Below are 143,574 nucleotides of genomic sequence, written 5' to 3'. Positions count from 1 at the left end.
AATCTATGCGTGTAAAGTACTTGCTGCAATAGTTTAAATGAAAGAGTACTTAAAAAAAATAAAGGTTTAGGCTCAAATCAATAGCCTTATCAGATTTGTGGCATCCAACCTTTGTGTATATAACCTTCTCATTCTAATAATAAACATTTTCAGAATCTGAAATTAAAGATGAGTAGTAAAGGCAGTATTGTTTTTTCTTTTAAATGACAGAAGGTCCTGTACAGATTTCTCTCTGTTTTAATTAAACAGTGTTATCCAGGTGAAATGAATTCAGGGCCTACTTTCAAAGGGTGTTTGATTTTCCAGGTATACAGAACCTATCTAAAATAATCTAAAATAAGTGCAAGGTACTGTAAAATCGTTACCTTTACTAGTGCTCTAGTTTGCCACAGAGTTCTGTTTAATAGAAGCATCTGTTGGAAACGTTTGGTACTTCCACTCAAATTTCAATATTTTAAGAATTTCTCAAGGAACAAACACAGCAGTTTCAAGAGTCAATTTTAGGGTTTTTTTCCCCCCCACAAAAAAGGTACAGGTATAATGTCAAATGTCCTCTCTCAGCTTCTCAGAGACTAAAATAGGGAGATACTCAAAACAGCCGTGGCAAGGCTCCAACAGTGGTAGGAGGAAAGCTTTGTCGCGCCTGCCAAGAATCTCAGCGATGGAGAGCAGAGAGCTGAACTTTGCCTTACATAGTGGCTGACGAGCCCAGAGGTCTGTAAGGCTTTGCTATTTTCATTTGGCTTTACTTGCTTACAAAAATGTAAACTCTGTGGGAATCCAGAAAATTTAAAAAAAAAAAGCTCTCATTGTAAGTTACTAATTCATACTGTGTTAAGCCAGTTGTTATAGGTCAGCTTTCGCTATGGCATCCAACTATTACGGATTTCTTTTAACATACTTTCCATAAACACCTCCCGCCCCCACCCCATATTGACTGATAGGGTGGCTTAATTCATCTCTTCACCTAAAGGGCCCTGATTTGCCAGAAATAGCCAAGAGAGAGAACCTCACGGGACGTGCCACATATTTGCATTTCGCTGCCAAAGTGTTTAATCTTGCCCGTGAACAGCTGAGTGAACACAGGAGCCCCAAAACCTTCGACAGCCATTTTCTTCAGTTACCTTTGCCAAAGGACAACTGATTTATTCTTGGAGGGGCTTTATTTTCTTAATTCTTTCGTTTGTTGCTATTCTGGTGCCTTGATGTGATGTAACGTTCCCTCTTACCATTTCATCTTCATAGATCTTATACCCCCCAAAACACAAATCAGCAGGCTGGGACTACAGCATTAAGGAAGTTTTGTTGTAAACTTGGTTTAAATCACAGAACAGCTTCAACCAAAATAAACAGATTTCCCTCTTCACTTGAGTAAAAAGACAAATAAGTTGTTTGAGGTTTGACATTTGAAAATATTGTAATGTTCTACTTTGCAGAGTTACTTTTGTTTTGTTTAGTTACTTTTGTTGCTTTTTAAGTCATACTTTGGATAAAGCTCACTATTTTGTCTTTCCCAAAATATATTTTTAGAGCGCGTGTTCTTTCGTTGTTAATTTTTTGTTGTTTTTGCCAAGAACATTCAAGTGTTTGAGGTTGAGCGAGACCCATGTCGTTTGGTTTTTTTCCCTCCTCAAGAAATCTCTTTTTCCCCCAGTTCAGTCACTGAAGAAACTGTGGAGCTTTTTCCATCTATTGCCTAGGTGGAAACTTTACTTTAGTTCTAGGTCACGGACTGAATTTGCAAAGGCATTTAGGTGCCTAACTCCCACAGGAACAACAGGAATCACTGAATTCCACCGAGAACCGTGCTGATTATTCTTCACTTTCTCAGTGGGCATTGTGCTATCAGCTCAGATACTTCCCACCTCTTGTTCCCTGCCCCTCCCTGCAAAGGAAATACCAGGAAATTTTTCTCCAGAGGAACGCATTTGATTTCATGAATACCGAAAGTTGCCCTTTACATTCCCACTGCTCTTCATGCCCCACAGAAGACAGACTGGGTGGGCAGTTCCCTGGCAAGGCCGCTTCCACAGGGCGCTGGAAGGCCACTTGTTGGGCTGGGGCCACCTCGCAACTCTGTAGATTGTAGCGGCTCCCAGGGGCAGCATCTCACACACAGGCTTTTCCTCTCCGTGCAAGGAATGAGGCGGACGTGTCAAGGGGCATCAGATGGGCTGCATCCTACTTTCTGCCTGAAAATTAACAGGGAGCCACGAAAGCTGAGTTTATGAGAGAAGTGGGCTACTCTAGGAAGGAGGCCAAAGTACATTCCCACAGTAAAGCACCACATCAGGATTCTTGCCAGGGAAGCTGAAGGAGGAGGTACTCCTCCTGCACATGCCATGAGCCAGCTACCCAGGGAGATGGCGGGGCAGTGGGGATCTGTGCAAAGCCTTCCTGTGTGAATAAAGAAAGGGGATTTATAAACTGCTGAAGTGTCCATCACATGAGTTTTGTTTCCTTTTTAGTTCTAATCAAGATTTTTATGGCAAAGGCAGCAAGAACATTGCTTGCCGCTCATGATGCTGTATTTCTGCTATACAGAACAAACCCTCAACACGTGACGGCTACAGTAACACGCACCTGACTGTGGATTACACAAGAACATCTTACACACACCCATGTTTTAAGATGGTTGAATCCTACCTTTTTCATTATGCTTATGTTCACACTTACACTACCAGTTCAAATTTCCAGCCTTACAGCTGACCTCTGATTATTGTTTTTTTTTTTTTCTTGTCAATATCAAATAAATAACTGCAACCAGAACCCCAATCCAGGAAAAACAGACCAGTTGCTTCCTCTGTATTAGTAGCCTTGAGAAGATTACTAATCCTCCCACCTGTGTGCAAAGTGACATAAAAATAATATGGTACAATATGAAAGAGTTGACCCTGCCGTGGTTGTATTTCATTGGTTTCAGGTCTCCCTGCTTCAAACTTAGTTTCCTCACAGGAAAAGAGCGTTAATTTTAAAGACTGCCATAAATAATTATATTCAATGGGAATACCTTCATAGAGATCCATTTAACCGAGTCCTCTCACTATAGCGTATAACTTAACGTGCTCCCATACTTATTAATGAGTGATACATTAATAGATTTACCACATAATCACAGATAAAGTAAGACAGGAAAACTGTTACTAAGAAACATGTGATAGCGAGTCCTAAAATACTCTGGGATAGGTTTGAACTACTTGCTGGCTGGGAAACTGCTGAATCATGCCCTTAGGCTCATACTGAAAATAGTGTTTCGTTTGGCAAAGCACATACAAGCTATTGATGTTCCCTATTGTTGAACGCCAGCTGAATAGCTGCTGATCAGGAAGGATGAAGAAGCATTCTCCTAACTTTTCTGCCTCCTTGAAAGAAAGGCAATAGCAAGTATGTTTTATCCTACAGTAGTTCCCCCTTTCGCAGCAGCTTTTAACAGAAAAAAGAAAGTCTCTAACACATTTTCAAAGTGTTCTGTGAGCTTTCTGAGTGTGAGACACCTTAGAAGAACCTTTACTTGCCTTTTTACACATGCAGCGTTGATGGGTAGCAGGCGTCACTCATCTCTCAGTTGTAGTCCTCTCTGGTGAGACTGTGATATTCTCACTGTAGAGTCTATAAATTATTTTTTAGACTTAAGGGGAGAAAAGAGCCATTCTCGATCATTTAAAGAAGATTGAATTAATATGAGTAAAGTAGCTCTCTCTGAGGTCTTGGAAAAGGTGACTGCTTAATGCCCTTAACAAGGAGGGAGAGGTTTTAAAAAGTTGAGTTCAAAAGCTCCAGCTGGAGTTAATTATGTTCTCTAATAGGCTTTGTAATGACTGTGTTTCCTGGCCTTTGGCATCCCATAGGCAGAAGGAGAGACAAGAGTTGCCCTCTGAGTTTCTCTGGGTGCCTTGTTACCTCCTCCCTTATTCCTTCTGCCCCGGTATGATGGAGACCTAGACTGAAGTCCTGGGTTTATCAGCAGAAAGGGTGCAGCGCAAGCTGCTGGTATGAACTTGGCAAAGTCCATCCAAGGTGGCCAGGCACCCCTCTTCCAGCAGCACAAGTTTCATCCTCTTTCTGGTCCCTATGCCGGTGTGGAGGGACCTCCTGCTTTGGCCCCGATGCCACGCAGCCTCGCCCGGGGAGCCTTAGCCCAGCTGGAGGGATAGGTCATGCAGAGCAGCCTCTTCGGCAGAGCTGCCAGGGGACAGGCACTGAGAAATCGCAGGGAGAAGCCTAAGAAGGGAAGAAATATTATTGCAGTTTTCTCTGCTCGGTCTGGGAGTGTTACCTCCCAGCCCTCTGGCTGACTTGACCTCTCCGCAGTGGCTGACTGCCATCCATGTAACATCTGACCATTTAAAACACGGTGGTGGTTTTTAAAAGGACAGAAAGTATATTACCTTTTAACCATCTGCCCTGAAATCTTTATACAAGAGTTTGGGTATCACATAATGAAACGTTCTCATACATTTTTTATTACAGGAGGGGTAAGAAAAATGTCCGTGGTGACACAGCCACTCGAAGTTGCAGCCCTTGCATTTTGTCTGTAACTTACATATAATCATGTAATTTTTCCCGCAAATAAAATCCATCTTTGAAAAGAAAAATAATCTCTAGGCAGGAAGCGTGGGCAGCCCAGCTCTCCAGTCTCCAGGGAGGGTAGTTTATTCAGAAAGCAGAGGATGGTATTTCCAGAGTTTCCTTTACGGAACTTTAAATCGCGGTAGGTGGGACACATGCGGTCTGCTGAAGAGATGTGCTGAGTTAATTTGCTGCTTTAGCAAAGCTCCCTGGCACAGGCCACCTGCCGAATCCATACCACATAGGGGGTTATAAGTACTTTGTGCTATATATTTCTGCTATAGAGAATAAACCCTCAACACACGGTAACTGCAGTTACCTTTGTGCTACATATTTCTCACAAGTTCATGAGTAATTCACCGAAATCTTCAGCACAGTTGTAATTAGGTAATTCCTCTTGGTGTCTGCTTGGTAAGTTACTCTTTTTCCTGAAATCCACAAACACATTTTGCTTCTTGGTCCTACTTCTTTAGATTTCAACAGCAAATGACTGAGACTATCAGAGCCCAGAAATGGCAGTCCCCTGCATTTATCAAGCCCAAGACACAAACGACCTGTATTAATTAACTTTCAGTCAGTATCATTAGGATGGCACAGAACCGTCTCACTCCAGATGACTTCGGAGGCAGGAGTAAGACCTAGAGGTGGTTTACTGTAGCGTGACAAGTGATGCTTCAGAGGAGGGAGCAGGGAAAGATAGGGATGTCCACTGAATAAATTAAAGGTTTGAAGGATGCAGGGATTTAAATAATGGCTAGCAGCGAGGTAATAACGTGAAAGCAATTAATCTCAGTCTGCAGTATCTGTGTGTCCTCTGTCACATGCTCCTGATGGGCCGTCTTACTTCCCCCTTCCTTAACATTTTATACACTTTTATCACCCCAGTCTGAGCTCTCCAAGACTCTTCCACGGGCACTGGACAAATCTTGGTTTACAGAATGTGCTTTCTCCCATGCCTCTCTTGCTCTCAGCCATACTTTGCTGCTCTGTGAAACCCAGTCAGAACTGTCTTTGCCATTTCTAACCAAGGGTTGTACTTAAGGCTACCAGAATTGGTTTACTTTTTCCATCCTATTGTTTCGTGATTGCAGCCAAACTTCTGGTATATTGTGTTAAGCATGATGTAAGGTAAGAATTGCTGACACATCCCCAAGCACATCTAATAATGCCTTGTATCACTTCCTCAGGATGATCTTGCGAAACTGCGTTTTCCCTTTTTTTTGAAGTGTGTTATTCGTAGATGGAAGCAGAGTTAGATAAATAAAAATGCATTGTAGGAATTGCAGTTAATAGTACCGAGGTGAGCTATTCCTACCTATTTTGTTGCTTAAACTTTTACTCAGTAACAGTTTTCACAGACAGCAATATATAATGACTAAATTGTTTTTAATGTATCTGATAAGAAGCAGGATAACATGCTGATATCCTTTTATTTTGAAGTGTTAACAAGGAGGATTAGGACTGTATTTTTTTTTTAACGATTCTGTCTTTTAATGAAAAGAATTAGAAGACCAAAATGGTCACAGAGAAATCAGTCTCTGAATATCTATCTTTATTGATTTGGTACAACATTTGCGTGTTGTCCTTTCCAAAGGTGAAGGTTCTTGGAATTTATAATAGCAGTGCATGGAGGTCTGCACAGAATGGCCTCAAGTAATGCTAAAGTATGATCCCAAGTAATGCTGCACACTTTCAGTAAACTACAGAAAAGAAAGTTGCTGCTGCCTTGGTCATCTTGTTTGGCACTGGGCTACATACAAGTAAGGCCTGCACGCTGAAGCTTAGTCCATGAAGAACACCGATAACCCTGCTGAAGGGCTGCTGACTGGGTAGCTCCTCCAGATCCCTCTTTTCTGGTGTCAAATTTGTCAATGAATACAAAATTATCTTCAGCACGTAGATGATGCATGGGAAATGTACAGACCCAGAAATCAGCACCTATGCTGGACACAAAGGTGCAACTTCCATGGCTTGTAGCTCTGCGGATGTGAAGGTACGTGGCTAGGGTTGAGGAGAATACTGCTCTGTACTTCAATTCCTTTACCACATTTAAGAGGACTTATAATTGCCAGAAAGAGCTGAGGTTATTAATATGATCTTCTAGCACTTCGTTTCCATGCTCTGATACTCATCTCGCCTATGTGCTCTGTGGCTGCGTGGGGAATGCCAACTAGACAACAGATGCAACACGGGAAAGAAGTACAAAATCAGTCTGAAATAACAGCTTTCTGATGAGCATCCAGCTATCAGCCTTGGGCTCTTCTGTTTGCTCTCCTCCATTTACATAAGACAACATTTAGATTTTACCACAGCTAAGTGATAAAACGAAACCATACATTCCTCTATAGCCCTGAACTTGAACTGGTTACCTATGCTAATAACCCAAGTAAATAAGTCAAGTTACCATTTTGTTACTGAAAATCTAGTCTCAGTTGGGAAAGCAGAACTGGATAAAAATTCTTTATTTGTGGAGGGAGGACATACCTAAGCATTCATCTTAAGAAAAAAAAAAATCTCTGTTTTTTGTCTAATCGGGCCGTTTTTGCCGTGAGTCCAAAGATTAGACATCCTCAGGTCTGATTCCTCTATTCACTGAATTCTTCTTTTCAGAAAATCTATTCCTACTTGTGTCCACATAGTCACAAAAAAAAAAAATAGAGGAAATAAACAGTGGGAGAACAGTTTCTTTTCCCTTTTTTGTCTAAGCATGAGCCTAATGACAAGATTCAGGGGAAGGAGTTAAAGGTGATGAGACATATTTTTTGCAGATATTGTGATTGAGGCTAGTGGTATCTGCCAGCTTCAGGCACTAATTAGAGCAGGCAAGATGACAGAATCATAGAATTCTCTAGGTTGGAAGGTTCGGATCATCGAGTCCAACCATTAACATAAAACTGCCAAAACCACCACTAAACCACGTCCCTAAGCACTATGTCTACCCGCCTTTTAAATACCTCCAGGGATGGTGATTCAACCACTTCCCTGGGCAGCCTCTTCCAGTGGTTAATAACCCTTTCTGTGAAGAAATTTTTCCTAATACCCAGTCTAAACCTCCCCTGGTGCAACTTGAGGCCGTTTCCTCTTGTCCTATTGCCTGTTACTTGGGAGAAGAGATTGACCCCCACCTCTCTACAGCCTCCTTTCAGGCAGTTGTAGAGAGCGATAAGGTCTCCCCTCAGTCTCCTTTTCTCCAGGGTGAACAACCCCAGCTCCCTCAGCCGCCCCTCATGAGACCTGTTCTCCAGACCCCTCACCAGGCCCGTTGCCCTTCTCTGGACTCGCTCCAAAACCTTGATGTCTTTCTCGTGGTGAGAGGCCCAAAACTGAACATGGTATTGGAGGTGCAGCCTCACCAGTGCTGAGTACAGGGGGACAGATAGTTGAAAACAAAAGAGCCAAAGCATGACTCTACTTCTTTGACAACTGCACATCCCTGGAAAGGCTATCCTGGGACAGTAAAAGCAGTAAAAAGGCTGTAAAGTTAAAGGTCCTGGAAGTGTGCATGACAAAAATGGCTGCTGCTTTATAGTAAGACATATAATAAGAGAAATGTTTTGTCTTAAAAATAAGTAAATAAAGGGTTCCTGACACATATAATATTTCTTGGTATTTCAGATAGGGAAGAAAATTTCAAAAGACATTCAGGAGATTTTATTGAACAAAACTTTTCTCCCAGGAGAAACATTTAATTTTTTTTTTACATTCCTTCCATAGGCACATACTACTTGCGCTACTGTTTTGTGTGTTTCTCTCCAGGAACTGGTTGTATTCCAACCACCCCACCACGTGCCATCCACTCAGTCCACTGACACCTTGAGACTACGCTACTGAAATTTGCAGGGGGGCTCTGCAAAGCGGCAGTGTCTGTGCTCAGACATCCACCCAGGCAGCGCTGCAGCTCAGATGGGCTGGTTAGTGTTTCTCTGGCCCCAGCTGTGTCACAGTTTGCTCCTTTTGGGCATGGCTGAACAACGCCAAGGTCAGTACAGCATGACAGGGAGCAGTATATTGCAGCCAAACTCCTAAAGTTTCGAGCAAGTCATTTTTATTATTCTGAAACTTTTGTCAAAACTGTCCCAAAGAATGAATTCTTTATCATGTTTTGTTATCTTTAGAAGATAAATAGATGGCAGCACACTTCATACCGTAAACAGTAACTTTGACTGGCCTTACTCCAGTAGCAGCTGAACAAATATTTCTGACATGGACAACTGCTCCTCCCTCCTTCTCAGCTGGACAGACCACATATTTTTATAACTCCCTGTCAGTTCTTAGGTCTAATGTGGTCAGCCAGGGGAAGGAAGCTCCCACAAATAAAGGAATTCAAACATCGCATGTACCTTTTCAGCAGTCTTATAACCAAAATGTGCATTTCTAGGAGCAGCCCCAGAAAACACATGGTCCAAATTCTCCCAGTTAAGCTCTGCCGCTCTTAGTTAAATCAGCAGGCTACAGCCAGCTAAGAGCTCAACGCAGCAGACTGTATAGGAGGTGTATGCATATAATTCAGGCACGCTCTGTACAGGAATATTGCATGTGAGCATTTTGGAAAACAATTTTGGCAAGTCTGCTTAATGTAAACAGGAATATTTGTACTGTTGTACCAAAATAACCTGAGGGAAAATCTAGTATTCCTAACTGTCACGCTAAATAATCCAGAAGACCTTGTTTAGTTAAACAAGATTCTCTGCTGGAATTATATGAATATTAATCAAGAGGCATCAGTTTGAGTCATTTAGTTCAAGATAAAACAATGTGAAATGCTTCGAGCAGTACTAAAAATGTTAATGTGAGGAATGTGTGTTCTCTTCACTTCAGCTGTCCTACTTAAAAAGGATCCTTAGATGAAAAGGCGCTGAAGCTGCTTTACTTTTACTTTCTAAGCATAAAGAGGATTTTTACACTAACCATTTTGTTCTTCCAACTATGTATTTCAGCTATCTGTCCTCAGCACCGCCCCTTTGAAGATCTGCTGTATCATTGCTCTATGAAATCTGGCTGTAGAAATTGTGGAGTTTTGACAGTCCATAGGAAAAAAGCTTTCATTCTTATAAAAGATGCCTGAACACTTTAATAATCCTGCAGAGCAGCTTGTAATAGTGAATTATAGATTGCTTATAAACTGAAGGCAAACATTAAGACACTAAATGAAAGGAAAAGATGTATTTATTGATGGACAAGCTATCCATTGGACAATCTCTGGAGGGCAATTAACTGGTGGTTAGCTGGTGTGAAAAGTCCACATGAACTAGTCTATTCTCTCAGCAGTGGTTCTAGAGGAAATACTGAAGAACTGCAGAAATACATTACATTACATGCAATTGGAGAAAAACAGAGCTGGAAAAATGGTACCTGCCCTTGAAGATATTCAGGATTAGAAACTCCACAACCTCCGGAGTTTCAAGCATGCTGTAATCTAACTTTGTTAATGCTTGTCTTCTCAATCAAGATTACACCTTTTTCCCATCCCCTTTCACATAGTCAGGTATTGTGAGTGCATCACCTCTTAGTCTCCAAATGACTTCCTTCGCTCGTGTCTCGTTTCCTAGAGCTCTGATTACAGACACGAAGGAAAAGCGCAGTACCCCATTTTTCCCAATTCAAAGAGAACAGCAGCTTGTATGATTCAATTGAGGAATCATACGTGCTCTAGACTTGTTTCCATTTATTTTTTTGTGTTATGTAGCTGACTTATGTTTGGCCTTTGCTGTGCTATAACCTTGCAATTCTTTTCTACAAAAACAGATAGGTGTTCCCTATCCATTATTTCAGCAGTTCTGCTGAACATTTAGGTCCTGCCTAAATGTAGTGCCTTGCACTTGTCTACATTGGATTTCATCTTATCTTTTTCTAGACCTCTTTATCGATTTGTTAAGACGTGCTGGTGGCAATAGACATAAAGCCATATCACACATCACATCACAGGCATATCACATTTTCACCTGTGTTTTCTGAGGACACGGGACTTGCGCAATCACACTGTTCTCTGTCACCTCCATCACTTCCTGAAAAACAGCTTTTGAACCACTTGGTTAATTTTGTCTAAATGTGACGAAAGAGGTCTCAAAGAATAACAGTTTTGTGAGAATCAGCAGCTGGGTAGAGAAGTTTGGAACTGTTTTCCTTCTCCAAGGGAAAAGCCTTTGGCGTGAGTACAAGCCTCGTGTGTGCTGTCTGTCCTGTTAGCTGGCTAATCAGTCCCTGAGCACTCCTGGGCCCGCCGCACACGCGTGGCTCCCAAGGATCAGGCAGAGCACATGCTCTACTTTGCTGTGCTGGTAAAACAGGGGAGAGGGGAGCACTGCGAGGAGACCTCGGGGAAGAGCAAGGATTACACAAGACAGGGGTAGGAGCTACGGTTATTGCACCTGTGGGTCTGTAGGGACCGAGGACACGTAGATACAGAAAACCATGCTTTGTTAGTTCTGCTGCGCGAGGAAGAACTCATTTTCAGACGCTGGTATGGTGTCACTGGGATGCAGATAGCCTGTTTTTCCCCTGACTGAAGCAGACAATGGCTTACCATGAATAAAGTGGGTGCGATCTCCGAGCCAATCTGTACAGCTTTAACAAGTGTTCTGCGGTTTTGGGGGACAGGGTGGGGGGCAGAGTTATGCTTAGATACCTACTGAAGTTTTAACAGCAGCATCTACTGTACATTCTCCTTCCCTTATCTCCCAAAGGAGGAGAATCAGATTTTCTAAATGTAAGTAACTTCCCATGCATTTAAAAGGATTAGGAACTCTTAACTCTGCTTGTGTGAAAACAGATTGCTCCATCACTCTATACTGAGAATGAGCAGAATGCACGTTTGCATGCTTCTCTTGTGACCAAATGCAATAAAGTTTAACTAGAAAGAAATATTGACCCACACAAGAACAAGCTGAAGTATTTGAAAAAGCATTATTGAACAGCCTGCACTTTGTCCACGCGCTTTGCAAGCCTTTAAGCAAACATCCTTGTTCAGTTTTTTCTGCCCTTCAGAGTTGCAAAACACAGTCTGCCTTATTTAAAGCAGAAGCTAGAGGCATAGCCTTACTCCAGGAATAAAATACTTTGAATCCTACAGTGATTGTTACACCACGCAGTTAACAGCACCTACCAGCAGGAAAAAGAATGTATGAGTACAGAGGGCACGGACTATTACTCTTCATACTTACTGCCAGCTTCTCTAGTACTAACTACTTGAGAAAGATACGAATGCAGAGTACAGCACAATATATTCCTGGAGGACCTGAAAATAGGTCAATCTTGAGACAGATAGAAAAGCATTATCATCTCAACAGGGCTAGATTTCAAAAAGCTGGATCTATTGGTTGCACTTTTCTCTAGCAGAAACAATCTTTACTCTGAATTACTTCAGGTTTGCTTGTAATTTTGTATTGTTTCAAAGTCATGAAGAGCCTATGACTTGTCATTGACTCTAATATCTGCTAGTTTTTAATACTAAAAAGCAATAGAAATTATTTTAAATGTGTCTGGAATTGCCTGTTCATTTCTGGTTTCTTTATGAAGCTTTACCTTAAAGATGTGATCGTTTGTAGATTATGAGTTTAAAATACATGCTTTGCAAAACCAATTGTGTAGGACGCTGTGAAAGAAGCCTCTGTCCAGCTGGAAAGGAGTGTAACACTATGACATGAAAAAATGTCATCTTTGACAGCGATCACTGAGGGAACACTCAGCCAAATTAGGAAGGAAGTGAGCTTGCTCTGCTGACCTGGGACATATACACCATGTACTTTGTAGAAGCAAAGACAGCAGTAACTGTAGTAATTTCGAACTACTAGATATGAACCTGCTTACTCTTTTAAAATTTCTAAGAGACAGTCTTCTCATTAAAGAAACAGAAAATAGTTTAAACTGAAGGGACCGAGTTCACTGTATCCGTTTTCCTTTAACAAGATTCAATTTTCAATCCCTGTCTCATCAGGGCTCAGTTTAAGAAAACACTTTTGAAAATAAAAGCAGTTACATATTCCAGAGCAAAATACGTTGCCTTCCACAGGCAGGATTATCTCAACTACCTAGTAAACAAAGTAATGCAATAAGCAAGTAAACAGGTGGTAGGTATCTTCAATCATACCTTTGGTTGCTGAGCACTGAATTCCACAGGGTCTTAGAACTTTCCAAAACAGGAACACCCAAGCAAAGGAAAACAGTGAAACCATCAAATGGTAAATTGTGAAGGGCCTTCTTCAGTCAAGAAAGTGTTCTTCACCCATTAAGTATACTGCACAATACCATTCACAAATCTTTTTTTGTGCCTGTAGGGGTGGATCAGTGTAACTACATTTTCAAGCCAGTATTTTAACAATTTTTTTAGTTTCTAAGGGGCAGTGGAAGTAAACATTCCTAAAAATGAAGCCACGTTTTGGTGGTTTGTATTAAAGAGACACATCGCTTACCCTAATGCTACCAAATCTGACACACGCAACAAAGCCTGTAGTTTCAACCCACCACATTCTAATTCCCAGACAGGAATAGCTAATTATTACTAATAATTCTTCTAACTCCCATAGGGGAATAACATGGTAATAACATAACTGGGGACAATCCATAAAGGTATTGTTCTAGGAAAATCTCTAGTTCAAAGAGGAATCTGCTCAGGGAAATCCTAGTGCATGAGCATAGCATCCTTCCAAAGATCAATTCATCACGCAAGCATATCCTAAGTACACCTATCAAGAAACAGTCCTGTATAAAATACTTAATTGAAGTACTTTTCAAGGCTAAACCAGAATATTGGAAGTATAGCATTTATTTGTGACCACTTTTATACCTAGTGTTCTCCCCTACAGGTTGCTGCTACAGAAGGCCATAATCTCAAATTCAATACAGTAAAAAAAAAAAAAATGACTTGCTCAGCAAGCCAATATACAACGCTGCTGTGTCACCAATGCTGGTCCTGGGTTGAGGGAAGACCACAACTTCTCCTTCAGCTGTTGTGTCTTAAGTTACCACTGTGGATGGTAAATAAAAATGAGGTGACTAAATACAGGGCTGTTGAAAGGCTTTTACTATACTTGTCACTTGCATCCTCCTCGATGCTATTTGTTTGTCCTCCATGGCTGTTTCCAGCCCATCACTATGGAAAACTTTCAGCTACAGGATCCATGCAAAATACAGCATACCAAGATGAATAAGACAGGACAAAAATTTTTATGCAAATTTATTCATCAGCTTTAACAACAGTAATACATAAATCAATACTATGTCCAGCATAAGGTTGTATAATAAAATATGCTCTTCTGGTAAGATTGGTTTCTAGTGCGTACATTTTAAGGGCAGTTTTCATCCAGATTGGACACATTTTAAAAAAAATAAATAAATACAAGGCCAAAAATGCTTACTTAATGAAAGTCCTGCTAAGTAAGACTTCAGGTTCCACATTGCTTCAAAGCACTAATCAGTACAGGTGTCTGCGTACATCTTAGACTTATACACAAATAGGTTGTGCTCAAGCAGCATACATTTTTTTGACATCTGACTCAGACCAATACACACAAGATTTCCAATTTAGACCTCTCTACTCTTCTTAAAGCTAGCATACACCTTTTTCTTTCTCTTTTAGGATTGTCTTGCTTTCCGGCTTTGTATCTGCACATGTGAATCCTAGCAACATTATGTGTGCAAAATACAAAGGTCTAGTTCCCTCCCAACACTACTTTGTCTTGAGATCCAGACTGCACTATCTAGTGGAACTATTCATGAAACAAATTGCTACTCAACTCAAATAAGACTACATTGCTCTTGGAAAAAAAGTAAATTTGGGAACAGATGGGAACATGGTACGCTCCCCACCTCTATTTGTTATGTTTTTGGAGCTCTCTAGGATTTCAGGAATACATCCTCTCTGGGATGTCTGGTGCTTAGTGCTACAGCATTCGGCTTTAGGCACACTGGGTTCTCTAGACTACAGACAGCCCACAAGAAGCTGCATTTTCAGCTTTGTTTCCCTGATGGCCAGCGAGTCCAATATCTACAGTGGCATTCAGATGTTCAAAGTGCAGTATAGAGGCATCCACTGACGTTTGGGCTACCTTTATTTATAATCAGCGATATTAAAATCTGGTCCCAATTTTGATTAGATACGCATGAGAAAGCATATTTGGCAAATCAGACGTATTTTATTTACTAGCTTACTTATCACATATTGTTTGGGTATATTTGTTCTATGAATCTAGATAAGCTTGGGTTTTTTTGTCTTTTAAATTCCGCTGACAGCAAAATTCCCTTTTGCTTAAAAAGTTACACTTAGGATTGAGTCACAAATTTTAAAACTACTCTAATTAACATATTTTACTTCATTATATCAAAACCTGAAAGCTTGGTCAAAGTATAAACACTTATAAACCTAGTGAAAACATCCCTGAGAAACTTTCAGTAACATAGCTGTAATGATTAGGTTTTGGTCCATTAGAGGAGAAAAATTGTTACATCCAGTTATTGAATACTGAAGGCTACAAGTACATTGGATTCCCATTCATTGACTTTCACTCCTCTTACAAAATATTCCGAGACAAAAGCCGCTAGAGGTTTTTTTTACATTCTATTTAGCTTGATATATAATGTAATCATTACAAATTTTAAGATGAATGGCCTAAATTCAGCCCTGGTGTAACATGTTTAATGTCAATGGAGTTCATACACTTACATTCCAGGGCTGAAGTCTGGCAACACAAATGACTGTGGGAGGATAGTACCTAAAATTAAAAAAAAAAAAAACAAAACAACTTAAAAGTTACAGAGGATACTTTTCACAAGTTGCTGATGTATGTTTTTGCATACTACTTATTTTGCAAACAAACGTTTTACAAAGATTTAAGTTTAGAAGTTATACCATCATGCCATAGGAAAACTCAGAACACCACCGGGTTCAACTCTACTGAGAAAGCAAAGTGCATAGCATAGTTTCCACAAAAGTGCACATACAGTTAATGACTATGGAAGTACTGTTAGTACACATGCAGGGTAAAAAAAAAAAAAAAAAACAAAAAACAAAAAACCAAAAACAAAAAACAAAACCACACCCAAAACAAACAGCAAGAACTTCTTGCAAATCAGAGCAATATCATTCTTCATTGTTTTGAAGTTGCTTAACAGGGCCACACAGTCAAACATCTCATTGTTTTAGCACTATTTTAGAACAAACCAAGTCAAAATCCACATACACGTGAAACAGGTAAATGCAAGCAATCCACTTTTTTTACTTCTTTTGCCTGGGATACTAATAATTTTCCAATACATCAGGCTTTATTAGGGACAACAGCATTCAAAAATAAACTAAAGCTGCTTGTACTCTGAGGCAAAAACTAAGTTAGCCTTAGACATTATCTTTCTGTACCAGTACTCCTGACCTTAGCACTTTCTGCTACATAAAACCTGAGCAGACCTGTCATTTGCAATTAAAAAAGCCATGCTTTATAATGTTATATCAATAGCTTCTGCTAAGTGACGCTATGTTTTACTTGATATCAAGTGCAACAAAAGTGTAATACAATATACTGTACCTAACACTCGCCTAATTTGTATTTGTAAGGAAACATGCAAAAAAAACCTCTACAAAGGTGTTTCTGTAAAGTTAAACCAAAACAGATAGACTACTAAAAAGGTATTTTGGTAAAACATTGGAACTTAAAGAGTCCACTTTGGGAATCCAATAAGTATGTTTATATGAATTTGAGAAAATAGGAGAGCAGAACTGTTCATGCCAAGCGAAAAACAGAGGAAAACCCCACAAAACCAAATACTGTATATCAAGTTTTTCTGAAGCAACTAAAAAATAAACCCTCTTGTTTTGCTCAATGAGCACAAGAATTGTTCCGAATTCATGAACAAATTGAGTATAACCACTGAACAGTATCATGCCGTGGGGGTCGGCAACAGAATTCAACATTATCAATGCTGATGTTCATCATGATTGTTGATCAAATACTAGATGTGCAACTTGTGGGGATCCTTTGAAACACCTGCTGTCAAGATTCAACTAGGCTGCTCTCTGCCAAACAAAACATTTTTACAGGGTCACTGTAACACAAATTTAAACTCTCTTGGGACAGGTTCCTCAAACAGCTAAATTATGCAGTCAACTCTAGAGAAACACCTTAGACAGGGTCACAAAAGGCGGTAATGTATTTAACCATGATATTTTTGTAGCAAGTTAGTAAGAGAAGTGAATCCTTTCAGACAGTAGATGTATTACCAGGTGGTGAACTGTCAGAGACTGTTTTGGGATCAGGAGTGCAACAAACAAAAAGTTGTTTTCCCAAGCTTTTTTGGGCAAATCTGAAGTACATTATGTGGCCCATTGCAACAAAAGACACAGAAATAAGCACCAATAAGCCAAAAGCTTCAGGGTTTGGGGCCAAGATGACCATGATGAAGTGCAGTAAATCAAGAAGATAATTCATGGAGTTTTGGACACCATTTATGATGCCTCTTTCAGATTCTACCACGTTTTCTTGGAGCAACTGTGTGACAGTCAAATCAAAGGACCAAAGGCCTACAGAGAGAAAAAAAAACAAAACACAGTTATGCATACCACTGGGCTTCTCATGGTAAGCTTTCATTACTGCCACAATTCAGTTCATACTTCCAATTACTCACTCCTGACAAAAAATGTGTGCAACAAGCTAGCCTCTTGTCAGACTCAAACTGATTTCACACTGACAGTCAAGAACAATTTACCTTCCCTTTACTAGTATTTCCTGAAATACATACATACATCTTGACGCATTAACTTGCCTGTCCCATCTTACTTCAACATGCATATCAAGCTAACAATGTTTTGCTCATTAGTTCCTTATTTCAATAGCCGTTTTACAGCTATTCAGTGTATTCATGCTAGCTACAATTGCGAAGTTGTAAGATGGTTGCAAAAAAAAAATATCAAACACATTTTAAAATATGCAAAATACTTAATAATTCACAAGAATCTTGGTCGACACTAGCTTCTATACTGTTCTAGTCTATTAACGATTCAGTTTTAAAAGTTTATCTTGCGAACAAACCGAATACATGTAATTCAAGTATTTTATTCCCCCAAAATTAAGCAGAAGATGCAGAAATTAAGAGTACAAGAATTCTACAGGTGAGAATTACTGTTTGTTACATTTATGTATTTGACAGCCTCGCCTGTTGACGGATACTAACACCACACTAACCAGCAATTCCTCAAAAAATTAAGCTGTCATCCAAATCAAAGTTTCTGTTCTGAACTCCTTTGCTGGTCACAAGTTTAAAGGTTAGACAGTTTATTTAAAGAAAGAATTAATGTACTAAACTGCTAAGTTTTAATGTTTTCATAGCAGATGTATTTAGTTCTGTCTCCTATTAACAAATGGTTTTATTTGGTTGTGAAAGAAGATCATTTAGAGATGAGCATTCCAAACAACAAGTTACATTCACTCCCAATGCAGTAACTTTTCTCCTATTAGTGATATATGATATGCAAGAAATCAGTACTGCAGTCTCTGCACTGGTGATACTATTGCAAGATCATTTCATTTTTATGTGAAGTGTGATGAATTAGCCTTAGAAATGCAATATAACACTTCAACGGTAGCCTACAATTCTAAACTCAAATTTGTACTTAGTTGACAGGCACTGTAATTTTTAGAATTAAAAAGCAGTCCATAGATCAGATTTTAATAGAGACACAATACTTACCAACTCTAGCAGCAATGACTCCTGCAAACAGGAGACTAACAGAGATTAAAGGCACAGGCTCAGGACTCATCTCTGGGTCGCCGTTAGCAGGAGTAGTAGACCCGTTTAACAAGTTGGGCATTCCAGTTGCAAAAACCATTTCAGGCTTATCTTCTGGAGATGCTATAGTAGGTAATGGTTCACTTTCAAACAGCCTGGCACTGATGTCAGCAAATGGGGAAACAGACAAATCCATAGGACTTCCAGGCATGAATACAGAGATGGCACATAAGACCAGACAAGCAAACTGAGCAACTCCAGAAATAAGGCCCGTGCGAATCAGGCCACATTTGCGACGAAGCCAAGTGAAAGCTACTGTTCCCATGATTCCAGTGACTGCCGAGGCACCCATGAGGAGGCTTAGCACAGAGCCACTCAAGCCCTGAGTATATGCATAGCCTGTAGTAATACAATCAAAGCCCAGAACAGTCATATACAGAAATGCAAGACCCATGCCTGCAAGAAACACTGGCTGGTTGTAGTATGCAACCCATCCATCACGAAATGTGATGAAAGGTTCAGCAATCCGGGCACCGCAGCTGACTTCCTTCTCCTGTTGGGGCTCAAAGCCAGTTACATCTTTCTCAACAATTAACTGCACTCCTTCAGCAGGTTTCACGTCACTCTCTGTAAACAGAAAGGTAACTGTTAGATATGGTCCTGCCTGCAAAGTGCAGTGTAAACTGCAAGACAATTGTTTGCAGTTAGTAAGGTCACTGCTGCAGAATGCATCAGTTAAATTCTGCAATCAGCCTTCCTCCAACTACTTAAATGTTTTAAAGTGTCCTTAAATCCCACCTATATAGTAAGATCAAGTAAAGTTTAAATAAAACTCCTGCTTATTTAAACAGTGGTACGAGAAAGCATAGCCTGCTTCTTTTCAATAGACTTGTGACCAAATGCTCCATTTCCATAAATAAATTATTTGTTTAATGAATGCCAGTGTTAGTTGTCATTTTTACATAGCCTTGTATGTCCAAACGCACTAATCACAGAAAGCAGGGAATACTTAAACATCTGGGAACATCTCATGTCATGGTTGAAGAACCAAAGCAGAGATGCTTGCTGAAGCCTATGAAAGCCAAGAAGCTTTCAAAACTTGACTTCAAAGAAATCTCATACCATGCTTTTCTACAATTCCATTTTCACCCCCATTTAGGTGGCAGGCACTTCCACTGGTCACGAACAAAAATCCAGAAACCTACAGCAGTATTTAGATTAGTAATATGGATAGAAACGATACATATGTTTGGATAGCTGAGCAGTGTTTTTACACTGTCAAGTTTGAAACAAACTCCATATATAGCAAGTGACACAAATAAAGTATTTTTAGAACTTTTAAAAACGCAAGTCTTCTACTGAAATCAGTAGCTACTGCTACTGTACTGCTACTACAATAGCAAAAATTAAGAGATCCTTCCTACATATTGCCATTTCCTAAACGCTTCGCTCTTCAGGAGCATTCAAGAGCCAGTTCCAAAGCTATAGAGCCTTCTATGCTCTTTATCTTGCTCCCCTGTCTGAGGCTGCCATCAGCCTACTACAATAGCTTACTGGACCAGCTATTACCACAATGGATCTGCTGGCCGGCAGGAAGGTATGTCTCTTCAGCACTTTTAGTAACTCCTACCTCACTATATAGTGAGCAAAGAACAGATTGCCAGCTAGCTTTTAAAGGAAAAAAAAAAAAACAACCAAAGAATTCTTTATAACATTCCTTTAAAAAGAAAACAAACACACAACATGTGAGCCCATAGCTTGAGCTTTCAGTAGTGCTCACATACTGCTATCTTAAAATGTGAAAATGCTTGAGTTTTGTATTCCAGCATCTGACTGGCACAATAAGTCTGCTTCTCAAGCAATTTTAATTTCTGCTATTAAGACTATGTAAAGTAATCTTAATATCAATTTCAAGGTTGCTTATAGTCATAGTCATCTGCACTGCAAATCCCAGCTGTTCAGCTTGGCCAAGGAAGCAGAGTAGAAGATGAAAGTAGATTTTTTTTTTTCCTCCATCATTTCCTGCAGCATGTGGAACTCATTGTAGAATAGGTGATAATGCTTCAATCTCCTGAAAGCCTGTTAGTACTATGCATAACTAGAGATGAGTTGGCAAGAAAGAGTCCTACACAGGCTGTTTTGCTTTTAGATGCTACAGAGTGAAGGACTTTATTAGTTTATTAGCTATGCTGTAGATGGACAGGAGCATTCCTTGTGATCAGCCCTATATAACAGGGCAGACTTACTCTAAAGGACTAATTGAGAGCATTCATTCTTTGGCTGCCTTTTATGGGATTCCTCAAATTGCTGCACAAAGTATTGCTATTTAAGAGTCTCTGGTATCTATGTGCAAAACCTGAAACCTCAAAGCTATGAGTAGAAAGCCTCAAAGCAGTGTCTGTAGAAGGCAAAAGTCAGCATTTCAGTTTGACTGCCACAGTGAATATACTGTGAATTTCAACAGTTACTTTTGTGTTTTCAATACCTTTCTTTACATTCAACTGTTTCAGTTCCGATTCTTCAACTTTTGCAGATTTGAGAGCCAGAGTAGGGGTTTTCTGGTAAACCTTCCAGAGCAGCAGGTATTCCACACACATAGACATCAGGTTCCATCCCGAAATGAATCCACAGCCAATCATCGGAGAGCCATATGTCATTATCTGGCCAACTGCCATTGGTGCCAAGATATTGGTCAACTGATCAATTCTTCTTATTGTGGCATTCATATCTGTCAGAAATGATTTTATGAAATTGGAGTAATTGCTGAACACTTACAGTGAAATACTCAGTATCATAACCGAGGATTGCGTATGTATACACATCAAGCTAAAAAGTCTTGTTCCAAGTGTAAGCAGTTCCAGCAGCGTGAGACTGCTAACCAGAGGCACCTTTAGAGTGTTCCAGTGTTAAAAGTTTACTGCAACCAACCAAGGTGTTTGTAAGCCAATTCCCTACTCCCTGTCAGTTTTGCCTGCGTGAGGTCTTCCAAATTGAGCATACTGTGTTTACAGTGGAAGTTTAATCCTGCAGGTAAAACTTAACCATGAGATCAGATTGCCTTTCCATCATAGTGACATTATGGACTCCTAAACCTATCTCTGTAACATTCAAACCTAGCATGCACAACTCCGGACATTCATAGGAATCTCACATGGTAGAATTCTTCCCTGCATAATACAAGAAATTTCCTATGTAATAACTTTAGCAATTACCATCTCCCAGTACTGGACCATCTATTTCTTAATCTCCTCCATGGAATTCTAGTAACTGGTGGCCACAGTACCCACTGTGATACCAGTGGACCTTTGAAATGGCTTTAAATTTCCTTATTGAGTCACACTGGTTGATGGCAGTTGTAGGCATTCTCAGACCTTACTGAGCAAAGTCCTTACTACTTTCTGTTCCACACTTTGATGTTCAGAGTCAAAACAAGCAGCCTGTTCTTAGCATGAACACATCTTCCACTTGCTGGATGCGTCACCCTGTCCAATCTTATCCGCTTTAGTGTCATCACACCCTCTGGGTTCCTGTAAAGTTTCCAATTAATCATGCCATCGTTCCACTCCAAAAAGTTGCTAGATGCTCAATGGTTTTGCGCATCAGGGCTTCAGGCTGCTTAGAAGTACATCTCAAACCCATTTTAGAGTCCTATTATGAAATTAGAGCTTTTGAAAAGCAAGTGAAACCGTATACCACTGTGAAGCTGCTTTTCTGAATCTGTGGAGAATTACTCCTTGCTATTCAAAGAAATGTTTAGGTTATTCTATTTAAAATTCAAAGTCAATTCAACTTTAACTATTTGACTGATGGTTAACTAAGATGAGTTAAGTTAAATACTTGCATAATATTTGGCTTTAGAAATTCCAAGAACTGAGCTTTGGTTTTTTGAGTTGAGGAAGGCTAATATTTCCAATCAGGAAAAGTACAAAGTAAGAGTGAATGGAAAAAGGAATCAAGGACAATAAAAAAGGGGAAGCCAAGGCAATTTTTTATTTCCCTGTTCCACTAACTTACTTAACCAAGGCTCCTCTTCGAGGAAAGGTAACAGTGCAGAGATACACAACAGTGTTTAATGCAAAGTCAATGCTGGCATTTAATTTTTTAAGTTAAGGAATTTCAACAGCCTCCAAGTTACACTCTGATTAAACACATAACCCCCCTATTCAGCCTGGAAGATCCTTTAGATAGACCTGTTGAACTAAGGTGCTTAGTTTGGTGGGTTTTTTGTTTTTAAATTAAGTTGCATGAGAATTTAGAGTAATCTCTTGTCTGATTTTTCAGTACAGAATATAAGTGGTCATACAATTCTGTCTGAGCTCATGAAGCAGCAGAGAAGCAGAACTGCCTTCCATGCAGCAGCACTCTGCAGGTGTGATCTGTACCTCATTTCATGTGTATTAAGTAGTACAGGGATTGGGGAGATTTGCTAATTAAGATCTGTCACAAGAAGACAGTTTAATGAGAACCATTAGAACTTTAAGGCTTTTATGGATAGATTAGATTTTTCTACTTGTAATTCAGATGCATAAAGAAAATTAACCTGTACTGCTGCTCTAAAAAAGGCATGACCTACAAAGGCACTGCAAGGACAAAATAAAAGACTATGGTAGAAAATTTATATGCTGGGAAATGAAAGCAAGATGCTTTTTATACATCTAAGAACTAACTTCTCCTGGATGAGATGGGGAAATAAGATTCCTTCATTGGAGATAAACATCAAGAATAAATCTGCAATATAGGACTCAAATCTCTAAAAGGACTCTGGCACGTAAACTGAACTTCATAGGCAATTTAGGCAATTAATAAAAAATTAGAGTCCAGAAGCTGAAATGCTGTCTAGGCCTGAAGGTATCTAAACTCCTCAAGTGCGAGCTATAAATGTCTTGGCAACGTTAAACTGCTCTGTGTCTTCTTTGCACTTCAGTATCAGCTCCTCTATCTGGGAAGGCTTAAATCCCCTTACAGGGTTGATTCAGAGCCCATATAGCCTGTTCATCACAAAGAATGCTGCTTCCCATGCCATCTGTTACAATCAGAGCAGCAGCATAGCCAAAGATCAATCACACATCCCTTACTGTGAGTGGCCTTGCAGCTAGCAGTAGCCCCAGCAAAGGAGAGTCAGGTTCAATGCATCCTTGGGGAGGACCCCAAGCAATCTCTCACATCCAAGTAGTGTCAAGGCCACCAAGCTGCAGTAGAATTTGAATGGGAACTCATTTGCTTTCCTAATAATGCCATGCTACTGTGCAAGAAAGGGGGAAAAAGAAAAACATTCGCTGGGTGAAAAAGAAGATTAAGTCTGTAGTCTAATACCAAAGGTATCGGATGTCAAGGAATACAATACAGAGCTTTCAGTTCCAACTGAAGAAGCATTCACAGCTCTGAGTTAGACATCTAATGCTAGAGAAGTGCAAGATTTCAAGTATATCTGCACGTACAGCATTTCCTACTGGCAACTTCCTGATCCACCTACTTTACTGTTCTGGACTTCATTCTCATGTATCTCTTTCTTTGATCCCTATGTGAGGAGCCCAGTTACGCAACAGTTTTCTGCTTCATTCCAGGGACCTAAAAATAAAGCATTGCAACACTTGGCTTTAAGTGCCTGGAAGTTAAATAGCTTTTCTATTAAACACTGGTTATTTGATTTAAGAGCGTGGTGTATGTTTATTTGTTCAGCAAGAATAAAGTTTTCCTGACAAAGCTGCAGTAGGACTAAAAGGGGAACAAAACAAGTTTAGGGATGAATTTTAAAAACTGAACTGTAATCACAACAGTAATTTCTAGTTTTAGTTAAGTTCAGTCCACAACAGGGAAGAGGAAAATAAAGGCTGCCCTTTTTATCTGCTGTTTTCTTATAATCTGGAACTCAAAGATGCACTGACCTCTGTAAAACTCTAGCTTGGAAAATAAAACATTTAAGGCATTAAAAAGGCAACATGTTTCACCTGCCAGCTTGCTTCTGTCTTCCCCCGCAACCACAACAATCCAGTCCCTCTGAATTGTGATCGCTGTGGCAGTGCTGGCCAAATTGGCAATATTTGCTATTGTGATAACCAGGATATAGCACACCGTCTAGAGAAGTGGGGGAAAAAGTTACAAGGTAAGAAAATTGATGAAGGCAGAGCTCCACTCCTACCCTGTACACCAGAAAAGACACTTTCACATTTGAATCCATACATTTTACCATTATTCTTCAGATAAAACAAGACCAAGTCTACTTTACAATTCTTGGCAGAAAACAATCACCTCTGTTTACCCAACTAGCTCAAAGTTTCATTTGCTAGTTTTAGCTCACAAGAATGTCTTAACAGACTAGAGAGAAAATAAAAAATAATCTGCCTCCCATGCTCCCCAAAGTTTCTTTGTAAGTTAATTCCTTATTAACAAGTTCAAGCACTCACAAGAAGCCATCCATGGTATAAGGTCAAAAGCTGTGTCTTAAACAAGAAGACAATCATCAGGATAATACCACACAGGATGACAGACGCGTTCTGTACAACCAAAGATGTCTGAGCCACTGTTTTAAATCAAAACAGAAAACAACAGTTATGAACATAAGAATGACGTAACTGTAAGCTTAAGGAGGTTATAATTAAGGAACATGCACAGATTCTTTAAATGTTTTTGTTTTCCTATTCTCCCCCCAAAATATAAGTGGTAAAACTATACTTCATATTACATTTTGAATCTTCTATTGTCTTACAGAAACAAGTTAACGTCTGATGTGACTTTGTAGCTCTTCGCAATTCATAGCTCTTAACAATTTACAGCACAAGTAAGTCTCAATCAAAAATCAAGCTACCTATTTAAATGCTGACACCATTTTTAAGGGGGTAAAAACAAGACTTAGCTTGAGTCTCTAAAATTCATCTTTGGCATACCATGGAAGTGACGCTATTTTGTAAACTCTTGGAAAGTAAAAACGTGTATGAAGAACTTGATGCCATGTTACTGATAAACAGACTAGAGCACACATATTTAAAATATGTAAAATGCAAATGCAGTGCATGTTTACATTTAAGTGGAAGATGTTTGTATCCAGGCAGAAAACAACAAATAATATGAATGTATGTTAGTATTAGACTGTTAATGACTACAGACTGAGTTCTTTAAGTTACATGCTTTTGACCTTTTGCATTTCTACACATCACACAGGTTTAGCCTAAGTAGTGAACATAGAGTGATGTAAAACTGTTTTCCTTTGTATCTTTGTATAATCATTACCACTGAAACACTACCCTTCTTGAAAAAAACTGAGCAAGCCCCATTCTCATATTTGACTGGAGCAGCTAATTCTAGCTTTATCTTTTTACATTAATTTGATCCATCCTTAAGTAAATAACCTGCTCTAGGCATCTAACCTTTGAGCCTGGAGTTCTTGTCCACCCAGTCTCCAATAATGGCTCCAAGGAGAAGAACTGATCCCGCCACAACCAGTCCATACACTGCAGTCAGGAGTAAGCTGTTTCCATAAAGTTCAACCAGGAATACAGACACGGCAAAATGCCACATACGATCTCCCTTTAAGAGTAACAGAGAGTACATACACAACATTACTATTTGCACTTTGCAAGCACACAAGCCAACTATTTTACTAATGCCCTGACAAAAGTCTGCATTAAAATAAACATTTGTTATATATGCAGCAGTGGCATGTGGGTTTTTTTTTGTTTGTTTGTTTTTTTTATTTAGTTATTGGGGGTTTATTTATTTATTTATTTAGGGCTTTTTTTAATGACTACATCCTGTCACCATTGTTTTTATCCCCGTATCACTCAGATCATTTGTCCTAATCAAGTGCAACATTACAGCTTGCAATACCATGTCAAAAATCCCAAGTATTTTCCCTTATAGCATTACAGGACAAAGTCTGTTACCTGCCACATCCAACAAGCCTCAGAAAGATAGATTCCCCAGCACAGTTCAATTATCAGCAGAGTTATTGATTACCAGTACTATTTAAATAACTTTTCAAGACAGCAGTTTGCTCTTAGGTGATCAAAGCTTAAATGCTGCTTTAAAACACAAGAGCCAGTCAAGTCAAAGCAAGTCATAATATAATTCAAGATAGACATGGGTAAATCAAGGAAGCTGTTATCCTAAATGTTAACTGAAGTTTCTGAAGTCAGTGGACTTACGCTTTTAATAATGTTTAGCATCAGCATATTACTAAGAGGCAGGGTATCAGAGCTCATTTAGCCTAACACAAACTCATTGCTAGCTGAACCTGTTTAGCCCATTGCTAGCTTAACCTAGGGCTCAGAATACAGAATTTTCATGTTCTGATACTACTTACTACAGGTTAAAAAAAAAAGCCCAAAATGCTGAACATATTTAAGTGCGGTAATTTTCATACTACTCAAAACATTTTTAGGTTTGCTACCAAACAGACCTGTGGCTTGCTAACAAATAAATCGAGGCATTTTTTTGTCACATGATGGGAGTCACATCTCACTTGTATTTTTAAACATATCACAAGATACGTGCTAAAATACAGAATTTCTGCATACAGAAAATGCTTTATGTAATCAATAACAAAGCAGATGAATACAAATCATTCATACTATGCTAGGGCACACAGCTTGTTTAATAAAGGTTCCTAATGTTAGTCTTGCATAAACCAAACACGAAACTGCTGCCTTTTCTTCTGCTGCCTTATCTAAAATAAGCAATTGCTATGCGATACATCAAATAGTACAAATTTCTAAGGACCTCAAATATCCTGAAGGGCTGAGGGAGGTGTAATATAAAGCACTTTTAAAAAGCAAAGTCTGCCAAATCTAACATACCATATAGCACAGCAATCAAGAGATACATAAAAAGCATGCTTTTTGGAGGATCAAAATAATTGCAAAGTTTGATTAAAGTCTTCAACGCAGCATAGATGCACAAAAAGAATTCACCTTTTAATGTTTTTGAAGCTCTCTGAAGGAGGTTTCTTCAAACACTGTAATGTGTAAACATTCATATTTGTTTCCTTAACCATAGGCAGAAAAATAACTACATCCCAATCATGTGGGAAGAAAAGTTTCACCTGTTCAAGGAAAAACTCTGGGTATTTTTTTTGTTTTCTAACTAAAACCAATGAAAAAATGCAAATATAAGCATGATCAGCTTAAATGTGCCCTCTCGTATATAATAAACCATTTTTCACTCTCCAGAGACACCTCAAGTCTTCTGTAAAATATGTTCCATTTATTCCATGGATAGAAGTATATATAAAGTATTCCAGCAACTAAAACACAGGGATATAATTTTCCAAGTCTAGCATTCATTTAAACTTAGTATGACTTGAGGTACCTCCTTACTGAATTTCACTTAAAATACATGTAGGTGGATTAACTAAGTTTTTATTAGCCTGGGTAACTGTTTATTAAGGTAGAAAAATAAGCCAAAAGAGTACTTTCACATTACAATTTTGTGACAGAAGTTTAGTTTTTTTCTTTAGGCAGAGATGTTTCAGTTACTGAATTCTGACAAGATAAAGAAGGCTTTATTAAAAAAAAATGTAAATATGCAAAGGTCAGTGGCAGCCACTACTGTCAGAGTGAAAAATCTGGTCGCACTTGAAACTCACAGAAAGATTCCTTTGACTCCAGTGAGATCGTGATTTTGCTACACAATTCATTAGGAGCCTGTGAACGCTGTTCAACCTTATCCAACGCATTTACCCAGAGTATTTAGATCAGGCCAATCCACACAGATCATTTTTGGGGTAACTAAAGCTATTGCAACCTGGAAGAATTAATTTCTTTCAAGAATTGAAAACCATAAAGAGCAACCAAAGATAAATCAGTGTCTCAGAAGGGCAGTATTAGTGAATTACAGAGGTTTGAAGCAGGTATGTAATTTCAAGCTAAGATCTACTGAAATTTAAACAGTAAATACTGCCTTCAGAAATGGGCAAAGCCTTGATTATACACACTTCATTCCACTTTAAAATGTCTCAAAATGTGTATATTTCAACTCTTTTAAATAAATAACTACAGCTGTTTAGCCTCACCATCCTTTAAGATGGTTCTTCCTCTTCTGTCACTATAATTATCATTATAATTATCTCAGACTGAACATACACAATCCCATCTCAGAACTGAAGCCAAGTTAAGCCGCAGCCACACTACTGCCATGCCTCCAGAGGTCCGAGTGGCACAGATAAGGCTGTGAAGTTGCAACTGATCCCCTGGCAAGCATTAGGCATGGCACCAACAAGGTGAACCCAGTTTCATTCTGTTCTTTCTTTAGTGCAACAGCGTAAGGTCTGAGACTCCAGTTCAGAACCGCAGTCCAGCCTATTAAGATCACTGAGGCCAAGCACACATTCAAATCCTTTGCTGAACCTAAGACATAGCCTAGACTTTGTTCAAACCCGAATATTTGTGGAGATGTGACACGTTTAATCATTTACAGCTTCCCTCTGTATTTGGGAATGGCTTAGTAAAACAGAAACCAAATTAGCTCTCTCAACTACAGCAAAAATCACATTTCCATCAGGTTTCCTATTGTGGACATAGCCATTCTGTAACAAAGATGATTACTTTGAGTTCTGAAGATTAAGGCGGTTGTTTACTGTTCCTGTTAGCAAAACCATTCAGTCTACAGGAACACTAAAGCTTAGGAGATGCAAAAGGTGCAGTCCTGCACCTAGTTCTGTCGAAATATGGTGTATTTCTGTTGTTTCAGCAGGTTTGGTTGGGGTTTTTTTGAGACAAGATTTTCAGCACAAAACACACTGGAATAAGAAGTATACTATTGTTAAATCAAGCTGAGTAGACATCTTGCAGTCTAATGTTTGTTACAGTGGGCGATATTATTTTCGAACTCTGCTTTGTCATCTTTACTCATGTACTCTGAGCGCAGTCCCACTGCCGAGCTTTGAAGCGCTCGTCAGAGAGGAGTAAGCAGTGTTGCCTGAATCGCCGGTTAGGCTCTTTGTGGGTATTACTGACAAAAAAAACTGCGGCAGGTAACAACCCTGGTCTCTGAAAAGCAGTGAGCCAAAGAGAAACACTGCCACTGAGCTCCTTCAATAATATTAATAATTGCTAAAATATTGCACTTGTTTAAACAAGCATTTGATACCACTCCAAGCCTTCTTCCATTAACAGAAACATCAATATGACCTTTCAGGTTGGTGAAAGTAAGGAGCTGCCAAAGTTAGGCACGCAATGTTGTAACTGTATATCAGCCATTTTTCAGTGCTATACAAAGCACAGTCCAAATCCATGACTAAAAACAAAACAGAGAATATCAGGAAGGAAACTTTCCACTTGGTTTTTTTGATCAAGCCATCGGATGGAGGCTTAATATTGTATTAACACACACATATATTCTTAATTTTATTGTATGGAATAGGACCATACTGTCCATTTTCAGCATGTTTTAAGATTTTTTTAAGTACCTTTCAAGTGAGTAAAAATGGTGTAGTAAGTTTCTACACAGGAAAGCACTTCAGAAGGCAAACATTCTGACAGAAAGACAGACATCCCCCTGACACTCCCAACAGGTTTGCTCAAGAGTGGCAGTAATGCGTGCATTGTAAACATGGAGTGTTGCCCATTAGTTAGTGTAGTAAGCATACAAGCCCTTCAAATACATGTTGCAATGGACTGTGCTTCATTTCTTTCACTCAGAACTTACCCTCTAAGGAGTCTCACTGGTTCTGTAGTTACTTAAAACCATAAAAAGGTACAGAACCAGATTCTCAGGAAAGAGAGTACTGCACTACTCGGCACTAATGAAAACTTGAAACCACTGCAACTACGAAGACTTTTAGCAGCAAGATGTTGTAAAGAGACCTCTGTCTTTGTGGCTATTTTGTGAAGATTTTTTTGGAAAGTACCAATAATCAGGAAAGTCATAGCTAAATTAATGAAGTCCTACTTCTCCCAGGCCAATATTTTACTTACCCAAGTGGACAGCGCATGTCCAAGATAAAGAAGAAACTTTGCAGACGTAAAATAGGCAACCACAGATCCTAAATGAGAAATAAAAAACAAATGCTAAAGGAGGTTCGGGCACACCCACCACGTTTCGCTACACACCGGGTACTATTCGCTGCCGTGGAGGAGCCCAACATCGCTTTCCAAGCGAAGCTGCCACCGGGACACGCCGCGTTTCGGGGCGGCGGCCGCCTCTCCGGAGCCCCCCACCCGCGGGCAGCACCGCGCAGCGGCCTCGGCGGGGCCTCTCGCCCCCCCGTCCCGCTCATCCGCGCCCGGCAACAGAGCGAGAGGCGCCCCGGCCGCCCCCGCCGCCGCGCACTGACCGCAGGGCCGCCGCTCGCCCGCCGGCTCCGCTCCCCGCGCCATGCTGGCCCGCTCAGCCGCTGCCAGAGCCCGATGCCGAGAGGAGGCGGGGGGACGCGCGGCTTTGCTCCGTGTTGCCTTCCCCGACTTAGCTAGCACTGTAGCTGAAGTCGGAAAGCCTTAGCCTTATGCCCCGCGGGCGGCCGGGGACGCTCCGCCGCGGAGGGGCCGAGCGAGCGCCGCACGACGCCCGGCTCGGTCTGCGCGGCCTCGGCTGCCGGAGGCGCCGATGCTGCGGGCTGGGCGCTGTTCCGCGCACCGCCCTTTGTAGGCGGTGGCGGTTACCGCCCCCCACCGGCCCGGCCCGCCCCGGGGGCGGCCCCCGGCCCGGCCCCGCCCACGCCCCGCTCCGACCCGGCCCAGCCCGGCCCAGCGGGAGCAGCGCCCGAGGGGCCGCGGGGCGGCCGGCGGGGTGCTCGGCAGGCTGGGGTTGCCGCGGTCGGGTACGGGACCCCGAGCAACAGGAGACCCGCCTGAAAACCGTCATAACGCGCTTTCGGTACTGCGGGCCACAAGTCTCCTTCGTTTCGTTTGGGTCCTTGTTGATTCTTGTTGTTGCCTTTTTATTTTATGACCTTTTAAAAAACGTGACATTCTTGAACGTTCGATTTGAAGAAGCTGGGGTTGTAAGATAAGCACCAAGTATCACAAGACACCTGCACATGACAGTGCTCCCAATTCATTGCCTTCCAAAAAAACCCAACACAACATTTAATGTCTTTAACTGAAATAACCTGCCGTTCTAATGAGATGGTGCAGAGTTCACTCACTCGATGCTGGCTCAGCCTGTCTGCTGCAGATCAAGTATCCCCGTTCCTACCATAAATACTTTTTTTGCACCCTATGTGACCTATTTTTGGTATTGACCACCAGCAAAACCTGCATTTTTACATAACTTAAAAAACAGTCAAAATGTACATCAGGTTAGTTTTCTCAGGATGCTATGAAAATAATTAAGAAGTATCTGTCTCTGTACTTCAGAAAACAATGATTTCTCTTGGTTGCCAGGGCTGAAATAATTTTTTCATTGTGTAATACTGCAGAGTTCCCTCCTATATGTGTAGAATTGCTTCTGGTTTGGGCTTCTTTTTTTTTTTTTCTCAAGTATATAGGCCATCCCAGAAGTAAATGCCTGACGTAACAGACCAATAATCTGTTCTGGTTTTGCTACTCCTGTGATCTTGTTCAAAGTATTTCTTGTATTAATTAGATGACTTTCTATGCATGAATCATGGTTTATCCTTTGCATAAAGGGAACTATACCTTGGGAAAAAGTAATACGGAAATAAAAATTCATATAAACATAGGAAGCCTAAAATGACTATTTTAATGGGATTGGTTACCCTAGGTGAGTTAAGTGTTTCTTCTTATAGTATGTTCCATAGAAAATGCAAAAAATCTTTTCTCAGATTGGTAGCAAAAGCAGAGGAAATTTTCTTGATGGCTTGTCATATAAGTCTTACTGCTTGAACTGTATGCTTCTTTACTAACAAATAAAAAGATTTTTTTCCTAAAACTTAACATTTTTAATATTATTAGTCCTTATTAAATAAATAACGTACAGTATATCAAAATCAACTGATACTTTCTTAGTTTTAAGTCTATTAACTGTCAGTGCTTGCATCTTTACTGACAATTTTGGTGCACTGAATTAACTCGGGTTTCTTCTGAAGCAAGGCTCTGATTAGTGTCCAAGTTACTTGCACCTTAGGCAGTAAGGTGACGCACAATTTCTAGCAGCACTGTGAGAAGCCTGTAGTGGTCCACACAGGCCAACGCATTTCACTTGCATCTTTTCTAGCCCTCTCCCTGGTGGCACTTCTGGCCACTGTCACAGTTTGTTTACTGGACCAGATAGATCTGGGGATCTAGTCTGCCAGGTACCATACATAATACAGCAGCAGAGCTGGATCCTAAAGAGATTTATTCTCCATGCAATGACACTAGGAACACTTACCAGAAAAGCCCTGCTGGTTAGACCCTATTTTTGTTACTAGAGAACAACTTGGATGAATTACATTTTAAACAACCATTTCTGATGGAATGCTTGCAGTACTTTACCTGTGCCTTGGATTATATACCGGAAATCATCACCCTCATTATTTTTTCCTACAGGACAACTAGTCTTTTTTATGATATTTAAGCCATGAGAAAAGGGCAAGAAAATGTACCTACCATCCTTTGGAATATAAAAAGCAATAGTTCCCATATGTCTGAGATTTCTCAGACAGAAGTATGTATAGTCTGTCCAGTGTATACAGAGTGACTCTAATGTGTCCATGAAATATTTAATTTGGTGGATATCAGTGAAAGGCTGTACTGTATGCAACGTAGAGTTGAACTGCACACAATGAAGTCAGCCTGTCCAGAGTGCACAATGTATGATGCAAATGATTTGCATAGTGCAAATAAACCATGCAGTTCACATACTGTAGGTCATGTATGTCCCAGATGTACAGACTCACTGCAAATCTGATGTAGAGTTAACCTGCCCCGGTAAGTACAGTAAGTACCATCCGGAATTTGTTATATCTGAAGGGAGTAACAGCACCTTTTCCAACAATTTGCCTGCCGAATATCCAGAGGTCCTAGACATACAGCTAAAAGGCCATAGCTGATTTATGAAGCATTTGTCTACTTCCAAAAGCAGCGGAGTTGGCAGGCAGGGGAAATCCATAGTTTTTCTCCTGAATTTGGGACCACTTTTCTGCATGATCTTTCCCCAGGGGCTTATTAAAATAAGTCTGTTGTAAGGTTTCTTTCCCTGTCAAACAGGGAATAACAGAATACTCCTTACAAGACCAACACTAAACCTAATACACTAGCTTGAGCACTTTGATATTTACATCTAAGATGCTGCTAAAAGAGTCCCAAATATTCTTATTAATACTTCACTAAATCCAAATTTTATTATGTTGCTTTGTGAAGCCCTTGTGAATATTTTTAAAGAGGCAGCTCTTGTTTCAGGTTGGCTGGCTCACTGGAGTCTTTTCACCACAATATTTACAGATTTCAGATGCATTTAGGGAGGTGTTTAATAGCTGGAAGCTGTATGAGAGGAGTTACCAGTTTTACTTGGTAAAGACCCGACTCAGCAGTCTTACAGCAATAATTTACATAATGGGACAGCATACCAGCTGTGGATTTGAGCCCAGGTCTGACTAATTGTCACTAGCAGAGTGGAAGTGGAGACAAAAAAGTGGGATTTTGGAGACAAGTGTTGACCAAAACAGTAAGACAACCTTACTATGCACATAACCCTGGCTTTCCACCACTTTTTGGAATATACATGTTTGTGGGCAGCCCGAGAGCATCTTCTATTGCAAGGCCAGCCCTAGCCTCCTACTTAATAACTTGATGTTCTTACCTACACTTCTGCTTTTCCTATGGGAAGGCTTAACCATTTCTTTTATTACTACTTTTCCAGATTATTAGATAGTACAATTTATCTTTGTTTTGTTTATTTTCAGGTGAGGAAAACCCGTTCAGAATTTACATGTACTGCTATTGTAGATGTCACAAAGGCATTTTATTCTTAACAGAAATCTCTTAATTCTTCACAGCCTATCACTGGAGATGCACAGGAATTAACAAGACCTGTATTTATGTTCTAGTCTTCCTAGCCAAAGTTTTTCAGTGGATAAATTTCTTATGCTTTATTAAAAATATATGACTAATGTAATCTCTCCAGTTATTATTTGAGTGAAGAAATGCAACTACTGGACTAGGTTTTAGAATTTTTACATTTCAGATTAAAATACGAAAATAATTTCATTCAAAAGACAGGAACATTCTTCAAAACGTTTCTAATGAGACAGCTGTCTCAAAAAAAATTATAGTATATTTAACTTGTCTGGCAACATGGGCAACAATTCAACTAGAAGATGTAAACAACTGAAAATGTTTTAGTTATTGGTAAGTGCATAACTATGATGCCAAGAATATTCAAAGATATACTTCCAGGAAGGCCATGTCTTGAAAAATAAGACAGGATATATTTTGGCTTTAAACAACCACCCACATCAGTGGCAGCTTCTTTAAGCACTATGCTTGTAAATAGAGCTGCTGAATCTAGAGCAATAGCAATTTTACAAAATAATACCCACAAACGTCATCATGGTTTAACCAAAGAGGCATGAATAATAGTGAGAGACCTCATGTAAGCTCAGATCTTACACTCAGCCGAGAGGTTTCATGAAGTTTAATTATCATGATGGTACTATATATTTCATTAAGACGCCCCTCTCGGTGAGCAAAGTGGTTTTTTACTCAACTAGCTTACACAAGGCCTAGGAAAACTGGGAAGAATTTGCCATCTATTGAAGGGTGAAGCATAGAAGCCTTTACTGAACTGTCCCCTGCTATGACTTAGGCATGGAAAGCTGTGTCTCTGTTGCTCATAACCCCACACATTCAACCACCAGAACCACCGTCTCCATATCAGCTGACACTCAGAGTTTGCAATGCACTTGCACAGGGAAACAGGCTGAGACGGGGTGGAGAAAAGTCTTCCAGGTTTCTTAGGATTCCTGCTTCCCTTCAAAAGAGATTTATTTCACTTACATGCAAGTAACCTGAGTATCTATACATACTGATCCTCATAAGTAAATGTCCACTCCCTCACACTTTCTCTAAGATTCATAGTGTGATGCTCCTATTGGATTTGTTTCTCTCAGACTTCAAAGTGACAGCTCCTGTCTCTCAGGGCTAGATGACAGACTGCCATCATTTTAACCTGAAACAGTCATCACTTTCATGACCAGAGCTAGACTCCTGTGACAAACTCTTGAAGAAAAACCATCCAGGAGCTCTAGCATATTCAGTATTCAGAGGTTTATTTGGAGGCTAGAATTATCGAGCTTGTACAAAACTCCGGCCAGGGGGCTGAACCAGCTCAGTGCCCACATGCCCAAATTAAGATGTTTGTAACTGAAAAGTGATGGCCTAAATAGTGAGCAAAACAACTTGCTTAAAATCCTATGTTATGTGTAACAACTTATTTCAATAATTTCCTTTTGTCTGATCTTTCTCGGTCATAAGAGAACACTGTACCCAAAACACAAATAAGGAAAGCATCCTGTACCAAATGAGAAAAAAGTAATTAAAAGAAAGAAAACACCACATCTAGGAACAAGTGGATGTCTCACACACAAATGTCAATAGTAGCATTTCTGCACATTCCCTATATCATACTGAACATTAATTCTCAAGAGTGGGAATACTGACTTGAATTGGAACACTGTGTGTTGAGGAAGAGACTGAAATGAGTCTGGAGGGTAAGATTAACAGCTTATCTGCAATTTAAGCTCATTTTTTTTAGTTTTCTTCGTTAGAACTTAACTACAGTTTGTCTCCTACAGGGTGTCATTGTTCTGTCACTAAAAAATAAAACAATGCTTAATAAACAGTATTATGTTTCCTGTCTGTATTTCAGTGTCCAGTATGGAAACACTGCGATATGTTATTTTCCCTAAAGCCTTCTAATACGTATAAATCTTGCCTTTTTATTTCTTAATTCAATGTTGAGGAATTTTGACACATACAATAAGATCAAATGTGAAAGCCAGTCAGACAGTATTTGCACCCCTTAAGAAAGAAACCCTGTTATAAGCAAAAGGCATTCTTCTCTTGAAGAACTCCTGTTGAAGATTATGGTTGACCTCTTTAAGACAGTCAGATTTTGACATCCCTGTTCACCTTTCTGCAATAGTCTATTCTGATTCTATGCCAAGAAAATACTTAAAAGCACATTTTTAACTCCAGGCATATGTTTAGTTTCCACTGATTTCAATGAAATAAAAAAAAAAATTCCTAGATTTAAGACAATGTTGAAAGACTTTTTGGAATAGAAGTGAACCAGGGAATAAAAGCTTCTTTTAACCTGCCATTAGTTTGAACTAAACAATCTGTAGCATCAGTGATCCCATAGCAGGAAAGGGGAAATCCCTTATAAGAGCTTCAGTTGCACTATCAATTTCTGTTTCTGGGTGTCTCCAGAAGTCTTTATAAAAACATGTTTGTCTTTGGAGACCAATATTCACTTACGTTCAAACTAGCCACAACTTTTAAAGTAATTTTTTGGCAGGCAAAGCATGAAGTACAAGAAGTACTTAGAATTACATGATGAAATAAGTATACGTCAGTAAATAAAATCATTGGGTCACAACAATCCCATGCAGCGTTACAAGCTTGGGGAAGAGTGCCTGGAGAGCTGCCTGGCAGAAAAGGACCTGGGGGTGTTGGTCGACTGCCAGCTGAAAATGAGGGAATACTAGGGAATACTAGGGAAGTGATTGTCCCCCTGTACTCAGCACTGGTGAGGCTGCACCTCCAATACTGTGTCCAAGTTTGGGCCTCTCACCACAAAAAAGACATTGTGGTGCTGGAGCGGGTCCAGAGAAGGGCAAGGAAACTGGTGAGGGGTCTGGAGAACAGGTCTCATGAGGGGCGGCTGAGGGAGCTGGGGTTGTTCAGCCTGGAGAAAAGGAGGCTGAGGGGAGACCTTATCACTCTCTACAACTGCCTGAAAGGAGGTTGTAGAGAGGTGGGGGTCAATCTCTTTTCCCAAGTAACAGGCAATAGGACAAGAGGAAACGGCCTCAAGTTGCACCAGGGGAGGTTTAGACTGCATATTAGGAAAGATTTTTACACTGAAAGGGTTATTAAGCATTGGAACAGGCTGCCCAGGGAAGTGGTTGAGGCACCATCCCTGGAGGTATTTAAAAGATGGGTAGACACAGTGCTTAGAGATATGGTTTAGTGATGGTTTTTGACAGTGTTAGATTGATGGTTGAACTAGATGATCTGAAAGGTCTCCTCTAACCTAGGCATTTCTATGATTCTATGATTAATTTGAACTGTTCTGCAATTATACAAATAACATTCACCTCAACAGCCATCAGTTTTGTAGGCATCAATTTTGCAGGTGAATGAATACAGGTGGAGCCCTTTGCCCATATACAGCACCCTATGTGAACAGGGCTCTGCACTGGGACAGGAGACTTCACCAAAAAAATCTTTAGCAAAGCCTGCATAGATGATTCTAGCATGCATTTGTAGACATGAGAAAAACCTCATACTACCATCTGACTGTTCTTGGTGTTAGACATTGATTAACTAAGTTTCCATATCTTATTAAGAATTAATAAGCCTGTCTTTTCCCCTTTTGCAATATCATTAATAAAATCCTTTGGTGTTAGAGCTGTATTATTTACTCATAATAGCCCACCTAGTAATTAGCCATCATTCTACAATTACTTAGCTTTCAATTGTCATAAATTCTAGCCTTGGCTTTCAAAGAGTAGCTTACCCATCAGACTTGAGCTGATACCTTCTTGCCACTGATGGTATATGACTTCACTAACACTAGTAAATGTCAACTAACTATTGTTTCAATAGGAAAGGCTGTTCCCATAGAAAGCATCCATCTTCAGGCTTTTTTCTTAAAATGTGTTTAGCATTAATAAGTAATTAAAAAACTAAAAAGAAAACCTGAAAAATATAAGTTTGCTCTAAAATTTCTTTTATAGTGGCTCTAACAAGAACATTCATATTAATATTGTTATATTGATTTTCTAATTTATCTGAAGTGAAAGTTAAAGTAATACCAAGGGAAGCACTCCCTCTCTGTTCCATTAATGACAACCATGGCCTAAATTATATTACAGAGATATTGCCAGGGAGACTCCCCCAATATCCAAAATGGTATGTGGAATCTGTTGGCACTGGCATATTTATGTTGCTGTGCTCAGTGACAAGATGCAAACTCCCTGCCTCAGGATGCTTTTCAAAGAGACAGTCTTTGGCCACAATGGTGGTCTTAGCCCTCGGTTTCAGCTTTGTGCTAGCACTGCTGTACCAAAGCTGAAAATGGGGTACGGTATTTGCAGAGCTCTTTTTTTTCCAATATCCTAAGCACAAATCTACTCATTAGCTTAAATCAAGCTAGCAAGAAAAGACAAATATGACTGATCGCTTGCTCTTATCTTGCCATAATACTTCTCCACCCTATTATTATGGCTAGCACTCCCAAATGGATGGAATGACCTGTTATCCTAACCCAGATAGCTGGCTAAAGTACAATTTTTCATGGCACAATTATGCTCAATGGCCCAAATTGTGATACATTTAAATAATTACGGAAATCAAGACTCAATATAAGTACCCAATGAAAAACTGAAAAACAAGTGTGGTCAACAATTCAATAAAAAGTTCATCAGAAGCAAATGCAAAGTCTTATATCTGGGATGGAATAATTCCATCCAACAGTACAGGTTGGGGGACAACTGTGTAAGAAGCAGCTTTGAAGAAATGGATGGGGGAGGCCTGGTGCACAAGAAGTTGAACATGAATCAGTTGAACTTGAAGCAGTGTGTCCTTACAGCAAAGGCGGACAACTGCATCCTGAGTTGTTTTAGCAAGAGGATAGTCAGCAGGCCCAGAGAATTAATCCTTTCCCCTGTGTGACAGCTGTGAGACTGCAGCTGAAGTGCTGTGACCAGTGTTTCAGTCCTCTGGACAACAAAAACATTGACATATTGGAGTGAGTTCAGCAAAGGTGGTCAGGGGGCTGGAGCACACCACGTAAGACAAGAGGCTGAGCAAGCAGGGCCTGTTCACACTAGAGAAGAGAAGGTTCAGGGAACATCTTAACACTGTCAGACGATACAGAGAAGATGGAGCCAGACTCTTCTCGGAGGTGCACAGTAACAGGACAAGAGGCAACAGACACAAGTTGAAACATGAGAAATTTCAATAACTACAAGCTTTTTCTTTTTTTTAAACACAAAGGTGGACAAATACTGGAATAGATTACTCAGAAAGGCTGGGGAATTCCCATCCTGAGGGTGCCCAATACACAACTGGACAAGTCCCTGAGTAACATGCTCTGGGACCTACTTTGAACATGGCATTGGACTAGATGACTTCCAGAGGTCCCTTCCAACCCAAATTATTCTATGATCATGGAAACTTTATCACCTTCATCACTCAATTTCTCAAACTGCAGGCTGTGGCCCTCTCTTTTGGGGGAACTATAAATACATCCCATTACAGATCTACCAAGTAGAGTCAGTGTATGTGAAGAAGAAATGGTCAAAACCTGATCCTGTCTGTTTGAAAAGGCAATGTTGATTTGAATTTGGGGAAGGGTTGTAAATAACTAGATATTACAGAAGAACTACTCATGAAAAATAAGTCCATACTCAGTGCTCATGAGTCAATTCAATTCAAATCAAGCTAAATTAATATAACAAACACAATCAGATCTTTAAGATTTTGCATATAAGGAGATCAAACATTAATAACTTAAGGGAACTGATATGGAAAGGTAGCAACATCATGGGGGTCCTGGTCATATGACGCCTGGCATGTGAGTCAACTGTGAGTTAGCAAGAATTCTTTCCTGCCATACCAGTGTTAGGAAAAAGAGCAAATATTTTCAAACAACTATGAGCAGTAAAATGATCTAACAAAGTCTGTATATTACTGGTACTGCAAAGAACAGCTGTATATTAGCTATATTCTTAAACTACACCGCACAGGTTTGCACGTGGAAAAAGTAAAACAATGGCAAGATCAATAGATTTCAAATTGTCTCTTAATACCATATATAGATGCTTTTTTCTGACCTCAGATGAGGCTGAGGCAGGGCTCTTGCTTCACTGCAAAAGAGATTGACTTAAGTTGCTTTTCAAGTAAGTAGTATTTTAAATCTATGGGCTGCTCACTAATTATGTCTTCAGTCCTATAAAAACACGTAATTGCCCATTACTGTAGAAATGTACAGTAGAAATAGTTAAGTATTTATTATACACGTGCTTCCAAGTGTTTTCAGGATGAGAGTCCATGCCAAAGTCAATTAAGTATAGGGCTCCAAAGTGGTTGGGAAATTATACAGGATAAACAGGCAGAGGATGTTTCTTAAGTGAAGGTGCAATTCTGGATGTTAGACATGGTCAGAAGCATTGTTGTGATGTATTTAACCTTGCGAACAAATAGAAGAGTTGTTGTAACATATAATTATTAAAGAAAACATTGACACAATTAAACCTCTAACTAATGTCTATTTACACAATATTCACATCCATCCCGAGGAGCACAGGTTTTTCATTTGTGAATTCCTTTCTTCTGTAGTCTTTCTGTTTTGACCACATTTTTATTGTCACCAATCGATTTCGTACCTCCTGTTGCAAAACAAGTATTTCGTTTATGCTGTTGTGCATAACAAATTTCAAAATGGTGATTAATCTAGCTAAAAAACTGCACAGTGACAACATGCTACATAGGGCCAAAATAAGCTGCCTAAGCACAGGCATGTAGTTTGAGAGACCCTTGTGTTATCTGAAACGCCCAAACAGCAAATACAGCATAAGCCCTGTGAGAGGCCTGTGCTCTTCTGGTGTATTAACTGGGTGGCAGACAGGATACCCTCTTATCGCCTCAGATGATAATAGATGTCTAAATTTAGAAAAACAGAACAAATTCTTTCTCTCTAAAAACCTCATTGAGGCTGTTGGAGACATGCTAAATCTTTAGGACAGCATGTGTTTATTAACATGGTAAGTTTTTGGTTTGTATGTTATCTTCAGAGTACTTTGCCAATATTTCTACATTGAGACTTGGCAGCACTTCTGCACTAGGTATTACAGCTACACTGTGGAAGAACTGAGGTTTGGGGAGACTGAGAGCCACATTCAGTTTTCCTAAATTCTTCTTCAGTCTTTCTGCCCCGCATTTTCCACTTAAAAAGCCTATAGTCAACCAATCGAAACACTATCACTTAGTTGCAATTTGGATGGTGTGAGTTTGGCGTTGCAGAACTTCCTCCAGGATGATCACTTGGAGCCATCAGAACCCTTGGATGGAGTCTTAATGGGGAACTTGTCCTGAATGATTTTTAGAAGGCAGCCTGGAAGGAGAAAACGAGGGCTCTACAATACATGGGCTTGTGCTGTTGTAGTGAATAGCAGGTTGTAGTAGTAACCGAAGGAGCCTGCTCACTGGGAAGGTGAGAATCATTCCAAATTGTCTGGGGGAACATGCTTGTCTTCACAATTATTGTTCCTTAGATAATTAAAAACATGGAAATTGGCTGTCGGAATCACTGTTTGGAATAAAATAGTTCAGTTCCTTAACATTTTGTATAGGTGCCTAGACTTAGAAATTAAAAGGAAGCCATCAAAAGAAATATTTCATTAACTAATTCAAGGCATGAGATTCACTCCTGTGATTCAGCTTTGTTAGGTACAGCCACTTAATTAGTAGAATTATATAATTATGCTCTGATATATCAAATTAACAAATGCAAGATACATTCAATTCAAGGTTTATTACTTTTTCTAAAATGCATAGGCCAAAGATGGGACCTAAGAGAACATGAAGGCTGGACATTTAATTAAGCAGCAAAGGATAAGAGAAGAAAAATTCAAGACTGTACCTGCCAGTGTGGACATGATCTGATATCCAATGGGGCCTGTGGGAAGTAGAAGGCAAATGGGAAAAAAGCAAGGAGGAGAAAATAAACAAACGAGAAAAAAAAACAAAACAAAAAAAGAAGCTTTGGCACATAGGAAGACAGGACTGAGAAAGAGACCAAATCCAGCGACTGACCGACAGCCTGGGTGCCAGGCACTTCTGGATTCTGATCTTAGATTCATTGCTGACTCACCGTGTGGCCACTAACAAATGACTCCACCTTTGTGTTTCAGTTTCTCATTAGCAGGGTGATATTTATCTACTAGTCTCACGGAACGTTGTATAGATAATTAATAAATGTTTGAAAAGTACTTTGAAGGTGAAAGGCCAAATCCACAGTAATGGCTAGGAGGGCATTGAAATAACTTGCTTATTCCTTTTCAGCAAAACCAGTCTATACTTACAGAAAGCACGCAAAAAACCCGACAACATAGATTTGTTACTGCTGCTGACTCTCCTCTACCTCTTTTCACCTATGATTGCACGCGGTATTTAGCTAATGTTTGATTCAAGCAAATCACATGTGTACAACTATTTATCAGCTAAAGTTAATTATGTGCCCAACCGATTGTCAGATTAGATTCCAAGACTAAATGGTGTGTAGAGGGCTGTCTTTTATCATATATCTACATAAACATCTGATAAACACTTTTTCAAATACAAATAATAATAGCTGGTAAGTTATAAAAAGTGACAAATACATTTAGCATTGGTCATCAGCTCTCTGAAGCTGGGACCATTTCTAAGGCCTATCTTTGTGCCTTAGCATCAAAGTATACTGTTGATGGTGGGCGTTCATTACAATTTTATATTATTAAAATAAAATTAAAAAAAAATCACAACAAACTATAGGATACGTTTATTATAGGATACATTTGTCCCTGCTCATTGCAGGGGAGTTGGACTAGATGACCTTTAAGGGTCCCTTCCAACCCAAACAGGTCTATGATTCTTTCATCTAATGTCAAAAGCCTACTACATCTTAGGCAGCTCGTGTTTATTTGGTCACAATCGGACCAGAAGCAGACTGGTATTCTGGGCTGATAAAATTCTGGTTATTTACTTTCCCTAATGATTCCTCTACTCAAGGCTGAGGTCTTTCAGGAAGGCAAAACAGTCTTAGCTGTTAGGCCATTAGTGTCTCACAGGTGCCGTAAGTCAACAGTAATTTCTATCCAACTTAATATGCTTGTCCTTTCTATGAGTCTATTTAAAGTTTTATGTGTCAGGCTTTATATATGCAACTATTTATGAAATCACAACAACTCGACCTAATTTAGTAATATTGAATAACAGAAGAAAGCTCATTTGAGAAAGTTCACTAGCCATCCCTAAATAAAGTTTGTTCATAACATATTCAAACAAATTATTTAATTAATATTTTTGAACTATATATTTAGTTCGTAATCAATTAAGATTTGCTGTGTTTGGGTCAAGTACTGCCACTGACTTAAGTAAATTATGATCTAATACAGCAATAGAAAAGAAGAATGCTATTCAGTGTGAATTAGTACATGAAATACCAGACATGCCATACTAATCAAACGATTAGTCCACTTTTACTTCTCCTGTACCTAATCAGTGAGTAAACCATTTTTTTCAGTCTAAGGAGAACAAGAAAAATATTATTGAATGCTGAAACAAAATTTGCGTTTATGGCCTAGCACATTTTTAATTTTGGACAACCAGTGAAAAATAATTTATCATCTCTGCAAGGCAGAAAGCAGGGGCGTGTGCTTTATTACCCAATCAAAAAGAAAACTGGGTTGTTCAGCCTATTTTCAAATGGGAACACACACACATAGGTTTTGTAAAAAAACACAGGAAGTTGTAACAATTTAGCAAACAAAATAACAGCTAGTTTAAAAACGAACACAGGCTGTATCTCCAAGCCATCCCACACAATCAGTAGTTTTCAAGAACCCTTTGTATAACATCACTTGAGAAGTTACAAAAAGTAGCATTACATCTAAATATTCATATCTGAATATGACAGAAAAACAACAGTAATTTTGTGGCTTGAGTGGCTTAACTGAAAATTGGGTGGAACCGCTGATAATTCACTGCCTAACCAAAATGCAATTATATAGCAGGTTGCTAATCAGTAATCCTGGATTCATCCTGCCTCTGGCTTTGTCACTGATACAGGGTTGCACCTATACTGCCATCTCTAATAGCAATCTAGTTATGGCAGCACCGAGTTGAGCAGAAGCTGCACAGTCTGTCTAGGACACGGGGTACATGCGCAGTTGGCCTATGTCAAGCTTTGTGCTGCATACCTCCTGGTACTGATACTGAACTAATACATCACGTGCTACCAACTCCAGGAAAAACATACCAGTAGTGTGTCACGTTTTCCTTTGAGCTTTACGAGCAGCTTGATAGCTGTAGAGCAACAATCCACTGGTCAGAGTCTTTTGGTTCTATTACAGGTCTTTTGTGTATTCCCAAACAAGTGCATATTTTGTCTTAGTTTCCTGTGCTGTAAAAAGAGATTTTCTGAAGTCTTAAAATTTGTGGATGAATAGCGTCCTGCACAGTAAATTCTGAGTGCTGCCACATGCAGTCATGTCTAGTTTTATATCCTCCAATTTCCTCATCTATAGAATGAGGATTATTTTATGTGTTATAATTAACAAGTCGCTAAGAGGTTAAATTCATGAAGATCGGTCAAGTATTCTGGAGGCAGCATTCAAAGAATATTACTATTAGTTTCACCACATACATATTACATAAAGCTTAAGTCTACAGAAAGGCCTGGGAGCAGGAAACAGAGAACAGTGATGCTATTGTACCCAGAGTGGTATTAGAACAATGACCATTATAAGCCAATGATACTTTATCAACTGAACAGAACAATGTCCAAGGCTTAGCATCCAGGACTCTATTAGTTGTGACATTATAAATCAGAGAGATCATAAAAATGAGGTCAGTTCTCTGGGCTAATTGTATTTGACTATTTGTTGAGAATTGTTTGTATAGGGAAAAAATACGTAATTCAGTTTACAGATCTACTTTACTAAAAAATGAGAAACTCAAAAAGGCTAAAACTCAATTCCTCCCGCAGTGGTACCAGTAAGGGTCCTTTGTAGTAGGATGCTGAGCACTTTTAAAAATCCCAGCGGAAAGTGTGCAGTTTGCAGGATTCACATGTCATGATTTGTTCTTTGGGAGGAAAAGTCACACTGTTAACACCTAAAACATATGTTTACACACTGTCCACAGTACTGGGCGCTCCTCAGGGAACAAAGCAGTTGGACAAAGCTAAGTATGGGGGCTACCACTATATTCTTCCTCACCTACTTGGTTACTAGAAAGATATAGAGATATCTTATACTAAATGCTTGGGTAATTCAACCACCATTTTTATATATATATATATATATGAATACATAACTAACAGCACTGGACTTGTGACACTGAAAACTATTGACCAGCGAATATCCAGTGTGTCTGACCTTACTATAGTTCTCCCAAGGAACGAAGATCCTCATATAGTCAGTGAAGAGGTGCTGAAGTTCAGACAGACGTCACCTTCCTTGAAGGTCTTCAGAGCCCTCTCACCACTGCATGTGTTCCCAGTGTGTTTGCCGTGTGCTTTCTGATGCAAAACAGCTCTTTGGTGAGCAATCTGCACAAGAATTGTGCGATAAAGTACAGCTGTTGCAGCAGTGACTGTGCAGCCCTACAGCAGAGTGTAGCTGCAGGAACAAAAAATGCTTATCTATTGAATGGAGGGGACAAGAAGGGAAGCAGAATTAGTAAAAGCAAGATCTGAAATGCAATTCATTCATTTTAGGTGTTAGAAAAAACATGGGAACTAAAGAACAGATGGAGTAAAAGGATGAAAATGGCTTGACTGGCCAGGTCAAAAAGTTTATCCTGTAGCAAACAGTATGATAAAACCATGAAAGGTGGGAGAAGTGGTTAATTGATCACATACAGTACTATTATCAGCGTGAAAGAGGTAAGGAAATTAACTTCAGTAGTTGCGCACACAAAAGAAAATAACGGAAGACTTCCTGCAAATATAATGAATATGGTACACACTGACCTCTCTCCAGTATAACTTCATGAAAGTTAAACAGAAATTCTGTTGCAGCCGTGGGGACAACTCATGAGTACAATCTTTATACTGGAGTCTGGGGCAGATCAGTGGATATGGGAATAAGGTTTTAGGTAGCATTCCACGTAGATGCAGGTCATCTAACAGAAGCAGGAGACACAAGCAGCCTCATTGGAAAGAAGGGCAATCAGTTAAAGGACAATGTTGCAGGTAAACATCATGTCAGATTGTGGCAAGTTTTACGGGCCTTGTGAGGTGCTAGACACCTTCAAGCTTTTTTTGATCTCAAAAATTTGAACAATAGGACAATTCAGGTTTGAAAGGACCTCAGAAGGTCTCTTGTCTAATCTCCTGCTCCGAGCAAGGTCAGCTATGAGATCAGGTTACTCAAAGCTTTATCTAGTCCGGTCTTGAAAACCTCCAAGGTTGGAGACTACAAATCATTCCTGGACAACCAGTTCCACTGCTTCTCTGTCCTCATCTGCATCATCTTTATCTCATCTGAGAAATTAATTAATGCTTCCAGTTGCCAGTATCTCCTGTATCTGTTCCTGATTCATTCTCATTGTTATTGGCACCCTGGAATTGCTTTTATTCTGCTAAGGAGTCATAACTGGCTGAATTCTTTTTATTTTTTTTTTCTTTTTACAGATTTCATACAATATGAACTGTGGCAATGTGACGAGAATAAAATACAAGGGAGATGATGCTGTGCTACAAACTTAAAAAAACCCAACTTTGTTCAGGGGGATGTAACGCATTAGCAGATGGCACTGCCGTGTTATGAACAGTCTCACAGTTGGTATATTTAAATTCTGTAGGCTAAAAGGCTCTAGTGTAGTGATTTTAGAAGCTCCCACCTGACTTCAGTACAAGCTGGAAACATTCTCACTGTCATCAGAACAAGGATTTCAGTCCCCAGGGATGTTTTATGAAAAAAGAGAAGCAGCTGTGCAAGCATTCCTGCCAAAATAATTAACAAAACAGTAAATAACAGTAACTGGAGTAAGTGACTATATGTTTTGCACCCCGAGAACCGCAGGGCGTCAAAGTGAGAGCAACAGCTGTGGAAGTAATAGGGAAATAGAAAAGGACAGCAAGATGCTGCATGATACAGATTTTTATTCATTCTGAGGTATGCATATGTGCCTTCTAAAATGGGGCCAGGACGTTCATCACCTCAGAGAACTAAAAATCAGCAACATCATTTGTGTCCCAGACAAAGCAACCATAAATGTTCTTCCCACACCTATGCACAGAGGTGTGGCATTCAGGTCTTTCATCAAATCTCTGTTTGCAGGAAAACAGCTTGCTTGATAAAGCTCCTGCATAGCGACAGCCTTTCATAATGCACACTCTAACCTTGGCTGGGTTACCTGGGAAATTTCCTCCAATTAATAATCCTTCCGGTTTGAAGATGGCTTTTTTTGATAAATCTATAGACTGCAATGTGCTCAAGGGCAGAATATTGGCCCAATTACACCACCCTCACTCCTCAGAAAAATGCAAAGTTTCAGTCAGGATGTTGCAGCTGTTCCACCGCTGTGCAATGTGGTACTAAGCAATAATTTAGGCCAGGAAATGGAGATTACTTCATCCTAATGCAGAGCTGGTGATGATTTTTAAAAATTCTCAGAGGTAAAGTTTTATTTCACAATAAAACAGTAAATAAATAAATAAATGCATGAAGCAATGGCACCAAAATCAAGCAGGAAGCCTGCTTAATAACTTCCAAATATGAAGGACTAAAATTACAGTCTAACATAAAATGACAGTAACACATGGAACAAAAAAATACCCTCAGCCTATTCACCTCAACTGCTGAGTTTACTAAAAATATTTAGCTTGCTATTGGATCATACAGAAGCTGCTCATAGGCAGCAAGAAGTACTTGATCCAAGCGCACACTACACTGTTTGATAAGAAACAAACTATTAAGAATTAAATAATGAAGTGCTGCTAAATCATTTTTCGATGCATGAGGTCAGTACTATTTTAGAACAACTGCCATCTATTCTGCTAATCAGAAACTGACAGACATATAAACCCTTGCAAAAAGACCTATTTACTATGTATAGCTATATTATAAAGTCTTACTTTTAAAGATGAACTAGTTAGAAAATCATTAAAAATGAATTATATTAATGCCTAAGCAGAATTCTCTTTTGTTGTATCTCTCAGTAAAAACCATAGCAAATGCTTCAGTGGAAAAACAAATAAGACATTCTAATGCTAAAACGGAAATTCAAAGAAATTCAGTGAATCCAGTTATTTTTAACTGATCATGCTAATTAGCACAGAAAATCCTCAAAATTGAAGATGATAACCAAAGGCTAGCACTGCCAACTGCCTATCTTCCCACACAAGATGACAACTCAGACTACACTGGCATTTGTGACACTGTTTTATTACTTAACAGCTAGCAGTTGTTAGGTATAGCACAAGATAGCATGCCATTTTGTTGTTGTTGCTGACTTCTTAAAAGGAACATTTGATACTGGAGCATAAGATCTAGCACATTCATCTAAGTGACAGACGTTCTGGGCTTGCTCTGACCAACAGCCAGTACAACAGAGCAGATTTCAGTGGATGCACAATTCATTGTTGCATTTGCACACACTGAGTGCAGAAGGAGACTTAAGGGCGTAAACCAATTCCTTTCTGACACCTGCTTATACACTGAAGCATGAGATTTGGTTCTCCTTTTCCTACTATACCCTATGACAAAAAAAATATCATTAGTCCTCATAAAATTAGTCTATTAAAAAAACAAATCATCATTTTAAACTAGTAATTTCTGCAGCATTGCACTTCACCCACCAACTGTATGCAACATGAATATTTTCAGTTCTAAATATATTACAACTCCACCGCCTATCAGTGCTTTTTCTGTTAAAAAATTAAAGAGGCAACAATCCCTACTATTTGGACTTCCCATTCAACCATTTTTTCAGTTCTCACCAATACAATTGTAAATAAGTTCTCCCACACATCAACTATATAGTATCAATGAAGTGTTAGATCAGAAAGATAATTAATGTCAACACTGTTAGCAATCATCTTGCCAATCATCTAGCAAGTATTTCCTCATTGTTGTTCTGTGTATGGCGAGATATGTAGGCAGAATAGATGGTGCAACCTGTCATTAGAAGCTCCGCTGGGAAGCGACTGAATACTACAAACCTCCTCCTCCCCCACTCCGCAAAAATCACTTCCCTATCTACATGTTAGAACAGAAAATCTTTACCATCAATGACCTCAGCTTTGTCCTCAGCATCAGAATGAGACACACAACTTTGCAATGGCTAGAAACTGAATTGTCCAGTAACTAGAGTTAAATCTGCAGCTTTCTTCACCAGCCATGTGCATGCTGCAGCCATCTGTCCTACCTTGCCAAACAAAAATACCTTCAGTTTTGAAAATCTAAAAGTAGTTTGAATAAGACTGAATATATTATCAAGATAATATATTGAGGTATATAGTGAATACTGAATATCAAGATAAATACTAAGACATTCTGCATGGGTTTGGAATGGAGTAGTGCCTGCAATACATAGTAAACTGCAACAATCTTAGATGCATATTTAGGTCTGATTCATTACATGTGATGTGGAAACTGACCCCTTTGCTGTTCCATTTGTACCAGTGTTTTAATTCACCCGACTTTAGGTTTTAATGACTTCCATAAACTTGAAAAAATATTAGTTGAGCCATCTATGATGATTTTAAAATCCTTTTCAAAACCGGATCTGGCATCCTCAGAGATCATCAAGCCAAAGAGAAAGTTTTTTTATCGGTAGGCAAGGCAGATCAAAAGTGGAGTAAGAACAGCACCTATTAAGGTATAAAACTATTTAAAATTCTTCCTGTTCTCCTTAAATGTTTTTGGTTTTGGGTTGGGTTTTTTTTGTTTGTTTGGGCTGTTTGTTTATTTTTAATGTATTTAGTATCACCTAACTTCCTTCTGTAACTTCTAATTAATAGTGAATAGTGAATTTCAAACAATGTTGGTCCACTAAAAATCCAGACTCTTCTCATAAGTAACTTCTAGATTCTTCACGCTGGGAACAGCTACTCAATACAACACTTTTTGTCACTTAGGGCTTCATCCTCAAATGAGTTCATGCTCTAGGATAAGCCTGACCTTGTCAGCTACGCAGAACACCAATTATTCCCATATATTCCACCACCCATACAATATTTTCCAAATAGTTTATAGTAGTTTGGGGTTTTATACATAATGTATCACCAGAATCCGATCAAGTCCAAACTTAATTCTGAAACTAGTGTGGGTTTCAACACAAGAGCTTGCTGAAACTTGTGGGTTCTTTTCTACAGATTCCTAGAGATTTACACCTGGACCTAACCAAAATTCAGGAAAATCTAGAACTATTTAAGTAGAGAAGCTGTTCTGCAAACCAAATCCAGATCTGTATTGTATCATCATCTCTGCTTTGATTTCTAAAAAGTCTCCTAATCTCTTCTTAGTGTACAATTTTAATACACAGTTCTCAGCTTCCAAACTGTTTTCTCTATGATTCAGCCCTTACCAATTTTTCCACATTATTTGTGTTTGATTTTCATTAACAATTTCTTAAGCTTTTCTGTCTACACTTCCAATATTTTATCTCTGCTTCACTTTTTCCTAGGCATGACACTAACTTGGAAATATTTTTTTTCAGTTTAACTACAAACTCCTTATTTGACACCATATATACACGTGAAACAGAATTCTATAATATAAAGAAATGCTACTAACAATAATCAGAATATCTAGGATGATGATTATCTAGTAGAGTATGCTTATGTGCATTTATATAAACTTGTATTTCTGTACTCACACACAGACTTGCACATACCTAAATTTATACAAAGGAGACATGAAATTCCATTAAAGCTAATGGAAATCCTCCAGCAGAAAAACTTTCAAGACTGTTTCTTATATATTCCCTACAGAAAGAATGCAGTCACCAAAGTAGTTCTTTACCAGTTAAATCTTGCTCATCTTGCTTTGTAATCAACAGTCATTCAATTCAAATTACCTAGAAGAGGAAAGCAGCAGAATTTGGCTGAGGGCCACTACTCATTTAAACAAGGAAGATGCAGATCATATGTCCAAGTTATTATATAATAAGACGATAATGACGTTTATTTACAGTTAAAAATAACAATATGATTGCAAAGTAAAAATAAATCCATTTTCCAATTATTCCTCAGAACAAGAAATGCTTTTTATTTCCCAATATAAACAAAATTTTCCAATTTTTCAGTCATACAGATATGTATTTTATTCTCCAAGGTGTTAGCTCTTTTATTAAAAAAATAAAGGTAGAGCACTAAAGGGGGAAGCGTACAGTCTGCAGGAGTCTATCCTAGTGCATGATTGAAAATAAGCATGACAAAGTCTCCTGGCAACACTTTGTGTAAAGATGAAGTAAACAAGTAACTGCAAGTTACATTCACAGTAACTGAATGGGAGAGTCTTCATTTCTTATCCAAAAATATTTTGAATGGTTCTACCTATTACTGTTAAGGAGCTGTTGCGCTCATTTCAGTAGCAGATAATCCATGTAAGACTGTATTTAGTGGATTTATTTAACAGAGGATTAAAAGTCAATTAGATACTTCAGATAAAAAGTAAAATGCAAAAACACAAGGGTTATAATCATCTTCCTCTGATTTTCAAAAATATCGTGACCTCCTTCTAGTTAATATAATTTTTAATCAGATATCTTAATGTAATTTCTGCAGTCACTGTTTAACTAATAGAGTAAATCTGATAGTTGCAAGGACTGGCTACGAGGCCTTTTCAGCAGGTATTTGCCAAACCTGTCTGTTCTGCTTTAATTGTGCTGAATACAGTATAAATTCTTTAACAGTTGTGACAAACCTATCACTTAAACTCTGCTCACCAATAAGCCAGGCACAGCCTGTGACACTGCTCTTCAGGGGCTTGGGTGTGGTGGTTTTTTCCCCACAGGGACAGATAACTCAAGAATCCTTGCAATCCAACTGTCAACATCTCAACCATATTCTTCAGCCTAAGCATTGCTTTAAATTTTGAATTGCCTTTTGAGTTTTGAACACTGTTCATAAGAAGATTTTGATGATCATTATAAATTACAAAATGTAAATCTGAACACTTCCTCAAGAGGAAGTAGCACAGTCTTGTGCATTCTACATAGCAAGAAACCAGGGACTAAATTATAATCCTGACATTGACATGAACAGCGAGAATGGGGCAGATCAATTTACTGTAGTCCCCTACTTAATTTGTTATGTGCATATTAAAATAGTCTCCAACAGCTATTTTGGGGATTAATTACTTACCACTTATTACTTTCTGTATGCCCCAAACACACATTATTACTGCAATATAACTTCTTTCACAGATTGTTACCAAAAGAAAGTGTGGCTTGCTTCTCCTTTTTCCCCATGCACTTGTGCTAGAAAACTGTAGTTCTCCTAGTTTAATAAGTTAAAAGAAACAAGAACCATTTATTCCTTAAAAATTCCTCCCAGATGCTTAGCTATCCACCTGTAACAACTGAGAACCAAGTTCCCAAGAGATTTTGTTACATGCTTAGCTTGCTTTCTCTGCTCTCAGAAAATACACACCCAACTCCTCTGTGATCAGCAAACAGTAGGAGACGAATCCATCCCATCTTGTTAAAGGAGGTAGTATGATTTCAAAAAACAAAAGAACTTCTGCCACATAGATCACCTTTTTTAGTGTAATCAGCATTTGAAATAAATTGCTTTTTCTTGTTTAAACGACTTTGCGTGTTCCTTCCTGGGCTTCATTTATGAAATACAGATGGAGTCAGCCTATAGAGCTAGATGGACCTTTGATCTGACTCCGTGCAGCCACTTGTGTGGCATCTTATGTTCTAACTTATTTACACACACACCCCCCCAGAGTGCCTTGCATCAGAAGTAGCAGAATTTTCATTGTACCAATTTGGTCCTGTAATTCCAACATAACTATACTGACATAGATTTATGATTGAGATAACATTATTGACTATTTTTGGTGCATTACAAAGAAGAGCCACATCCATATAACATACACATAGTCCACACTAGAAAAATCTACCACATACCCCAAGTACCTATTTTCAGCTTCTATATCAAGGACTGAAATCTATTATGTCCCTGATAATAATTTTTCAACGTTTCATTGAAGATGGAAACCAACTGAGAAGGCTAAGAAGATACAAAGAGAGTGAAAAATAGTTGTCAGTTTTCCTTTCTTTTGAGACAACTTTCATCCTTTTGGATTGGAATAATTTTAGAAACTTATGTTCCTTCATTACAATTCATTGTCATGCCTCTGTTTTTGTTCTGGTCTGAAGAGAATCACATGTAGTTACATCTTGCTCAAGTTGCTTGCAATCCTACCAAGAAGGGGTAGTTCCATAGCTTCGTTTCATATGCTACTACTGCTAGACCACTCTAAATCTTCCTCCTTATGCCCATGTAAACTGATATTGGCATTATTGTCACCTTCAACCTATGAGATTGTAAGCAAAATTTGGCAAAGGTTGTTTATTCTAAATTCAGTATTCTTATTTCGGACTTCCACTGCTAACCGAGGTCACTACTTCCAAGTATGTCTGTCAAGTTACACTGATACTCTCATATTCTTTTTAAAAGGTTTTAAAAGTTCACTCTAACAGCATTAACTGACTTTAATATGTCTGTAGGTTGATATTTTAATTTACAGGTATCTAATGTTAGGTTAGGGTTGCTTTTTTTTTTCCCAGACAGCTACTTTACTGTCTTGATTTCAGAAGTGCTAAATACCAGTATCTTTCATTAAAGAAATATTGGAATATTTATAAAAATTATATGTTACTCAAATGTTCAAAGTTGCAAAATTGTATGATTTGTCTATGCTACCTTTCTCACATATGCTAACGTATGTCACTGGCAGAAAGACCTTTTTTTAAGCTTTTTATTACCTAAACTACTGTTAAATTTCTGAGCCATGGGCAATGTTTTGCTAAATATCCACCAGTTAAAATACCTGCCAGGAATTATCTAACGATGCCTCTCCCTTGTGGTCATTCTTGCTCCAAATGAAGAAGTATCATACTCAAAAATTAGCGCTGCAAATACTAGGAACTCAGTCAATATTACTGCATTTCAAGTAATCGTACTGGCTAAAGATAATGCTATTAACATTCAAAACCTACCAACGTTTACACTCGTGGTTTCTTAGCTTCTAATGGTTCTGCCTGGAAGAAAAGGAAGTCTTTTGAGGGCTATTATACTATCTAAAAGATGAGGTTCTTACACCAAGTCACAGTAGTTACAGCCCTTTTGTACTACTGTATGTCCTTTGTCCTTAATTGTAGCAGCTGTAATTAGTCCAAAAATTGTGGTAAAAGTGGGAAAGAGTATAGGATCAGTGATGGTGTTTCACAGGACAGTTGGGGAGAACAGTTAAATCTCAGCGATGTTTAGACTCTAAATAAGATGACAATCATAGTAATGCATAGAACACAGCAACTTGTGACTAAATAGTTCTCTGATAGTGCTTCTATAAAGCAAAACCAGACTCATTTTAAATATGAAAATGGTAATTTAAACATAGAATAGAATCATTTAGATTGGAAAAGGCCTTTAAAATCACCGAATGCAACCATTAGCCTAGCGCTGACAAGTCCACCACTAAACCATGTCCCTAAGCACCACATCTACACATCTTTTAAATACCTCCAGGGATGGGTGACTCCACTGCTTCCCTGGGCAGCCTCTTCCAATGTTTGGCAACTCTTTCTGTGAAGAAATTATTCTGAATATCCCATCTAACCCATGGCGTAACTTGAGACTGTTTCCTCTTGTCCTATCACCTGTTACTTGGGAGAAGAGACGAACACACACCTCACTACAGCCTCCCTTCATGTAGATCTGGAGAGCAATAAGCTCCCGCCTCAGCCTCCTTTTCTTCAGGCTAAACAACCCCAATTCCCGCGAGACTTGTGCTCTAGACCCCTCACCAGCTGCACTGCCCTTCTCTGGACCTGCTGCAGCACCTCAGTGTCTTTCTTGTAGTGAGGGGCCCAAAACTGTACACAGTACTCAAGACGGGGCCGCACCAGTTCCGAGTACAGGGAGACAATCCCTTCCCTAGTCCTGCTGGCCACACTGTTCCTGAAACAGGCCAGAATGCTGTTGGCCGCCTTGGCCACCTGGGCACACTGCTGGCTCATATTCAGCCAGCTGTTGACCAACACCCCCAGGTCCTTCTCCGCTAGGCAGCTTTCCAGCCACTCTTCCCCAAGCTTGTAATGTTGCATGGGGTTGTTGTGACCCAAGTGCAGGACCCAGCACTTGGCCTTGTTGAACCTCATACCATTGGCCTTGGCCCATCGATCCAGACTGTCCAGATCCATCCGTAGAGCCTTCCTACCCTCAAGCAGATCAACACTCCCACACAACTTGGCGTCATCTGCAAACTGACTGAGGGTGCACTCAATCCCCTTGCCCAGATCATTGATAAAGATATTAAATAGAACTGGCCCCAACACTGAGCCCTGGGGAACACCACTTGTGACTGGCCGCTAACTGGATTCACAACATTCACTCCATTCACAACAATTCTTTGGGCATAGCCATCTAGCTAGTATTTTACCCAGCAAAGAGTATGCCCGTCCAAGACATGAGCAGCCAGTTTGTCCAGCAGAACGCTGTGGGAAACACTGTCAAAAGGTTTACTAAAGTCTAGGTAGACAACATGGAAATAATAATGCTCATAGGTGGAACATGTGAAGAAAAGCCAGGACCTCGAAGTTCCATTCCTCACTCTGCCAACTCACACAACTTTGGCTTAGATTTGCTCTCTGTATTTATCTATCTCCGTCGGGCATTTTGAATTCTATGGACCCTTAAAGCATTCAGAGAACTAAGTATCATATTTGTCATAAAATGATGGTGAACAAGTATAACCCTCAAGACTGAAAGATCTACTAAGATTTCAGTTATTTGGGTCCCAAATTGGTTTGCCACATGTGCAGGCTGATTTCTACCAAAACTTCAAGTAGAGATTGGGAAAAAAAGGCTACAGACGAATAAGGACAATGGGTAAACGGGAAGCCATCAGCATAGCCTGACACAAAGAATGAAGTACAAAAATAAACAAAGCCCAACAAACTGTCTAATAACATGGCCTCTGGCACATTAGAATTTGAAAAGCCAAGTTTCCTTTCAAATAACTCCCCTCTCCAAACCTGGAAAAACTCTCCAAGTGGCTATATTTGCTCACCAGCAAGCACCAAGTCAAAATGTTTGTAACAATGAGAACAAAGGGACAAAAAGCATTTCAGAGCAACGCATATAATAAATCCATCTAGGTAAGATCCTAATCCAACTGGGCGTCTTAGGTCTTAGAACAAACATCCTTACCTTCACCCTTGCCTCAGAGAGCCTTGCAAAGGTATTAGGCATTTCCCCCTTTCTCCAGCCAACTCGGACGTGTTCTAGTCTGCCTAAGCTCACACTTAGGCAGTACATTTCGTGTCTGCAGGAATATGCTTTATGGGACCATAACCTATCTCAGCCGAAATGACCAAGTCCCTGATTCTACGAGAGCCATATTAGCGTAACACAAGCAGGCTGCTACTTCTGTACCTTCAGACCATCCTGCCCAGGCCTGCCTACTCCTTCAAAGCAATCTCACCTCTGTGTTTTATCTCCAAGAAAATATCAGTCATACATAGTATTAAACACAGTACTTACTGTCAGGGAGGCACTCCCAACAAGAAATAGAAGCAAGCACATAATTATCCCTCTCGTCTTCTCCAGGCTTCCTAGCTCAGCTTGCAAAAAAGCAGACTTACTGGGCAGGCTGACTCTTCACTCAGAACGTACTCAATACAGTTCTCTTCTCCTTTTCTCATTAGGCAGAAATATTAGCACTGATTTGATTTTGCATCAAGATGTCCCAATCCAAGGTAACACAAATAAGGCATAGGTCCATCCGGTGTTCACAAGCAGTTCTAAGTCACTCATACCCCTGCTCCTTCGTGGCATCAACAGGAGGGCTTTCAGCCACCAGACTTCCAGCTTCATGCTGCAAACAAAACATTAGTTGTTATAAGACAGAGCACTTGGTTTTTTTAAGATCCCTGAACATTCACTGCTCAAAATGTATATCTGGAAATCTGATCCCATATTCAAACTAGACAGCAACCATAGTAAACCTGTGTGTTGGTTATTCAAAGCACGTGAGGAACTGCCGTGCTAGATTATGAACTCTCTATAACAAAAAAGAGTTCATAAACAAGAGACAAACCCCAATCTTTTGTTTCTACCTTTCTAAGTCAAACTACCACCCACAGAAACTTCTCAACTCTCTTCTAAACTCTAACAAAGTGCACAACAAGGTGTTCTGCACTAAGTAAGGAAAGATTATGAGAATTAAAGGTCAAACCATGTTCTCAGCTGCAGGAACCTGGAGAAAGGTCCTTGTATTCATGAGAGTTATTTCAGCTTTACACTGAAGAACACAGAGTAGACTTGAAAAAGTCTATTTTTAAACCCTCTTTTATTTAAGTCATCAGATTAAAGACTATGCTGGCATATTTTACAAGCAAAGTGCTTGGTCCAATACTTCTAGCAGCTCTAAGGAATGAAATCAGATTGTAAAAATTAATGACTGGTGCTATACAAATTCTCAGCTATTTTCACAACTGCCTTAAAATTTTCTATGTGAAGGAGATGAAATTCTGCTTTTAATTAGAAAATTAGTAATTTTATGCATCTGACCTATGCAGATGCAGACCTATACAGAAGTTTTGTGCAAAGGATTTTCCAGATTGTTTTAACCGTGTATCAGAAGTAAATACTGAAAAAACTGACTGTAATTCAAGCTCATAAAAGTGCTCAGACTTCATGTTTTGTTTGCAGTAATAGGACTTTTAAAGCAGAATGATTAGAGAGTTTGTAAGTTTTCTTATGCAACTGATAATCTAGATATTTAACCTAAGGAAACAAACCAGAACTTTACATAGATTCCAGTATATAGATTCAGATCCCTGGTTGTGTAAACTAAGCTAACTCCCTTCAAATCATAATGTCTCAATCAAATCAGAATAAAACAAACCCAATTAATTTCACTGATTTCAATTTTCTTAGACTGGTATGAGTTAGTAAGTTATTAAAATGTAGGTTCAGCTGAGAAGTTAATGTAAAAATCAGTGTTACATCTCAGAACTTACTCATGCGGATTCTGAATTTACAATGTCTGAATACAAAATAACCCACTATCAGAACTGAAAATATTCCAAAAAAGACAAAAAAACATAATTGCAAATACTCTCTGACCATGCTCTCCCCCTTCTAGAGAACTCATCTACCTGTCTTACATCCCAGGTGCCATTCTTTCTTTGACTATCTGTGGATTCACCGAACAGCCAGCACAGTTTCAGCTTGCTCTCTTGTGGCCAACATTAGAGCTACAACTGTCCTGCTACTGTTTAGTTCCCAGGGCCTTCAAAGTGGTTCTTCTAAAGCATGACAAGTTTCCTCAGATTGCAGTCACTTACAGCTGAACCTAGTAAATGACTCAAGTTTGAACCCACTATCAAGTTATCATGGCTTAACATGTTACCAAGCATCAGCTTAGATACAGAATTGAGTACATGCAGATTTTTAGCTCTCAGCAAAGCATGGAAACTAGGCACTGCTAAGCCCCAAAGGCATTATCAATGCCACTCTGTACCACCCACATCCATAAAATCATCTGATACAAATATACTGCGAACATCTTGAAAAGAGGTCTTCAAGACTGACAGCAGTTTTCTGAAGGACGGCTTAACATTTTCAGCATTTTTTTAACAACAGCCTGTCAGAGCTTGAGCTTGTTTATTTGAGGATACTCATTTTTGGTCATGTGTTTGCTGACACACAATGACAACTTAAAATATTTTCTGGCATCGGTAGGGACTGTCTGCTTTTTAACTGTTTACATTGCTTTTTGTGTAATTTGCATTATTTTATATATTTTTAAAGATCCCAGATGCTGAAAAGGTGAGGACTTCAAAAGACTCTGAAATATCCTCGATACTTTATTAACATGTGTCAGGTGTTATTAACCTCCCCAAAACAGTTTCGTGCCAAAAACAGTTCAGAGCACCTGAGCTAGCACAAGAGAAGTGCACAGACCCAAGCAGATTGACTGAAGATATATCATTGAACTACACTGCCCACTTAGCTGTTAGCCAGCTCAGCTCCTGAGCCACCTCACCACCTCTCACGAAGAACAGTGCAAGCGCATAGCAAACAACAGAACTACAGCAGCCCTGAAATAAGGTTGAATTAAGACGTCACAGCTCTGCACAGGGAGATAAAAGGTGCTGACCTTTTTTCCTTTGTTGACTTTTAAACACAGCTGCTCTTATCATGGGTATGAATGTGGGTAATTTCAGGAGTAATCATGTCGCAGGAATCCATTCATTTTGAAAAGGAGTTACCAAAAGAACATTCCATATCGATAGAAGAATCAGCAACTTGCGGTAAGACCAGAAGTGGAAAACATTCCACATTTGTTGTCCTGCCTCAAGACCATTATTATCACTCTTATGAGCCAACTGATGAAACATTCTCAAGAATAGAGTGATGAATTTTTGATTAATAAACATTAACTGTATTTATTACTGAACATGAAAAGGATTACCAGTAATTATACTTTGACTTCTGGGTTACTTGATCATCAACCTTTGTAACATATCAATAGCAAATAAAACACTCAGGCAGCAGAGAGTTGGGAGGTACTCACATTAAACAAATTACTCCACAGAACAAGAGTGACAAACTACAAAGGACACAGAGCAATAGCATCAACACTGTTGTACGTGACCCAGGTATGCGTATTTCATGTAGGATTTGAAGGACAAGCCCTAGAACCTCTCCAACCCCTAGGCAACAGTTTCCCAGCAGCTTCAGTTATTCTCCTTTGGGACTGCCAGAACCACATAAGAGAACACTGCAGAGAAAGCCGGATCAACCACATAACCTGTCTCACTACACAATCCCACCAGCAGCCATGTTGATGCAAGGGTGGAGGCAGAAATGTGTGGCTGAAGGTAGAAGGAAAAGCGAGAATGACCTTTTATGAAACATATGAAACTTTATGTAACCTCAGTTTCTCTTTCTGTTGAAGTAAATAAGCATAACATTTGCAAGTTACTATACTGTTAAATATTCTTACAGCCAAATTTTCTTTTTTTCATGTTTCTACTAGGAGCCAAAATCCACGGTCTCCCTCTACCACTGCTAAAAATGTCAGTCAACACCACAGACATTCCAACCAAGCTCACAGATACCACCAAAACCAGGTGTTATCTTGCTTACAAGCTCTAAGTATTATCAAAATACATAACACATCATTATGCGAGCTACAAATCACAAAGCAGCAAAAGTCAACAATCCTACTTCACTTATTAAAGTAGCAAATATTTCAAATAATTCCTGAAGATCTGCATAATATTTGCAGTGCAGTCAGTAGCATAAGGACTTACAGGATTTGAAGACATTTCTATCCTAACTGAGCTTTTGGTAGCAGTCTGTAAGTTTGCAATGGCTCTTGAGTCTTTACAATAATTACATGGTAATATTTAGAGAGGGAAAGGGACAACGTGAGACCAAGAAATAACTGTAGTGTTCCTATGTCAACCATCTTGACAAAGTCTTACCCAAACTCCCTGACAATATCCACTAAGTCATTAATATATGATCTATTTTCCATGAAAATCAGACTTACGATTTCCTGCAATATGCAGTTAATTCACCAATTAACTCTGTGATCTGAGCATATATAATTCCTTTCATAAGTAAATCAAACTCTAATTTTTTGTTCCTCGTTGGTGCTGCTGGAAGACATTTTCAAAACCTTCTTGTCACAGTAATTGTCTCCTTTTATCGCTTCTCAGCCTAGATTTATTTATGATAGCAAATCATGACAGTATCATTTGTCCTTACGCCATCACCATCCTGACACTTAAACAACTTCTTCCCTGGCGTATTTATAAAGACAGGAAGACAGATGTGTCACTGCGATATATCTATAGTAGAATGGAAGAGACATATTAAGAGGAAATAAGAGGAAGGCATATAAACTTAATACCCATAAACATAATTCATATCTCATCTGGAATACCATTTAGTTAACTATCTGACGCCAGTCCAGGGTCACCACCACATCAAACAGTTCCAAGGCAAAGCACTTCCTTTTTCTACTTTTTCCCTTTTTTCCCCTCCTTCACGCTCCGCAAGGCCCAGTTTACAGCCCTTGTTCCGAACTGCTTTTTCGCCTTGACCCTGCCAATACTTCACGGACGAGGTGAGCGCACGGTTCCCGGTGCCGGCAGGAGCGGGCCCGCTGGTCCGTTACCGCCAACGGCTGCAGGTGCGAGGGCGACAGCCACGGCCTCGCTCGCTCGCTCGCGCTTAACGGCTCGCGCGTGCTCAGCTACGCCTGCCGATCTGCGCGGCGCGTGGCGTGTCCCTGCCGCGCGCATGCGCATCCCCCCCCCCCACGCCGGCCTGTTGTGCGCGTGCCTTGCCGCGGCTGGCGGCCGGCCGTTGCGGGGGCGGGGTGGGTGACGCGCGCGGAGCTGCCGCAGTTGCCGTTGGGTTTGTGCGCGTGGTGATGTCGGGCCGCGCGCTGCGGCAGGAGGAAGAGGAGGAGGAGAAGGAGAAGGAGAAGAGGGGGGAGAGCGCGAAGCTGCGCCAGAAGGAGGAGCTGAGCCGGAGGGTGAGCTGAGCCGGCCTTCCGGGAGTGGGGCGGAGGGCCGCGTCTCCCCCCGCGTCCCCCCCCGTGTTTCCCGCCGGTGCTCTCGGCTGCCTGGGGTGGGCTGAGGCGCGTCCAGGGCCGTGCTGCCGGGGGGGATGCGAGGGGTGGCGGCCCCGCGAAGCCTGTGACCTCGGGTGTGATCAGCGTGGAGAGGTGGGCGAGTCCTGTCAGGAAGCTGGGGCCGTGCTGATGCGGGTTCTGAGCGTAGGGCTCGGAGGAGACCGGCTGTCGTGTAGCGAGTTCTCGTCGGCGTCGCTGTTAGCTCTCTTGTCAAATTAGCTTTTTGGTTCTTACAGCCCCGAGTTGAGCTTGAAATGTCAGGTGAGTTGCAGTGAGGTTCTTCTCTGTAGTACTTACTTCAGCTGTACCTGCTCAAAAAGTCCCAGGGGATTTCAGTCACAGGGGCTGGCACTCCTCGTAAATCTGCTCTGTTTTCCGTAGTGCCAATAGCTTTCTTCAAGATGAAATCTGTCAAGTCCTATGGAACTGCTTTCCCTCAAAAAATGACCTCCTTTCCATGTGGCCATGTTGTATAAAGTCAGTGGTATTTTTGATTGGCTGGGAAGATACAAAGCTAGGACATAAGAGTATTGCAGGTTGTAATTTCTGTTATGCTTAAGTGTCTGGTTTAGTCCATAGCAAACAATGACATTGCTGTTTTGTCCGTTGGAATTGCGAATATAAGCTATTGATGTAGCTGCTGGAAAACTTGTCTTTTCTGTATGCCACATTCTATATGCTAACCTAGCTCTGGGGCAGCTTTCTACTGTTGCACCAATTCCAGGAGACACAAAAGAACAAAGAAAACCGTATTGTTTGTTTCTAACAAAATGCATTAGGTGCCTGCTGACCAGATTTTGTTCTATTTTATTGGCTTTTATGATGGTCATCCTGATTGCTCTTTAGAATTGACTGCTATCATTGTAAAAGAAACTGGGAATATCTGCCACCTCTGCCAGTGCTGTCGAACAGAGTGGTAAATCCCACTGAGGAAGTTTGTGCAAAACTCCAGAGCAATAGAAAGGCTTCCATTGCTCTTAGTGCAGTTTTAGGGGGGTTGGGTTTTTATTGGTTCCATTTTGAATCTGGAGAATACCTGTGATTATAATGTCCGCTATAGGTATTATGCTAAATTTTGTTTTCTAATTATTATTTGATGTTTTATTAATTGTTTGCATGTTTTCTTTTTTCCTGGGGGAAAAATGTGATCTCTGATTATAAATAGCTAGAAGTACTCTGGCTTCCCAGTAGTGATTGCTTTCGAGGGTAGGAGAAATATCAATTCGTGCAAGATAACCCATTTTTAGAGCAGTTATTTAGTATTTCATTTTATGTCTACTAGCACTTTGTCTTCAATGGTCCATGCAGAGAACAGCAACTATGTATGCCTGTAGCTGTCTTAAAATATCAGTAAGCGTTTTCACCATCATGATTATAATACAGTAGTTTATTTTTAAGAATTAAATTGAGGTGCATCTTTTGCCTTTCAGATTAAAGAGCAGAAGGTTGTAGTTGATGAGCTTTCTAATTTGAAGAAGAACCGTGTAAGTATTTATTAATTTGCTTTTGCCTATTTCATTTTAGCATCAAAGAAATAAGCATAGAGACAAGAGGGGAAACAAAGTCAGAGCACGCTCTCTTTAATTTGTTGTAATACAGATTTTGGTACAGATGTTCTCAGAATAATTTGTCCTCCAAATGATTTGATTATGTACAATTGTGCACTGTAACACAGTATGGTTTTGGGTTTTTTTGCCTTTTTATGTTTTATCTGACTTATTTCATTAAAATGGTAGAGTTGGTCAGAAGACTTCATGAAGTATTCTTACTTTTCATGTGTATGTTTTAAAATAGAATGTGATCCCTCACATATGAGGAAAAGAGAAGTGGAGTGTAGTTATGCGTTGATCATGGAATGTTTTTGGTGGTACGACATTAGCGTATTGGTGTTGTCGGGGTAGAACTTACCCCTTCACTTTTATGTCAGATGGGTATCTCGGTGGACCTGCATCACCTTCTGCTGCAGTGTGGTTGCTGGAGTTCTTTGCTTTGACTTAATGGAGTGTTGGTTTTGTTTTACAGAAAGTTTACAGGCAGCAACCCAATAGCAACATATTCTTCCTTGTAGACCGAACAGAAATGCTATCTCAATGCAAAAGTAAGTCTGCAGTGATCAAATTGATTAATTTTGATCAAGTTGATCAAATAGTTAGCTATTTAAAAGCTGTATTTGTAGCTGTTAATGATTTCTAAGGTATATTGCAATGAAAAACTGGCAACTGTATATCAAATACAAAGTAGACTTCAGACACGTGCTTGTTTTTCTGGATTGGATAAATATGAAAGTGTTTCCATTTGATATATGGATTTGATAAAAGCGCTGAAGATGTACAAAGAGCAAGTCCCCCACAGAGGGGTCACTATTCTCAGCTTTGGGAAGCTGTATAGTCCTTTGTCCCTTAAATAAATAAAAAAAAAAAAAGTCTAAAAATTGCATGGGATGAGTAGGAAGAAAATAATGACAAGTTAAACTGGAGATTAAGCTAGAAATCTTTAGGCAGTTGAAAGAATGGATCTGTGGGATTATGAAGATAGGAGAATGGATGATAGGGTTGATGATTGTACAAACATTAGAAATGTATAAATTTAGAAGTATAAATTTATTTCTGGAATCAACAATTACTACTTTCATTTTGTTTCCTTTGATTTGGGTTGATAGTGTTGACATTTTTAATTGACAGTTCACTTTTCTTATTATAAATGTGTAAGTCATACTGATCATATAGTCAATAGTTGACCATTCCCCTAATTCTTCTGCTTGCATTGTGGCTTTCTTTGGGAGAAAAAAAATTCATAATCTTTGTATGATTAAAGAGGAATAAGCTACAGTGAGCTATAGTATTGATGTAACACAAACATAGCACTTTTGTTACTTAGCATTTCATGTTTATCTCTTTAATTGAACAAGTGGCTGGAGCTATGCATTTCTTAGATACACTCTTAACTACTCATAAACTCACTCATAAACTTATCAGTTTATGAAGCTGATTATTTGTGTATTTTTCTCTTACACAGATACATTAGATGAATTAAAGAAGGCACATCAGGAGATGGAAAATTCAGACAAGACTAAAATCAAGAAATAATCTATCTGAATTCAAAGTCACAATGTGTGGTATTTGTTGCATTGTTACCTTGTGTAGCCAGCATGCTATTCATGATTTCTTTAATGAAGACATACTCTGCCGTCTTAGAAGAAGAGGACCAGACAGTAGCCAACAGTTGATAAAAACTGTGTCTGATCCATGTTATGAGTGTCTGTTTTCTGGCCATGTACTTCACTTGAGGGGACTGGTGACTCCTCAGCCTCTGGAAGATGCCAATAACAATATTTTTCTTTGGAATGGAGAAATTTTCAATGGAGTGCCGGTAGGAGATCTAGAGAATGACACAGAAGTAATGTTTCATCATCTCGCATTATGCAGTAGTGAAGCAGACATTTTGTCACTCTTTTCATCACTTCGGGGTCCATGGTCTTTTATTTATTATCAAGCATCTAGACATTGTTTATGGTTTGGTAGAGATTATTTTGGTCGTCGCAGTTTGCTTTGGCAATTCAGTAATGAGGTTGACAGTGCTTTCTGTCTCACATCTGTAAGTGTTCATTCTGAATCGGGTAACCAGTGGAAAGAGGTCCCAGCATCTGGAATTTTCAAAATTGATCTCAAAGCCTGTGCATCGACTACATCTTTGTCTTTAACATTGTTTCCATGGAAGTACAGCTGCACAGAGGTAGCAGTAGAAGAAGTATTCATTAACATTCTGGACCAAGTTTCAAAAGACTTACCAAACCACGTACGTCTCATGATGAATGAATCAAAATTATGTCTCAGAGCACCAGTTATGCCCTTAAATAAAACAATTTCTGAAGCTTCAGGTGAACGTCTGGACAGTAATATTAGCAACATTATCCATACGCTTTCTGTAGAAACCCTTCAAGGATTTCTTGCAGAGGAACACAAGAAAAAATTAGTCCATCAGTTTATTGATGTTTTGAATGAAGCGGTGAAGAGACGGGTTTTATCTCTTTTTAGAGAACAAGATCAGAAAACAAGAGAAGTTCCAAGCATGTCTAATGGGAAAGCACATGTTGCAGTGCTCTTTTCTGGTGGCGTTGATTCTATGGTTATTGCAGCCCTTGCTGATAAACATGTGCCTTTGGAGGAACCAATTGATCTTCTCAATGTAGCTTTCATGATAAAAGAACAAGCTAAGCAAAAGGGTAACACTAAAAAACATAGCAACCAGGAAGTACAGCTTGATTTGCTTTGTCCTCAAGAAAGTTGTAAAGATCTTGATGCTAAAATTGGTGCTCATTTATCTTGTTTTGATGTTCCGGACAGAATCACTGGTAGGGCAGGACTGAAAGAATTAGAAGCCATTAACCCTTCAAGAACCTGGAACTTTGTGGAAATTAATGTTGCACCAGAGGAATTGAAAAAAATGAGACAACAAAGCATTAAGCACTTAATTTATCCACTGGATACAGTCTTGGATGACAGCATTGGCTGTGCAATTTGGTTTGCTTCCAGGGGAGAGGGTTTTGTTACTAACCGAGGAAGACTGAAACCATACAAAAGTCCTGCAAAGGTACTGATTGTTTTCTGCCTTATGCTTCACCTATGAATGTAAATACAGTTATGTTGTTTTAGAAATCAGCAGGGGTCCTTAATATTTATAAGGCTTCTGAAATTCAGTGGCAAAATATCAGATAGTCCTGTACTGATGATCTTTGTGTAATTCTGGAGTTAAAAGCTGCATTCAGTTCTTTTGTCAGGTAATGTGTGTAGCTTTTCATTAAGCTTGAATAAGCAACAGTGTGACTAGGAAAAAAATAACAATCATTATCATTTTCAGTGTTCCAATTCCAGTAGTGGGTAACTGCTATTCAATCCAAATTGTATAGGTTAACAAGTTTAGAGATACATGTTAATGAAGTATTAAGTACTGTTGTTGTGTACTAGCTGTTGTGGGCAGATTGATTAACTTTACTCGTAAGAGAGTAGTGGTGAAATATTTATTAACATAAAACAGTGATTTAACAACATTAGTAGCGAATGCGACAGTGTTTTACGAGATTCAGTGGAAAGGTACACTTGATTAATTACTGCATAGAGGACAGGGTCAGACAAGTTGTCAGGGAGACCCTGCTGTTGAGTCACAAGGTTCAGAAAGGACCCCCTTGCTTTTCTAAACTCAGAGAGGAGTCTAGGTGCGGCTAGGTCCAATCCCAGTCCCAGACTTGTTCAGCGGTTTATGTCTAAAGGATTATATATGTGCAATCAGTCCTTAGATCACTTAGTTAAGATTTCAAAGTTCAGCGTGCTATTAACCACTTAGCAAGAATCTGTTGTGGCAAGGAATTTCTCAGCCTTGAGGAGCAGAACCTTAAGCGAGTGTCCCCTGGCATGCAGCCCACTGCCGTGCAGGAGAGCTCAAAGGGCTCTTGGGCTGTCCACTATTTTATAGAGTAAGATAATTGACTGATAGTCATATTTGCATGGAAACAAAATATCTAAGTCCCCACTCCAGACAGCGTTTTGACAGTGTTGCCAGCCATCCCCCAAAGCCCAGGTGCAACTGGTAACAACTCATAACTCCCACTGATGGTTATGGCTCCAGCAGGAGCTGGGGCTGGGCAGGGGGGGAGACAGGGGAGAGCAGAGCACACCACCACACCAGCATCCCAATGGCTGTAAAATTACTAGCTTGTTACTTAGGCACAGCATGTGATAAAATCGCAATTAATAATGGTAGAAAACATGACTACTTGGAATCTTTTGTAATTAGAGTATGATTGAATGGCAGAACTACAAAAAGCAGTTCTTTCTTTTTTCGTAACTTATTTTCATGTACGTAGTTTTAAGTAAAATCTTTTTAATAACTAGGTTATTTTCTTGGGAATTTGATTCTTATTTCTCACTTCCCAGTTCCTGATGCTTTGCGTAGGGAAGAATAAATTCTTTAATTTCAGGAGTTTGCAGTCCACTGCTGCCTTTGCTTTTTGAGGCTTCTGTTGCTTTTCTAATAATTGCTAGATCTTAAAAGCACAAAAAACCACTAACAACACACACAATAATTTGCGTAAAAACTACTGCTGTAGAACACAGTTGATGTAGTTGACTGATCCACTTAAGGATGTGCATCTCAGATTTGCACAACATAAAAATTCACCTTAGGTCCGGAATATGTTGAAATGAGTCATGAATTAATAAAACACAAAGCAAAATTATCATTCTCTCATTAGTTACTTACTACTGTGCACAGGTTAAAAAATTAGTTGACCGCTAGCTGGTGTCAGATTAGTAAAACATGCTTTACTGTTTATGTTAAGAGACTTCCACTTTTGTAGTGAATTGCTGTTGAAGGCACAGTAATGGACCAGACGTAATAATGGGTGTTTTTGATAGCATTTTATGTGATTATCATTGAGTAGACAGAACAATATGGCATGTTTTTATTTCGTATAATGCAGTTGTTATTAACCCAGTAGCTGGTAAATTAATAATAATCTGAGAGTACATTCAGACGACTGTTTAAAACCTACAACATACTGCGTAATCTGCGGCAACAATTTCTTTGATAAAGGCTGGTGTTTAACAAATGCCGTTTATTGTAACAGAAACAAACAAAGACATTATTCAAAGATATTGGTGTATTTGTGATGCACACAACATTATTTTCATGATTTTTCCTTGCCTCGGTGTGTACTTTTAGGTTTGATTGTGAACCTATTTCAAGTTTCCATTGACTTTATTGGGAACTGTTTCTGCAAATATGTAAAGCACATCCCATCATCATATGTAATATATTTAGAGGATGTGTATTAAAGTTATTCTCCTTAAAATGTAATTAAACGTTTAAGACCTGTTACGTGTTATTAGCTTGTATAGATATTAAGAAAGATTTCTTTTATTCTGTTTTCTTAGGTTGTGCTTACAGGAATTGGAGCAGATGAACAGCTTGCTGGGTATTCTCGACATCGTGTTTGCTTCAAAAAATATGGATTAGAGGGTCTGAATAAAGAACTTGAAATGGAGTTAGATCGCATTTCTTCTAGAAATCTTGGTAGAGATGACAGGATTATTGGCGATCACGGGAAAGAAGCCAGGTATTATTGTTTTAACATGAAGCAAAACTGGTTTTGCCGGTTAGATTCTGCTTTTAACACTCCAACAGAAAACTTAATTGAAACTTCTGTGCATTTTGTCTCTAAGTTCTGTTGCAGTTTCGTTAATATGCACTGTGTTGTGGCATTTTTTGGTTTTGTTTTTTAAGAAGTGGTCTGTAGTACTGTGGAAGAGTTACTTAAGCAAATTGAGCAACTTGAACATTGGATTTCCATCTGCAAGTTTTAAGAAGCAGAACAGATGTTGAAATAGTCAACATCAAGTTGGTTTTATTATTTTAAGTGAGACAGTCTTCTGCACAACTTTGAAGTGTTGTGGTGCGGTCATTTGGGGAGTGACTTTGAACAATGACAGTGTAACATAGAAGCCATGTATTCCTGCCCATGCAGTAAAGGCATGATCAATATCTACTGTATTTCCTGGTTAAGTCAGAACAGTTCAAGAATCATTTTATTTGTGTTTACTTCCTCCATGCTACCACCAGCTTGCAAAAAATTCCTTGGGTGTTGTCCAGTAGCAGTCTCTGCTACTGGACAACAGGTGCATGAAAGGTCTTTTCACGTGATCTTTGTGCTAGTGTTTTTCCAAATCGGTTCTTAGTTGCATGTGTTCAGTTTAGGAGTTGCAGTGGTGAACAGGCCATGCTGTTAGGCTTGCATGTGATTAGATATGAATGCCTGGAATTTGGAATGTTGTCAGAATTTGTTGTGTGAATATTTTTGTTTCAAAGTTACAGTGTAGATACATACAGTATGAAGTTTTTGAAGAGTTCTTTCACGTGTCTGTCTTCCTTTAGGTTTCCTTTTCTTGATGAAGAAGTTGTTTCATTCCTCAATTCTCTGCCCATCTCAGAAAAAGCTGACTTGACTTTACCTCGAGGAGTTGGTGAGAAATTGATTCTACGCCTTGCAGCCAAGGAGCTTGGCCTTACAGCCTCAACCGTTTTGCCCAAAAGGGCTGTACAATTTGGATCTCGGATTGCAAAACTAGAGAACAACAGTGAAAAAGCATCTGACACATGCAGCAGACTGAAGTTATTTTCAGTAGATGAATTATAAAGCTACATCTTGAGATGCTGCATTTATTCTATATACAAATTCAGTAAATCTTTGGAGTTTTCTTAGAATGTTTGGTCTGGTTTTTTTACACACTTGGACATTATTATTAATCATCAAAGTAATATGTGTAGATGTCTACTTCTACTAGAGACTCACTATGAATCCATCTTTGGGGGAGGAAGGGAATACTGGGCTCTGGAGAAGACAGGATAGCCAGAGGTTGGCTTTCTCACCCTTCCTAACTGATGTCAGTGGCGCAAAAAGCATATCGAATCTGTCCAATCTGTTACGTACATAGAATTCGGTACGGTAGATTTTCCTCTGGTGTAGAACAGGGCTGGTCTTGCAGCTGTGCTTTAGGAGAGGATTCAGGTTATGGTTTTAGAAGGGAGGGTGCAGTGATAAGCTGGCCTGGGTTGCCACAGGCAAAAAGAGCTGAGGGTCTTGGGCCTTGTCACCTCAGAGATCTGCCCTCTAAGAGTCATGCTTGCCCTTTCAGTACTTGAGAAACAGACACCCCACACACGCCCTGGGTGTTTTGGGACCATCCTGTGCAGCCTCCCAGTCCTCAGCCAGTTCTGCAGGACTGCGTTGGTTAGTGGTCCCCAGCCTGGGGCTACCTCTGCTCCCAGAGAAACTGGGAAGCTCCCTCCAGGCTGTTCTTTGTCCATCATTGGCTCCCTAGCTTGCTGCCTCTCCTTTTAGCTTTAGCTCTGCTACTTTTACTTCAAGGAAGATCTCTTTTAAACAAAACAAAAAAAATCCCTCTTTCAAAAAAAAAAAAGTATGTCGATGCAATCATGGGGTAGAAATACGAATGGACTTCCTCTGAAAAAAAGCTTGAATTAGCTTGTCTTTCTAACTGCGTATGGAAGGATTGCAAAGTTAACGTAAGAAAAACTGGGTACATGCTCTCCAGTGTTTTTGGTAAGGTCAGAGCTTAGTACTCAACATGCTACCTCACAATTATATTTTTTCTGTTGGTCGAAGTAAGTGGAGAAATCAAAAATCATACCAGAAAAAAAATAATCAATTTTCATACAAAACATAATACATCGATTCCTACAAAGTCTCTCTAAGGGTGTAAGTAGGTTTTCAAAATAATTTTTCAAGTCTGTAAAGAAATATTAAAAAAACTTAATTTTCAGTGCTTCAGAGCACTGGCAGATTTCTTACCGGTGCTCTGAGGAAAGTGACTCCCTAGTACCTTACCCTGGGATGTTTGCAAGAGTTCTTGCATCTTGCTGTAAAGCAGGTGGAGGTTGGACCAAGAGGAAAAATGAGGCTGATGAAATGCAACTATTGTTCATTACGTGTTATCTCTGTAGTAGTGTTGGAGTGTTCCTAGGAGTTATGTGTCACCTAGGCCACTAAGAAAAAAAGTTGCACTTTTTGTACCCAGGCAAATAGTTTCTGTTCCAAACTAAGAGGCCTCTGATATTTAGGGAAACATGAGAAATAATTTTGGAAGGATTCTAAATAGTTTTAGGTAGGTTAAAAAGAAAACATATAATTTGGTGTTGGCAAACTTTATCCAGTTATTCATGAGAAATTAATTTATCGTTATTATTTATAATACTATTATTTGTAGAGTCTCTTGACCACGTTTGGTTCCAGAGGGAGAGGGAAAAGAAAAAAAGCTATTTTAAATTCAATACTTGATGTATTTAAGTCGCATTCTATAACATTTTGGAGCAACCTACAGGAACATTACTGTGTTTTAATCTCATCCTTAAGAAATGTATTGTTTTCTTGCAAATACTAGTATAGTTCTTGATTAAATAATATTCTATTTCTTTTTTGTTGTTGTTTTTTTAGCCCCTCTAAGTATTGTATTTTAGAAACTGGAGAATATTGAAGAATACTTGGGCCTCACAAAAGTGTTGCCTAGAGCTGAATAAGCTGCCAAGGCAACCCGCTTGTCAGACAGTAGCACAGGTAAATGCTAGTGCCTTGTCTGCAAAGTCTGACAAAAGCAAGTAGCAAGAATTAATTACTACTGTGTCCTCTAGCTGGCTGGCTTCAAAATATGAGAGACAGTGCTCAGTAGAGATTCCCAGAGAGAGACTGCTGGGCCAGCTAAAAAAATCTGTGTACCCAGACAGCAACTTTGGAAGCACGGGTGGATTCAGATATGTGCTTGTATTATTAAGAAGTCCATCAGATTTTGTGAGAATTGGCTGCTGGAATTTGCTGTTTAAACCTTCCATAAATTCAGATGCAAATTATCATCACAGTACTTCGTGTCAGATTCCTCCAGCTGATAGAAAAATTGGACAAATTTTTATCAGTGTTGACTACACGGTAGAAGCTTAGGGCATACATACTGAAAGAGAAATGTGTCTGGATCTTAGAGTGCTTTGAAATGAACGTTGATACAGATGGGAAAACCCAGACAGATGGAAATATTTTTAGAGTTTTGTTCAGGAGGAGAGTACGAAAACTTTCCTATTAAAAAAAATACCTGATACTGCATGTAGCTTATACATGGCGTTCCTAAAGCTGGGATCATTACTTGAAAAAAATATAGATCGCTGGATCTCCTGCAAAATTATAAGATGATATGAAGTGCTGTAAATTCACGCATTTCCAAAAAAGCTCCGCATCCACCGTGGTATTTAAGTTATTGGTTGGATTTCCAAAAGTCCTCAGTACTCGGAAGCTCTCTCTAAGAATAACAAGAGCTCCAGGCTTAAGAGATGTATTTTGAAGAATTCATAAGACACGTGTGTATATACTTTTTTCCCAAACACTCTACATAGTTCTATTTATATCATTTACCGTATTTGTATAATTAAGATTCAAAATTAGTTGCCTTGTTATATAATAAAAAAGATGGTGTTAGAGACAAAAGAATCTTTTAACGTTCTAGCTTACATAGAAGTAATAGTTCCCAGTGTATTAATAACAATACTATCAGGTTATAGTGCATCTTACAAATACATTTTTAAAAATAAAGACTAATGTTTGCATTTAGGTGGTACAAACGTATTTTTATGGAAGGCAACAATAGCGTTCTAAAATATTTCATTTCACCTTCTAGGTTTTTCTACTCATTCCTGGTTTTGCGGGATATTTTGATATTCTTGATATTTCCACTAAGCATGAATTTTAGGAAACCTATGATGAAAATACGAACGAAGATCCAACTTACAACCCAAACAGTACAGTAAAAAAAAGTCTTTCTTTATGCAATATGCTGATAATATGCTATTTAAATTGATGCTTGCACTACAGAAGTGAAGCTACATGAAAATGTGTTTAGGTTTCATGTGGCGAATAGGTTCACCAATGTGGTAAGATCAACAGAGGCATATTAAGATACAAACCAAACCAGATTGCAGCAGAGGCTATCTCTTCAGCAAAAGCTTCTGAAGAAATAATTGGAAAAAATCACGGCTATCTGCAGGAATATAGAGTACCTTAAGCTCCGTTTTTACTGGGGTTTAAAAAGAAGGTGGAATGCCCAAATTTAAGTAAACATCTTCAGCCATATTCCAGTAAAAAACCTAAATTTACTGATTTTTTAAATTCAAATTTTGCATTGATGTTTTTCTATCTTCCAAAATATCACACCTTGCAGATTTTTTGTATTTAAATTTTATATATATATGTATCTTTTATATTAAATACTAAAATAACTTGAGTGTTTTAAGCTATTGACTTATTGCTACTTCTAAGAAAGAAAAAACCCCACTTTTTTATATCTTGTGGAGTTAAAACTGAAAGAGAACCATTTGGGTTTTTTGGACCAAATTTCAAATGTCAACATTTTCAATATGCACAGAAAGAGTATTTTTATGTCCATGGGGGAACTGATTTCGATGTTGGTACTCTGTCAGTAAAGGATATTTCATCAGAGATCGTGATTCTAGTTTGCTGTCTGTCTTGTAACGTGTGTGTGTGTGTGTATGTCTTTGCAGCTAATAAATCATGACAGAATATTGCACTTGGTTACAATTAGCATCAGAGATAAGGGAAAACATGCTTAATCCAGGAGTTAATAGTTTTGACTAGACTATGTTGTTACTTGGCTATCTTCGTTCTTATAGACCTGGCTGATACGGTGTTCAGTACTTATTTCTGTGAGTATGCTGGAAGAATATTTGCTGCTAATACTGAACCGTACAAGGTGGCACAAGATACCTTAATCTTAAGGGCAGCATTGCCCTAAAAGCAGCCCAGCCTTTAGGTGGCTTTTCTGGATGGCACAATAGTAGTCTGAGGAATGAACAAAACGGATTCACCTGACAAGGTATAAAGTAGTCCCTGAGGGATGCTTCTCGTTAGATACAGGTTTAATTTGCTGTGACGTGCACATGAGACAAAGCACTTTTAAACGTGAAATGAAATCAAAATTGTACTTCAGCTTCCTGGTTGCTGATCATTGGTAAGGCTCGTGAAGCTGCAGTTCTGTTGGTCATTTTAATGAAGTGGGCCGTTAGGTATTGATGTAAACAATCCTTACAGCTGGTTCAGTAACTGTTTTCTCACAGGCCGCCTGTCGCACGTCGGGCTCTAAGGCTCAGTTGTTTGACATGAATATGCCAGGTAGAGAACGCTACCCCATTCCAGTGATGGAATTTGATGGTAAGAGGTAAGGAACGTGCACAGTAATACAGATACTATAGTGTAGTCTTTAAAATAATACAAGTCCTTTCTGATGTGAGATTGGCATTTACTTAACTGAAACTGCTCAGTATACTGTGAAGGTTTGAGAGGAATAATCGGTTTTGTAGCTTTATAAAATATATTTTCATTCCAGTTTGATTTATTTTTTTAACAGATTAAATGATACTATCAAACACTAGTTAAAATTCTGTACCTATAGTACAGTTGCTGGCAACATCCAGGGTTGGTGGCCAAATATTGTGCAACTATTTATTTTGCATAATGCAGTTACTTTTTCTGGAAATAAGGAAACAAAAGTTCTGCAGAAACAAATGAAAAGCATCATCGTTCATCAAAATAAGAACCTGGTTTTTTCCATGCTTTAAATTCAAGCGTGTGAAAATATCCTTACAAAAGCACTATAAAACTAAGGTTTACATTGTAAACAAGCAGAGATTGTGGTTGGAGGGTTTTTTCTTCCCTTATTTGAGCACTGTAAAATGTCCTATAGGAGGCATTGTATTATTGTGATTGTATTATTTCATGTAAGAAAACTACTTATCTTGGTATAGATATATTAAATTCCAAGTAAATGTTTTCAATTGTACTAACTACTCTCAAACTTATTCAAACATAGCTTACGAAGAGAGAATTTCAAGATTAAATTATTTTTAGATTTAAAATCTTACCAATTGTTTGACTGTTACGGTTACTGAATATACTTGAAAAGCACAATGACTCCTGAAGTGATATAAAATGATTACATTTTGGGGGTTTTAATAATATCCAGGAGGTTAACAAGCAATGAGGGCAAGGTATATGTACCTCATATGTTATAGCAGCGTAGGGCTGCAAGGGATCTCCAGAGGTCATCTAGTTTACAGCCTTTTTCTAAGTGAAGAATAAAATACTTGCAGAGCATTCGAAGTTATTTTAATACATAACATGCAGTGACTGAGGAATCCATTTCAATAGGAAACATGCTCCATTACTTCCTTAAAGTAGAAGGAAGCTTCCTTAAAACAGAAAGCTTTTCTTTTTTTTTTTTTTTTAATCCTTTCCTGCAAATGAAGCTAAATACTTTAATCCTTCCTGCAATGAAGAACAAGTGAACACTGGTTTCATAACACATCTTAGTAGACTGAGAGTTCTTTGGTGCATCACCTTCATCGTTGCAGTCAGCCTCTCACTACAGCAAAAATTCCCAAACCTGTATTTCCTGTCTCCTATGTGTTATTCCTATAACAAAGGCCAAACACATGCCTTAACTACATTGTTGATTCATAATAGATTTGATTCCATTACCGTTCTACAAATCTGCCTCGTTATTCCTAGCTGGTATTTTGTATTTGCTTGTCTTTAAGTGTACTAGAGTACTGAATTTTATTTTGTTGATTTTTTTTTTTTTTAAACCAAAGATCATCATATTTCTAAGTAGGTTTTCAGAAGGGTTAGCAGCTGCTTTCAAAAGGGTATAAGCTGCGATTTCAGCGCTTCCTTTTGTGCTTTCAATTTTCAGGCACAAATTAAAAAAAAAAATAATGCACAGAATGCGACATTGAAGCAAACCTTTCGAGACCTTGTGTGCTCTATAATCACAGGTCATCAAAACACCATCAATAACGACTCACTGAGCACAGACTTTCAACCATGTAATCTGTTTTACTGAGATAGGCCAGGAAATTGTCATAATAGCATTTCTAATTCCTTGTTGCAAGACATGTCCACTTAAATATTACAAAAGATCTTTCATATAATTACATGGGGCATCGTTCATGTGTACTTGTTTTGGAAGAACTTTAATATTTTTTTAATAAAAAAAATAATCATTTTTGCTGTGTTCTCTCTTAAACACTTAATTGAGATAAACATAATAGTGATCAGGTCACTGTATCTGGATTTTATTAGTGTTTATCGTATCAGAAAACCCAGCTATTTAGGGATTTCACCCTCGTTGTTCAGAAAATTTGGAAAGAGGGAGCGACTTTCGAGCAGTTAAGACTGACTGGCTTGTTGATCCCAAGGAAGGTACGACCAGCACTAAAACCTGGGATAACTGAGAGATTAGATGTAATGCGGGGGAGTAAAAAGTTTTTGCTTGCAGTTTGTTTCACAAATTCCAGTCTTTCATGTATGTTGAAATCAGTGAGCCAGACGTATAAACATACTGCTGGATGTGGCCTATGAAATGTGGTAGTGAAATTTATTAAATGAGGTATTATTTTACCAAGAAGATAAACTACTTAACGATACAGATAAAATTACCAAAAGATAAAATTACTTGTAGTTGAAATCCCATGAAAATCAGACTCCAGAAACAAAATGTAAATACTATGGCTTGTTCCAGTGGTTTGCACTCAATGAGGGATCTTAACCTTCCAAAAATTCAGTACTGGAGAAAAAAATAACGCGTGTACCTTGTAAATGTGTTACATCTTGTCTTCCAGTTAAAAAAGAATTAATTAAAATATTTTAGAAAAACAGGCAACTTGTTTGTCTAACTGTCCCGCAAATCCCAATTACTTATTTGTATTTAAATGGAAGCAATTTTAAACTTACGCATTACAAATTAGAAAACTCTTATTGAAGAGATGCTTAATACTTGAAGTATTTATTCCAGTGAATACCATTGTAATGAATAATACTGTAAAAGTGTATTATACTTATTATCAAAAGGCAAGGTCAAATAACCCATTATTCACATCAAAACTCAGAACTTGCATCTCATTTACACTGTGATTAGCTTTACTGAGCTGTTTATAAAAAAAGGAGAAAATTAAGGGCACTAGCCCTAGGCCCCAACATTTTAATTTTGTATAATAGGCTTCTCACCCCAGCAGCAGCAAATTAGGCACTGTTGAAATTCAGTTGTACTGGCACAGCTAACACATTGAGATCATCTTGAAAATCTGTGCTCTCTTGTGTTCACTTTCTGTAACTTTTCAATCATGGAAAGTATTCATTTTTTTTTTTTTAACACGTACTGTCAATTAAAACCTTATATTGTTGAATTATAATATGGTATATATTATAAATAGATAAACACCTTCTTATAAGTTACAAAGTATAAACACTGAAAATGTTTTCATTTGCCTAAGTTCACTAGACAAATTAGTTTGTTTATCAGAAAGTGCACTTTTAATTTTTTTTTTTTTTAATTAATACTTAGAACTCAGACATTTGTGGAGCGGTAACTGGAATCATTTTGGTGACAGCACACAGCATTGATTTCTCTGACAGGTGATCTTCAACACTTGTAAACCAACTACTGTCAGTAAATGTAACAGCACTGAAACGGTTTTTATTGAACAATTTATAGTTACATTTACTTTATTTTATTTTTTAAGATGCCAACCATTGTATCTTCTTTTTTAGTTTTGGCACTTTGATGGAGTCTTCTTCAACTCTTTTTGAAATATCAATTCCAAGGGGAGCTCTAGAAAATAATAAAATTATGTATGTGTTAAAAATAAATAACATTATTTCCAAATCACACAGATGTGCAGATTCACAGACCTTCTTTTTTTTTTTTTTTTTTTTTTTTCCACTTTTGCAGATTCCCTGCACTGTAAAACTCTGTGACCGTGAAAATGGTCCATCTGAAGCCATACCTAGAAACCTCTTTACACTGAGGAAACGTTGGCATTTGTAGTCATTCCAAATTCGGGAAACACAGTTGTGATTTCAAAGCCTTCATTTGGGGACATTTTTTTATTTGAATTGTGATTTTAGTTGATAATTCATTTTACGTCTCACTGATGAATGCAAGACATACTAGAGATTCACAGGTATCTCTGGGGTATCTTAAAGAATGTATAGTCTACAGCTAATAAAACTTAGTATTTTATTCAATGAGATTGATTATTCAATGAGATACATAAAACAAGTTATTTTTGAAGAAATGTATTTTATCATTTTTCATGTGACAATTATAAAACAATTTTTTTTTTGTCCTGGGACCTTCCGAGTCTGTTTTCCTGGAAATATAAAGGGGAAAACCCTAAAAAAAAATTCAAGTTTAAGACCAGCTGGTACTTTTGAAATGCTAGAATTCTGTTTGGCCTTAAGCCTAGATCAACTTAAATCTATAGAACAAGTCATTAACAAAATCAGTATTATCAGTAAAAAAAAACCCCAGTATTATCCGGTGTTATATGTCAAATCCTTTTTTTGAATTGATTGCTCATTACGAATAGACAGTTTGACCTGGAGCATTTTGATTTATGTCTACAGTGAATGAGTAGCCAGGGGGAGCATATTACAGCTTAACTTGCTCCAGTTTTCCCATACCACAACGGTAATAGGGAAGTACATAGAACTGTTACGATGTATGCTAATTTAAGTTTCTGAGATAAAACAAATGTAAATGCCAGACACGATCATTTGTATTTCACAACTACATTGAAAAGGACGTGCTGGTAAATTTTAAAGCCTATATGCACTGCAAAGGCAATCCTCATCAGCTTCTGCTCCTCTTTCCAGTCTACACCCCCTCCCGCTTTCATTGGCCATAGCGAGTAAGTGAAGAAACAGACTGTGAATTAATTGAGGCACTTACTTTGGTTCATAGCGGATGCCGTCAGTACTATGCAAAACACCAAGTCCTGCACGTAACCTTTCAATGCCATTCCTAAGCGAGAAAGCAAGGATGTAAAAACGTACGTCGTAACTACGTGAACATGCGTGTGTGGTTCAGTCACCATACGCAGTTGTTCTTGACTCTGATGCCAGCTTTTAAAGAACATTATAGAATGTTCTTTAAAACATTCTATTCTAAAGAACATTATAGAATGTTCTCATATAGACCTCATGGCCCTCTACAACTACCTGAAAGGAGGTTGTAGAGAGGTGGGGGTTGGCCTCTTCTCCCAGGTGAATAATGACAGGACCAGAGGAAATGGTCTGAAGTTGTGGCAGGGGAGGTTTAGATTAGATATTAGGAAGAATTACTTTACTGAAAGAGTGGTCAGGCACTGGACCAGCCTGCCCAGGGAGGTGACTGAGTCACCATCCTTAGAGGTATTTAAGAAACCTCTAGATTTGGCACTTCAGGGCATGCTCTGAAGGGCAGAGATTGTAGGTTGTTGGGGTTTTTTGTTTTTGTTTGGTTGTTTTTTGTTTTGTTTTTTTTTGTGTGTATGTGTGTATGGTTGGACTCGATGATCTCAAAGGTCCTTTTCCAACCATGAAGATTCTATGATTCTATGAACACACGCAAAGAGAAACAACTCTTACCATGCAATCATAACACCATTGTCGGTGCACAGTCTTGGAGGAGGACACAGTAAAGCAAAATCATTTGCATCTGCCAAAGTCTGTAGACCTTTTCGGATATACTGATTGCTTGCAACTCCTCCTGATACAACCTAACAGCAGTTTCACAAAGGAAAAAGGCATTAACTTAAAAGTACTGATGGGTCACACGCAGCTAACGTCCTATTTAAAGAAAGGTTATCAGATGAAGTTCTGAAGACAGCAATAAATAATGCATTTGAAGATTAAAACATATCTTTGAAGACAAAAACATATCAGAAAATAGTATGATAAGTGAGCTTATTATGCTAAAAGACATTCCTGAATAAAAGCATGTTATAACCAGAACAGCTGTCAAGTATTGGGGAGCACTAAATCAAATTATGTGGCCTAAACTGTCACGGAAGGTCAGATTAGATGGCAAGAAAATCTCTTTCTCGCTTAAAGCCAAACTATGAAAGACTTTATTGTAAATATTTATATAACTATTACTTTAATCCTGGTATTTTCACAATGTAATACATACTGACATCTTCTTCAGCTGTCAGGGAGAAAGTATAACAAGGCATCTGCATCTTCCAATAATGTTACACAGCCAAATACAAAAAGGAAAAAAAAAATGTATACCCACCAAAGTTGCATTTTTTGATGATAATATGCTATTTTTTATGCAGAACAGCATGGCTCGATATGTCCGCTGGATAATATGAGCGGCCACTGCATGCTGGGCAGCAGCTGCAATATCCTTAACACAGGATAGGACCTCGCCTTCTTGAATACCTATAAAAATGTACGATCAAATGGGTTTTCCTGGGTACAGATCATGAAAAACATGGTCTGCATCTGACTTCGTTTAAAAATACCTTCTTCTTTTTCTTTTTGTATAATGACTTTATTGACAAGGTTCTGAAGTCCAGAAAAAGAAAAGTCACAGTTACGGTATTGTTGCATGGGAAGTCTGAACACGTGCTGCTGCCGGTTTCCAGTTTGAGCCAAGTGCTCTATCGCCTTCCCCCCGGCCATGCTGCGGCACTCCGGGTGCTTTCTTAAAGAGAGTCTCCTTGCCACCTAAGGAGATAATAAACAACGGATTCAGCACAGAGAGCTAAATTAATTCCTCCCGCAACTCCATCACTGTATTGGCGTCCGTGGAGTAAAATTAGACACCACAAAATCCACTCCAACGTGAAATTACAAATGGGGCACAACAAGGACAAGACATCGACCAGTTGGATTCCCCTCCCTCCCCCCCGGAGTAATTAGAAATGCAATTCTAGAACAATTTGGGCAAACATGAGGATCAACAAATTTTGCAGGAAACACTACTCACCCAATTTTTATGCCATAGGAAACACACGGACAGCCTTTCTGTTATTACCAGATTAACAGGAACAAAGTTGGTTTCAACAATTCCCTTTCTGACTCCACTCACTCTTCCACTTTTTTAATTAATACGCACAAATACTGTTCAAAAACTCTGAGAACAAAACTGCAAGTTTCGTAAAAACTTTTTTTTGGTAAAAACTGATTTTACAGATTTTCCTCAGTGACCCACAAAGATTCTGAAAGCCAAAACAGGCTTTTGAAACTGTTTTTGAAAAAAATGCTAAGAAATATTAAGAAATAATAACAGAAATATTAAGAAGTATTTTTAATACGTATTGTTTTAAACATTTAAAATATCACAGTCTTCTCAAACTTGTTTGTATAATGGGTGTCAATGAAACTTCCAACACCAGTTTTGGTTATGTTGTCTATTTGCTAAAAATATTATTAATTTACATATTTACAACTGATGCTATGCACAGATTTTTAACAGCCTCTCGTGCCTTATATCTATGGTATTTCAAAATAGGAAAAAAAAAGTTAAGTAAAGCTCATATTGCACTGTATTACTGCCCTCAGGCTGATGATAATACTACCGCTGTGTAGGATAACTGCAATAAAAAGAAAAAAAAAACCTAGATTTGCTTATGTAAGGAAATATTACCTTATCCAGCATGTCACCCGGCGCTATGTCTATGGACTGCCCAAGCAGAAGGAAATCTGAGACTCCCTGTGCTACTGCCAAGAGGCAGTGGCCTCCAGAGAGTAACAGAACTAAGAAGGGAAAGTCCAGGCGATGGGTCAGTCTGACGGTGAGCGCGTGTGCCTCCATGTGATGGACGGGTATGAAGGGCTTCTGGTACCTGCTCACCAGGTTCAGGCTGTGCTGCAGCCCCACCTCAAGGCTTAGGGCAAGTCCTGGTTTTACTGTCGTTGCGATAGCTGCGAGTTCAGGTACAGAAACCCCACTGACACTAAGCGCTTCTTTCACCACGCGCTCGATGTTTTCTCTGTGAAGTTGCTGTGCCACCACAGGAATTATTCCGCCTGCTCTAGGAAAAAAAAGCAACAAAGAATTACAATACGTTTGCATTTCACAACAGATAGAATGGTATAAAAATAGATTCCAAACACCTCTTAAACCTTGCCACAACCCGGCTGTTTCTTTAGTACGTTCTCAAATGCCTTGTTTAGCGTAAAGAGCATCAATGCACTGAAGAGAGCGCAATTATTGCTGGGAGGTCAGAAAAGGATCTAACTTGCCCTTTTTTGGTACGCATAACTCTTAAACGTATCTCAATGATGTTCCCAAACAATGTCTGTAACTTATCACTTGTCAGTTCACGCACTTAGCCAACAATGCCTATATTTGATTAATTTTCCCATAAAAAATTTGAGACATTTAGTGGTTTTAAAATAATGAATTCATCTTTAATTCAAGCTAGATAAGTAATCTGTCTCATTTTGAAAGAAAATACTGGAGGAAACTTGTCAAACGCACAGCTTTTCTTTCCTCATACTTAATAATATCTCAAGCAGATGTGGTGTGGCCCAAGAGCCGGGTCTTTACACCTCCCCACTTCTCAATGAGTTTTCTGGAGGAGAGAAGACTTTTATATGGATGATATTACAAGGAAGAAAAACAGTAAAATCATTATTAAGGCAAAAGCCCTGAGAAAAGAATATCCTTACTGTAAATGGACTTCCTTCTGACAGTGCAGCGCTTCTCCCAGAACATTGCCAGCGTCGTCCACCACAGCAGCACCGGTGTCATCGCAGCTGGTCTCTATGCCCAGAACCAGCTTCCGAAGATGCAGTTTTCCAGCGCGCGCAGAGCTGCTTCTCAGCCACACAGCTCGGCCGCGCTTCACCCATGGCAGAAGGCTTTTGGCAACGCTGTTCATTGCTAAAAACCTATGTGGCGGTTACGCCTAGAAACGAACTGTACGGTTTATTATTACTGGAGGGTCTCTAAGCAGGTGCTGTGGTTTGATGTTCTGAAGAGGCGGTGTTGCTTTTAAAGTTATGGATGACCACACATGATTTTTAAGACCGTAACAACAAAAAAAATAATAATAATTTAAGAGTTGGGAGCTAATGTCTTTGTTTTACCTTAATCGTGCCTCAAGAGAGCCCTTCACCTGCGGTCCCGGGGGAGGGGCACAAGCCACAAGCGAGCGGCCCCCGAGCAGCGGCCCGGCCCCGGCCCCACCGCGGCGCCTCCGGGGCCGCTTCTCGCCGGCCGCAGCCGCGCTCGTCACGGCGCAGTCGCGCTGCGCCCCGCCATCGCGATATCCCGCCCCCTCACGCCCCTCGACCTCCCCTTTTTTCGAGCGGCCCGTTTCCGCCAGCCGGGGCCCGGCCCACCGGAGGTACCGCGCCGCGAACCGCCTCCCGCCGGCTCACGGGGCGTAACCCCGGGGCCGGCCGCACCCGCGGAGGAACGTGAGGCGTCCGAGGGCAAGTCATTTGCGTTCCGCAGGTGCCGAGCCGCGCACGGCCGCGCGCCCGCGCCCTTCCCTGTGTCCGTCCCTTCGCTCCACTCGTCCGCAAAACAGTGGTCTTTCAGGGGGCTACCATAGCCTTGTGAGGGTCGTTATTTTAAAAAGCGAGCCCGTTATCACCTCCTGTGCAAATAACACAAGGAATTAATTCTAATTGCTAAAATTCATAACTTACTACCTTGTGTTCTTTTTCCTTTTAAGCAGCATCTTTATCAGTAAAGAGCCAGAAAATTCGCTTAACAAGAAAATAAGTGTGCCACTGTAGGTGTTTCGGGTTTTTTTTCCCCCCCTTTATTTTTTTTTCCAGCTCACTGTCTGTCACTGCAACCAAAATGGCAATCAAGTCTTAAATGGAGTCTTCTGTTAAATCTGGGCCGGTTTTGGCTGGCAGATGTATGGTAGACTTCAAAATTCATCCTTTTTCCAAGATGGAGAAGTGCACGCTCAGAGCTCTAGATGTACCTTCAATCTAGTTCCAGTTGATTATATACAAGATTACTCTGTACTACATGGTACCCTTCAAACACAGCATTCCTCCACGTTCCCAAGACATGCAAATTATCTACACCTTTTTCTGCATACAATTAGTCCACATGATTTGCCTATTCACTTACTTCTCATTCAGCTTCTGTTCTAACTTATGACCTGAATAGTTTCTCTTATGTGTTCTGACATCGTTGCTCTACAATGGAGCTGCTTCTCCTACAACAGCAGGTGCTTTCCCTCATTATTACAGGCCTCTCAACTACTAAAAAATGGCCCATCAGTCAACTGTCAGAGAAAACAATCAAAAATCCACACCTTAAAAGAAATTTCACTTTTTCGGGATGTGCCATTTACACATAGAAAAGTCAGTATCCCGGTAAGCAAAATGAAATAAACACCACGGCGCAACTTGTAAAAGCACACATAAACGGAGCTGTGAAGTTGATATAGAAATCCCCTGAGCTGACAGTTAAGGATTTTCATGTTTTCGTGACAAAAAAAAAATAAAAATCACAAGAACAGATAAGGCAGGAATTACACCATCTGTTTATGCTAGCTGTCACAGTATTTACTGTGAGACAAACTTTTACAATGCAATAACGAGCACAACCACTTACAACCCCTACAGCAGAAAACTACCTACTTTCACTTAATCTACGAATGAGACCTCACCAGTCCTTGGCATTGGGAATCCTGGATTTATATGTAAAGTCACCATTTGCATTATGGTTGAGCGGGTGTTTGTGAAACATCTCTCTCCATTTCAACTGTCACTCACACCTTCCTCAAGTCACTCGCATCAGCCAGGCATATATACAGTCTCAGCGGGGATTAGGCTTTAGAGCTGGGCCTGCCCAGTTCTTCATGGAAATCTTTCTTCTAGACGTTTCCGATTCACATTTAAATATTAGAAGGCATCTTCATATAAACTCAACTTTCATCCCAGACAACGCTGCAGCAGGAAGTAGGAATTGCATCTCAGATATAGATGCATCTCTCACTGAATACGACTAGATACGCAGCACAGCAGGCTACTCGTTTTCTTCACCTGGGGAGCACCAGTAGCCACGGCAGGGGGCAGTCAGTGTCAGACCTCCTGCTTAATATTTATTGATGCCAAAGATTCGAACACCATGCAACTGTGGCAGCTTGGGGATAAGCACAGTCAGGAGAGAGGTTGTGTTGAGGATAAAGTGTGTTGTATCGTACTTTGTGTAGAAACTCGCCAGGAAGTACCTGCGGGGGAAAAGAGAGCAAGCTTAGCTGATAACACTCTTGTCTAAAACATGAACAAACAAAGCACGGTTGGAAAAGGTGCTTTAGTAACCAGTCATAGTCTTCCGATTAACAACCGAACTATTCCTGTATCAAATATCTCACCCGAGGTTCTAGAACATCTACAGCAAAATTATGGACTGTCTCTTCTTCCCGTACTTCTCAAGGTGCTAAAAAGCAACTCTCAGCTGGTATTTTCCCCAAGAATTTCTCCCTGCCCCTCTAGTTGGAGTCTCTGACTTCTGCAGCTACAAGCCTGATTTCTGATACAGGTTTTAAACAGCGTAACATCTGTTACCAAAATACTCACAGTTCTGCTACCCTAGCAAGCTCAAGTGACAACGCATTTGACGTTTTTCAGTGCAAAAATAATTTACACCGAGCACATCTGTGATTGGCGTGATTTTAAAATGCTTCCCGCCTGGCAGATGTTTCCAGCACGTTTTTCTTTTAAGCTAGTCCACAACCTGTTCAACTGGAAGAATATGGAAATATGCCTCAGAAAATCCAATTCGCTACCAGGTTCTTTACACTCTGAGCCGCTAATTTCATCTCATTCTTCGCAAAAACTAGTCACAGAAACAAGGCTATCAGACTCGGGGGTTGTGGGTTTTTCCCCCAGCAAAAGGGAGATGTTTACTCAGCTGCTGATGCATTCATTATTAGTGCATGAAGAGAAATACACAAGTGTTACACAAAATTTCCACTGGAACGTGGGAAGCTATCTTCGAATGAAGAGAAGGTTTTTTTGAGGAGTAATATATGTATTTTCAGTGTCTACCCTTTGTGAACAATTTTGTAAACACAATGCATTTTCTTCCCTTCCCCTTGATCCTGCCACGCAAGTCGACAACTTCCTTGAGTGGAAGACAGAAAGACTTTTTAGAATTGGATATTAAATACGTATCTGATTTTCTTCAGTTATGCAACCATACTTTTGCCAACAGAGACAGGCGGCGTAGAATTTCTAACCTCTTTACATAACTAGTGTAAACAGAAGATAATCACTGCAAAGCAAAACTGACATACAAAATCCTGGACCCCATTCGGTGAGGACTGCCGCTTTCCCTGTAACTCACAAGTTGCAAAATGGTTAATAAATGCCGCCATGTGCATGCGCTAAAGGCACTTAGTTTAGATTTTCAATATTTATGACTTCACAACCTCTTAAGGAACTTCAAGAGTTAACAGTAAGTTTTCCTCATAATGTTTCTGGTTTTTAAAACCTGCCCCATTAATAACTGTTTACGAACTTCGACTTCAGTATGTGAACTGCAGTGTCGAAAGCTGCAGGAAGAAAGACTGTTGATTATATGGCCTGTAAGTATGTACTCCTTATCTCTCTGATGTAAGAACAAATAAGCAAGGAAAAAAACAAACAAACAAAAAAAAGCGAGAGAAAATTCTTTTAGAATGTAAATTGCAACTCATTTTGTTGCTGCTTTTGAAATCATGAGTTTATGATTCAGTTAATCCATAATACAGTTTTGAACTCACAGAATTATAGGAGAGATTGTGAAGAATTTTCTTGAAGATGTAAATTGTACTCCATAATCCAGTTGTTCCCAGTGTGTTAGTAGCCTAGCTTTCCCCTGATCAGGTGTTTCAAAAGGAGTTCCCTTTACTGCATGCAAAAACACATACATTCCCTGGGGAAAATAAAAAGTAAATACAGTGGCACTTTTAGCTGTATTTTTTTTATAATTGTTACATTGTAAAGGAAAAAAAAAAAAGAAAAAAAGGGAGAGTAAATGAATTCTCACCCAAATTGCTGCTAGTGCGTAATGACAAATTACAGAAGAGGCAGGAAGAGACAAAAAGTGATTTTTTTTTGCCCGAGGTTGCGCAGTCAGTGGCAGAGTCAGAATTAAAGCCAAAATCTATGTGACATCCGATCCACTGCCTTGTCTTCTATATTAGATGGCAAAAATTATATGAAATCAACAGAATTTCAACAAGGACTGTAACAAGTTTAGGGCTGCCAATTTATATTACCGCTTTCTGAAAACAGTGTTAAATGAGTTAGGAGGTAGAGTCTGCACAAAGCAAAAAAACTATCTACAAACACTGGCAATATTACAGGAACTTTTGAAAGCTTTCTCAAGCCCCCCACCAGCTTCAAATACTTCGAAGCTGACTACCAGCAATCTGTTGAATGCCATCTGTCCCCCTCTTTGCTGCTTCTCCTGTTCTTTGCGGTTGTTTCTGCTCGATGGGAGCATGCCATGCCTAGTCTGTTCTGAAAGATCAATCTGGGCCCAGAGGTCAATCAGACAGGGGTGTCCACCCTCTTCCAGTTTTAACGAACATTTGTTTGCTATCGAAGAGAGCATACCAACTCCAAGGATGAGTCTCTACCAGAAAATATGAGAGACTTCCATTTCCTTTATTCCAGGTGTGTTCATTACTTATGCACATACAGAAATTTTTATATAAAGCTTTATATAGAAAAATCACATTTCTTCTGAATTCTTATAAGGGAGTTAAAAGTTGAGCAAATCACTTCACATCGTCTTCCACTTTTTTTTGGAACTGCCCCCTGACTGGAGGCCTATTAACCTAAGAGAATTCATCTGCTTAATTACTTCTTCAACTCATGATGTTTGCAGCCTCTCAGTTTGAATAACTTAACCAAAAAGCACTTTTAGGACAGATACAAATGCTTAATACACATTTTATTTTGCACCGGTACTTGCAGAAAGGACAACCAAAAATGTTTTCAAGGTCAGCTAAGAGTTTTCCATTAGTGTAAATCCAGGATTTTTTTTGTTTGTCAAACTCTTCAAGGATTGGTTTCCAAAAAGGTGCCATTTAGATGCTGAAATATCCAAAAGTGCAGTTTATACTCATTTTCTAGTGATCCACTAGAAAACTACTTGCCAGTGCATGCTCTCATCCCTGTTGTCATTATAGCTACTTGCAATGAATTCGGTAAGGCATTTGGGAAATATTTAGTAATACTTGTCTCTGCCAACATCTTCCAAAGTCAGGCATGTCTGATGCTGTCAAAGATAACGTACAAAATGCTTTAATGATGCTTACAATCCCACTATTCGTTTTAAACCTATCTACAAAAATAAAAAACAAAAGATTTTTTTTTTTTTACAGGATTCAAGAGGGTATTATCCAACCTCAGTCTTTAAAGTGAACTATCATTTTCCTAAATAAGGAATAAGCTACCTTTTGGTCAAGACTACTTTGCTGTTAATCTTAGAAAGCTGAGTTAGCAAACTTCAAGTATGATGGAAATTGCTGATTATGGATGTCTTTTCTCTAAGCTTGGCAGGACCAATATCCAAAGCTGCTTTACGTTAAATGATTACAACAAAGTTATAGTACCCTGGGGAGAGGGGGCACAAAGATTCTTTAAGTCTTCAGCTTCCACATCCTTTTGCATACAAAAGTCACCATGCAAATCACGACCCACTGAATAACAAATTATTTCAGGGCTTGGGTCAAGGTAGTCCAGTTTTTTCCTCACTGTTTTCAAGTAAGATTTTTCTTATGGCACGTATAGTGACAGAATTGTATGCTGAAGTCATTCTGAGCTAAAATTTATCTAGCTTGACCAGAAATCAAAGCGAGAAGAAAAAGAACACAAAAGTTTCTGGCCAAGGAACAGGTAAAGTGCTGAAATTAAACATTTTGGGATACTAACAGATTTGTATAGAAACATTAGTAGATAATATGCAAGAATTAAAAATGTAATATATTTTATGGATTCAGTACAGGTCTCTAATAATATGCAGAACACTGTAAAAGTCGGCTGGCATGATGATTTTATGTTTGCAAAATTCTAGCTTAATTAAATGCCTTTTAAAAGAATACATAAAATATATACGGAATATTTCACATCTTTTGTGCTTAAACCCGAAGTGATCATGTGTATCACTCACTCCTCCTCCCCAAAAAAGCCAACTTCTTTAACAGTGGACAAACCAAGCAGAGGTGGCGTTTTGGCTAGGTGTTTTCCTCCTCTCCTGCTACTAAAAATAAATACGTATGAACAACTTTTCAAACTTTGTTACAAGAGAGGGTACTTACCAGGTTGTGAATCACATTTGTTAAAGTCCAGGCGACAGGGACACTAAAGAAAGGAATGCTGAGCAAGACAATGTGCAGCATGCCAACTCCGAGCGCATACGTCAGCCACATTCCACGACTGTTCATCACCCGTGTGTTTGGATTTACCTCGCTGTGGGCAACTCCTACGTTCATTTTTACTCTACAAAACACAACTGTTTGAAGATTGAGACTACTGTTATAGGAAGGCAACTAACATGCGCCATTTTCAAATTTGGGAAAAGGCTGTTTTAAAAGTCTGGAAGGAACACGTAAGTGCATAAGCCAGGATGTACCTCAAGATCTTTAAAGTACGGTTTACAGAGAAGTCAGTACAAAGGGGCTGTTAGGAACTGTTTGCTTAAAAAACGCCCAAACAAATAAAACCCACAAAGCCTGCTACAGAAGGGACATTTTAAAAAAAATAGTAAGCTGTGCTGTTAGAAGCTAAAGTTGCAAACCTGTAAGAAAGCAAGCTTTGTAACTTTTGTCCTCTAAATTCCTTTCACCATCCACAACAATATCCCCAGGTCTTTCTCCACTTCCCATATCAGACAATTTTCCCCATTTCCCATTCATGTAACGGCTAACGAAGAATTCTACATATAGCAATTGCCCAGCTACCTACTGCTAGAAAGAACAAATAAGGACTAATTTATGCCTGCCTCTCTTGCAGCAGAGCCCAGATTTCAGATTTTCCTCCTCTCCCCACCTGTTAGTTTTCAGGCAGACATTTCTGTCTTTCAAGTCTGGCTGAAATTAGCCAACGGGTTCAAAAGTTTTCACATTGACAGACATATGCAGAGATAGAACAGTTTCATAACGCTGATTTCTGCAGGAGATTGACAGAACTTACTTGAAGTGACTCACTTGGCCTGTTGTACTAAAATTCACGATAATTAAAAAAACCTCATTGCACGCTGCATATTCACATGATCTGTAAAAATATTTATATTCATTTATGAGTCCGGGATGGAGTTTTTCTGACTTCCTTCTAAGTCAGTCAACAATGGTGTTGTTTAACCAGAATAAATAGTTTGCTTTTGGTAGGAAGCTTGTCTCTGATACTTGCCGAGTGCTGTAAAGCACTGTAACACCTAAGTATTTTGTAATGTTAAGTAAGAGTAGGCTGCAGAATAAAAATAGATGCGATGAACCTGAAACCGAACCGGGGGCAATGCTGATTTTAATCAATACTTGCCGCGAAGTATTTCAAAAGGTGCATGAGGAGGGAGCACGGTACCCGAGACGCGCGAAGCCAGGTCCTCCCTGCTTCCCTGCCTGCCGCCGCGGGAGGCGGCACCGCAGCTGAGCGAGTACCCAGACCTGCATCTTGGCACAGCCTACCGCCTCCTCCTGCCCCTTCCTCACGTTTCTCACTTAATCCGATGGGCACCTTCTCTCCGTTCCCCTGCGCTGCCCCCCCTCACCGCCGGCAGCCCGGCCGCACCGAAGCGGCGGGACGCTGCGCCCGCCAAGACCCGCCGCAGGTCGCTCCCGCAGCAGCCGTGGCCTCCCCGGGGAGCCACCTCCCTTCCCGGCCGCCCACCCTGCGAGCAGACCCCCTCCCGCCGCCGCTCGCCTCAGGGCCCGGCCCAGCAGCCACCGCCGCCGGGCGCCTCGAGGCCTGCTAGCAAGTACCGGCAGGCGGCCGATAGCGGCAGCCCAGCTCTCCTGCCCATCCTCCGCCTCCCCAGCGCCACCCCACCTTTCCACCGGCCCGGGCGCCGCCGGCCGCGCTGTGGCCACAGCCCCCGAGGAGCAGGAGCGGAGGCGCGGGCTGCCAGCCGCAGGTAGAACCCCGCCGGCCGCCCCGTGGGCAGGGCGGGCGGCCAGGGGAGGGGCCGGGCCGCCCGCACCGCCCACAGCAGCGACAGCGGCGGGAGCGGGGCGCGGCGGACGCGCAGGTAGCGCAGCCCAGGGGCCTTGCGGGGGGCGGGTGCCTGGGAAGGGCGGCGGAGGGCAGCTGCCTGCCCGCTGTGGGGAACGCTACCGCCGCCGCTGTCTGCCCCGAGGCCCCGGCTGGGGCGGGGACGCTGCTTCCCCTGGGCAGCTGGAGGCAGTGCGGCGAGAACCGCTGCCGCCCCGGGGCTGCGCGGGACGGGCCTGGGCCTAGGCCCGGGCCTGCTGGGCCTGGTGCGGTGCGGCGCGGCGGCCCCCGAAGCGGTGCCGGGGAGCCAGGCGTGCTGGCCGGGCGGGAGCCGCGTCCCTTGCCATGGTGGCTGCCCTCCCTTGTCTCTCCTCCCCTATTTTTCCCTCCCCTCCCTTGCGCTGTTTTGGCGCGGCGCTCCTCGTGTTTTCCCTGACGAAAAGCAGAAGCGGGAACCGGGGGCCGTTCGTGTGGTTTTAGGTGAACTGAAGGGTGACTGTCCGCAGGTTTTAGCTGCAGCTTTTCTCCCTCTTTTTTTCCTCGGAAAGAGTTTCCTGAGTTGGTGTTTTGGTGGACTCCTAAGAACGGTGGCCGTTGGAGCGGGGTGTGGGTGCTGCTCCAGAAATCCGTGGGGCTGCAGCTATGAAGATTTAGGAGTCTTTGTTCGTGCTTTACCTGATGGCATGCGGTGTTACAGCTGTTTAGAGCCCCCCGTGCTGGGGTGGCTGCCCACTTTCAGAGGGGTGAAATGACAGTATCGGTGACGGTGCTCTCAGAAAGTCCTTCCCACTGAGCACGGATTATAACACATCCAGTCAGCAAAGAGCTGTAGTACGAATACGGCTTGAGCTGAAATACATATCTCTTCCCTAAAAGTAATTGGGGGCTGGAAATGCATCCATAGGTAGCAGGTACTAGAGATCGCTCCCTCCCTGCAGGAGCCCCCGACCGAGATGTGGCCAGCGTGGCCGTGCGGCCACCCTCTGCCATCCATGGAGCAGCCAGCAGCCCTGTGCAGGGTGGCTTGGGCCCAGGGGAGGGGAGGGCACAGCACCTGCATCAGTCACACCTCATAGAAAATTTGTCTTTGGGATCTGCAACGTTTTTGTTTTAAGACCCTCCCTTGTCTCAGTCAGTGTTTCATCTGGCACTTGTCATTAGTTAACCATGCGGCACTTGACACGGGAGGCCTGTGTAACACATGAATGTGTGAGGAAATAGAATCACAGAATGGTGAAACCTGCCTCTCTGAATGCGTGTACGTGATTAATATTAGCCTGTCTTGAAAAACACGCGTCTTCATGCTCCTTTTCCAGTTTGTTTGGTGGAAAACTGATTTGTCAGATCTTTTTACCACATCTGAAAGGCAAACTCCCTTTGGAATGTAAATAAGTATAAAGAGAAAACCTCTCTGTAGCTGTTCTTAGGAAAGTTTTAATTCTGCTTCCTCTTCAAAACACTGTACCTTTTTTTTTCCCAAGTAAGCATGTGTGTTCTTTGTCTTTTATGTTTAAAGAGTGGACATCAAGGCAGAGAAGTGTCCTGTAATTGTTCTATCAGCTGCATATACCCTGCAGGATGGTGGCACTCTGGGGTGTTGTCTGCAGCCCCTCGCTGTGTCCTGACAGTGTCAGGAGGAAATCTGGGTTTGCTCCATTCCTCCACATGTGCTCATATCCTTGGGATGGGTGCTGAGCCTGCCGTCTGTGTTCTCCAGTAGATAGCTTGGACTGAATCGAGCCTGGGAGCCAGGACTGCCGGGATTGTTTGCCTTTCAATGTAAATATCGTTATGTAATGTAACCCGGTAAAGCGTGCTGCTGTGGAGAGAAGAAACCCAAGTCTGAACCATTCTTGAGGTGCAAAGAGCTGTCTAGCAATGCTCTTTCTCCCCCCTTTCTCATACGCCTGAAAAACTGCACTTGAGTTCTTTGTGTCAGGCTACAAGGATCGACAAAGATTTTTCCCCGAGCTTGGTTAACTGTCTCTACTTGGGTACTTAAACAGAAATGCATGCAAAAATTTGCAGATCCACTTACAATCTCTTCATGGTAGAGTGTCTCTATAATGTAGCAGGAGTTTTATAACCCTTTGTAAGTGTTTTCAGTGATTAAAAAAAAAAATTCTGTTGGCTTTTAATGGTGTCTCCATTTTTAAGTGGAAGAGACAGAGACATAGAAATAAACCGACCTGCCTGAGGGCACACAGTAAGTCAGATCAGAAAGGCAAGATGATAATTCTGAAGTTGTTTTGTTTTGTTTTTCATTATTGCCAGTAGATCACATCGCCATTGAATAGGACTTTTGCCTCAGCACCACTATGCTTCCTCCCCACTTCTTTACCAACTCCGAAACAGTTACCTTCAGGTCATATTTCTTCCATGAATTTTTAGGTGCCGGGAATCATACACACAACACAGCAGTGCTAAATGCAGAAATTGTAAATGTAGCGGGGAGGGGGGGAATGATGTAAGGAGTTTGTAAAAACAAACAAACAAAACCAAAAAATCCCAAAGATTCAAAAGTTCTATTATTTTTTTTTTTTTGCATCAGTGCTGGAATTAGACCTGCTGCTGGGTAAATACCGTATCTGATGTTTCTGACTAGCACTCTGGATTACTATATGGTCTGTCTACTCTTGTAATTGCAAGATGACGAGCACATGTTACAGTAATTTAGAGGAGATGACTGTGCACATGTGATATAATATACTCCTTTGCTCAGTGTATCTCAGGATTCTTAAGGTTTTTCATTAGAAGTTTAATCTACTTAAAATAATGTTTTCTAGTCTAGACCTGTGTTCTGTTTCTTCCACAGGTCAAACTCCCGTTGACTGCAGAGGAGGCTGGGTCTTACTGTATCTTGAAAATTTTACTCTTTATCTGTAATGTTATGTTTCGTCTACATTTAAAAGTTTCTGTAAAATAATTACTTAGAAATGTGTTTTTGTAATGTTCCTTTTACATTCTTTTTCTATTTCTATGCAGCTTCTTTGAATCTTACTCCACTATGAAACAGCTGCCAGCAGAAACTATTCGTCTCCTTTCAAGTTCTCAGGTGATCACATCAGTTGTCAGCGTGGTGAAGGAGCTTATAGAAAATTCCTTGGATGCCAGTGCCACAAATATTGATATTAAACTGGTAAATCCTAGTTCTTTCTTTTACTCTTACAAATAATTGGATGTAAAATAAGATGCAAGAAAAGTTGTTTCACTGCAAATGTTTTTTGGGGTTTTTTAGGTTATCGTCGTTTTGGGAATGGAAAGGTATTAACAGTGTTTATGCATGTATATTTTAACCTCAAAGAAAAATGGTCCAAAGTTGGGTTCCCGTAATGTTTTTGAGGCCCCACTGAAACAGTAAGTCATATTTGTGCTCCTGAGTGTATCTTGAGGGAAAAACTGTCAGCTTCTTTAATACTTCTTTTCCTACTTTACTTTTTCTGGCTAATAAGTTGTTTTAAAAGATGTTGAACTTCCCATTTCACTTCTAGACTGGCATGTTTAAGTCTTATTGCAAAATACTGCCAGGAAGGTGAAAATGTAAACAATGGAAGAGGTCATTGATGGCCATGTTAGATGTTTTGGTAATACAAATTATCGCATGGTCCCTAATCAGCATGATGAGTTCTGGCTACTTTAAAATTTTATTTTTATAAGGTGTTAAAAAAAGTTGGCATATTACTCAAGGATAATTTCTGAAAAAAATAAATATTGTTCATAATAAGAAATTTGTGCTTTTCCCCCCCTAATGGTGTAAAATGGCTAGCTGATCAGCTCCTCTTTCTTTCCTGAGTATTTCTGGTTTTGCAGTATTTTGTCAACAGCTGCATAGCAGCAGTATCTCCTGCTTAGTAGGAGTTACAGTGTGTGTAAATGCATTTGTCCAGAATTGCATCCAGTTTTCTTTCCTGCAAATAGCAGTGAATGTATAAGCTATTCTTGAATTAAGTGTTAGACAAATGGTCTTAGTTTGGAGGGCGATTCAGTTTCTGCTTGGTTTTTTGTCCATGTCACTGCTGGCTTTTCTGAACGAGTCTCAAGTGTTCTCCATCTGAGTATGGTTTCCTGCCAAGGAACGTGCTTATTTGTTATTTGCCTTAAGTGAGCTAAAGATACTCTGTCTTAACTATGGTCTGTGATGACCTCTGTCATCTCAATATTTAGACTGTGTAGTATCTCGCTTCATGAGTAACTCCAAAGTGAGCAGTGTGTGCACAGTTCAGGGGGTAGGGGAGTCGGAATCAGATGCTGTGAGTGGATCAATAACCACAAGAAGTCAACAGAAGGTTTTGGAGCCTTCAAAAATTGTTAGAACAAACCTTGTCTGTTTTACTGGAGTGTGGATATAGAGCCATGGAGGTAGCCGGGGGAGAAAGCTCTCTAATCAGTGTGGGTTTCACTGTGCAAAAGCCAGCTGTTTCCATAGTGAGAGGTCCCAAATCAATTTAAATGAGCATTTTCAAACATTTCCAGCGCGTGAGTCATCAGCACTACTGTTACATTTTTTGTCAGTTCAGCTCAAATTGCTGTATTTCTAAAACAAACAAACCAACCTGGCCTTACACAGGTTGCCCAGTGAGTAAATGAGACTTGCTGATTGTTATTCTGTGAATACTAGGGGAGAAGAGAAAATTGGCACTTTGCACAGCTGTACATAATACTGTACAAAATAATCCATGTAAAGCATGGATTCTCTTCCTGAGATTTTTTTTGTGATAAGAATGTTTTTATATCACAATACTATTTTTATTGCATAACACTTAAATAAGGTTGACCGCATAATAGACCTGAACGACCACATTAACTTTGGATTGGTTCAAAAGCATAACAGAGAATGGAAACTTTGAAATTTCATTTTACAGCTTGATGGGTTTTTGCTGAAACTTGGAGAGTTTTCATTGTTTTAACCTTTTCCCTATGGATTAGGAAGGCTAGCTGATTCATTCAAACTTGTTACCCAATTTGCCTGAACAAAGACCAGAATGGCTTTTTTGGCGACAGACAGACAGGAGTTAACCTGCAGGTGGAATGGTTCTCAGGTAGAAACTGTGGTTCTCTACAACTGTAGAAAGTTGTAGTGGGAAGCCTTGGCTGGTGTTTTATTCTTGTTAACTTCTTGGTTGACCAAACTCCAATAAGTGATGTTACTGAACATCTTTGCACTGTGTATCAACTAGCTTTTACACAACACTGGGAAGAACATCAGCTTATATTGTAGTTTTAGATAATGTGATATTACTTCAATTACAATTAAAAGCCAGTCATTTGATTAGAAACCGAACCATGACCTTTCTATAAGGTGTTGAGTGGTATCTATTAATTCATTGGAACCTCAGCTTTATTGCTTTTAGAAATTTGGACATGGCGGAGCTTGCCTTATTATTAGCAGTGGGATCAACTGCCTCTGTAGCATGGCTGTGTATTAAGCATATGTAGAATGATGGTTTTGTTCTTGACGTGATCTCCTGGCTTCAGGTTAAAGTATGCTAAAAACCATTGATGCAGCAATGTAACTGCTTGTGTATGGATAGAGAGACTCTATGGGCATCAGTCTGTCAGTTTCCCTACTGACCTCTAACAACAGGAATTTAGGAGAATAATCTTCACAGGCTGACTGAGACTTGCATATTTTAATTAATAGACAAGATGTGCGACAGCCTGTGCTGGTAGTTGGAGCCGAGTTGGGATTCGGGAAGGACAAATCTTAGCTACGGGTTTGCTACTGTTATACAAAATGGCTGTTATAAAAGGCAGACACTCATTTCTGCACCTTTTTTCCCAATGCATGAAGGGGGTGCTTTAATCTTTAGAACTTTCTCAGAGGAAGTTTATCTCGGGGTGACGTTGCAGTGTACACCTCATCCATCTTATCACCTGAAAAAGCAAAGTCCTACATCCATCTGCGTGGCATTGCTAGACACTTCTGCCTCTCATGATCCATTTATCTTGCTAATGCAAAAGAAAAGTAACGCAGCAAGAAGGGTAGATTACTTGTGCTGATTTAATAAGCTGAATTGACCTTAGAGTTCTCATGAGTAACAGAGCTGTAGCTGAAACGAAGACGGGACCGTGGAGTTGTGAGTAAAAGAGGAGAGAGTTGAACCATACGGTTTGGCATGAGTGATCTGGCAGAGCAACTTAAACATCTCATGAGATCATGACCTCAGTAGTATTTGGGTTATGTAGCGTGGTGGAAGCTGTTACAGAATACAATGTTTGAGCACTGTAATATTTTAAGTAAAATGTGTGCAGGTAAAAATGATTAATATTAGAAAGGAAATAGAGAATCATTCATGTAACATTTTAATTCAAGTTGAAGAAGATAAATCTCACTTTTCCTACGCAGTTAAGTGGTCTGGAAGCAAAAATTAGAACAGAAAACAGGGGTTAATTGTAAAATGCTCAAACCCTTCATTAGTGAATACAGCAGCGGGGCAGAAATGTTTCCTGTTTATACCTCTGCATGTGTTTTTATGTTCAGTTGAGGGGTATTGCTTAGGTTCTGTTTTGCTTCCCAGTAGGAAGTTGTCTCAAATATTAGCAAAAGCATTGTTTTTCTCCTGAAAATAGCTTTAGCACCATTCATTAATAGGGAAAGTGAAATGTGCTCCCATTTCTATTGTGTATCAGTTAATTAAATATGTATGGTTCTATGCCTATCTCAGAGGCTTTTGATGTTTCCTAATGCAGATTGTGTGTGAATACAGATAATTTCTTTAGATACCTTCCTTATGGTTTTAATTACATTATTTTTTTACTTTGAGAAATAACCCTGGGAGTACACTGTATTTTTTCATAACTGTCTTCAGTATATGCCCAGATGGGACAATAAAGTTACTTCTGTTTAATCAGTTGGCTTTCTGTAAGCAACCATCATGTGGTCTGTGCAGCATCGGTGGTAGTAACCACTCATTCAAGAAATCCTTTCTAAGCAAAACCACTTTTGAGGTCTCCTAGATGTATTACACAGTACAGCACATTTTTCTGTATGTTACATCATAATCTTTTCCAAGAGTCAGGCGTGCTTCTGTAAAAGAAGTTTAGTTAGTGATCCTGCAGCTTTAATTACTTTTTCCTCATGGATTTGGATTCTTTTTGGGTGCGATTTACATGTGCAGATTATAACGTAGCTGTAGATGGAAGCATTTGTTTGCTGCACCTGTTTGAAATGTTACAGAACCTGAATCCCATATTTCATTTAGCTGTCCTAATTATCTGGGTTTTCAGAGTTTTACTCTATTTATGCTGGTGTTTATTGAAATGACATATTTAAATCAGAATTCAGTAAAATATGTATTGCATATATGTGAAGGTAAATCACAAAGATTGAACGTTGCTTCCTAGAAAGCTGTTTTTAAAAGAGCCTTTAAGAACCTTTACTTCTTTCTGTAAAGCATTGCACCTCTTTACAAGCTTTCTTATTTCTCTCTTCTCCCCATTCATGCCCTGCCCCCATTAGAATTGCAGTTTCTGCATATTGAGAGACAATACAGAGACTTGAAAACCTCTGCACAATTGAAATCACAAAGAGAGTGAAACTGAAAACAATTCTCAGTGAGTGCTCACTGATTTCAATGGACGAAGGGCTGCATTTGTGGTGATTTGAAAAAATTGACAACAAACAGAAAAGAGAGGTGAAAAGTCTTTAGCTTTCCAGATATGGATCTTTTTCTAAGCTTGGGTTTTTCAAGTTTCATCATAGTTTAAAAAAAATAAATACTTAATTCCTGTTTCAATTTAATGTATTTATATTTATGTGCTATTTCCAAACCACGGGGTATGAATTACATAGTTTAATTAGAGAAACCTTCACTACTATCCTAACATGTTGTATTTTTCTTTTCAGTTCCGTTCTGTCCTGTCCTTTTCTGTTCTTTTTTTTTTTTTTAAAAAAACCCATGCATTTAATGGTTGCAGTTTCTCCAAATAAGCAAAACTCTCACTTCTATCTAGACAGCTAGCAGCTGTAACCTTAGCTGCTTCAATCTCAATTCCTTCAGCTGTTTTAGTGCTCCTTTATGTTTTCTTCTTTTTTAGGAGAATTATGGGTTTAACAAAATAGAAGTAAGAGACAATGGCAGTGGAATCAAGGTTGCTGATGTGCCAGTTATGGCAATTAAACACTACACCTCAAAAATAAGCTCTTCTGAGGACCTTGAAAGGTTGACAACATACGGTTTCCGTGGGGAGGCTTTGGGATCAATTTGCTGCATATCAGAGGTGAGCAGTTGCTGTAAATGTGTCTAGTCTTTTGTGTTGTGTTATTTTTGTGTGTGTGTTTGTGAAAGTTTTATTAAAATATCGTGCAAAGGCTTTAAATTGTTCCAGCAGGCTGCCAGGGTTGTGTTTTCTGAACAGTTTTGCTTGTATATACTGCCTTTCCCCCCCTCCCCAGAAGGTACGTCACCTGGTTAGGAAGCAATATGGATTTCTCATTAGTGTCAGTTCTGCCTTTCTGTCATACTGGTCACAGCAGTGCTCTATTTATTTTCCTCCGTCAGAACAGGTCAGAGACAGATTGTTTGTTGTTTCCTTTTCTTTTGTATCAGGGTATAGATAAATGATTCCTTATACATACATGTATAGATACATGATTCCTTAGAACACTGGCTTATCCTCTTTAGTGTTACCATCAAATATGATGTCAAAGAGTACGGCTGAGTTTGCTACTTCAATTAGGGTAAATCAAAATGAGGAACAGAAGAAGGTGACCAGGAGAAATCATTTCAGGGAACTGATAGCCCACATAGCTACCGTTCAGTAACAATTTCTGCCTTGATGTTATCTAGGTGATCGGCAGTCATGGGGCCTTGTTGGGCACTGTATTGCTCCTTGACGTGTATATGATTGCAGTTGCACAAACTTCATTGTCCGTATGAGTAAACAGGAACCTGTTTCCTGGCCTATCTGAGTCTGATCCACATGTTTATGTTAAGAAGACTGACAGTGTACTTATATTTAGGATTTAACTTGTTGACTGAAAGTAAGTTGATTCAAAACCATCTGAAAAGCGTTCAGGCTGTTAAGGGCACAGCATCTGCCAGTTCCATTGTGCTCTGCCTTCCTGTATTCATGCTGCGCCAAGGTCAAGTTTTGGATTCTTCTTTCAAAGTCAGCCAAGGATTAGATCCTGCAAGAAGACATTGATACCTGTGTCTGATTGGAACCATCAACTTTCGAGGTCAGGAGAGATGTTAGAGCTTGACTCCTTGCTACCTTGGGCTATATTCACGTTGCACTAAGCAGGAGTGGTTTGTGTATTTGGATGGAGATTTCCAAAGATGCTTTCAAAAGTCTTGGTGTTTTGACAGATGATGATAGACCTCAATCATTGGTTCCTTCTAATGAATTGTCAGAGCAGGATGCCATCTGTTCTGAGCTTTTAATCAGGTCTGTGGTACGTTTCATAAGAGATGGGAGGTGGCCTGAATGTGTTAAGTACTTTAATAGGTATTACTTTAATCCTTGGATCGGTAATTACGTTAATTAAACTCTCCTGGCATTAATTGCATTCTGCCTACCCAAACTGCCCCCTGAAGTTTCAGTTAAGAGGTACTTTACTATTGGCCCTTAAGTAGGTCTGTACATTTCCAGTTCATCAATCACTGTTTTTTCTCTCCAGAGGGACGGCTGAACTCTTAACGATTCATATGAGACACTAAAATAAAGCAAAATATCCCGAAGCTCTGTATGTGTGATAACCTTTATGTCTTTCAGGTGGTTAAAGTGCAGTGGTTCTATTGTTCAAAACATTGCTATCTGAACTCAGGGAACTGTAGTTTTTTTTAACTTCTGGTTTATGTCTGGTCTTGCTAAAGCTGATCTGTGTTAATAGCTTACAAAACATGCTACTACTCATTGCTAGATATGTTTGGGCGTGGAAAGATAATATACTGTTTGTTTGACAGTAGTTGTTATGTTTGTGGAATCTCACATGAGTTTAAGTAGTTGGCATAGTATGCCTTCTCTCACGGAGGATGAAAATGCAAAATTATCAATTGATGTAGTTGTTTATTTAATCTGTGTTAGAATAGAAGGTATAGGAGTGTGTGCTGTAGGTAGTAGGGATTGCTATGCTTTGTGTATTAGTGTGATAAAAATGTGTGGCTTTTAGTTAAATGGATGGAAAAATGAGAAATAATGCAGAATGTTTCTGTGACTGTAAGAAACACCTGTGGAAGAAAAATTCTATAAACTAATTAAATGTAACTGTAGTGACTAAATGCAATGGTAAGAGTGGTAGCAAAGCTTTAAGCTCATTCTGAACTTTGTGGATCCTTAATTAACATACTTTTTTTCTAAATTGCTCTTTTCAGGTTTTGATCACAACAAAGACAGCTGCCGATGATTTCAGCACTCAGTATGCTTTGGATAGCAATGGGCATGTAACTTCTAAAAAGCCTTCCCATCTTGGGCAAGGTAGGATATTGTTGTTCTGGCATTGTGCTGTGACAGAAGTATTTTATGTTTCTCTGAGACTTTATTTGGTGTTGAAATACCTGTTCTATACTTGAAGGCTGAGTATGCAGTCTTTGGAGCTATAAACATTTCTTGCTTTATGTCTGTCAACTGAGAATGTGTTGTTATTGTAAGAAATAATATGTCTTGGAAGTTGCTTTGGATAGTAATTATAAAGTAGTTTCTCCTTCTCTGACTCACTTCTTCAAGCTGACAGCAGAAATAAAAGCTATAAAAATTCAATGCCCCGGGTCCAGGCAGACTTGCTGTATTAGTATATGAAAGATTTGTTCGGGACCAAAACAACATTTCTGTAAGTAGCAAAATCGTTGCTTAAAGGAGGAAGAGTTGCCCTGCTGCTGTAGGAAGGTGTTGCTGGAAGCAGCGTGGCTATAGGACCAGGCAAAATCACAGTTCTTTCCAACTTGCAGGAAAGGTGTGTCCCTAGTAATCCTTCTGTGTGTTTGTGTGAAAGATTAAAGGTTGCCCTCACCTCAGAGGGGGGCCTTGGTAGTTCAGTCATGGTGTAGGTTTGGGGCAGTATCTGCCCTACTTCATGCGCTGCTTGGTGAGGACCATTAAGACCACGCTGTCTCTTCACATTCACACTCCAGCCAGTGTGTGTTCCCAGGAGAGAAGTGGTGTGCTCCTTTCTTGTGAGGAGGATGTGCTCCTGACGAAACAGGTGCAGATTTTCCGTAAAGCTCAACTTTTCCCAGCTGAGCCGCAGCAGCTGCTTGTCAATATTGTGGCCACAATTTGTCCCCCAGCTGGCTGCAGTGCTTGTACACCAACAGGGAGCTGACGGCCAGCCCGGCTCCCTTCCTCCTTGGCACTGACTGGCTGCGGGGAGCCATTAAGCCAGACACTGCCGAGGGCCAGTCAGAGGGCAAATACTGAAGAAAGAGCTGAAGCCGAGAACTCTGATTTTAACCAGGGACTCCTTTTAAAAAGATCTAGACTGTAGTATTTTCCACAGCCAGAAAGTCTGTGGGTTGTGTTGCCTTGTCTTTTGTCAAAATTGTTGAATGATTGACTGAATTCTGTGACACACATTTAATACTTTGCAGTATCCTTACAGGCTAGGAATTTATATGAATGAGTTGGCAGATGAATATTCCTCCTCTTGCTGTGGGCTGTGCCTTGAACAGAGGTATCTGGCTCTTCAGGTACTACCCTAAAGCAAACGCTTGTGAAGAGCCTTAATGGAGCTCAGTGTTCCTTTTCCCCCAGACATGTCTGGTTAGATTCTAGTCTGTTAATCATTTTAGTAATAGAAAATAACTTAATATGCACTGAAAGAGTCTCCAGCTTGCTTTATTGTTAATTCTCACTATTGTCAGTGCGAACAGAAAGAAAGCTTAATGCTGCTATCATAACTCTAAGTAAAGGAGGAGAATCACAGCTCTTGAGGTTTATAGGTACATTTTGGGGAGGATCACTGCCAATTTGGTATATTTCTTCTCATGTTGATATAATCTAATTTAGTGTTCCTAGGGTTTATTTTGTATGCAGCAACTTACAGACAGGTGTCTTCAAGTAAAATTGAATTTTCTTCAATATCCAGTCAGTGGTATGCTTTCAGTATAATTTCTACTTGTTTTTTGTCACCTGCTCGAAGGTACTACAGTAACAGTCCTGAAGCTGTTTAAGAATCTTCCTGTAAGAAAGCAGTTTTACTCAACAACTAGAAAATGTAAGGAAGAACTGAAAAAAGTCCAAGATCTACTGGTAGCATATGGTATCATAAAACCAGACCTGAGGATAACCTTAACGCATAATAAGGTAATAATGAGTTTTACTCTATCAGCTATCTTAAGGATTGGTTTCTGATTAATTTATGCAGTTCATCTAATAGTTACATAAAATCTTTCATTCCTAGGAATTTTCTTTCATCGTAGGTTTCTTTTGGACTTCTTTCTTGCCTTCATAAATGTATATTTATAATGGTTACAGATTTTGATCCTAAGCTTCTAAAACTTAGGATCTGCCTTTTCATATGCTCAAACAGATGCCTGGTTAGATATATGAAGCATAAAAATTAACTTTACTTGCTAGTGAATTTACATGCTAGTGATTAGTAAAGTTGTCGGTGGTGTTCTGCAGAATAAAGCAGTGAGACCTTACTGGGCTACAAGGCCTGATCTGAAGACAACTGAAAAAACTCTCAAAACTCATTTTGTTAGACTATCTGGATAGACACTATAGCACATACAGGTAGCTTCCTGTATGCTGAGTCATAAGAGGTCAATACATAATGATAGTTTTATTTAAAAAGGCTAAAAAATTCAAAACAATTTCCTACATTGGTGTAAGTAAGAGTAACATGTTATAACAACAGGCTTTAGTTGAGCTAGTTGTTCTTTGTTTAGGCGTGGAGGAAGAGATTCAGAGGCTGCTTTGACTTCAGAGCATACTGAACAGTAATTTTACAACACAGCTACGGAAATTGCACACACAGCTACAGAAATTACACACTGAGCAGTTCTCCATTACCTGACCCCGGTTTAACATAGCTAACTTTATTGGCTGTACTCCTGGTTTTGGCACCTCGGAGGAAAGCTATGCCAAAGAATTTCCAAGTTGCCACAAAGTAGAGAGTGCCATCTTGCGGCCAGATCCCTCAGCAATTCTTTTTCTGTTAGAAAATACTTTTGTTTGTTGATCTTGCTATTTGGTCTGTTCATTGAGCAATTTTCATCAGTTACTCTATCAACCAAACATTAACACTTCAGTCCCCTGTCAGGGGAAATGACGAATGACGCTGTACTGTATTGAAAAGACAACAGATTGCCCATCCTTTTCTGGAGTTGTATAACATGCTCTGATTATATTTATGTATCTATTTCTAAATATCAAAGTATAGATCTTGTAGAAGATAAAAGCCTGCCTTGTGTCTAGAATAAGTATTCCAAAGCTGAATAACCATAGCTACTTTCGCTTTTATTTCATTGGGACTACAGAAAGTTTGAAAACGGAGATCTCGGGGTTGTGCACTTCTTCATTTGTGTTAAGCTCCCTGACTATCTAACAGTGCTTTCACAGTATTGGTCTTAAATATTGGTTAATAAAACTAATTTAGTCTTTTATTGGTGGTTTGGTTTTGCCCTCTCTGATGGATGTGGTATAATTTTTCTGTGGTTGTGCCGGGTGGCTCCTGCAAGGACTTTGTACAGTTTATTTCCAGTACCTTCTGTGGACCTTTTTTTCCCCCCTCTGTGGCAACTGCAGCATGTTATCTTCTATTACAGATCTTAAGTTTGATATATTGTGTTGGGAAACATCTTATTGTGGAAGATGGTTGCTCAGTTGACCTTTCTGAACTAGACATCTATTGCACGATTGCTTACAGAGTCTGTGTTAAGCCTTTCTAGTCTGTTTGGAAACTTCTGTTGATGTTTCTGGGTGCTGGCAGAGAGGCATGGGAATGTGACTCCTGAGTAAGACAGAAATGATTTGGGGGAAAAGAGGAATAAGGAGAAGGGGAGAGGCGGTGAGATTGCTGCTGACAAGTTGCAAACTAATTTTTTATGGTATTTTGATTTTATCCCCTTTGATTAGATTATTACATATCTTGTCTTTAATTTTTTTGTATGCTTATTTTAATACAATGGCAGTAATGTGCAAGAAGTTGATCACATGTCTTTTTCACAATACTTACTGCCAAAATGGTGTGGGGAGCGGCATGATAGTAGCCATTGCACATTGGTTTTTGACTACCTATCGTATTAGCTTCAGAGGTAAATTCCTCAATACACAATTTCAGTAGATAAAATAAATCAGTACAAGTGCTGTCTGCAGGTAGTATATATATATTCAGTGTAATGACAGAGATGGTCTCTTTGACCTGCCAGCCTTATGTTCATTTAATTTATTTAGCGAAAAAGCTAAAAAGGAAACGAACTGCTTAGACATGTTTCAACACAAGAGGTCACTCAGTAGCTAATGCTGAGCTGGGAGAATCAAAGGCTAAAGAACTTGTAGTTAAGTGTAGTCTGTCTCTGTGCATGTGTAAATCCTTTATAATAGTCTGAAAATGCTAAAAAAACTTTGAATGCAGATTCCTGTTTTTATACTGCTGTTGTCATTCCTGGTCAAATAAAAATTACCTGTTGCCTCATACCTTTTAAGAAATTTTAAATTCTGAAATTCCACTGTGTTACAACATTCAACAGGTCTATGTGCCTCTGTTTTACTGTAATATCACAAAACATGAATATTCATTAGTTCTTTTTCCTTCAGATGCTAAATATTATTGTAATTAAAATTATTAATTTGGATCAGAAGGTGTTTTTACTGTAATGATACTACTGTATGTCTGTGCTAGAATAATAGGGTTGTGTGTGATTTTTTTTTTTTTGTGGAGGCTGTTGTGTTTCTGTTTGAAATGTACTAGGAGAAAAAAATCAACTTCTTAGAATAGCTTTATTTTTCATGGATCTCATAGGTTATATATTAGTTTAAAAAAATGGTATATGCAATTATTCAGAGGAGTTCCTAGAATCCCAAATTCTTGAGGCTGAGCCAATACTTTCTGTAGCAATGGAAGAAGATACACGTCAGGAATAAGATCGGGTTCCGAGGCTTAAAAGAGCAAGAAGGTAGCAGAGATGAGGTATTACAGAAGGAGATGAAGAAAGGTGGGTCAAAAGAGTAGAAAGGGTAGTGCAATACAGTGTATTTCAAAAAAATATTGAAAATAAGTGACACAACCAGTACATTTTTTTTTAAAAAAGTACATTCTTTAAAATCCTGGGTTTTATGAGAAATGAAAGGAGAACGGAAGAAAGCATAGCCCTGGCTCTATCGAGGAAGACTATAATGAGGCTGCAACTTTGATAGAAGTGTCTGAGGTTAAGCATCTGAGAATGGGTGCCTGATTGGTTCTAGCAGAAACTTATTTTGGAACATCAGGCATCTTATTGAGCTGTTGAGTGTGTATATGTTTTTAGGATGCACAATACATTGCATATTTTATTTCCACCATTTTTTTTTTAATGGTGTATGTCTTGTGCTTCTGAATGAAATTTCCAGAAATTTTTCTTGCTGCTGTGCCACATCTCATATCTGTGTTAGTTCAGATGAAAATATTACCATTAGGTGTCTGATTTCTTTTCTGTGAAGAACCACAATGCTTTTCCTGCCTTTGGGTGGTTTTTTAATAAGAAAATAGATATCCTTTTATCAGTCATCCTAGAGTTCATTTATCGTGTACTCTAAGTCAGTGGATTTCCAAGATAGAAAACACTCAATTGCTCTTTCTGCTCAGAATGTTTTGTTTGCATTAGCAATAAATAATGAATCACTTTACAGATCAACCCTTGAAGTACTATGGCTATTTTGACGACTTGGATTAGCTAGTGCTCCTTCTTTTTATGAAGGTTTATCCTGCCAAGACATTCTTTGAATACTGATAATGTTGATCCTCTTGCCAGTATGGTTATGTTAGAAAGAGGTATTTTTCTTCTTTCATCACCGTGTTCCTTGAAAGCATATTGAATAATGAGACAGCCAAATGGAAATAATTTACATGAGTATTCAGCAAGTTTATTTAAAGTTAACATTATCTGAAGGCATGCTAAGAACATTCCAGAGTCAGCTACTGCTTAAACCACGTCATACTCTTCAGCCTGAAATGCCATCTTCTAGCCACCTATGAGCTCTGGCTGTATTTTACCCGAGGTGAGAGCTCGTCCCTTCAACAACGGTTTACACTCTTCACTGTTTAACACTGGTAGCCCCCGACTCAGTCTTACAAGCCACTGATGTTCAAGTAATGCCTTTGTGTGTTGAAAGGATGATGATATGGAATACTTTAATTCTGTTCTAGTTGCCTTTATTCCACAAACGCCGAAATGAGAGAGGACACCCAATAACTATACCTGTTTTAACAATTTCAGATATAATAGGGCTGAACAAATTATGGCAACAGGTGGTTTAGATGGTGCCTATCAGCAGGTCACACCATAAACAACTGGTCCGTGTCTTGTGCAAAGCACAGGTGGGCCATAAGTAGACTCAATAAATTTCCCAGTTCCTGTTAAGGAAAAATCTGTGTAAGGGAATTATTTTTTTTTTCCCGGAGTTTTTTTCATGAATAATATTTTGAAGCCTTGGGCACACACAGTTCTGCGTAGAACTATGTCCTGTTTGTTTCTTGAGAGAGACACAGGTCAGAACTTCTGGATGCAAGAGGACCATTTTAAAGCTATCATAACCGTGGATAGTATTCTTCCCCAGACGCCCGTTGCAGTTGGTGTTGACCTAAGGGATGCCATCTTCTTTTTTTTTTTTTTTTTTCTTTGCAATAAGTCTCATTTCTGAAGTTGGATAATCTCAACCTACAGTCTGTATCCAATAGTCCAAAACCAGTTTGTTTTCTGTTTCTGAGTCCTCTGTAATAAGCGTGGGGGCTTTGAGACAAAGTAAGTGTGTTGGGGTAGATTTACCATTTTTAATAATGGGATTGTGCTTTGCATTCATCCGTTGTGCTTCCAAACTCTCCTGTAGCAGCATGTTGAAAAGAAATCTGCGTTGAGCAGAAACTGCAGCGTGTAAGCGCTTTCTTGAGTTGAAAAGGCTACTCCCTTTAATGTAATGATGATATATTAAGTCCCTCCCTAATCTGTGTGTCTTAAAATATAAAGAGGAAATATGATTAAGAATCTGCAGTGCGCTGCACCCAGCATGCTTTCATGCTGACCTGGAATATAGCTCAGCCTTTACTTCCATTCGTTGTTCAGTGGCTTTGCTGAGAAAGCCAAACAGAGAGTTAATTATGGTGGGTTTTGTGCTGAGGACACCTGTCCACTAGGAAATGCGTTGAGACCCTCAACTCAATTTACATCAGCCAGAGAACAGCTGCCAGATGGTAACTACTTTTGGTCACTACCAACCTGGTTGAATTTGAACTGGTGACCTAGAGGTGAAATGCTTTATATCCTATTACTAATTCCTTGAGGTTTCCAGTTTCTCATCCATCACTTTTTTCAAATGACAGCACAGTATATATCTGAAATCTCAAAACAATTACTGTTTCACATATGCAGTGTGTGTTGCAGCATCTGAGATGTGCCTTTAGCTCTTGCTAGGCTTTCACGCTTACTTTGTACACTTAAAAAAGGTTAGCAGAAAAAGGATGTTTCTAAAGCCGCATGGGAGTTTTCCCTCTTCCTTACCAATGTACTTCATCACAGTTAGGTATGTTATTTTTGTTAACCACCCTTTTTGCAAAAGGCTTTTAAACCTCCCTTTATTTAAATGGAATTCACTGTGATGATGTACATCTTCTGAATGACAGTTTAGGATTAGAAACTGTGTTTTTTGACAGTAGTTTAACTGTGTGAGAGGTTTTATTATTTTTTTTCCTTTTGCTATGGAAGTGGAGTTTCTCTAAACACCCACAGCTGAACGTGTGTGGTTAAAGCAGCCAAAAAACTTACAACTCTTGATAGTCTTTGTAATTCTTGAAAGGCTCTGAAAACGTGTGTTGCCAGATGAAGGTCCTTGGCTCTTTGTAGTATCTGTTAGCTCCCCTCCTAACTTACTTTCCAGCTCCCAAATCCAAGCATTTCTCCACTGTGCGATGCTGAAGAAAACCTTTTCATTAAGAGGGTGCTCTCTTATCACAGAAGGGAAGTCTCAGCAGGAAATATGTCGGAATTTGTAGGATGAACAGTGCTGTGGAACATTACTGTCTTTCAACAAATCCCCTTGATAGGTGTAATGTCTGATGCCCGTGGGATAGACAGGTAATGTTGGCTGCATCTGATGAGGGGAAAAATGGTGCCTTAAGTTTCTCTATTGCATACCTCCACTGGTAGTTGACCCGCCATGTTTTATGAAATGGATGAGATAAGTGATTCCTCAGGGGCAAGTATAAAATAGCTGGGGAGAATAATTATGATTATGTAGAGAGTTGCGTTATTTTTCTTTAAGCTAAATTGAAAAACTACTATGATTTCTGTTTTCAAGGGAAGATTATGCAAGAGCTCTCTTTTAGTAAGGTAACTTACCATTGGTTTTAAAACGAGACAGCAGTTCTGGCATGGAGCTGATAAACAACATCAACACTTTTCAAGGCTGGGATTTTACAGAAAATGGTTAAGGCTGTTCTTGATCTTAGCTGATAGGCTTTCTTCCACTGCAGAGGATGTGCCAGCCCTTGCAGCTAGGTGTCTGTGCATCGTAAGCGAAAGAGATCATACACATGGTACAAGGTGATGTCTTTTTTGTTTCCTTTAGGCTAAATTCAAACTTTTGGATATTGCTGCCTGACTTTGTTCCTGTTTTTATACTCTCTTAACAAGTAGGTAGCGATGTTTTCAGTTATGTTGGAGCCTAATAAACTATTTTGAAGTCAGGAAAGGTAAGGAACATACTGGCCCAAAGAGTTAACTATCTGCGGTGAGATCTCGGATTCCAGGGTCACAGGATTTTTGAAGCATTGTAAAACAAAATTAGAGAGACTGAAATACAATTCTCTTTTACAAAGCTAACTCGTGTTACATTACCAACCTACAGTTCGTGTACAGCGTTTGCTCTACTAGACTTTTACACCCTCAAACTTTATTGCAGGATAAATAACACAACGATTATCGCAAGACAAATAAAGAAAATAGATGGTTTCTGGGTCGTAAAAGTCCACTTCATTAAGTTACTGCCATTATGTCGTGATGAGATAAACAGGATGAATCTGTTTAACTTGTAGCATCATAGTTGCACTGAAGTAGCCATAGTCAGCAACAGCATCCAGTCCCCAGCTCTAATTAACATTTTTCTTTTGTCTGTGATTGCAAATCATTGTGGCTGCTGGTAGAAGTTCTAAAATACAAAGGATAGTTAGGGACAAGAAGTGGGTGCATTTTTTCCTTGTCCTTCCTTGGTGTCTTAGAGGAGACAAATAGCGAGCAGATCTTATTCTCCTTAGTGCCATATACAAGGGAACCCAGTGGGAAGAGGTTGTATACTCTTTCCTCCACTCTTTTCACATTTTTCAAGGAATCCTTCTGGGCTACGCTTGTGCATCCTGAAATAACGCATCCTGAAATAACAGAGATGCCTGCTCCATGTGTGCATGTATGTTGTCATCCTCCACAAAACTATGCATGTGCGTATGTCCTAGGGCTGGGTGGGGGTGGAGAAATACATACAGAGACACATACGTGCACACGTACTTCTGTATATGTGCAACAGATTTTATATGCGTTATGACATTTTGTAAGATCTAGATCCTGTAATCCCCTTCAATGAAACAAGGAGGGAGGTGGGATATATTTGACTAGCTCTAGCAAAACCTAAGATGGGCCATATGTAATTATATATCTTTGAGTAGGCTGTTTCTGCAGTGTCATCATACTGACTAGAGTCAGATTCTTCCTTGGCTCATCCTGGACACCCGCTTTATATGACCTAGAAAAAAAAATATGGGGGATGTGTGTGGGTGTGTATTTTTAGCTAAAGTAAAGGGTATAATCAAGGTTAAAAAAACAGGGTATGGCAGGAACCTCATGGAAACAGGCACTTTCTAAAATAAATGAAATGGAACAGGCATTGTTTCTTACTGGATTTTTTAATGCCTCTTGATATACCTGGAGAGTCTAGAAAAATAATTTTCTTTAAATGACCAGCTATTCCTATGTTGTTGCTTTATAATGTGCAGTCAGGGCTAAAAATGAGCACACAGTCTATTCTGTGTTTATATAGTATAGAAATTTAGGAGTTGCCTGGTCTCTTTAGTATATAGGCTTTTTTAATTATAGGGGGTATTTTTACCTACAGTGGTAACTAGTTTCTAAAACTTTATCTGTAGTTCTGGGTATTAATATCCAATAAATATGTGACTAGTTAAAAAAATACCCCATGAACTTATTAACAGTATCTGCTTTTAGCAAGTTTGCATTTAATAAGTTCTTGTGTTCCACAGCTTTCTTAAAACCACCTTACCGAAGCAATCTTTTCACAGTTCTGAGTATCAGCCATTCAGTAGGTCAAGCAGTGTAATAACCTTGCATTAATCAGCAGCTAAGATTTATATCTGTACCTGTGGCATCACACTAGTATAACCTAAAATAAACAGCATGACGTTTATATTAGTCATGTAACAAGTGTCTTTCTCGGTTTGGTCACATGCATTTATTTAAAATATATCCACTACAGAAAAAATTGCTTGGCACTTTGTGTTTCCATTTTAAGTAATCAATTTTAAAATAGAAGCAGTACAGGATATGTTTTATAAGAGGAGCTCTAAAGAAGAGGACAAATTCTTTCATCACTCCAAAATGTCTTTGAGGAGATTTACAGCAGGTGTAGAGGAGAGAGGCAGCCCCGGGCTGTCCTTCGCTGCTGCCGAAGCATGGTGGGAACTCTCCCTGCCAGAGCTGTGGACACCCGGCCCATGGCTCTGCTTGCTCATTTCTCCTTCTCCCCGTTTTGTATTCCCTGCTCTCCGTGATGTCAATTGTCCTTTATGTTTTAAGGGGTTTGTGCTCACTGTAGAGTGACTGCGCTGTGATCCCGCATGTGCAAAGGGCCGTCAGGCTGATGTGCAGGAGGTGAGTTAGATTCAGGCAGGACTGAAAATCCCACTTCACAAATGCTGCAGAGTGTACATGGAAATGCAAAATTAAAGATTTGGGGAATAGTTCTAGGCTCAACAGTCTCAAAGCTTTACAATTCCACCTGTCCTCTAGGAAGGGAATATCATTTTACAGGAGCACCGTGTTCTTCCATGGAATTTACCCCTCAAGGCCAGCAAATATCCCACTGGACAGGTGGAATTTTAAGGCTATGTATTGCATTTCTTGAGATGGGTGCATGTGTGTTCTTTGCTCACTTACCATGCTTTCACATAACATCCTGTACCAGAATACTGTGAACTCCTTTTTAATTCATTGGACACCTAGCACCTATTTAAAATATCAATTCTAAACAGCACCGTAACGTAAGATTTAAAGTGCAACTTGCTGCACCTTTTCTCTTCTGTGTTTGAATGTTGCACGTTGAAATACACTCAGTCAGCTAACAGTGATAGAAATAGATATAAAGCGGATCTGAATCTAGCAGGTCTTGGTTGCCTAGGAGCAGAAAGCCAACTAAGAAAAATTTTTTTTGTTGTTGATACACAGCAATAAAAGACAGCAGGTTCAAAGTTAAATTTGTGGCTGTTTAGTATAGGGCTTCTCATTAGTGAGTGACAAAATTTCACCTTGCCAAGTAGCTAATGCTTTCTGTATATGTAAGTGTACTTGACAGGTATCTTCTGATGCAAGTTGCATTTCATACCACCTTACTGTATTTATTAAATCTTGACAATAGTATTGCAAGATATGTAGCTAATAGAGCAGATATCATTTTATCCTTCTAACTATTACAAAGTTTTCCTTAGACAAACAACTGCTTTCCTTATAAATACTTTCTTAGAAGCTGCGTTCCTTTCTAAATAGCAGGCTTGTCATAGACCTGGAGTATCCAGATGAGAGCTATGAATGGACATCTAATAGCCTGATTTCTACCAAAACGGCCAGTCTCTTGAGTATAAGCACCATAAGCATTGCAGTGCCCACCTTCGCACATTGACCACTGTGCCAGAAACATGTCGTAAACCCTCACTTTATATGCTCCATAAAAAACACAAAGCCTACCGCTATATATGTAAGAGGAGAAGTAGTATTTTCATTGATTTGTTTTTAACAATTATTTCAGGTGCAGAAGTCCTTATTAGCTATGTAACATCCATAAATAAAAGCTTTGCTTAATTTTCTGATTGCTATGAGTCTAAATAAGTAATACAATATGAGAAGACACGCCAAAAAGTACCATATCGTGAGTGTTAACACTGAAAGTTGTGAATGTAAGAGGGTCAAAGTACAGAATGTTACATATACAGTATGTGTGCAGTTGCATATGCATGTTCATAGACATGACTTGAGTTCAACAAATATAAATATAATGTCAAAAATTTGACTCTGTGCCATTTGTTTCAGGCAGTTATTTGGCAGAAGACCAGGGTGTCGGATCACAAAATGGCCTGTATGTCAGTTCTGGGAACAGCCGTTATGGGCAGTATGGTACCTTTTCAACACTGCTGTGAAGATCCTGAGGTGAGTTTTAACTTCCTTCTTCCAAATCCACTTAAAGCCTGTCAATCAAGAGAGCTAAATCGATATTCAAAAAGGAGACTTTGAAAAAGAGAATATTATCTTCAGGTTGACATCTGATTAATGCATTTGATTCTATTACTGTCCTCTCTGTAAAATTAATTGGTTTGGTGATTGAAAATCCACTCCAAGAATCATCTAGTCAGGACTCATGTGGCACTGATCAAATGGCAGTAAAAACAGTTGTGATGACAAATGCAGAATTGCTGATTGCTCAGAGCTGTCTAAGTTGGGATTCCTGGCCCACAGGCAGGTTGTGCTCTGATTAATATCTAAGCATTTATATCATTCTCATCCTTGTGGCCTCTTAGCCTTATACTCTAAAGAACATCCCCTCAATTTCAGCGAGGGGCACCTGAGCAGAAAAAGGAACACATGCTTAGAAGGCAAGTTATGCAAAATTTCCACTAAACATATATTTCAAGGAAATACTAGTTAGTATTCAAAAAAACTTAGTCCATTTGGCTTTCTTCGGACCTGTTGAAATTGTCAAATATTTTCAAAAAACTTTTTACTCTGCCTTCATTTTTGTTGGAGACGTTCTTATAAAAGGGAGTCTTGCTTATGCTGATCCTTCAAAGTTGCATTTTCCTGTATCTTGTAGTAATAAATCTTGACCAGTCACATAGATGACGTGAATTGCCATCTGTAAAGTCACAGTGGCTATTAAACACAACTAACCATGCTGCATTCGTCATGGTAAGTTGTATTTAGTAGCATTTTTCAGCCTTTATTAAAAGTCTGAATATATACATGTATTAGAGTTTAGCAGCATTATTCAGACTTAAATCTTGACTTTGTCAGAATGCTTATAGTACACATATGCAGGGGAATGAGGGGGAAGAAGCAAAGTTGTTTCTTGTAGTTTACAAACTTTTAGTTTCTTATGTCTTAACAGAACATCCAGAGTTGTTCCTACCTGAATGAGCCTGGATGTGCCCGGCAGCGCAAGTGCAGCGGGCTCCGAAGGGAAGACATGGGGGTATTTAGAAGGGACTAGCTTGAAGGAGGCACTCAGGGTCTCACATTACCTCTCTGCTATATCATGAGGCATCCATATTCCTTGAATAGAAGTTGGGGAACATTCCCTGTCTCTCTCTGTCTCTAAATAGTGTGTAAAATACCACGTGCATCATTTATAGGTGTATAAGTGATCCATGCATATTGCTCATACACAAATCTACGTTCAGAAACCATGGACATTGATAAATTAAGCACACAAACACTATGAAATGACAGAATTAAGGTTGCCTGTGTATCCCTTTCTTTCTCCCTTGTGTGCAGGTATTGGGATAGGTATTTATTGACAAAGCATATGCTTCTTTTTTCCTTCCCATTAGGTGCCTGCCTCATTCAGTACACAGACCAGAGGGCAGCTCTTTAATTCCTTTCCTTTCGTACATGTGTGGCTTCATACTCCTTTGCTGCAAAGTCTATTCTGAAGACAAAATTAATGTTGCTATAAACAACTTTCTGTAAGCTGTACTTTACTAACTGCAGAGGTAAAGCTTCTGTAACAAGTGATCCAGGGGTTTTAAAGACTTTTCTTCAATACATCTCTATTACGAGGTCTGAATGAAACGAGAACAAATTTCAAGCTGTCTCCAAAGCATGCAAACTCAACTGAGAAAATAAAGAATTGACACAACTGTTTAGATGTACAAAACAGCATCTCTGCTTTTCACATCCCCAGTCTTGTAAAAGACCGAAAACTTTCACACAGGAAATTTTCCTAGTCTCTTCTTTTTGTGGTTAAGTGGCATGGATACACATGCCCTGGGAAAAAGATAAGTACTTAAGAAATACGTTCTACTGTCCACTCAACACAGATATGTTTTAATAGGTCTATAAGGGTTTTTTTAATTAAAGTATTAACTTTGAAAACAGTTGATCTAGTTTAGAAACAAAACATCTTTAATATTTTCCAGTCTCTGTAGCTTTGTCATTAAACTTCGTATACTTTTGTACATGAAAATTCTAATAATTAAGACTAGTTTTAGAAATTGGTGCTAACTTTTAATGAGCATACTGATATTCTACATGGCTTTAAATAGTAACAGCAGTCAGCCATTTCTAAATCTGGCAACTCCTTAAATGAGTTATTTAGAGACTTTCAGTTTTGCTTTAATGCTGTCTGTATATAAAAATATTGTTTGAAGTGAAAGACTTGTACAAATATTTGGGAATTAGAAAAGGAGCTTGAAGCTTAGAGGAGGAACATTCAGGGAGGATGTGCTAAAGCTGCAAAATAAAATCTAGAAGTGCTGCATGTTGTTTTCTGATAATCATCCAACAGATATTTGACACCTCTTTAACTTGACCAGTGGTGTTTGGTTATGTGCGACGTTGCTGACCAGAACACTCCAGCTTTAGCACAGAATGCTTATTACAAGGTCAAGAGGGAATAAGGGAGCACATGAGCAGATAGCTGGTGTGACGTAGATGAATGGGAAGGATAGGCCAAATCCCAGGGATTTTAAATTCCGTTTCAAATGCATGATAATTTGGATTTTAGTAAATACAAGTGGTTCTGCCAAAAGCAAAGCTAATGAGGTCTGATTTCTGTGATCCACCCTGCTACCCGAACATTCTCCAGACTTTTCCATATCTCCAAAACCTCCATCCTGATGATGCCCTGGTGTTCCTTCACCTGTTAGTTTGGGCAAGTGGCAGTGGGGTGATGCGTGAGGCAGTACGTGGGCTGGTCAGTGCTTACATGCTGATAGATCCTGTCTTTTGAAAAGTTACAATTGTCTTTTCCTCAGTAAGGTCATTATCTTTAGGCTCTCCTCTCCAAACAGCTGTCAGTTATGACAGAAATTGTGGAAATATAATATCGTTGGGATTTATGCTTCTTCACCAGATTGAATTGAAACCAATCCAACAGTGTCAAAGTTGCGTGTTGGGGAAGAGGGGGGGAGGTGACGGGACGGGCAGCACAAGTCATCGGCCTCATTTTGACCTAAAAAAAAATAAGCTAAAAACTCAGACAACAGAAAAATCTTAAAACTTGGAGTTAATGTTAGGTACTCAAATCTAAGGCTCCTTGGCAGTGGTGTGTGCCCACAGGTTCTGTGAATCGTGGGTGCTCAGCGCTCTTGAGAGTCAGATGATTTGGATACAGGTGGCGTAGGTAAATTTAGTGCCCTGAATAAATGCCCCATGACAGGCTATTTAAGGTGCCCTGCATGTAGAAAGGAGGGCTGTTCACGTAGGGGAAATTCACTGCTGCCTTCACCAGGTCGGGCAGCAGTGCATGCCTTTGGCTTGTAGGGGTTAAGTTGGCAACCATACAGTCAGCAAACCTAAAGCTGGCTGGTGGTGTTCTCTGTAGCCCTCAGCTGCAGGCAACAACCAGGTGCAACTGGCAGTCCAAAAGGGAAATTTCTCAATAAATTGATTGAGGAAAATAGATACAAACCCATCCTTCTCAATCTCTTTTTTTTTCTTTTTTTTTTTTTATTTTTAGTACTTTTATTTTTTAAAATCATAACTTTCAAGAAGCAGTGTGTGCTGCATTTGAATGACTTGGACTCTTGTACAATTTTGTTTCAATATCTCACCTCTTAAAAAAAACTTTTTAGGGTTCTCTTTTAAAGACTTTTGTACTGTATTTCTTTTATCATTGCAGATAAATCTTTCTGGATTTCTCCCAAAAGCTGAGTCAGACGCTTCTTTGACAAGTCTTTCAAGTTCAGAAAGGAGTTTCGTTTTTATAAATAATCGTCCAGTTCATCAGAAGGAAATACTGAAGGTAACATCGTCTAGCTTTTTATGCAAGAAATAGAAACATGACTTATTTGAGGATAGATACACCTATGCAACCTACAGCCTCTTCCCCACATAAAATAACTGGAGTATTACAGGTGAAGATACAAGCATTTACAACAGAAACGCCCTCCACAAGTCTGATGCTCCTGGTGCCTCAGTTCTATTGCATTTGCTGCAGTCATTTACAACCACAGAGCCGGAGGTTATGTTTATGGTTGTTTAAAAAAAATGTCATTTCAGATACTCTGGTCTCTCCCATAGAATAGTGGATTCTTTCTTTGTATTAGCCTGCAGAAATACACCTGCGCAGTTTTCCGTGAGGAAACTTTATGTGGTTTCTTGTAAGAGAATTCTTCAGAAAATGAAGGTTTGATTTTTGTCCGCTTCTTGATGTGGGCTTATCAAGCAAATAGTTGTACTTTCCCTTTAAATTTGTGTATGCATTGGATAAAAATGAAAGTGATAGTGCAGCAGCATTGGCTACAGCTAGGCATTGTGTAGGCAGAATTTGATACTCTTGGGTTTCTCACACTACTGAACCTTGCAGCGCCTCCCTTGGAGCAGCCTTGCTCTCCTAGTCCTTGCCCTCCCCAGAAAAGAAAATCACATTCATGCCAGAGCGTACGTGTAGGTTTTAAAGTGGAAACAATGAAGTAGTTTTCAGTTGGCAAGCAGAGCTTTGTAGATGTAAACCCTGAACTTGTATTGGTACGTTAAGTGACAAATGAAGCTAATCCATCTCCACGTAGTATTAGATGTGCCGGGTTCTTCCGGGACTTCAAAGCTCAACTTGAATTCCATGTCAGAGACAGCTTTTTAACCAGAGCACGGAGGCCTAGATTCAAGGTGGGATTCACAGTACTATCACGTAAAGTAAAAATACTTTGTCCTTCATTCAGGGCTGTTCTTGAAGTGGTGCAAGCGATAGTCTTCCGCTGCCTTTTTTTTTTTTTTTCCTGCCAGTTTTTTGTTAGGGTTTTTTTTGGCCAGGTGAGATTAACAATACATCTATAAGAATACATTTTGGTGGGTATGCAAAACAAGCTATAGATGACTTTTGTCTCCACACAACGTATGGGGAAGAAGTGCTGGTAGACCTCTTATTGCTACAGTTCAGTGCCCGCTGAGGACAGACTATGGGAATATTAAGGTTAGAATAACCTGAAAATATTTAAATAAGCTTGAAGTTATTTAAACATTATTTATGAATTAAAAATTAATTAAATTAAAATTTAATCCGCAGTGACTCTTTATTTTTTTATGCTTTCAGGGTTTTTTTTGTCTCGTTAATGTGTTATTTTCTCCAGTAGGTGTGTCTGTTGAAGGATCCCTGGTACTAGAGGGAAATGCAAGGATCTTTATTTGATTCTTCTGGTTAATGAGACCAAAATTCTGAAACAACTGAATAATTCTGTCATCTTTTAGAGGAGTTTTTGGGAGCATTATAGAGAAAATAGTAAGGGAGAGCAGAGTTTGAGAAAAGATATAAATTTATAGTTGGGTTAATACAAGGAACAAATTGATCCTGTTCTGGGAAGGGTGTAGGTCGGTGGTGCAAGTGCTACTTTCTCAAACAGACTTTAGTTTGGCTGAAAGTGACAGCAGTGTATTTGCATGCTACAAGATTTTCTTTAAATAACAAACAAATAGTAGTATTTGTGTTGATTGAGGAAGTAATTGTGGGAGTTGCAGTCCAACTTGGTCATATTGTACCTTTTCTTCCAAGTGTGATTGATACATTCTTTCAGAAGGTCAAAGTAGCTACCATTAGCATCTTGGGATTGGTTCCTTTTTTGGTTGTTTTGTTGTTGTTTTTTTAATTTAGCTGTGAAGACACGGAGACCACCAGTACATGCCCTTTTTTTGGTGATTATTCTGGCATACATGTATACCCACAAGGACCTTTTTAGCATTCCTTCAAAAAAAAAAAAAAACCCAAACCAACAAACCAGTTACGCTTTTATAATGTCAATTTTTGTTTCTTTGCCTTTGTGTCTATTTTGTTGCCTTTACTGACATCTCTTTATTAAATCAATCTGTAGTTAATTCGACAGTACTACAGTCTGGCGACGCACAAGGACTGTACTCGTTTATATCCTGTTTTCTTTTTGAATATTACTGTACCTGCCTCTGCTGTGGATGTGAATTTAACACCTGACAAAACTCAAGTTTTACTGCATTATAAGGTAACTAGGGTTTTAATCTGGTTTTGAGTTGTCAACCTTTTACTTATGTAAGCATAATAAGGGCTTCTGGGACTACTGAAACGGTTGAAGGTAAACAGTGCCACTGATTTTTTATTTTTTTATTTCTTTTTTAGTTACATGATAGCTTGCCTTTATCACAGGACTGTTTTGTTTGAAAAGTCTTAAGTAGGCTAAGTGGAGGATTATTCAAAATTCATTTACTAGTTGATTTCAAAGATTATTTTTATGCTGTCAGATATATGTGTGTATCACTGTTTTCAGATGGCATTATAGTGAGAGAAGCTAAACAGAATTATGATGTGTGACCCTATATAAATCTCATTCTTAACTTCATAAATACACTAAGTAATCACTTTTTAAACACCATGTACGTAAGGGGGGGGGGCTGAATTCCATTCAAAGCAATATTTTGCCATTATGTGTATAGATTATCGTTGATATCACTTAAGTTGTAGGATATCTTGTTCATACTATCAAGACCTGAAATTTAGACCATATATACCTGTGTTTTAGAGGGTGTGCAGTGATAAATTTCCATAAACTCACTTTCACTTATTAGCATTTCATATGAAAAATAGTGCCACAGAAATTAAGAAGGCTACATAGGTAAGGTGGTTATTCAAAGTGAGTGTAGGTAGTCGCACAAGTACATTAATCCTCTTATTCATTTTGATTTCCGTCATTTGGTGCAAAGCTGTCTTGGAAGCATGCACCATAAAAACACCTCCACAAACACATTTACATGAAATGGGATGTTATTGGTGCATCTGTCTTGACTGTATGCTTCTAACTCCATATTAGGTGGGAATAGCTTTACCTGATACTGGTTTAAGCAGTCAGTACCCTGTTATAAAGAAAGCAGTTAGTTGGTTTTGTGATATCAGAGTAAACCAGTGAAACAGAATACCTATCACACAATATTTGAGACTAAAGGCATCCAGTTTAGAGTCTCTTTGAGCATGTCTGAACAACTGAAATGCAATAATCTGTCTAAATTTGTCTGAAAATTATTCTGTATAAGATCACTTTGCTTATTGCTCTATATTCTCAATATGTCAGTTACATTTTGAGGTGTGCTTTTGTGTGTGGCTTTTCTGGTTTTGGTGTTTTGTTTGTTTTTTGGTGGTTTTTTTTTTTTTTTCTTTTCCTAGGAATCTGTCTTACTTGCTGTTGAAAACGTGTTGAAATCACTGTATGGGCCACTACCTGCTACAGTCCCTGGTGAAAGTAATAAAACAGATGTTACCTCAGAAGACATGTTTGTTTATAGAACAGAACAAACAGATGTGGTTGTTAATGAAACGGGACCATCTGGAAACGATGATGTACACGCTCATACTTCATTCCTTTCATTCAGCAGTGATGTGCAAAACTGTCAAGCAGGAAAAAACACAGAGATCTGCTTAAATCATCAGACGTTTTGTGGTGATAATGTACATAGTTGCCGGGACAAAAAAGAGGTTTCTAAGAGTGATGCCTTCCCAGACAATTCCTTAAGTTTATTGTGTGAGGAGGAACAGAATGGACAGAATATGACCGATATTCAAAGCAACAGTGTTCCCGTGGACCCCCAGTCGAAAAAAGCCGATGAGCATATTTTGAGTTCTGATAATATTGACGAAACAGAAAAAAATGAGGAAGCTTTAGTCCCTAAAGACTTACCTGAAATCTCTGCTGATAATTGGAGTATGGGAAGTGGATTTAAAAACCATCTAGGAGACAACCTGGAACCTGTTAAGATTTTGATTCCTGAAGTTGGAGGAACAAGTAATAAGCAAAATGAACATAGTGGTGAACAAAGCAATGATCCACAAATCTCAAATCAAAGCATAAAGAAAAGAAATGTGATAAATGATAAATTTGGACATGTGACAGCTTATGACTTAATTAGTAGTAGAATAATAAGGAAACCAAAGTCTGCAATTGGATTTTTCACTCAAGAATGTCGTCCAAAATTGATAACTGATAATCCAAAGACCAGCATGGAGGACATCCTTCTGAAAATTGAAGAGCAGTGGAAGAATTTGAATGAAGAGGAAAAAAAGAAGTAAGTTTTCAGACTGTCTTGCTTCTAAATCTGGTAGTTACTAGTAAGTCAACCTTTAGTGAATGAAAAGAATTATAACTTCCCAGTTATTTATGTAAAAATAGAACGAAAATTATTTTTGGCTTTTCAAGATCAGCATTGATATTGTGAGTTGTCGTCCTTTGCTGTGTGCATACTTGCACTGCTGACCTCAGTTACTCATTTTGCCACTGTGCCATGCAGCAGTTAGGTAGGGACAGTTTCGCTGAGTTGTTATTTAGAGCTAACAGGCAAGAAAATGTACTGTTTTAATTATACAAGCTTCTGTTTTCTAAGGGCTGCCTGTATATTGTCACTCCTGATACACTGTGAATGAAAACCAGCATGGTCACGGACGAGACACCGTATAGTTCCTACAGAGCTTTTTCCAACCAACAGTTCTTTTTTATTGCTACTAAGTGAGAATTCTTTTCAGGATCTTTAGTACTTGAACATTTGGTAAACTCCTTTCCTCTAGATTTCGTATGTATTCCAACCCTGGCTACCTCAGAATTGTATTTATAAAACCCAATGAAATCATGCTAGGAATTTCTTTTTTCCCTTAAACAGCTATTCCAGTGCTGGTTCAGAGAATATAGTACAGTTTGAATTTTAACCTGTTTCAATCAATACCAAATCTTTTTTTAGATTACAATCTGAACAGCTAAATTCCATATTCTTCTAAAACAAATTGTCACTGAGTTCTTGAAATCTATCTGCAAGTAAGGGAAATACTTTAGCCAAATCTGGGGCAGGGGAGGATTAGTTAAAATACTAGGTATATGTTGTCCTTATATATATTATATTATATACTTATATTATGGTAAAAGATAAATTAGAATAACAGATTGTGAGACATTCTAAGACAGTTTATAAAAATACCAAAACACCAAACCTTCCACGTTTTGTTTGTAATTTTATAAAATCTGAAACACTGTAGGGCATCACACAAACAAGGAAAATAGAAGTAGTTCTTCAGTTGTTTTATGTGTAATGATTTGAATGCGTATTGTGATTTGTAGCAGAAAGTTTGGGAAATGAAATTTTGGTTCTGAAGAACAAACTCATTGCAAGTGGTGTGAAAATGTGTTTTCTTCGTGTTGTGGAAGCAAGGAGAGGGCATTAAGAAAGAGCACTGAAAAGGAAATTACACTAGCCAAAACAGTGTAATTTTAACTCTAATGAGAGATTCGATTAAGAAAATGGTAAGAAAGAGAAGCTGTACCTGTTGAATTACTGTTTTTTCCTTGACTTCTTGACTTTGTTTGAAAACATCTGCATTGTTCTGAATACCAGCTGTCTCAGAGTTAAGTGAAACCTTTAACTTCTCTAACTTTTTGTCTAACTTCTCAACAAACTTAAAGTTCACTAAGTAAGCAACATGCCATGAACACAAAATCATACGTGTGAGAAGGTGGTTTGTCCATCTCTGCATTAGCAGAAATATTAATGTAATAGTAGAAATCTACTCCAATTATATTCATGCTTTTAATGAAATGAAACAAAAGGTTCTGCCAGCTGTTTCAGAAAATTTTAATTTGCTCTGCTTTAGCTTTTGAGATTTCATGGTTGCTTTCCTGGTACAACTGTTATGTTTAAGAGCGTGCCTACAGATTAGCTTTGTATTGGTTCAGGAAGGAAACCTCTCTGGTAATGAAGTTTTCCTTATATGTAAGAACGAATGAAGTATGGTCCAGTGGATGTTGAAGTGAATGAAGAATTTACCACTAGTTGTACCCATACGTTTCAGCTTTGATGTACTTCTTTTCCGCGTTTAATCTTCTTAATTTGCCTCAGAAAATAACAAATAGGAAGAGATATGCAGTCATATCCTCCAAGGCAACAATCCAGAAGAACTGTTGTATGTCTGGCAGAGAACGTTAAGTCTTGCCTACCAGATACTCTGGATAAATTGGGCCACCTAGAGGTAACAACAAATGTATATACAACAGGGCAGCCAAACTGCCTCAGGTCTACCGAGCACGCTATACCTCCAACTTCATGCAACCTTTCTGGCAAGACACCACTTTTCCTGGGCTCTAGTCATCCTTCCTTCTGTGATAGTCATGCGTTTATGCTACAATGGGCGTGCTTGGCTTCAGCATCTCTTTTTTCCTCTGTGTTGCCTCTCCAGCAGGTCTAAATGAGTTTAAATCCTTTTTGGGGCTAGTACAACCAACAGATGTCTTACAGTGACATAGGATAGCCTTTTCAAAACAAGTCAGCATTTATTACTCAACCGGAATGTAAAATGTTATGGTCTTTAGGTTATAATAGAAAAGGAAAGCTTCCATGCGTGTCCATGTTGGCAGCATCATATATCCCCCTGCCTTACAAAGCCAGGATTTAATTTCTTGCGCTCACACTGCTCTTACTTAATACAACTTGCGTGTGTTTCTGGTCTTAATATTTCTCTGTATCAGGCTTAGGTAGTAGTGGGAGAAATCCCTCCAAGTGCCCTGAGAATGGCAGCAGAAGTTATCCTGAAGGCATAGGAAAGGTTCAGAGCCACACACACATTATCTTGGGGCTAACAAATTACCTCGTCAGTGCTCTACAGTAATTCTTCATGAGTATATTTGTACTGTGGGAGAAACATCATTTCAGGTAGCATGGCCTTTGCTGCTGTCTGTTGACAGGTAAGAGTGTGCACATAGACAGTAATTAGTGGCTCGTCATAACTAGCTCATGTGTGATAGCTTTTTATTGTCTGATGAACTTTCCATGCATCTCATGGCTTGTATGTGTGTATATGCATTATTTGCAACTCTTTTACACTGGGGCAAATACGCTTGCTTAGCAATTCCATAAAAATTCTTTTTTACTGTATTTTAATTTTTTAGTTAACGTGTTCTCTTTCCTTTGGATGGGGGTACTTTGGTGGTACCATGTGGTCATTGGCCATCCATTGTATCCAGTGCCATTCATCTGCTGCTAGATATTAATCATGAATAATGGTATTAATAATTGGTATCTGTTGCTTGCCCCCAGCATCTGTTCAGTCATGACAGTAGGTCCATATTCTCCACCCTTGGGAAACAGTGCTAGTACCTGAAACCTATGCATTTCAGAAGACGACTGTGAAATGCTTATACAGGCAATTAAAAGCTGTTTTTATTATCCTCTTCACAAAGGAAGGAAACACAGAAGTAGAATGTAATACTTACTCATGGTGATTGTTCCAGTTGATTTGGTTTCATTATGTGAAGAGGCTGATGCTGAGAGATATTATGTTCAGAATGGGATGCCTCTCTATTCTGAACACGTATGAATCTACACAAGTGGAGATCTCCAGTCAGAGTTTACTCCAAATAGTCAAATTCAGATAGTCTTGTTTGTATTACAAGGTCTGAGAGACCATATATTAAAAGGTTTTTGTTATATGCTAAATATTTCATTTGGGTTTAAGAAGCAAGGGAAAGTGGTAAGTGGTGATATCCATTTTTCTAGTTAAACCAAAGCTGCCTTTGAAATTACACTTCATTCTAGTGTTCCACTTCCCTTCTTACATTTTTGCAAATTTCCTTGGCTTTGGGTTTTGTAGTTTGAGGAAAGGATGCTGAATTCACAAAGCAGAGAAGAAACTCTTCTTGTAGCGCTTGTTGATTATACCTGCCTTTGTGGAAGGATTTTTGGAAAGGCAAAGATGTTGCCTCGTAGTTTGTAAACCTGTTGTTTTCTTTGATTGTGAACTCACTGATAGTGATACATATGAATTTGCAAAACCCTCACAATCAAAGCTTGTAAGGCTAGAATTTTTCTGGTAGCCTATAGTGACAGGCAAGTTGGACTTTCTTTGGAAGTGCTTTTCTTTTGGATTATCAGTGTATCACTGAAAGCTCATTTCTCTTATAGTTAAATATTCTCCTGCATTACAATTGAGTCTATTCAGAACAAAGTATTTATTGATCTGGTCAAAGCTATAAATGTATTTGGGATAAAAAAATTTCTGGTCAAGTGATTTCATCCATTCATTTTAAAAGGAGCAGATGTTTTCTATCTTAACGTTTACTCCATATTTTCTACGACATGATTTATTGCAAGAAACTACTTAAGCTGACTTTTTTAGTTAACTAAATATTGGTACCATATGTGAATGCTAGCACATCATAATTAATTGCAAATGTTGACCCTTTTGTTGACCTTAATTTTCCAGCATGCATACACATAATTGAATCAAACTGTTCCAGCAAGTAGCAATAAATAAATATGACGAGCTAAAATACTTCTTTCCAATACTTACATATGATAGTACTACTTTTTTTTAATTGAAAATCGGACTGCCTTGAATTACCTGCTAGAATTCAGAATATCAAATAATGGCAAAAAGAGGGAATTCAGCAAATCCCTCCTTTCTCCTTCAAAAAAGTAAGATTCGTATGTAGTAGGCAAGCATAAACCTGGCATCTATACAAGTTTAGCTATCTTCCTGACATTTGCAAACTCATTAAGAATCGATTCAGGTTGCAGAGCTTAAGTATGTAGTAGTGTTTTAACTATTTAGACAGCATCTAGGAGTAGCTCGTTATTAAGTACTTCTTAAAAAAATCTGTAAGTTAGAGAATTTTGTAATAATCTTACCTATGCTGTATTCTCATGCTTTTTATTTGTGGTTAATTTTAGGCCATTTAAAATAAAAAGTACTTCTGTATAAGCCTCAGGCTTTATTTAATATAAAGTTATTTAGGCTCCAAGCTCTTACCTAACCATGTGGACTCCCCTTGCAGTCTGTAGAGCTCTAGAAGCTTAAATGACTCTGTGAATTGGACTGGATATGCCTGGGACAAAACTCCTTCCAAAACTAGATACCTGCTTGTGAATTAGGGTTAAACATAGTCTTTGGGACTGAGGTCAAAAGCAACCTGCTGTAACTCTGCATGAGCTCTACTCCGCCCCCTTCAGTCATTCAGGTTTTGCTGGTTGTCATGATAAAGGAAAATTTCCAACTTATCATCTTTACAGAATAATGTAATAGGGGCACAGTCCCTGATCACCTTCCACCTGGCATCGTTGTGGAAAGCATAGTGATTTGGATACTTGAATGAACCATAGGAGTCATTCTTGTCTGTTGGAGGGGTTACCTTGCCTTTTGTTTTAGAATGTTAGGAGTTGGGGTTTGGTTTGTTTTTTTATCTGATTATGCTACTGGTTTGTTTTCTTTTAAGTTATGAAATAAAAGCTGCTAAAGACCTGGAACGGTACAACAGAGAGGTCAAGAAAGCTACGGGGCAGACAGTGCACCGACCAACAAAGGAGGCAGAAAAACAGAAACCCAAGCTGAAGATTTCGCCATCCGACCAGCAGAAGCTTGACAAGATATTTCATGCTCAAACTGAAAAGAAGCGGAAACCTGAACAGCCTACGAAAATTGTGACAGTGCCTTTTTCTCTGAGTTCCTGTAGACGTCAGCTTCAGAGACATGAGAAAAATAATTCAGATGAACAGAAGCTTTTCCTGATCCGTCGTCAGAGTTTTCCTGATGTCTGGATATTTGCTACTGAAAAAAAGTTAATGTTGCTGAATCCATATAGATTGGAAGAAGCCCTGCTACATAAAAGGTTACTGATGAATCATAAGCTTCCAGTAGAGAAACTGGACAAGCCAATTGTGTTAATGGACAGGTATAGTACAATTGAGCAAAAAAATTGTATATTATTTCAAGTATCGTTTGATAACTATTTACAGAAAACTCTGGTAAGGCCCTGTTTGCTAATTATGTGATTATTTGCACATTCATTTATCTGTAAGAACAGATTTTTGTTTTGTGTGGTTTTACCTTCTAGTAATGAGCAGTCCTGGTCATACTCCAGTTGAAATAAGTATGAATTTTGACCATTTTCATCGGTAATGCAGTGAAGACAAATTTCCTCCCCCAAAAGAAAATTAAGTGTTCCACATTTTCACAACTTCACCTGACTTCCCCCATGGATTATGTAATTGTTATTATATGCCTAAACTTGATCACTCTTTAAGATATGTGAATAGCTGCTATTTTGTTTCTTTAAACCAATCACTTTTTCAGAGTACCTTTAAAAATCTTGATCACTTTTAATCACTTAACTACTTTTGTCAGTATTTTTCTCACAGTTTTAATTTTCAAATTAAGGATTTTGGCTTTTAACCCTTTGGGGATATTTTTTTTTCCAGTCTTCTTGGTGGATCTCAATATATGGCTGCTCTTTATAAAATGCAGAAGGATTACCAAAGTTTCAATGGATCAGGGTATTTGTCAGATCCAAGGCTTGTAGCAAATGGATTCCAGATAAAAGTGATAGAAGGTATGATGGTTTTAAAATCTTTTAGTCATATTCTCCTGATTTAATGATTTAAATGATTGTTAATGTAGATCATGTTATTCTACATCACTTTATCATTTAAAGTACTGACATCCTGCTTTGCTTAATGTTGAGATTTTATTCCTTGGCAAAGAATGTAATCTCCTACATAGAACACCAAGTAATAGAAACTGATAGCTGAACAGAATACTTCAATAGTATTTCAAAGAATGCTCTGAAATCCACATTATCCTGACTTATTTTTTTCGTCTTTCTCAAAATGCTGGGTGTTGATATCCTTCATTGGCATTCTGACAGAGCTTATATTAAACTGATAAGACTTCCTCAGTCTTGGCAGTTTCTTCTAAGATGAAGATTATACGAGTACACGCTTTAGCTGACTAGTCCTCTGCTGTTGAGCAGTTGAGGAGGTCCAGTGAGGAGATGGATCTGGTTATTGACTCACTTTTATATCAGGGTTGCAACACAGAGCCCAAAGGGTCCAATAAAGAAAGGGTGACAGGATCATCAACATACCTTTTCATAGAGTTCGATCTGAACTTTTTTTTGAGACAGCCTATTTTTAAATGCCTCTATGTTGATCACAGAATAAATCTGTTTCACATAAGATCCTTTTACCTTAGCAAGAGAGATCAAATGTTTATATATTTTTCTGAAGAATGATTTATAGGGATGCTGTTGGAAACCCAGGGGCAACCCACCAAGGGTCAGTTCTTCAGACCAGGACTTCTCCAGGAAAATTCCAAGAAAAGCAGACGTCTTTGGGGGTAGTACCTAGCTGACAGCTCAGAGAAAGGATTCACTATAAGAGCTGTTAGAAATGCTATAGCTTCATGTGTTACAGATCCCCACATATGTACAGTGATGACAGATCTGCTGTAACATATGGGATCTTTTAAGGGTAGGTACAAAAAAAGGGATGTAGAGCAACTCCTTCACTTAGAGGCTGGCTCTTGGGAAGAACAGAGCCTAAGCTTAGTTTTCTTTACTGAATCATGCACAGCAAATCCAAGGAGACTTCTTTCTGACTGGCTAAATTCCTAGATAAATAGCAAAAACTTTGTAGCAGAGGTGTTCGTAGTGATAATCGTAGATTGTATGACTAGTGGAATAAAGTGCATGTTGTCAGAGGCAGCTCTTAAAAGGTTTATTCAGTCCAGCAAATCAGAAGCTGAGGAGGTCTATGATATGTCTCTAGACAAATGTGGGAGAAAGGGATTGTTGCTTTGCCTTTTGCTTGCATACTCTTTTTTTTTCTTTTTTTCCACCTCCTGATACCTTAAGTTTGCTTAAAATCTAGTTAATGTAAACTGGATGTGAATAAATTGCATGTGAAAATTTGAAGACAGTTTCTAGGCAACAGCGTGATTGGCTGGCCTTGTGGTGCTGGAAATGGGAAACTAGTTTTAGGATAGCTTGATTAGTTTAAGAGCAGAATTGTACAATATAACAGCAAGGGCTTTGACACAGTAACCAGGAAGTAGTAACCGTCTTCCAAACTTGTGTTACCAAGTACATGAAATTAAGGAAATGAAATCTTGTGAGGAAACTGTTCTCATTTGGTTTACAGTTAGGGAAGGTAAAAGTGCTTTATATGCACTATACAGGTCGATGCACCGTGGTCGCGGACTTGATCAGTACCATACGGCTCGTCCGTATGAAGAATGGGAATGTAATTCAGTTCTTTGTCCCAGTCTTAGATTTTTAACTACTTCAATGAAACGTTAATAACATCTGAGGCTTGTCAGTCATGTTTATAAGCTTCTGCTGATGACATTATTGCAGTTACAGCCTCTGTTATTAGAAGAACATACCATTGCAGATGAAGGTAGAAATACCAGCAAACAAATGGAATTTCTTGCGGCCTTTTTTCCAGCTGACCCAAGGATTTTTACTTAATACTTCATCAGTCCCTCCTTTTTCTTTTTTTCTTAAACTCATCCCTGAAATATGCTACTGTCTTCTACAAATATGCTACCGTCTTCTACAAATACTTATTAAAGATGATTTTTAGAAACACGGATATTTGTTATTAACACTCCTTATGTGCCCTTCTCTGGGAATTTCACTATGCAGTTTGCAATTCTTTAATTTGTAGATTCTTGTTGTATAATCTTTACAGAAAGTGACCTGCAGGCCAGGAGTGATATGTCCCACTTATACCTGAGTATTCTATAGGATTTCTCAACTTTGAGAGAATAAGTTCATCTCGTAAAACATTCTTCACTATCCTTATAGAAGCATTTTTTTGTTTGTTTGTTTGCTGTCTGAATTCAGTGTCTATTTTTGTGGTTTCTTGAAACTCAGACGCAGCCTGAAAGGGAGGCATTCAGATGTTGAACTATAAGTTGCCTCAGAAAAGTTTTATTCTTTCAGGATATATTGTTAGTTTTTTGTGACAGGAGTTGCTGCTTTGCATGGTGAATGATAAAGTCATAGCTTGCTGTAGAGAGAGGTGTCCAGAATGCAAATGTGCACTTAACCCTTAGTTTCACCTTAGCAGCATCCATAGGAGCACACCTGAACCCTATTCGCTGTGCACCTACCTTTATAACTCCTTTTTTTCCAACTTTTGGGGTGAATTGGATCAGTCCTAGTATTTGTTGTTTCTCAACCAAACTATCAACTCTTCCTTACTGTCAAGGTCCTCTGTAGTATATTTGAAGGTCTGTACTTTCCTTTGGGATTCCAACCTTGACATGGTCATACTAGATGTCCGGTTCTCACTGCTGGTCATTTTCTTATTAATAGCCACTAGGGCATGGCTTCCTTTTTCATCCTGGGTTAGGAGTTTTATTTTCTGTGGTACAAAATTTCCTTTTTCTGACAGAGACATCCTTTTTTATGTCACAAGCAAAGGTCCCATATTTTTAGCTTTGAATTTGAATGTGAAAGTGTTATTTCTGGTGATTTCTTCTTGCAAAATAACAAGCCTTTCTCTTGATCTGTGTGGATAAGTCTGTGATGCCATCAGTAGCTCTAAGATACCTTCCATAACAAGAAGAAAGGAAACTTAGCTGCTCCAATTCAATGTTTGGCAGTTTTAGCAGAAGAAGAGGCTTTCCTTGACCCATGGTGATCTCTTGAAGAGGACTGTCAGTCTAGTAGGTTGCATTGATTATTTGTTTAAATCTCCACACATATTCAGCCAAAGGAGAAGGACCCTGCTGCCAAAGGAGAAGTGCTGGCCATTATCATATATTAAGTCTATTCATAATACTCAGTAATTTGGAACGCAAGACCTCTTGCTTTGATATTGAGCACCTCGCTAGGACTGTTTCCTAGGTGAGCGTAATGGCTTGAATATAAGACCATAAATTCTTTCCTTATTTCCTCTTGGTGTGAGGGGTGTTTTACAGGACTGGTTATTAAATAACAAGAAAATCTGAACAGCTGCCTTAATTTGGAAGGTGACTTTGGTAGTTCCCGTGTTGCATTGGGCTTGCATCTCAACTGGTCTTTGTTAAAGATGCTTCTCGCAGTTTAAATTCCTGCCTTTTGGCAACTTACGGCGTTGAGGAACTTCATATAAAGATTTTGATTCTGACACTTTCTTATTTAACAAAGACCACACCCTACATAGTATTAGTTTTTCCTTATTTGGATGACTTGTCTGTAAGGGACAACTTCTCTTACAGGATAAAAAATAATTCATTTGTCTTGCACGAAATTTGGCAGGTCTTGGGATTAATACTCAGAAATTGAATCTTATTCCCTCACAGTGCTTGGAATTTGCAGAAATACAACTATACTCTTTAATGGCCAAGACCTTTTAGCTAGTAGGGTGGTTTTGAACTTCAGTTACTCCAATAACCTCCAGTAGCCTTTCTCAAAGGCATTGCACAGACATGGCTCGCTCTGAACCCCGTGGCGCCATGTGACACCAGATGCACAAGCAGACAGAAATTCGCCTGTTTCTGGAATACCAGGCTGTCTTCCCAGTATTCAGTTGGAAATTATGATATCTGTCCTAACTCATGTCTTCTGTTCTCTTTGTCTGGGCAGGTGCTAAACAACATCTGTATAGTAATGCCATTTTGTTCCCCTTCTCGTTCTCCTCCCTCTTGTGGTCCACTTGCTTAGTTGCAGGCACTTCTCTTTCTGATTGAGGAGCCCGTTCTGTTGATTCTGGTGTATTTCTGATCCCACGGACAGCAAGACTGATGTACTTGACCTCAGCTTGAGCATTGCCAATGCCGTTAGTTGATCAGTGGTCAAGGCAGTTTTAATTTCAGGATTTTGTGCCTAGTGTTTGGAAGCCCAGAACCATGCCCTTATTACCAGATCTTCTGCCACTGCACATGGGCACCTTCTGCCATGTTAGAGTTGGGATGTTGAACTGTTCTTGGAGTTAGAATTGGGCTGGATTTTTTCAATCACAAATGGTCTTTTGATTTTTCTTAATAATAGAAAGCTATCAACTATTTATTATACTTGTTTGCTTAGGTGGTTACATTTTCAATTATGTCAGCCTTATATTTCTGAGTAGTTTTTCTTGGACTCTTCCTAGTCGGTTTTTGAAAGGTCTTATTAGGCCTTTTCTTCCTAACAAGGACTCAGTTCCACATGGAGTTTCATTCTTGTTCTGTCATTTTTGTGGGAAAACTGAACTTCTGGGAATGTTATAGTTTTTCACAAATGCAGCCTTTGGATAGTTATTTTCACAAGACTGCAAGAGTTTCAGGCCTTACTTGCCTATTTTTTCATTTGAGGGTAAGTCCTGTTGCTCTCTTGTTGCTAATATCCTCTCTTATTGTAAGACAGGAATGTAATTTACTGTTCAAAGACTCTGTATAATTGCAGCCAAAGTTGTTGCAAGTATCCTAGGTCTTGAACATGCCCTATCTTCTTGTTTTGGTAGACTAAGATCTTTTTTAATGTCTCCTTGTTTCTCTTTGTATTGACTTCTCAGCAGTCTAAGGAGTTTTCAACTAGATTTTCTCTGGATAGCTGACAGTGAAAAACAAATTGTGAAATAGCTCAGAAAAAGCTTCTTGCTGTAAGTATGTCAGTTAGGCAAAATCAATGGTTTCTTTGTGGAACGTGCCAGTTGTTGTGATTTGCAAAGCTGTGACGCTGAGCTCCAGTCCGTCTTCCACTGCCCTCCCGCCCCCTCATGTCCTGGCCTTACTGAGGTTTAAGTGATGCTACCTTTGGGAGAGCAGACTGTTTGCTTTTACTTAACTCAGTATTCTGGGATCTGCCAGGCATTTTTTTGCTGGGTATAGCTTGCAATGACCCCTGCATACAGAGGAGCGTTTCAAAAAAGATGGATGGATTGCTTTCCATCCACTTCTTCTTAAGATGTGTTTGTTATATACCATCACAGCACATCTGTGTGTTTCCCGCCGTGAAACTCCGAGAGAGATGTGAATTCTTGGGTGGAAAGGAACCGAGAGCAAGGAACATGTCTTACCTGTTTTTGTAACAATGGTGGGCCTTGGGCCAAGGTCCAAGGCAGACTGTTAGGGTGGAATTGTCTGCCTGATAGAATATGTGTACCCAACATATGTATATCCAAAGAATGTGCTTACAAGGCCTCGAAGAGCAGTAATAGGTAAATAACCCATCTTCCCTGGTAATACAAGCTGCCTCAGCTCTTGTAACCGACCAGTGGAAAATCATGCTGCTACTTAATTTCACTTTGATTTTGACCATAGGCTGGAAGATGGATAGTCTTATAGTGTCACCTAATCTAGGTGGCAGCTGGAAGAGGAGAGTTTTTCCTGGCCATCAGGAAGGAATTATCCAAAGATGATTGCGAATGCTTTGTTTGGAAAGAGAAAGGGGAAATTTGTAGCAATGAGAAATCCACATTTTTAGTCAATTGAAAGCTAGTTTATTTGTTCACGGAAATATTTTCCTTGGAAGTTCCAAAGCATTTCATAGAAACTACTGTGGAAACTGCTTGAAGACTGCTGTTTGAATACTCAAAAATCTTAATGTATATTTTGTCAAAAATTTACAAGTACACTGAGGCTCAGATGTCTGCTTATGTCATCAAATGTTGCCAATATCAGAATTCCTGCAAAGGCTTGCAGATAAATGTGTGTTAATCAGGATACAATGGGGTACTTTTCAGTCTAAAGAATGTGAGCACAAAAGGAGAATGACACAAACAGAAATACCAAAGAAGAAAACCTCTTAGCCAGGATTTGTATTGTTTGTTTTTATGTTAGACTCTTTAAAGCCCCCTTTGACTTCAGATTAATGAGCAACATGGTGAAGTCAAATCTGTCTGTCAAAATTGCAGACAGTAAAATTGCTGTTGGTAAAAATGAAGAGTATTGAGCATTAGCAGTCGTCTTAGCAAGCGTGTATCATTGGTTTACTGGATTTGAAAAAAATAAAAAAAAAAAAAAGAAATGTTTTGCAAATCCAGAACCTCATTGTCATGAAATTTTAAAAGGAAGTACTGGAAATACAAGTTTTTAAAATGAAAATCTTGATACTTAACAAAATTTTCTGTACTGTCTTCAGTAGCATATAGAGAGGTAATTATTGAAAGGTTGTCAAATAGACTAAGTTTTCCTTTTAGAGAGAAAGCAGTGTAATCAGATGGTCTGAAACAGTTTCTCAAATCTAGTCTTTCATTAAAGCAAAATCAGGATAAAAAGGAAGAGAAAAGAGCTTAAGGAGATTAAAAACAGACTTTATCTTATGCTCCTGCCTCTTACTGGCAGACTTTCCCATGGGGAAATATTGGCATAGTACATCATCTTATCTCACCTTTAATAACTGGCGAACTTTCAGGTAGTTTAACATTTTACTTTAAGCTGAATCTGATCACAGGCTTACAGTAGTACATAAAAAAATATGTCTGTTTTTGCTGGCCACGATGAGGGAAAGACAGCTTGAAAAAGAGAAGGAAGACAATGCTGGGTGAGAAAGGAAATAAAATTTCAAACTTAAAGCAATATGTAGCTGGAAGGACGTTACGTGACTTTTTGGGGGGCTGGGGAGTTTTTTCCCTATATCAAATTCCCACTCTTGTCAAAGTATCTCAGCTCTTGTAACCGACCTTTAAAGCCGTGAAGCTTAAAAAGGCCCAACAGCATTATTTACTTGGTGACACACCATATTAGAAAAATTTTCAACCTGCACAGTCCTCCTGTTCATCTATGCTCTTATTTAATGACCGTAAAATAAACGGTGCCTGGTCATGGATAACAGTCTCATTCTACTAGCTAATGAAAGTACATTGTGGTGACTTATATTGCATGTATTTTTTCTTGCACTTCTGAAATATTTCACATCGTTTGAATCAGAAATGTGAATGATCCCTTACAACAGCTTGTTAATTTAAGCCACCTTGTAGCAATCTATTTGTCTCCAGCTTTTTTGACTTTGCAAAAAGGCAAAAAACATTCCTGAAGCAGGCTGACTATAATTTATCCTACCTGGGGTCACTACACAAGGGTGGGTTTATTTTCATTATGAATTGTCTTCTTCCATGCCCTCCCTGTTGAAGCTCTTCGCTACTTAGACTTGTGCAGGGAAAGGGAAGGTAGCCGTGTGGTTTGGGTTGAGAATTCTGTGCACCCAACGTGAATGAGAGGAGGAGCCCTGAAGGACCACGCGAGGATATGTGAGCCTGACCCCTGGAGAACTTCCTTCTGACTAGGAATGGAAGAAAAGTTAGCTGTACAGTAGCAGTTTCATTAAAATTTTTTGCGAGTAGCGTGAACAAGAAGTGAAATCTCTTACACGTCAAAGATTGACTAGATATTTTGTTGGGAAGGTTGTTTAAATGTTTTATCCATCATTCCTATTCAGAGTGGTACCTGTTGTAGCAGTGGTACCATATGAGTGGTAGTATGAAGTCTGTCATAGAGCCTTTAGTTACATGGGCTTGAGCTGTTCTTCTGCTGCGGTAGGAGAAAAAACTGCTTTTTATTTCAGTGGAAGCTGAATTTGTTATGATAACGTTTGAACTCTACAGAGGTATAAAGAAAAAACAGAGCCAACACTCTGTTTTAATTTTTTTGACCTAAATTGTATTTTATTGCTAGTTTCTACTTTAATTTCATATATGTTTAATTAAAGCTATAGAAGCTTTAATTAAAGGTAGGCTCAAGACTGGGAATGCTGCAAAATGTTTCAAGCATTTAAACAATGCCAGATAGGATTTGAATTAAAATAAGATGAGGCATACGTGATGTGAATAGGCACACATCATCATAATGAAACACTGGACAAATAGATGCTTTTCACTCCTAGGGAGGAGCAAAAAAAGTTTCCTGATTTTATTGACTTTGTGAGACTAATTTACTAGGTGATTTTACATCTATTTAATTTTCTCTGACTTGCTCCAGAATAGAAATCAAAGCAGTGTATAAACTACTGTTTTGTTTTTGTATTTTCAGGTGCTTCAGCTACAGAAAGTCACCTGGAAATAGAAGGGATGGCAAATTGTCTGCAATATTATGGTATTTCTGATTTGAAAGAAATTCTGAATGCAGTAGTTCATGGAAATGCAAAGGAAGTACATGAATGTAGGCCTCTCAAAGTGATAAATTACTTGGAGGTGAGACAGAAGTTTGCTTTTAGGTATTGGCCAGCTAAGCTTATAATAAATCCTTAAACAGCTTGAAAATCTTTCTTCAGCTTTCTGTTTTAATTAATGTAGCGCTATTCTAAACAGAAGTTACTTTTGAAAAGGAGAATGCTATATCCTCTCTAATGTGTATGGATTCTGCATTGCTTATCCAAGTGTTTCCATTGGACATATCCAAAACAAGTCATCCAATGTGATATCATACATGCTGAAAGCTGATGTGCACAAAATGTTTTTACATAGGCAGTTTTCAGACTAGAAAGGCATTTCTCCATGTTAGAATACCGAACTGCCATAAAATTGCTTTACAAAGTCCAGAAGGCAGTTGAATCCAGACCTATGAAGAAGTTATAAAATTAATTAAGGTAATAGTTTATGAAAAGTAGGCATTAACTGAAGCTTAATTCTCATGTAAACCTCAACAAGATGTACATCCTGAAAATCAGAAAGTGCACCATTTCCACTTAAAGAAGAAAAAAATCCTATGATTCATTTGAAGAAAGGGTAGAGATAGACAAATGGGAAAAATTTTTTTCCAGAAAAGCTGCCACTGGAATTGAGATGTTGAAGTAAAAAATGAAGTTTCACATACGGTGTACCCCATACACCTCTGCAAATGCTTGTATTTAGTTAACATCAACAACTTCTGCAGTTAAAGGAAGCACATACTGACAACCAAGAGTCTTGTGAGTCCACTCTATCCAATGCAGTAGTGACTAAGTTCTGCAGTGTGCTGACAGAGAGCAAACCATGTGTTCTTCACAAGCAGCCAGCATTATTAGTTGCCAGAAAGACAGTACTTGAGTAAAAGAATCTTTAATCTGTTTTCTTACAGAAGTTATTACGCGACATTTGGAACTGGAATGACTCTTGTTAATATTTGATATGCAAATAGATAAAATCCTCCATCCAGAGACAATAATGGGCGTGAAGTTTCAGAGACAACTAATATATGTGGTACTAGTTAAAGCTGAGTAACTAACAACAGTAGTTTTCTGTCGCTTCTTGTCTTGTCACTTTCTATCATTTCTGTTTTACTAATGCTATCTTTAATCACGGTTCTTAGGATCTCTATTCAAAAAGGTTACCAAAATACATGTCAGGTCTCTTCCTGTTTAAGCATTCGCTAACATGCTTTCCTGAATCAGGCTACTTCAAAATGGAACCTAGGCATTTACAGAGGGTATGTGTTTTATCTTTTAAACATTTGTTATACAAATCTGTCCCTGTCTTTTTGGGGCGGTAAGTATACAGCTGCCTTTGGTGCGAGTTGGTGTATACTACTGAACCGTTCTTGTGCACTCATGAAAGAAGCTTAAAGAAGGGATGAGTTCCGTGTTGAAACAGGAATGGTTTGTAACTTGGTTTGGAGGCGGAAGCTTTATTTCGTCTACTTACAAAATACCCATCAGTCAGATTGAGTGTGATGGAGTTGGTTTATATATAGAGAGAGATACATACACACACGTATACGCAGATACCTGTATATATCTATATACATATATATACACACTTATGTATCTGTATACATACATAGATAAACACACACATATGCACATAAAGGTACATTTCAAGACATTATCAAAGGAAGGCTTATTAAGAGCAATGTTGAGTCTGAGAAACTGTTAGAAGATGTATGTGCAGCAGTAACAGCCGGAAAATACATATTAACTAGGAAGTATATGGCTTGCTGTCATGAAAAAAAAATATAAAAATAAGCCCTGCATTTTCTTCACCATTCTGGGGGGTTAAACACTGGAAATGCCGTTCACTATCATGTTCAGAATTGCAACTTTTATCAGAAATTTCATGTTTGAGCAGGCAGCGTGTCTGCAGCTTTTGCTGTCTTTGGTAGATACTGAAGAAAGAATAGGATAATGGTTAAAGCAGCCACCTTCCCAGGTAGAGAAATAGACCACAATGTTCTTTTTCACACTTGAAGAGTGGGAGAAAATCCCAGACAAACAAAATGAGAATATTCAGATTAAAACATAAACACTGCTTCAGTTTGGTACAGTGTGAAGGGAGATTGTATCGCACGTCCATTTCTGTCTAGGCAGCACTACTGAAGTACAGAAGAGAAGGCAATGGCAGGAAGGCCCGTCTTGGAGCAGGAAAGAAAAAAAACTGACAACTTCTTTTTGAAGTTGCTTGATTCTTTGAGGATGACTGCTTCAGTAGTTGTTTATCAGTCACTTCTGCTTTCACGTGTTGTGAGGTAACTGGATGCAATAGACAATAGTTAATACAATATTAATCTAAAATTTCAGTATAGTATTTTTAAAACTTTGTTTAGCTGACTGCTTGACTTCATTTATGTTAGTTCTAAAGTTTGTGGTGTAGAGTGTGCCACGTGAACTGATAAACATCTTCAGCTGATAATGGTGCCAACAGGAAATCAGACAGTCAGAAACACAAAGCATCTTGCAAACAACCCTAAAAGAAAAAGAGTGCAAATGTGACCAGGGGACTGACTGTGTGTAACTCCATTGTAGAAGTGTCATGAAATGACCAATAAGATATGATTAGTTACATTTGTGCTTCTGGAATTTGGAATGTTTATCAGCAGAAAAGAGAATAGTGACCTTTAAACAGTGAGTGCTTAATTCCTGATTTCTGATAGCCCCAGGTTAATGTGTTAAAAAGTGGTACTTTAAAACTATTGGGGTTTTGTTTTTGTTTTTCCTTTCCACAGGGAGAAGCAGTACGTTTAGCTCGGCAGCTGCCCTTACATTTGTCAAAAGAAGATGTACAAAACACAATTTACAGGATGAAGCAACAGCTTGGAAAGGAAAATAAAGGCTGTGTTCACGGTCGTCCTTTTTTTCATCATTTAACAGATATTCCAGAAGTTGACAAGCACGGCTCCATGGAAATTACTCAGTAAATGGAACATTTTGTTTGGGATCATATTTCTCTTGCTTAATTTTGATCATTACTTTGTAATTTCAGTATGTTTTTTGCAAAGCTTTTGTATAATGACTTTTCATTATCATATGTTCACCTCCTAGAGACTTTTTTTAATTTAAATTCAAATGCTACTTGAAGATTGGAAATAAATTATGTAGAGAAACAACTTATCTTTTTTTTTTTTTTTTTTTTTTAAAATTAAAGAAATGTTCCGAACTGGTTTGATGCTTTTTCTTATTGCTGCAGATTTAGAAAATATCAGCATTTCAAAATTTTTTATATGTGAACTGGTTAGAAGATGCTTTCAACAGAGCCTGGCAAAGTTTATTGTACTGAGGACATGAGATGTTAATTTTCAAAGGAATGCCAGATAGCTGTAGGTGTTTAAATGCGGCGTTACCATGTGCAGTTGTTATAGTTACACTTTTGTGGTGTTCTATTTGGAAAGTGTTAGGTTGCGTAAATGAGTATTGAAGTCCTAGTGTCCAGTCTTCAAAAAGCTTTTCTCTAACCTGTGCAAATAATTCAGAGTATTTTTAACCTTAGCTTACAAAAGTGTGATTCTTAAAAGAATAGTACACTCTTAAAACTTTAGATCAACAAAAAAACTGGCCAATGACCTTAAAGATGAAGGGATCAGAGTCACAGGAGCCCAGGTTAGCACTGAAAGCAGATGATGCCAATACATGTGTGTTGGTGCAATGCTAAACACAAACTGTTTGGGATTGGGAAACATAGACCAGTCCTCCCTCAAGGAGAATGTGGCATAACTCAGGCAAAGTCTGCTAGAGAAAGCACTGCTGATTCTGGTAAACTTGTTCATTCTCTTTCTACCCGAACATAATTTATACTCCTCTATTTCAGGTAGTAGCCTACTTCTGTAAAGCTACAGGATTGTGCCTTCTGTATGTAGCAGGTGCAGCGTCTCTGGAAGAGTATGTTTAAAAGTCTCAAGAAAGATCACCTGAAAATTCCTGTCCATCCCCAGTTGTTTTGTTGTTAACAAACCTTTGCACTAGGAAAACTAGGAAAGACCTAGCTTTGTAGTGTTTCTGTGGCTGGTAGGTAAATGGTTGAAGGTTGCTGATGAAAGACCTGAGCGTGAGATGGTTTGTGGACAGGAGTATCGGACCAGACGAGCAAATGTACAATCCAAATGTGTAAATTACTGACCTGTTGCCCTTTATCAAACAATGCTCAACGGGTGAACTAAGTTAAGAAATCACATCACAGCAATACATGAAAACATATGAATTCTAAACTGAAAGCTAATGATTATATTTTTATGCCATTAAAGTAATTTTATCATTTTCCTATAGAAGAGGGGTTTATAACTTCAAACTGGAGAAAGGATAAACAAGTCCAGAAAACGCTAACTGCATTCTCGCAGTCATTTTAAATTACAATGCTTGTTTTAAGTAGTTACCCCCATTAATTATAGTGTGTTTGCCTCAAAATAGCTCTGTTAGTCTTACGTAGAGTTCATATATGTGCATTTGGAATGAACTGGTTAGGGGATGCTCTTGACAGCAAGCTGGGAGTACCTTGTGCCCCCACGTAGGTGAAAGTCAGGCTGAACTCCACAGTCTGCTCTGTTCAGCAGCAGGTGGCTGGACCATCATCTGCTCCATTCATAACACGTGCTGATGTTTGCCCAGGAGGCACAGAGAGGAAGGTTTAAAGAATGCAAATGCATAAGGGGAGTTTTGTTTATTACCTCTTCTAAGACGTGGCAGAGTGGTGCAAAGGCCCAAGCTAAGATAAGATGGAGTAGCAAACATGGTGCTCTCTCCCTGTTGCTGCTTTGGGGTGTGCATCCTTCACAGCTGCAAAGGAACAGGAGCACAAGAAAGTGCAGCCTCTGTTGCTGTTCCCCGCCTCTGCCCTGCCCATGTGCAAGGTCAGATTGGGAACAGCGGAAGGGCATCAAGTGAACGGCGTGTGATGGTAGTTAAGTGTAAATTGGGAAGGAGAGGTCTCTTCCTGGAGGAAGAGAAAGTTTGCTATCTACTGCTATACTGAAGGTGGGCAGCACAGGGATTGGTGGGGGGAGAGAGCAGGGATGTTTGGAGGGCACAAGTAGGCTATCTTTCCAAACTTAACCGGTGAGCGAGGCACGAGATGAGAATGTCACTGGAAAACTGGACGCTTGTTGGCTGTAAATGTCACTCGGTGCAGAAGATGTGAATTTTTAGAATGGAAGCGAGAAGGTGGATGGAGACACAGGAAGGAGACATGACTCTTGGCTCCGAGGAGGAAACAAGATCCCAGCCTTGCGGTAGATGCAGAAGGTTATAGTTTGTTTATTTTTATTCTTGTTTAGATACAAACTGAGAGAGTTTAGAGAGTAGCCATTACAGTGAGAAAAGCCAAAGGCAAGCTGGAGAAAGGGAGTTTATCACTAAACTAAGTTTGGAACGTAAGTGGAAATGTGCACCTATTTTATTCAGTTAGGAATAGAAAGAGATTAATAATTGCTGGTTCTTTTCCAAAAGGTAAAATAGCTGTTTCTTAATTATACTGGAGCAAATGCTAGTATCTTTGGTAAGACTGTTATCAAGTACTTTCACTTAACTGGGCTGCTGTTTAGTAGAGAACAAGTTTAATAGGTGTTCAGACCCGAGGCTAAGGATAATAAGGGACTGGTAAATTGGTATGCACAGGTGCCAAGGTGGGCTTAGTTGCTAAGGAAGCAAATTAGTGTCAGGCATTGCTGTGGGTGCAGGTGCACCAGGTTAGGCAGTTGGGAGCTGGGTCTTCCCTAGTCCCGTACCTCCTCCTCTCCTGGCTAGGTTTGCTGCACTTCACAGAATCACAGAATGGTAGGGTTGGAAGGGACCTCTGGAGATCATCTAGTCCAACCCCCTGCCAGAGCAGGGTCACCTCGAGCAGGTTGCGCAGGAACACGTCCAGGTGGGTTTTGAATGTCTCCAGAGACGGAGACTCCACCACCTCTCCGGGCAGCCTGTTCCAGGGCTCTGCCACCCTCAAAGTAAAGAAGTTCCTCCTCATGTTTAGGTGGAACTTCCTGTGCTCAAGTTTGTGCCCGTTACCTCTTGTCCTGAGTTTGTGCCCATTAGCTCTTGTTCTCAACCTCAGAGGGCTGCTATGAATTTCTTCCACGTGTACGTGCACGTACAGTTTGTTTTCTGTCTCTGTGGGGTATCAGGGCTTGTCATGTGGCTAGGTGCCAGCAGCAAGTGCTGTAGAATGGCTTTGGAGCTGTAAGTCTGGGTGTCTCCCCACCACGGTCCTTGCAGTTGGGGGTGCAAGGTTGAAATTATGAGTTGCTCTGGTACTGTGCTGATGGGAGATGGCTTTACATAGGGTGGGTGTCTCCTTACTTTATCCAGTGTGCGCAAAAGGAAATGTTGTTTCCTGTTCCTAAAGATGCTCTTTCTTTTCCTAGAGATGCTACTGATGCCTCTGGTGATGCATCTGTTTTATGTTCTGTATTTAAACAATAGAAGTACCCCAGTTCTAGATTTAGAAGTTTAAAAGAAGTCAAATGGTGCACTTGATTTAATGGTTCTCAAAAAGGAAGGCACACCAACTTATTGCTAATGCATCAACACCTGATGCCACTCAAA

At 39.2% G+C, this 143,574-nt stretch overlaps 6 protein-coding genes across 11 annotated transcripts; 3 read left to right on the top strand and 3 right to left on the bottom strand.

Annotated features, from left to right (window-relative positions):
• Positions 1-13,725: 13,725 nt before the first annotated feature.
• Positions 13,726-30,822, bottom strand: SLC40A1 (solute carrier family 40 member 1). Of its 2 annotated transcripts, none has more exons than XM_054208761.1 (8): positions 30,548-30,822; positions 30,189-30,256; positions 25,644-25,803; positions 24,684-24,799; positions 24,228-24,354; positions 20,765-21,007; positions 18,241-18,906; positions 13,726-17,074 (listed from the first exon to the last, which is right to left on the bottom strand). In XM_054208761.1, the coding sequence occupies exons 1-8, from the start codon at positions 30,588-30,590 to the stop codon at positions 16,755-16,757; spliced, it is 1,743 nt and encodes a 580-aa protein (XP_054064736.1). In that variant the 5' UTR covers positions 30,591-30,822; the 3' UTR covers positions 13,726-16,754. The 2 variants fall into 2 exon arrangements, with proteins under 2 accessions (XP_054064736.1, XP_054064737.1); XM_054208762.1 differs by lacking the exon at positions 30,548-30,822 and adding an exon at positions 27,186-27,229 and having other exon boundaries at positions 30,189-30,509.
• Positions 30,823-61,669: 30,847 nt separating this feature from the next.
• Positions 61,670-65,142, top strand: ASDURF (ASNSD1 upstream open reading frame). Its single transcript, XM_054210296.1, has 4 exons — positions 61,670-61,888; positions 63,418-63,471; positions 64,010-64,085; positions 65,003-65,142. The coding sequence occupies exons 1-4, from the start codon at positions 61,784-61,786 to the stop codon at positions 65,071-65,073; spliced, it is 306 nt and encodes a 101-aa protein (XP_054066271.1). The 5' UTR covers positions 61,670-61,783; the 3' UTR covers positions 65,074-65,142.
• Positions 65,096-70,243, top strand: ASNSD1 (asparagine synthetase domain containing 1). Its single transcript, XM_054210290.1, has 3 exons — positions 65,096-66,577; positions 68,917-69,098; positions 69,914-70,243. Exons 1-3 carry the CDS (start codon positions 65,096-65,098, stop codon positions 70,173-70,175), a joined length of 1,926 nt encoding a protein of 641 aa, XP_054066265.1. The 3' UTR covers positions 70,176-70,243.
• Positions 70,244-77,433: 7,190 nt separating this feature from the next.
• On the bottom strand, positions 77,434-83,672 carry OSGEPL1 (O-sialoglycoprotein endopeptidase like 1). 2 transcript variants are annotated; one of them, XM_054210292.1, is made up of 7 exons: positions 83,058-83,672; positions 82,030-82,417; positions 80,903-81,107; positions 80,671-80,819; positions 80,022-80,152; positions 79,345-79,416; positions 77,434-78,222 (listed from the first exon to the last, which is right to left on the bottom strand). In XM_054210292.1, exons 1-7 carry the CDS (start codon positions 83,267-83,269, stop codon positions 78,129-78,131), a joined length of 1,251 nt encoding a protein of 416 aa, XP_054066267.1. In that variant the 5' UTR covers positions 83,270-83,672; the 3' UTR covers positions 77,434-78,128. The 2 variants fall into 2 exon arrangements, with proteins under 2 accessions (XP_054066267.1, XP_054066268.1); XM_054210293.1 differs by having other exon boundaries at positions 82,030-82,412.
• A 1,206-nt stretch (positions 83,673-84,878) lies between these two features.
• On the bottom strand, positions 84,879-91,526 carry ORMDL1 (ORMDL sphingolipid biosynthesis regulator 1). Of its 2 annotated transcripts, none has more exons than XM_054210295.1 (4): positions 91,401-91,526; positions 89,675-89,855; positions 87,128-87,279; positions 84,879-85,591 (listed from the first exon to the last, which is right to left on the bottom strand). In XM_054210295.1, the coding sequence occupies exons 2-4, from the start codon at positions 89,846-89,848 to the stop codon at positions 85,456-85,458; spliced, it is 462 nt and encodes a 153-aa protein (XP_054066270.1). In that variant the 5' UTR covers positions 89,849-89,855; positions 91,401-91,526; the 3' UTR covers positions 84,879-85,455. The 2 variants fall into 2 exon arrangements, with proteins under 2 accessions (XP_054066270.1, XP_054066269.1); XM_054210294.1 differs by having other exon boundaries at positions 89,675-89,868; positions 91,401-91,520.
• PMS1 (PMS1 homolog 1, mismatch repair system component) lies at positions 91,391-140,163 on the top strand. Of its 3 annotated transcripts, XR_008467871.1 has the most exons (14): positions 91,465-91,599; positions 94,548-94,701; positions 99,600-99,782; positions 101,879-101,981; positions 103,642-103,805; positions 114,005-114,121; positions 117,810-117,932; positions 119,992-120,135; positions 121,308-122,203; positions 127,387-127,842; positions 128,369-128,499; positions 136,884-137,044; positions 137,910-138,031; positions 139,770-139,898. XR_008467871.1 is itself a non-coding variant. In XM_054210289.1 (13 exons), the coding sequence occupies exons 2-13, from the start codon at positions 94,570-94,572 to the stop codon at positions 139,959-139,961; spliced, it is 2,802 nt and encodes a 933-aa protein (XP_054066264.1). In that variant the 5' UTR covers positions 91,391-91,485; positions 94,548-94,569; the 3' UTR covers positions 139,962-140,163. The 3 variants fall into 3 exon arrangements, 2 of the variants coding, with proteins under 2 accessions (XP_054066264.1, XP_054066263.1); XM_054210289.1 differs by lacking the exon at positions 137,910-138,031 and having other exon boundaries at positions 91,391-91,485; positions 139,770-140,163; XM_054210288.1 differs by lacking the exon at positions 137,910-138,031 and having other exon boundaries at positions 139,770-140,163.
• Positions 140,164-143,574: the final 3,411 nt, after the last annotated feature.

This window comes from Rissa tridactyla, chromosome 7, assembly GCF_028500815.1.
Source record: "Rissa tridactyla isolate bRisTri1 chromosome 7, bRisTri1.patW.cur.20221130, whole genome shotgun sequence".
Taxonomy (NCBI): domain Eukaryota; kingdom Metazoa; phylum Chordata; class Aves; order Charadriiformes; family Laridae; genus Rissa; species Rissa tridactyla.
The sequence above is the reverse complement of the archived record's forward strand: the minus strand, read 5'-3'. Positions and strand labels throughout refer to the sequence as shown.

Coding starts and splice junctions, on each gene's coding strand:
- ASNSD1 (XM_054210290.1), top strand. CDS start 65,096: ATGTGTGGTATTTGTTGCATTGTTACCTTGTGTAGCCAGCATGCTATT. Junction 66,578..68,916: donor CATACAAAAGTCCTGCAAAG/GTACTGATTGTT, acceptor CTGTTTTCTTAG/GTTGTGCTTACAGGAATTGG. Junction 69,099..69,913: donor GATCACGGGAAAGAAGCCAG/GTATTATTGTTT, acceptor GTCTTCCTTTAG/GTTTCCTTTTCTTGATGAAG.
- ORMDL1 (XM_054210295.1), bottom strand. CDS start 89,848: ATGAACGTAGGAGTTGCCCACAGCGAGGTAAATCCAAACACACGGGTG. Junction 87,280..89,674: donor CAAATGTGATTCACAACCTG/GTAAGTACCCTC, acceptor TATTTTCCCCAG/GGAATGTATGTGTTTTTGCA. Junction 85,592..87,127: donor ACAATCTCTCCTATAATTCT/GTGAGTTCAAAA, acceptor TTTCCCCCGCAG/GTACTTCCTGGCGAGTTTCT.
- OSGEPL1 (XM_054210292.1), bottom strand. CDS start 83,269: ATGAACAGCGTTGCCAAAAGCCTTCTGCCATGGGTGAAGCGCGGCCGA. Junction 80,153..80,670: donor CATCAAAAAATGCAACTTTG/GTGGGTATACAT, acceptor AACTGCTGTTAG/GTTGTATCAGGAGGAGTTGC. Junction 78,223..79,344: donor GGCATCCGCTATGAACCAAA/GTAAGTGCCTCA, acceptor ATTATTTTCTAG/AGCTCCCCTTGGAATTGATA.
- PMS1 (XM_054210289.1), top strand. CDS start 94,570: ATGAAACAGCTGCCAGCAGAAACTATTCGTCTCCTTTCAAGTTCTCAG. Junction 114,122..117,809: donor ACTGCTGTGAAGATCCTGAG/GTGAGTTTTAAC, acceptor TTATCATTGCAG/ATAAATCTTTCTGGATTTCT. Junction 127,843..128,368: donor CCAATTGTGTTAATGGACAG/GTATAGTACAAT, acceptor TTTTTTTTCCAG/TCTTCTTGGTGGATCTCAAT.
- SLC40A1 (XM_054208761.1), bottom strand. CDS start 30,590: ATGGCGCGGGGAGCGGAGCCGGCGGGCGAGCGGCGGCCCTGCG. Junction 18,907..20,764: donor ACAGTTGAATGTAAAGAAAG/GTATTGAAAACA, acceptor TTCTGTTTACAG/AGAGTGACGTGAAACCTGCT. Junction 17,075..18,240: donor AGTCATTGCTGCTAGAGTTG/GTAAGTATTGTG, acceptor TTCTCTCTGTAG/GCCTTTGGTCCTTTGATTTG.
- ASDURF (XM_054210296.1), top strand. CDS start 61,784: ATGTCGGGCCGCGCGCTGCGGCAGGAGGAAGAGGAGGAGGAGAAGGAG. Junction 61,889..63,417: donor AGGAGGAGCTGAGCCGGAGG/GTGAGCTGAGCC, acceptor TTTGCCTTTCAG/ATTAAAGAGCAGAAGGTTGT. Junction 64,086..65,002: donor AATGCTATCTCAATGCAAAA/GTAAGTCTGCAG, acceptor TCTCTTACACAG/ATACATTAGATGAATTAAAG.